The sequence below is a fragment of the Ostrea edulis genome, chromosome 1 (genome assembly GCF_947568905.1).
Source record: "Ostrea edulis chromosome 1, xbOstEdul1.1, whole genome shotgun sequence".
Taxonomy (NCBI): Eukaryota; Metazoa; Mollusca; class Bivalvia; order Ostreida; family Ostreidae; genus Ostrea; species Ostrea edulis.
In genome coordinates, this window is record NC_079164.1 from 96,503,634 (window position 1) to 96,612,624 (window position 108,991).

The 108,991-nt window shown below is 35.9% G+C and overlaps 2 protein-coding genes and 1 pseudogene across 3 annotated transcripts; 2 read left to right on the forward strand and 1 right to left on the reverse strand.

Moving 5' to 3' along the window:
- Positions 1-23,822: 23,822 nt before the first annotated feature.
- On the forward strand, positions 23,823-25,966 carry LOC125672309 (uncharacterized). 2 transcript variants are annotated; one of them, XM_056139336.1, is made up of 5 exons: positions 23,823-23,945; positions 24,162-24,381; positions 24,546-24,739; positions 25,063-25,131; positions 25,328-25,966. In XM_056139336.1, the coding sequence occupies exons 1-5, from the start codon at positions 23,934-23,936 to the stop codon at positions 25,484-25,486; spliced, it is 654 nt and encodes a 217-aa protein (XP_055995311.1). In that variant the 5' UTR covers positions 23,823-23,933; the 3' UTR covers positions 25,487-25,966. The 2 variants fall into 2 exon arrangements, with proteins under 2 accessions (XP_055995311.1, XP_055995314.1); XM_056139339.1 differs by having other exon boundaries at positions 24,546-24,655.
- A 4,525-nt stretch (positions 25,967-30,491) lies between these two features.
- Positions 30,492-34,091, reverse strand: LOC125672383 (uncharacterized). Its single transcript, XM_048908631.2, has 2 exons — positions 32,110-34,091; positions 30,492-31,771 (listed from the first exon to the last, which is right to left on the reverse strand). Exons 1-2 carry the CDS (start codon positions 32,555-32,557, stop codon positions 30,795-30,797), a joined length of 1,425 nt encoding a protein of 474 aa, XP_048764588.2. The 5' UTR covers positions 32,558-34,091; the 3' UTR covers positions 30,492-30,794.
- A 1,966-nt stretch (positions 34,092-36,057) lies between these two features.
- On the forward strand, positions 36,058-107,306 carry LOC125672294 (VWFA and cache domain-containing protein 1-like; annotated as a pseudogene).
- The last annotated feature ends 1,685 nt before the right edge of the window (positions 107,307-108,991 follow it).

Sequence of the window (108,991 nt, forward strand, 5' to 3'; positions counted from 1 at the left end):
CCAAAATGAATTCAAACCACGTGCTAATGAGGCTCAATCACACACAAATAGTGATCGGCGTTCTCAAATCATATGTCACTATTGCAAGACAGTTGGTCATATTGCACGTAAATGTCCTCTAAAGCAAACACAAAGTATCGTGCAAACTTCACCTGAAACTTCCAAGTCCGGAAAACTCACAGGGGCTGTCTCAGGGGCCGGGGAGGCAGTCCTAGACCGTTCGACCATTGCTGAACACAGTCGGCCGTGCGGATTTGAAATAAATAACACTATCGGTGACGACATTACAGCTAATTTTAACAAAGATCACTGTTCGCGTGCCATTTGTCAAATAGGTGTAAAACATGTTTCAATGCTTATTGATACAGGTTCCTCAAAGACGTTATTAGCCAAGGAAGATTTAGACTCTTTGGGAATTGTCAATGTTAAATATGAACCCTCAGTTACAACACTTGTGGCAGCCAATTGCAGAAAGCTTAATGTTTATGGTAAAGTGACTTTACCAATTTCAGTAGGGCAGAAAAAGATAACGCAAGATGTTGTAGTTGCAGATATTGTGGCATTTCAGGGGATACTTGGTATGGATTTCTTGCCCAAAATCAGGGGAAAGTAGATGTAGAAAACCCTTGAACTAGGCAATGTTAAAGTGTGGTTAAAATCAAACTTAGACACCGGTATTTGCCGAGTTAAGTTGTCCGAGAGTGTTAACATACCCCCTTATTCAGAGTTACTGGTGCAGTGTTGTCTGGATAGATCATGTTTTCTTGAGATGGGCATAATAGAACCCGCAACATTTTTAAAGGGGAGAAAACTTCTGCTGGCTAAACCTTTTAAATCCGTGAAACAAGATAAATTTATCCTTAGTAAACTTGGGTGATAAACCTGTTAAGTTGGATCCAGAGACCGTGATAGGGACGATATATCCCATAGACAGCGTTTGTTCCTTGACCCCTAAATGTGAGTCCGAGAAAGACACCGATGAAAGTCCGGAACATCTTCAGCCTTTGTTAGAAAACGCTTCAGAGAATTTAAATAAGCATCAAAGATCTGAATTAAGGAAATTGTTAGGGCAATTTAAAGACATTTTTAAGGAACTAGGGGGATTTCTATGTGAGACAGATATTGTGCTACATGATATTGATACGGGGGATGAAAAACCTGTAAAACTTCCGATACGTAGGCTTCCCTTAACAGAAAAAGAGGTTATTGATAAAGAAGTAGACAAAATGTTGCAAAAAAGTATTATAGAGCCTAGTGATAGTCCCTGGAGTTCAAACATTTGTTTGGTTACCAAGAAAGATGGGTCATTACGTTTCTGTGTCGATTTTCGGAAATTGAATCAAGTCACTCGTAAGGATGCTTACCCCTCACCGCGTATTGACGACACATTAGATACCCTTACAAATATTCAGTGGTTTAGTACTCTTGACCTAGCCAGTGGATATTGGCAAATTAAAATGCATTCTAAAGATAAACCCAAAACTGCCTTTGCCACCCATAAGGGGTTGTTTCAATTTAACGTGTTGTCTTTCGGTTTGTCAAATGGCCCTGCGTTTTTTCAGCGACTAATGGGAAGAGTGTTAGGACATCGTAATTGGCATAATTTATCTATGCTGTTTGGATGACGTCATTGTTTTGGCTGGAATTTTGAAACAGCTTTATCAAACCTTGAAAGCGTTTTTAGTTGTTTAACAGAAGCAAACTTAAACCATCCAAATGCAAGAACAAGTCCAATTTCTGGGCCATGTAGTTTCCAAAGAGGGTGTTAAATGCGACCCTTCTAAAATAGAAGCAGTTAAAAATTGGCCCCGACCTGAAAATAAATCTGAAGTGAAGAGTTTTTTAAGATTGATAGGGTACTACAGGCGTTTTGTTCCTTACTTTTCACTAAAGGCTTATCCCCTTAATTGTCTGACTCGTGCTAAGTCAAAGTTTAAGTGGAATGAAAGATGCGAGGACTCTTTTACCATTTTGAAAGATTGCTTAATTAATGCACCCATTTTAGCTTTCCCAAACGAAAGTGATACTTTTGTGTTAGACACAGATGCAAGTGGGGAAAGTATAGGGGCTGTAATAAGTCAGATTCAGAGTGGGGAAGAAAGAGTAATTGCTTACGCAATCAAGACACATAACAAATCCCAACAGAATTATTGTACCACAAAAAGGGAACTTTTAGCTGTGGTTTCATTTGTTCGGTTGTTTCGTCATTATCTAACAGGCAGAAAGTTTCTGTTAAGAACAGACCATGCCCCTTTATTACTCTGGCTGAAATTTTTAAAGATCCCGAGGGAATGTATGCTAGGTGGATCACTATCCTGGAGATCCCGAGGGAATGTATGCTAGGTGGATCACTATCCTGGAGATCCCAAGGGAATGTATGCTAGGTGGATCACTATCCTGCAGAATTTTAACTTTGATTCCCAATACAGGGCAGGTTCTAAACATAGAAATGCAGATGGGTTAAGCAGAATCCCAGATAGAAAATATAAAACCCCTGATTGCATTGAGTGTATGCAAGGTGAAGATAACGAACAGTGATCAATCTCATAACTCCTATAAGCAATACAAAATAGATAGTTGGGCAAACACGGACCCCTGGACACACCAGAGGTGGGATCAGGTGCCTAGGAGGAGTAAGCATCCCCTGTTGACCGGTCACACCTGCCGTGAGCCCTATTTCCTGATTAGGTAAACGGAGTTATCCGCAGTCAAAATTAGTGTGCCAAGAACGGCTTAACAATCGGTATGAAACACGCCAGACAGCATTTGATCCATTGATAGGTTGCATTGACGAACTAGATCGTTATAACGACCATAGAATTTGCGAAATGCTGACTTCAATCGAGACTCTTGAAATCCCTGTACCATCAACTTGTTTGTCAATAGCTTACCTCGATTTAAAAACTGACTATACGCAGAACAAGCTCTTGCATATCGAATCAGTTGAGATATATAAACACCATATGCAGGTGATAATGGAATATTGCTACATAAATATGGGAAATTGACGATGGAGAAGCTGAAATCATTCCGTTTATCATACAGTTGAGTTGTCAGTTTGCCGTTAATGTCTATTTTCAATAAAATATGTAAGTATGAAGCAGAAGTGGCCAACTCTGTGGTGTCCTGTATACGAAATCAGTTCTCTGACGAAATCAATACTGAAAAGGATATGAACACACAGAATCTAAATAGTGAAAATCCTCAGGTGTTTGATGGCCATGTAAATACTGTATCCACAGTGCTAGACACTTCAGGAAAACAGGAGAGGGAAATACCAAATTGGCTAGATGTTTGGAAAAATGAGGAAATGTTGGATCTGCAGTTAAGAGACCCAGGGATTAAGCAAATTTTGTTGTGGAAGTTAGATGGGAGAACAGTACCCTCAGGGAATGAAATTAATTCACTCTGTGAGGATGCTAAGTCCTTATGTATAGTGTGGAAAATGCTTCATGTTTCAAATAAATTGCTCTATTTGAAGGGAGATACCTCTCTAGGTGCTACACCCATTGAAATTAGAAATGTCATCTTTAAAAAATTTACACTGTAGTAGACCTGGAGGTCATTTAGGCAGAGATAGAATCATTGAAGCTATTAGACGGCGTTTTTACTGGCTTAAACAGAAGGAAGATATTAAGCTATGGTGTGACCTGTGTGCTCGGGGAAAACCTGGCCCTGGTTTGGGAAAATCTCCTCTTAAGCCATTTCGAGCTAGAGGCCCTATGCAAGTTGTAGCAGTAGACATTGTTGATCCATTGCCAATAACTGATAAAACAATGAGTACATTATTGCTTTTGGAGACTACTATACCAAATGGAAAGAAGGTTTTGCTGTTCCTAATCATTCCGCAATGACTGTAGCAGGGTTGGAAATTATAGCCCGCCCGAGACGGTCTGTTTCTCAGGCGGACTGGAACAAAACTTTTGATGACAGTCCGGTGGTCATTCTAATTTAAATAGCCAGATTCTATTTTTAAACCGATAATTTCTATTTTTAAGGTTTTTTTTTTTGGTTTTTTTTTTTTACCTCATTCACAGAAATGTACAGACGCTATTCGTTGTTAGATTAGGTATCGTTGTGAATAAGGTACATGTAAGACGTAGGAATTGTAATCTATTCGTTCATTGGCCTGTCTGAATGTTATAACCAATCAGCGTTCGCAGTACAAATAACGTTCGGCATTATTACAAACGTGCGAGCGCGAGATGATGCGAAAGTTTTTGGGGTTGTCAACCCCAGAAAAGCGTCCCTTGGTTGACTCCAAGGAAAAAAAACAAAGCATACGACCAAAACAAAAGACGACGTACGATTGTTCCGGGATGGAAAGTTGAGTTTAGATGGCTGATCAGTGACGAAACACATGAGAAGCTGTATTGTAAACTATGTCGGGGGGTGTATGGACCATTAGCAGTTAAGAAGAGCGCATCCGACAGAATATTTAAAGCGATATGCAAGTGGACCATTTGTGGTAGGTTCAACAAACCTCAGACATGACGCACTTAAAATGCATGAAAAGTCAGAAGGTCACAAATACGCTGCTGAATTTACAGATTCTAGAAACAAGCCACTAGGCGAAAGCTCTACAGAAAAAAATACTCCATTCATTAAACAATGCTACTATTTTAAAACTTGAGAAACTCTTTCGAAATGCACATGCCATAGCCAAAAAGTCTAGACCTATCACAGATTATGTGTGGTTATGTGAACTTGATGAACAGAAAGGTGTTGATATCGGTAGTACTTATAAGAACCACAAAAGTTGTAAGGTGTTCATGGTTTCCATAGCTGAAGTTGAAAGGGACAAGATGGAAGAAATATTAGCTCAAGTTAACTTCTGCACAATTATGTCCGATGGGTCCACAGATATTTCAGTGTCTGAAAATGAGATAGTGTACATTCATTTTGCTCACAGAGGTGTTCCATATTGCTTTTTCTTGGGAAGGAATTTACAATGCAATTAAACAGGCATTGCATCTTAAAAACGTTTCTGTAGAAGATACTCTTAAGAAAACTATTGCATTTGCTGGGGATGGTGCATCGGTGAATACAGGACATCTCAATGGTGTAATAACAAAAATGTTTGTCAGTCCATCATCATGGTCCAGTGCATGTCTCACAGAGTGGAGCTGGACACATATTTCTTACTATGAAATGTTGATGTTTATTAAAAATTTGTATCACATGTTATCAGATTTTTTTTTAATTCCCCTTCAAGTTTTAATATTGGATACCATTGTTGCCACTTTCCAATCTTCAAAATTTTTGTGAACGTTCAAAATGATTACATGATTATGACATTGTTAGCAGGCTTATAAAAGAGGATTTATACAGATGAATAGTTTAATTTTTAAGCATGCAAAACTTAAAAATTTCATCCTTTGGGTAATGGCATTATGCTTAGATATTGTTTCAAATACTTTGTAAAAGGTGAAAATTCCCAGGGGCCTGTGTTAGAAATATTGATATTAAGCTTTATTCATAGTACATTCATAATAATGAATATTTTTTATCAGGACTGGCAGATTTTGAGCAGAGCTGGTAACTTTTAAAAGTAGCCAACCCTGTGACTGACTGCTTTTTTCAGTGTATTTCCAACCCTGACTAGCAGAAAAATTAGCCAGTGAAGTATTTAGCAAATTGGATTGCCCAGCACAAATTCATTCTGACCAAGGGAGGGAATTTGAGTCTGAACTGTTTAGTTGTACATGTCAACAGGGGACACTTACTCCTCCTCGGCACCTGATCCCACCTCTGGTGTGTCCAGGGGTCCGTGTTTGCCCAACTATCTATTTTGTATTGCTTGTAGGAGTTATGAGATTGATCACTGTTCGTTATCTTCACCTTACATGCAAGGCCTCTGCTGGTGGACTGATAGTCCCCGAGGGTCTCTACAGCCCAGTAGCTAAGTACTTATTACTAGCTTGAAAATACGGATGTATATTTAATTGCTGTTATAAAATTTAGAAATTCATTTCAAAATTAAAGATTATCTCCCTCACGCATAGCTCTTATACTTAGACGAATTTGACTCCACTTTTTTGGCACGCTGTTTTTGGCTATAATAGCTCTAAAACTTCATTGTTATTTCGGATTTCAAACATTTCGGTTGAGCATCACTGAAGAGACATTATTTGTCGAAATGCGCATCTGGTGCATCAAAATTGGTACCTTATAAGTTTTACATGCAACCTTTTAGATATTCAGAAAACTCGTACATCATATAGGCCTTAGTCAGGTGGGTTAGTAGAACGGTTCAACCGTACCCTTATTCAGATGCTTGCAATTAATGCAGAAGAGAATTTATATAATGTAACTTACCTTTTAATGGCTTATAGATCTGCACAGCACTAAGTGTACGCCCAATCTGTTTATGCCCGGTAGGGAAATAAATTGCCCTCTTGATTTAATGGTAGGGTTATCCCCAGACCAAAGACAGATTAGATGTTCTGCTCAGTATGTACAGTGGATGCAGTCAGTTTTCAGTAAATCTTTTGATTTAGCCCATGGTCATTTGGGGAAAGCAGTTAAAACGACAGAAAAAGGAATATGATAAAAATCTTAAACCCAGATATTTTGAAATTGGTAGTTGGGTATGGAGGTGGTATCATCCAAAAACTGGTATGAAATTGGGGTTAGTCGGTGTTATTTCAGAAATGACCTGTTCTATTAAAAACTCCCCACAGTCCCCAGTAATCAGTGTACATACAGACCATTTAAAACCATACAAGGGTACAGATGCTCTCTTATCCTGGCTAGATACTCAACTTCCAAATATTCCTGAAATTATGGAAGAATCCGAGTTAGTTTAGAAGAACACGAAGTTGTTGGGGGTGACTTTCAGCAAACACGAACAGGCAGGGTAGTGAAACCCAGACATATTTAATCCCCTTAAAAGTAGAACCTTAATAGTGGGACATATATCAGTACTGTACTGTTTTTAGAAAAGGGTAGTTTCTTTTTGTTTAGTTGGATTACATATTTGTGTGAATGTAGAGAGTATGTGGTTTTGGTTATGGGTTTATGTATGCATTAAATATAGATAAACTTAGGTTAGGTTGACCCCAATGTTAAGGCGTGTATGTAAATAGGTTATAAAAAACGCGTAAATTGATACGATGAAGTAAAATTTCTATCCACTGTCATCTGTATGACAATTTTGGGATGTGAAATTATTATAAACCGTGTAAAATTAGTATCTTGAATAAAATGTTGTTTGATTGATTGAAAGTTGCGTGAGAGTCTTTATAAACTTGTATGTTTTGTTGTTTCTTAGATACCAGTTATAATGACAATTTATTTATAATTTTATATATGTATATGAATTTATTGTAGAAAATCACTAAGCCTAAAAAGGGGTGTGTGGGTGTAAAATAGAGTAATATAGTGCATATGGTTTGTCAGTATCAAATTAAAATGACACTATCTGTTATACAAATTGTAATCTTTGTAGATAATTTATCATGGATGACATTCTCCAGCTTGATGAGGATTATGACAGAAATTTGTACAAGTTAAATCGAGACAGGATGGTTTTTCCGTTGGAGGGCATGAGGTGCCAGGTGTGGAAATGTTGCATAACTACCGTGTTCCTTTCCTTCACCAGCTACATGAGGCATTGGAGAAATTACTAAAATCCGTTTCTTCAACAGTGTGTGTTCTTTGTGTGAAAGGAAGTATTCGACTCGGCTCCATGTCGTCTCATGCATTAAACGTCATCCGAACAGTGGTGCGAGAACTACTGCATTCTTAAAAACTGTTAGGATTCAAAATGTTAACTATTGTGACCCTGTTGATGTTGCGCCTCCCAGAAAGGGGAATGTGTAAGAACGGAGACAATTGCAACGCGATCATGCAGCGAGAGAAAGGAGGAAAATATCCAGTAAATGTAATCCCCATATCTATGAGGAGTTCGTGTCACGGGATGACTCTGTGTTCATATATTTCTTGGAGGATGGCACAACAACTGCATTTATTTACGGCCATGGACGCCCAGCAGAAAATACGAGCCTCAACCTTCAGGGATGGACCATTACTTGGCATCATTATAGACTTGTTAAATCATTTTACTATTAATATATATTGTACAATGTATACCATTCTTTTTCATGGGGGAGGAGGGGTGTATTTTTCATTTCTTTATAATAACTTTTAGTCAAATGTAATAGCATTTGTCTTTAAAGGAGGCGGAATGTGGTAGTTTGGGTTTTTATTTCTGAATTTCGATCCCGATGTAAATTATTCACCCGTTGTATTTGGTCACGCCCACTTTATCTTTTAGTCAATAACTTTAATGAATTTGCTATATAAAGCCATGCAGCGAACAATTCGTTGAAGCGAGACAGCTGGCCTTGCTAGCTACACTTCTCCCTCCAATCTTCCTATACTGGAATCACGTCTTGTTCGTCCGTTTTGTCCTTATACTTTGCCCTTGTAACTTACTAAATTATTGTTACCTTTGGGTTGGGAGGATTTCTTAATAGTTTATAGGCTAAGTTTTAGGATTTAGGAGTTTGTATTTGTCTATTCATACTGGTAATAAATTCTTAAAGTGTTAATCTTATTTTCATTTCTATTGAGTTTATTTTCAAAGTTTCTAATCTTAGTACGGGGGCCTCCGTGCCCGAGTGGTTAGAGCATCGCGCTCAAATTCACACGGCCTCTCACCACTGTCGGCGCGGGTTCGAATCCCGCTCGCGCCGGTAAGTGAGAAAGTTTCCCAGTTTACTTTCGGAAGGTCGGTGGTCTCTTCCCACCAGGTACATTGTATATGGGTTCTCTCTTCCATCAGTAAAAACTGGGCGCCACCAGATAACTAAAAAATTGTTGAGTGTGGCGGAAAACATCAATCAGTCAATTCTAATCATAGTGTAGTTGGGTCGTTTCGAAGTCGCCACTATAAAATACAATAAAACAAACACAATGCGAAGTACAGACTATACGAACGCCAGACCTGCTACATTTCCTTATGGACTAGTCAAATTCCCCACACCATATACATTATCATTGCATCCATATGCAAATACAATATTTAGGGTCCTTATCCAGCGATCTTATCGTTGTCTACGAGAAAGGGTACTTTTAAAATGTTAAATTGTTTGTCTGATGGTTATTTGTTTCCTAAATCCTTACCTTCATGGACACGATGGAGTGGTCCGGTAAATTGAAATGTTTGTGAAGAAGTTGGCTACCACCATTATTTATTTGAAATATGTGCCTCGATATTCTTTCATTAAGTGAACCTTTAATTTCTCATGACATTCAAATTCCATATATGAGCTGAAAGCTTTTTCCGTCAATATAATATTGGCAACAGTATGTTATTATTTAAGTTTGTCCTGAAGAAGGGACAGCTCCTTTACTTTAGTATTTTGTATTAAAAAATCATTTGACCTTGTATCCACGTAGTTGATCCGACACTTATAGGTATCGGGTGGTTATAACGATTTAGTTTGCCAATACAACTTATCAGTGGGTTAAATGCTGTCTGACGTATTTGATACGTTCTTGGCACACTGATTTTGCCTACGGATAACTCCGTTTAACTGATCAATATATAGCGCTCATGGCGAGTGTAAACGGTCGACAGGGGATGTTTACACCTCCTAGGCACCTGATCCCACCTCTGGTGTGTCCAGGGGTCCACGTTTGCCCACCTCCCTATATTGTATTGCTTATAAGAGTTATGAGATTGATCACTGTTCGTTATTTTCGCCCTTCATAAGAACCTAGTTCCGCCGCTAACTCTCCGAACAATTTGTATGTAAAAAACGAATCGCTGATGCAGATAACAATTAACAGTGAACAGGATCAAGAAGCGAGTGACGTAATGCATGGGATTAATGCAATGTGTTTCAATGAACGTGATATAAATAATTATGTGGCAGAGTGGTTAGAGCGTCGCGCTCAAAATCACACGGCCTCTCACTAATGTCGGCGCGGGTTCGAATCCCGCTCGCACCGGTTAGTGAGAAAGTGTTCCAGTTTGCTTTCGGAAGGTCGGTGGTCTCTTCCCAGGTACATTGTATCTGGGTTCTCTCTTCCACCAATAAAAACTGGGCACCACCAGATAACTGAAAAAAATGTTGAGTGTGGCGGAAAACATCAATCAAACATATCAGCTCTGCATACTGGAAATAAAGAAAGTGTTTTTTCTGTGGAATGTAAAATGTAACAAAATTTACGTCCAATATTCAGTTGTTTTCTCTTATTTGCAAGCTTTAAACCAACAGTTGAATAGTTATATATACAACAGTAAACCGTTTACTATTCAACGGAGTTAACTTTTCAACTGCTAAGTATTGAATAGTCAAACTATTCAATGACTAAACACTACACATAATGGATGACGTCACTGAAATTTGTGAAAGATATAAACATTAACCTTTGCTATAAATATCTTCTGAACCACGGGAATAGGGATTTGATATTTCATATTTTGATGCCTCATGACCAGGCCTTGGATATGGTATCAGAACTTTGACTTATTTTTTTCAAAACCTTTAACCTTTTGAACTAAAGATATACTTTGTAGGTTAAGTAGAGTCATGCTTCCCGGCGAGCTTTGTCGTCGTCTGACAACTCTTGTTAAACTTCTGATACAGAAGGTACTTTTAAAATACATACGAGTATTTCACACAAAGCAAAACCTAGTACCTATTTAAACCCAGCTTCAAAATTCAGGGTTTGGTTATAAGAAACAAAGAAGTTTTAACTATTAACTTTTAACGCTTTATATTTTGTAATTACGTGCCGCCAAGAGGCGGGTCGTTATTCGATATATATTCAAAGATTTACAGTGTGTTTCTGCGGGATGGAACTGTTTTCTGCGGGATTTGTTAATAGCCTATTTTTGATGTAAAAGCAACTTCTGTTTCATCTGACTAACGTTCAAATTAAATACCAGTAGCAATAATGGAACATAGATATTTGAGGTGTATTAAAATGTTGCGATAATTTTGTGTGCAGAATCTACATGATCACGTGACACAAAGGAGTGAGAACGATTCAAAGCTATCCATATCTAAAGTGTGGTGTGCTTTATCGTGATTAACTTTTTAATGATTACTGAGTTAATTTACCTAGCGAATCAAATGATGATAAGTAACAAATTTATGTTATTTGCACCTATTTTTTTACGAGATTTTAGAATTTGTAAACAAGTATTCGGAAGTGATCGGAGTTTGTTATCTTTATAACAGCGTGTATCGGGATCAGACTTTTGTGGCCTATTGATAACTGCTTGTAAAGGTCGTGTTGTTAATCGCTTGGAAGATGTAATGTATTGTGTTAAATCAGACTGGTCATACAAGAATAACACAAAAATAAAATACCTGGGGCCAATTTCACAAAACTATCTTACGACTAAGATATGTCTTAAGACCAAAATTTGTCATAAGATCCATCATAGCTGTTTCACAAAACTGTCATATCTTAAGATTGTTAGAAATATTAAGACATCTGGATACTAGTCTTAAGTCTATACTGAACTATGTTGTGCTTAGCGATAGGTACATGTAGCTTATCCGGGGGGAACGTGGTTTCAGGGACAGAAACAATCTATTAGGCTATATGGAGGATGTGGACATCATTGATAAGCTCCCTATACCGCGACATGTGTTCTTTATTCGTTTAGAATATCCTACAGCCAACTTTTCCCTACTTTCGATGTTTAGGCATGTCCACTTTTTCTTCACTTCTTCACCCGACCGGACATAATCTGTTGGATTTACAGCATCTTAAAAACAAATGTCTTTTCCCCCCTCTCCACTTTGTCAAACAATACTGATATTTCAGCAACTGAAAGGTTTGGACATCGTTTCATGGACATCTTAAATCTTTTGACACCGATTTGGCTGAGTGCATGCACACGGACTTCGTAGCCGCTGTGTGGTCACAATTAAACCTATTCGAATACCATTCATTTCTTGTTTGTAGGCACAAGCAGTGTTGGGTGAATCTATTTCTTCACGTTTTTATGTTTGGTTAGTTTTCGTGCTATTTCATTTCATTCAGTTATAGGCTTTATCACATAGGGAAGCCTTTGCGCCCAGTATACATGTATAGTCGAACACGTGTATAATTACACGCGTTTTGTTTGATAAATGCGTCGTTCGTTATAAATTTGGATAATTATTACTTGTATCTTTGGTTTTCCCTACCCACACCCACACCCTCATTTACTGAATACCTTTTTTGTATTCAGTATATTATTTTGTTGAATAAAACAAGTGCAGCATTGATAACTTGTAACAAACGCAACAATCCTAGATTGTCTTTTTTCTTTAAATTTCAAATTAGTTAAGCAAATATTTTATTTTCGGAGTAGAGGAATTGGGGAGGGGAGAGAAAATAAAAAATATATCAGACTTTGATATAGTGTTTCTACTAAAATATCATTCAATGTTTATTTTTTGTATCACAATTTCTGAAATCAAATAATACACAAATCGAAGGTAACTTTTGAAATACGAAATAATGTGTAGGTCACATGATTTAAAAAAGAAGTACAATGTATCAAATTTTATAAATATATTAGATAATTACAAATGCCTAAAATCGCAATATTTCAACGTCCTATTTCTATATTTGTATACTTTAATCTTTCATTTACATGTAACACTTAAATTCATCCATGCAGTTAAAATATAAAGGAAACACGGTATTTTACAATGTAACGAGTATACGGGTACATGTAACAGCGTCCTAAGATCTATCTTAAGATTTCTTGAAGTTAAGATAGTTTTGTAAACGGTTCGATAGGCCATATACGTTGCCAAGAATCCATGTAACGAATATGTCATACTGCAGAGCAATCAATATAAAATCGGATAATTATGGCCGGGGGGGGGGGGGTGCGTTCAGGAAAAAAAACTTTAAAGAAATTATTAGAAATCATTTATTTATACATTTGTTAACTATTTTAACAAACAACTTGTAAACAGGAACAATTATGTGTTGTTGGCTATTTTTTTTAATTTAACAGTCCAAATTGTATATGTGGTTATATTGAAGATGTCCATCATTTCTTCTTTGCATGCAAAAGATACACTCAAGCGACAAATTGTTTTTTCAATGAACAGCCTCAACTAAATGATACTGCTATTGTCGATACCCACCTTTTATTATGGGGAAATGAATATTGTTCAAATGATATAATTTTTTACATTTTCAGAGCAGTTCAGAAGTTTATTAAGAACTCTTAACATATTTTAATCGGACCTATATATTTTATTTTTAAAGTATGTTTTGCATTTTATGCCTGATTATGTACTTACATGAACCTAAACATATATTGTATATTATCATCATTGTATATCATAACGAATATTATATTTTCTGTGGTACGAAAATCTTTATTTGGACATGTATGTAAAACTTATACGGTACCAATTTTGATGCACCAGATGCGCATTTCGACAAATAATATCTCTTCAGTGATGCTCAACCGAAATGCTTGAAATCCGAAATAACTATGAAGTTTTAGAGCCTAAATATAGCCAAAAACAGCGTGCCAAAAAGTGGAGCCAAATTCGTCCAAGGATAAGAGCTATGCATGAGGGAGATAATCCTTAATTTTGAAATGAATTTCTAAATTTTATAACAGCAATTAAATATACATCCGTATTTTCAAGCTAGTAACGAAGTACTTAGCTACTGGGCTGTAGAGACCCTCGGGGACTAACAGTCCACCAGCAGAGGACTCGACCCAGGGGTCATAATGTAAAACTTATACGGTACCAATTTTGATGCACCAGATGCGCATTTCGACAAATAATATCTCTTCAGTGGTGCTCAACCGAAATGTTTGAAATCCGAAATAACTATGAAGTTGTAGAGCCAAATATAGCCAAAAACAGCGTGCCAAAAAGTGAAGCCAAATTCGTCCAAGGATAAGAGCTATGCATGAGGGAGATAATCCTTAATTTTGAAATGAATTTCTAAATTTTATAACAGCAATTAAATATACATCCGTATTTTCAAGCTAGTAACGAAGTACTTAGCTACTGGGCTGTAGAGACCCTCGGGGACTAACAGTCCACCAGCAGAGGCCTCGACCCAGGGGTCATAATGTAAAACTTATACGGTACCAATTTTGATGCACCAGATGCGCATTTCGACAAATAATATCTCTTCAGTGGTGCTCAACCGAAATGTTTGAAATCCGAAATAACTATGAAGTTGTAGAGCCAAATATAGCCAAAAACAGCGTGCCAAAAAGTGAAGCCAAATTCATCCAAGGATAAGAGCTATGCATGAGGGAGATAATCCTTAATTTTGAAATGAATTTCTAAATTTTATAACAGCAATTAAATATACATCCGTATTTTCAAGCTAGTAACGAAGTACTTAGCTACTGGGCTGTAGAGACCCTAGGGGACTAACAGTCCACCAGCAGAGGCCTCGACCCAGGGGTCATAATGTAAAACTTATTCGGTACCAATTTTGATGCACCAGATGCGCATTTCGACAAATAATGTCTCTTCAGTGATGCTCAACCAAAATGTTTGAAATCCGAAATATATCATAATATATTTTGTATACGGGAGAGGTTTTCTAAGTTGCTAGAACTTGTAACTAATCCCTTTGTATATTTATACAAATAAAATATGTTCTTTTCCTGAACACACTATGACGCTTCGATAAGTTTTAACAATCTCACCTCTGGTCGGCGCGAGTTCGAATCCCGCTCGTGCCGGTAAGTGAGAAAGTTTCCCAGTTTACCTTCGGAAGGTCGGTGGTCTCTTCCCAGGTACATTGTATCTGGGTTCTCTCTTCCACCAATAAAAACTGGGCGCCACCAGATAACTGAAAAATTGTTATGTGTGGCGAAAAACAACAAAACAATCAATCAATCATTAACATCGAGTTCATCTTTCGTACGCATAGTAATAAACTATCAGCCGATACGCACACGTGCTCTGAAGTTGAAATAAAAGATATGTTAGAGTTCCTTATTGGCAATATTTTCGTATAGTCTTTTGGTGATTAGGTTTTCCAACATTCTGTTGGAATATTCCCACAAATTGTGTTCCTTTGTTAACTGATCTTTTGATGTGCCCATGAAGCAGGGTTTATTCAAAAACTTCTATATAAGAAAATATTTCTTGCTGTGGTCTTCAATTCGACATTTAGATATATCGACGACGTTTTCTCTATTCCACTTCTGATTCATCCCCTGGGGATCCGGGTTAGAATAGGTCCTCAGTACCCCCTTACTTGTCGAAAAAGGCGACTAAATGGGACGGTCCTTCGGATGAGACCGCAAAATCCGAGGTCCCGTGTCACAGCAGGTGTGGCACGATAAAGATCCCTTCCTGCTCAAAGGCCATAAGCGCCGACCATAGGCCGAAATTTTGCAGCCCTTCACTGGCAGTAGTGACGTCTCCATATGAGTGAAATATTCTCGAGAGGGACGTTAAACAATATTCAATCAACAAATCACTTCTGATTCATATTTTGACATTTTATTGAAAGTACACATGAACGGCAAACTAACAACTTTATCACAAAGAGGATGATTTCAGCTTCTCCATCGTCAACTTCCCATATTTATGTAGCAATATTCCATTATCACCTGTATATGGTCTTTACATCTCTCAACTGATTCGATACGCTAGAGCTTGTTCTGCGTACAGTCAGTTTTTAAATCAAGGCAAGCTACTGACAAACAAGTTGATGGTACAGGGGCTTCAACAGTCTCGATTGAAATCAGCATTTCACAAATTCTATGGTTCGTCGATACAACCTATCATTGGGTCAAATGCTCTCTGACGTGTTTCATACCGATTGTTTGGCCGTTCTTGACACACTGATTTTGACTACGGATAACTCCGTTTACCTGATCAGGATATATGGCTCACGTCGGGTGTGACAGGTCGACAGAGGGTGCTTACTCTCCTAGGCACCTGATTCCACATCTGGTGTGTCCAGGGGTTCGTGTTTGCTTAAATATCTATTTTGTATTACTTATAGGAGTTATGAGATTTATCACTGTTCTTAAAAGACTCGCTGCTCAGTGTGAACATACTATAATAATAAGTTGATATCTTAATCACAATGATATCCTATTTTATTTCCTTAGGGTCTTTTCCAACAGAGTTTGAAGATTCCCAATACCCAGGAGGAGGATTAGTTCTGTTACCTGCGGTTTCAGGTTCAATCAAAATGGATGACTTGGAAATGGGCACTGATCTAGGAGCCCAACATCATTCGCCATACATATAGCTATATGCATAAGAAGTCTTACATTCTCAATCTCTATTTGTTTTCCTGCTAGACTTAAGATCTTCTTTGTCTATTCCCCAGTCAAGCTTTTAAACTCTTTCCGGTTCCTCAATAGAGTAGTTCGACAATGCATGGTTCTTCCTCAACCTAACTAACTCCCTCTCCTCAACCGAATCTGCATCGGTAGCTTTTAAACACAAGGCTAAATGTAGAATGGTCTTACCTAAAAGCGAATGCCTTTGCTTCCAAGTGATAGACATCTGAAAGTATCAATGCAAAATGTACTGATGATATAGTAATAATTCTACAAACCGAAATACAAGAAAAACCAGTGTAAACAAACGTGGTGTAAACCGAAATAAAAGACAAACTTGTACAACACCGTTGAATTTAACCAGAAAGTGCTAACCGAATACAAAACAAACTTGCATAACACCTGAATCGATAAACGTAGTATAAACAAAATACAAAACGTATTCACATACATCACAATAGCACGGTGAAAAGTAAGAACTTAAAACAGAAAGCTCAATCCAAAGTTTTCTCTACCGCGTAAGTGTACAAAACGCGAAAAATCTCGTGCTAAAGAGACGTAAAAAATAACAACAACAAATATTCAAGCACACGAAAGTTACCAAAAAAAATCAAATAAAAGAGGTATACTTATTATGAGGAATGAAGCCCCGAGACAGAAAGACTGTCACAAAGTGAATCGAAGTCGATCGAGACACCAGCGAGAGCATGAACAGCACCTCTGCTCACGGCCGCTTTCCGGTTCAAAGTGAATGAGTTGTGGTCAGTTCTCACGAGATTTCACTTGAAATATTTACAGAACGTGTGTTCATTGAGTTAACACTGGCTGTATGCATGTACCAGCTAGATAACAAAACCATTTACGGTAGTTATGTATACTTCCGGAATAAATGTGCAATTTAAAAAAAAGGTTTCGGATTGTTAAAGTTCATAACTAGAAATTATATACAAAAATGTGATACTAGCTACTAATCCTCGTCTATCTGAATCCTCAATAATACGGAAGCGGACCTGCCCAAGGAGAGTCGCCACTCCATCGGCATATCACTATTCAACGTTGAGAATTTTGTTCACCTGCATGTATTTAAGCAGGGGACGGCCTGTTCCATGTTCCCCATCGTCCCAGTAGATTTCGTGTATTTTTCCTTACGTGTCCTTTAACCTGTAGATTAAAATACGGTGGTTAGCGACTGCCGATACAGGGTCAATGCTGACTTTCTTATAGATTTTCTTAAAGGACACAACGCATGTTTCTAAACTTTTTCATTTTTTCAGCAAAATTAACTCTTTTTATGCCTAAAATTACTTTAAATTTGTTTTAAATGAAATATTTTGCGTAGTTTTCAAGTTTGAAAGCGATGAAATTCAAATCTTGCGATATACATATTTTCTTTCGCTAGTTTACGCGCCATTATGTGTGACGTCATATGCGCCCTCGAGTTTGAAAACATCTATTAGCCATTTCATAAACAGATTAGATTTAATCGACAAAAAACCAATTATCACGTTAACGGCTTGTAAATAATAATGCATTAAGATGTTTTGTGCCGTGCTCGGGTGTACTAGTGGACTTTTGCGAGATGGGCTGACTTTTACAGTCAACGGCTGACTTTGATACGAGCATACTATACGGAAACCTTTTCGTGACATATATGTATACATGAACAAGTGATGAACCGATGCAATGTACAGAAATGTTAGTTGTCCAAACATTATAGAGTTGTTTCAGTTCATTTCCATACTCGTACTGTTTCTCGAACAGTAAAGTCTATGTGACTTAATATCCCCCATATTCCTCCTGCCCCCCGGGGGGGGGGGGGGGCATTAAGGATGGAGCAAAAATTGACCAATGTTAAAACATCTTCCCTACAACCTCACATCTGTAGGAAAAACTACATGCATAGATGAAGTCATGTAGAGCATGAAGGCCTCTACCGAAATTGTAAATTCCATGATCTCCGGGGTAGACGTACGACTCCAGGTCGGAGCCAAACTTGGTATATATAATGTTTATGTGTAAACCATTTTTAAATGATGTTTTAATGTTATTGATAGCATATATCTTTAATACTATGCCCCTGGGCCTATTGTTAGTTACATACTTTAGATGAAATAATTTCAGTTCCATCCCCGCCAAGTTCTGTTTTTATATGTCAGTATTGAAAAGATTAATCGGGGACGGGAACCAGATTGATGGTTTTCATAACGTACTAGGATTACTTTTCAATATTTACGCCCAATATTCGTGTTTATTATAAATGAAGACCGAACGCGTACTTCATATTGGATAGAATGAATAGTTATTAAAAAAAATCAACAGGTTTCGAATTGACTGCTACATAACATGGCTATCTTTACAAATGAAATCATTTGAAGTTGCAAATTTTCGGTTTAATAAACGTTTGGACAGAAATATACTGGGGAAAATATATTAGGAATATTTTGATATTATGATGCAAGAATACAGCGTAAATCGAAGGTTCTTATAAGGGTGGATCTGTAGCTCTCTGATGTGCCCAAATATTTTCCCAGAGAGCTAGAGAGATCTGCATTAATGCAGATGCGCAAGTAATTTCAAATTGTCGGTACGCTTAGCATGCTCTGTGTTGTACCCGTGAGTGTTTGATTGAATAAAGCTGTATAACAACAATACATGATAAAATGAAACACACAGATCCTGCATAATAAACTTACCGAATGACAATAAACTTACATGTACATTCGATTTATCATGTTGCGATAGCTTTTTGTAAAGTTTAAACATGAATCAAAATATATGTGCGAGTTAAATGCATGCAAAGGTGAAATGAATTAATAGCCTTGTGTTTTTATCTTTTTGATAATTGTCAGATAAATGAAAGTTCAGGTGATTTGAAACATAACAAGCCTACTATAATAATATTGTAACGTGCAGTAATCTGAACACGCTCACCGTTGCTTAGAGAAATACATGTACTACCATATCACTAGAAACGCTAGCTCTCTAGCGAAGCAGTAGAAATTCCCTAAACACTGTCTGCTACACTTCCTACGCTCAGTGAAGCTTCGTCCCGAAGCTTAGCATAGGTCTTCTCTGATTGTTTGGCACCTCTTCAGCAAAGGCATTCGCCGTTCACGAAGTCCCAGAGCTTCAAAGATACTCTATCTGAAGCAGGCCTCCCACCAAACATCAGTCACTACGCTGCCATTATTTTATAACGTGCAGCGGTTTGAAGACGCTCCTCGCCTTTGCTTAACTTGCGTGATTAAAGAGAAATCACCTAAAAGCTAGCTCAAGAGTGAGGCAGTAGAAGTTCCCTGTATACTGTCCGTTATACTATATTTGCCAACAGTTCGATATTACATATATTTAACGATATCGTGCTTCCATATCATACGCAGGTTTAAATGTCCAAGTCAGCCGTGGACTGTGAAAGTCAGCCCTTCTCGCAAAAGTCCAGTTGTCGGTAGAAAGGATTTAGACTGAGTATTTTTCTATTTTTCGAAGGTAGGTACATGTACGGGAAAAAAAGACGTGGATATTTTTTTTGTTGGAGCAAGAACTTTACCTTAAAAAAAACACATCCACCTTTTCAAAAACTGCTTGGACAGAGACCCTGATAAACTGCGAGAAAATGGATATATCGAAGCTATAAGCACTGGTAGGCCTATAGCATACATTCTGTTTTGCCCTTCAAGTTCAATACACACTCGGATCAACTGACCTTCACCTTGTAACAACATATATCGACGATACAATGTAACTTCTACCAACTGGTAGATTTACAAAAAAAAAATTGAACTTTTAATTATACAAATAATAGAATATTATTATATTTCTTAACTTTAAATTGAATTATAAAATTATTTCCTTATTGAACTCGTAACATTTTGAGTGCGTCAGTAGGCTATAACGCCTTGCTCCCACTTCGTACTTCCTGAAGACGTGCAGATCACAATTCAAAAATAGTAATACGATTGCTTTATCAAAATAAAATAATGTGATTACCCCTTTAAATTTGAATATTTTCATTGATTTGTGTGTGTGTTGTTTTTTCTTTCTTTCCGAAATGCACTCGTGACAATAGCTTGGCATAGGGCCTAGTTGTCAACAATTTAACGTATCATAATTTGTCTAATCCAAAATTAAATAATGATTGCACTGCTTATTTTAGAAAAACAGCGTTAATTACAGATGTATAAAGGAATAACATCACCAAACAGTTTGTAGACAGCGACCCATATAACATTATTTACTCACAATATTGCCGATTTCATACACGCTTTACTCGCTATATTTGGGTATTTACATCGTTATATGTGTGCACTGGTGGCGAACACATATAAAACTCGGACAATTTGTTAACATTGATTTAAATGTTGCCCATGGTAAATAAATTAGGCCCCTAAAAGTTGAGTTTTTAATAATATCTCGCAGTACTTTCACAATCCGAAGGGCGCATGTGACGTCACTGTACCACGTGACTACCTACCTAATTAACTAGACTTTTTGAAATCGGGCCTTAGATTTAAGTCTGTATTGTGGTTAATTATACCCCGAGGTTTTCTTTCAGGATTTGTGGAACATATTTGTCCAGTTTTTCACCAGGTTTGTAGGCTAAATTATGTATGAGTATGTCATCTTTCATTGACCTTGATCTCAAGTCTATGATTTCGGATTCCATATGTTGCATCCTTCGATCCATTTTATAATCATGGAACGCAGTAATCATGGAACGCATTAGAGTTAATTATCTATGTAGCTGAGCATTCTCGAATCGCATATCAGGACTATTACTGTCCTTTTTGGTACAGGGTCCGGGTCCCGTTAAATTGGGGAAATTATCGACGTTTTGAGTCAAATTGGGAAATTTTACTTTCACACAATGATTTTAAAGAACTATTAAAACAAAACAAAATTTCACAGCTGCTTGTCTATGCGATTTCTAACTCTTCGGACATCATTGATGATGTTGCACCTAAGTCATTACGTGACAGTGTATCATGATTTTCTACTGCCATGTGCAAAGGCGCTGATGAATATTTGTCGTTACTATCGACATCCCGAGTTTCCTCAATAACTGGCTCGGTAATGGAAAACATTCACTCCCAGACGCTTGATTTTTATCGGTGGTTAGCTGAACGCTTGAATCAAATGTAAACAATATGGCGAACCGCTATCACTGACGGTGGTGCAGTTGAAGAAGGAGCTTGCTTGTAGAAACGACACGACGCAAGGAAGGAAGATAGATTTAGTTAGACGGTACATTTAACTTCTTTATTCTGCTGTTTTACCGAAAAGTTTCATTTAAAAATACCCTGTAAAGTTAGGCTGTGTTAGCATAGTCACGATAACTAGATCTGGTATTACATACTAGTACGTATTTCATTTCGAAAAAGATATTCGCACGAGATATTGCTTGACTTCTCAGACTGTGGTCTACATACTTCTTTGGTTGCTATATTTGGGATATCAGAATCTTTGTTTTATTTATCAATATCGGAATGTTAATCAACAGCTACAAAGAAAGGGATGGAGGGGGGGGGGGTATTCAAAGGCTCATGACTATGCTTGAGTCTCACTCTGTATATAAAGCCTTTATTGTATATTCTGTCAGCATTCATAAATCTTCAGGGGATCAAACCTGAACATTAATTACTGTCTTAAAGGATAAACTTGTCATAAATTTCCCTTCATTAGTACCATATATACAATGTACTCTATCAACTTGATGTATTTGCCCGTTTCAGATTAGAAGCATATGACAGAAATGCCAATTTCCAGCAGCCACCTGTTTTGTTACCAGATCCTTTGGACGTAAACTGGCCTACAACAGGATTCCAACAACTCAATTCAGAGCACAGGAAATTCCTACCTTCCATTACAAGGGAACAGATAGAAGCCTATTTTCTCCATAGACTTGCTGGTATTTATGCATTGAAAGCAATGATAATTTTCCTTTTTCTCCATAGTATATCTCATTCAATTCATTCCTTGCAAATGATAACATAACTAGTGAAATTAACATACACAGATCTGGAAAATTTTTCCAGCTGATACAGTTGCTAAATTATGGTTGGGGGGGGGGGGGGGGGGGTTAGTGTTAAACTCCATGGTTATCTGCTTACAAGGTGAAGATAACGAACAGTGATCAATCTCATAACTCCTACAAGCAATACAAAATAGATAGTTGGGCAAACACGGACCCCTGGACACACCAGAGGTGGGATCAGGTGCCTAGGAGGAGTAAGCATCCCCTGTTGACCGGTCACACCCGCCGTGAGCCCCATATCCTGATCAGGTAAACGGAGTTATCCGCAGTCAAAATCAGTGTGCCAAGAACGGCTTAACAATCGGTATGAAACACGTGAGACAGCATTTGACCCAATGCGAGGTTGTATTGACGAACTAGATCGTTATAACGACCATAGAATTTGCGAAATGCTGATTTCAATCGAGACTGTTGAAATCCCTGTACCATCAACTTGTTTGTCAGTAGCTTTAAAACTGATCACTAGATATGAATATTTCCGTTTTTGTTGAAGAAGCAACTGTCTATGATGTCAAAAAGTCTAGTCTTTAATTTATCGTGAGGAATGGTCGTGTATAGTGTTGAAAAGTCATAGGTTTTAATGCTATTGATTTGGGGAAAATTCTGTGATTTCAAGTTTACTAAAAGTTCTATAGAATATTTTAGAATCCACATTTGATTAACACCACTTCTGGCATATGTAGTCGCACAGTAAGTTTGAAGTTTCTCCTTCACAGCTGTTAACATTTTCGTGAGGAGCAAAGATAGGGGCTTGGTAGAGCACTTACTGGATCCAGCAATGTATCTTTGTTTGTAAGGGTTTTTATGTAGTTTAGGAATCCAGTATAGGTACGGTAACTCATATTCATTCGACCCATTGACTGCAATATTAAATGTGTCTAAAACTGAAGTATGGTTTTGAAGAATTTCGTCTTTTGAAAGGGCAGTTGGAGTATAAGTATGATTACCAAAAGTGGAATTAATGCCAAGTTCGTTTAAAATACAGTTGTAATAATGAGCCTTACAAACAAAGACAATGTTGTTACTAGCTTTGTCAGCTGGAACCAAAACATATTCCTCATGTAACCTATCTAATTCTTTTATCACTTCTGGTTTACTAAACACAGAAGGATAGATGGTACGTACTTTTGTTTTCATGTGTCTAATGCGGGATTTTAATATCCCTCTTATGTTTTTAATCCATTCTGACAATGTATCAAGTTCTTCTTTTTCATATTTAGCCCATCGTCTGCAAAAATTATGAAAAATAAATACTTTTTTTTTCAATTCAGGAGAGAGGTCCTTCCTTACCCATAAAGTTCTGCCCAAGAAATTGTTATGCTTAAATAAACATCATTTTATATACCCGGTACATCACAGGCACTTGTTTCTGTAAATACATATAACGTACGACCTCTGTATACTAATAATAACACGTAAGTTATTTACAGAAACAAGTGCCTGTGCAGTACATGTATGTATTATGATTCACTTTCTTGTCATGAATAAATATATGCTATATCATATTTCAGGAGATAATGAAGCGGCATGTTATATCAAGGCAGTTAAGAATGGGGAACTATTGTACCAATCCAAGAGAGTTTTGGCATGCTCAGTTATCATTGAAAATGATGTATTTTTTTTACTGGAATAGTCAGTGCAGCCATGAAAAATAAGGTACTTATCAAGTTTTTGCTTTAATCAAGAATATTTTAGTAGACATTTCCAAATAAATATACCGGGGTATATCAATAAATAGTCATCAGTATGATACTGAAAAACATGTACATGTATGTGTAGTTTGGTCGTTTAAAAAATATATACATGTATATTTCAAACCAAATCACTGAATATTTCAAAGGAATCACTGTCTAATTTGAAAGGATATTACAGGTCACATACAGCTATAAACTAAGGCTTGAGGAAGAATCTGGAGATGTGCTAAACTCACACTGTGAATGCCCTGGAGGGAAAGGCCCAAATGGTACATGCAAGCACCTAGCTGCTGGCATGATAATGCTTGAACATTTTATTGCGAATGGTGAAGTGGCGGTGCAGAAATCATGTACAGAAAATTTGATGATGTTCAACAAGCCAAAGGCATCCCATAAAGGTTGGAATATAAAAATATGCATGGACAACAGCATATAATTACATAAAAGTAGAAAATTCAAATTTGAGTCAACTCTTCCATCTGTATTGATATATACAATGTGTCATATTATATAAAATTGGGATGTACAATTAACAAATTCATGTTCTTTTTCATGCATTCAGGATCTCCAGTTAAAGTTGAAAAAATTACAATTGGGAAGAGAAAATCAGCAGTTCATTTGGATGACCCACGACCAGAAAAGTTTAGGCATGTAGAGCGCATGCAAGACCGGGTCAGAAACTTATTAATCAACTATACATCAAATACTTCTGAAGACATTGCATTTCGTTATCTTTATGAGAGAGCAGATTTGAAGGTGACTTACAAATTTTGAAAAGTCAATACTTATTTAATTTAGATTCACCATGGAGTGTGACCTTGAATGTAATTAATAATACATCAGGGCAATTAGCTATTTGGTCAGTTTGTCTGTCTTTTAAATGCCAAGTGATGGGGCTTCATATATAAAATTACATTCCTTATAAAATAAAATCTTTGTGACCTTGACTTTTTTATTTCACTTTGCCATTACTTAATATATCACATTGGGTTTTGCATGTTTTGTTGACCTTCGCATATATGTGTATATATAATGTGTACAGTTTTCATACAATATAATACAATTTTACTTATTTTCAGTCTGCAATTCATGACCACCACTACTTATCATTGCCTTTCACAGAATACTGGGTGGATAAAGCATTACAGGTACTTTCAAAATCATAAAATAATTTGGAGATGGGACTTTATGGCTAAATGAATATTTGCTTGCCGCAGAACTGTATAAAACTATATAAGTACATGGCATCAATTATATAAAATATCAAATAAGATCAGTCATATATATAATGACGATTTATGATTAAAGTCTTTTCAAGATCCCCCCCCCCCTTTCATTTCACAGGTAACTGAATCAGAGGTGGCAAGTATTGAAAAAGAAACAAGGGGACAATCTACAAGTAAGAGATGGTTTGCAGAGAGAATGTGGAGAATCACAGCATCACATTTTGGTCAGATTTCAAGAATGACAGACAGACGTAACAAACAGAAGCTTTGCAAATAATTGATATCTATCTAGAGCCTCACCACCCCTGCAGTCACTCACGGAAAAGCATATGAAAAAAAAGCTATCAAAAGATTTGAAGATAACCACAACATAAGAGTTCACGAGAATGGTTTATTCATTTGTTCAAAAATGCCATTTCTAGGTGCAACACCAGATGGGGTTATGGATGATAAATATATAATAGAGGTGAAATGTCCTTATAAAGGGCGGAAACAAGAAATCAACACAAACACAATGGAATATTTCACTTATTTAGAGGTAGTGGATGGGAAAATCAAGCTGAAAATATCTTCGAATTACTATGATCAAATTCAGGGACAACTGTATATAAGTGGCACACAATTTTGTTATTTTATTGTGTATACACTAAAGGCACTGTTTGTAGAATTTATTGAAATCAACAGAGAATACTGTGAAATGTGCCTTATACCAAAACTGGAATCGTTTTATACAAAACATTACAGACCTTTCATTGCCTCAAATTTATAAATGACTGCAAATTAGACCAATTAAAATTAATTGATAGATTATCATCCCTGCCCGCCCCTCTAAAAAGGGCCCATCCCGATTTTTTTTTTATCGCAAAAATTATGATTTCAAACAAACCTGCTTCCCAGTGACATGAGTGAATGATTAAGGTCACAGAATGTTGGTTTTATATATATATATATATATATATATATATATATATATATATATATATTCTACCAAGGAATCTTTGAATTCCTTACTTGATTAACACTTTGTGTGATATCTGTTTTCATTAAAATAAATTCTCGGGAAATAAAAATTAAAAAATAAAATCCTCCCACCCGCCCCATTTTTTTGTGATACCAGATGATAATATACTAATTAGGTTGAATTGGCCTTACTTTGAAACCACCTCCTTCTGTACTACTTAAATGTATGCTACAAATGAAACAATATATTTCCATAAAATTGACTAATATGTTATGAAGTATTGCAGGGAACACTTCAGATTGCCTGAATAAAATTGCCCCCAATATGTAATCTGAAATTTTGGACTTTTCATGATGTCAATATGGTGTGATATTTTCTAAATTTAAAAATATTAACCGAGGCAACAGCTTGGATCATTATTTTCAAATTGAGTAAATATCATAATAGAGAGCAATTTTATTATGGTGAATATCTTACAATGCTAACAAGCATATCTTATATGAATTATATTTAGATAAATAAATGCTAGTGTCACTACCTTCATATATATATATTATTCATATATGTATAAATTCAATAAAACCAATTGTTGAGGAGTGATCATTATAAAATGTGATTAATTCACAGGAAAAGATATGAATTTAGAAAATCTGTTTAAAACTGCACATGATCATTTAGTCTCTTTTGCTTTAATATCATCTCAACCTATGCAAATTTATCTACAATTGACCTTCTAAAATTTCTTAGCACAAAGCAGATATAAATGATTCGGGATCCAAGCTGAATTTTGCTGTGACTAAGTTCATTCTTTAGAATTTTAAAACGTTTTGCCAGACCAATGACCCTTTCTACATGTATACGTTTTGAAGCTACACGTCGATCATGTACTACTTCATGGGCTTCAAGTTGGGATTTACCTTTCAAAAATGTTGGAGTATTTACTTGAACATCCTTGTTAGCAAAGAGATCTTACACCATGATGCCTCGATCAGCCATGATGCTGTCGCCTTTCTCAAACATACCATATTTCAATAAATCAGATCTTTCAATAATCATTATATCACTTGCAGACCCACCATAAGCATCAGAAACATATGACACAACCCTTCTGGGAGTCACTCCAATCATTGCCTTTATAGTATTTCTATGCTTAGAATTTGACCAAGTGATAGACGGCTTCTCAACTGGTATTTCGGTGGCATCCAGTATAACCCTAGTGTTTGCAAACTTCTCTGCAAAATTTGAAGGCATAAAATCTTGCGATGGCCATATGTTCATTTCCTTTAACTGGAAATACAAAACATTTATCCAGGTTGTGTGACAATTCAAAATCCTCTTTAGCCTGTCTCAATTTCATCAAAGTTAAAAAAAAGTTGATCCCTTGGTTCTAAAGTTACACATTTGTAATCTAATTCATTTACACATGGACAGGACAGTGATAAAATATTATAAACTGATCGTAATTAGTGAAACCAGTGTAATACGAAAAGGCATCTGCATTATCTTTAAAATTTGCAATGGAACATTTCATAGCAAAGGGATTTTGCACAATTTTTTTCCTAGATCCTGGATTTCTGTTGGTGTTTGATCAGCCTGCCCAGTCTTTACTGTATGATCTATAACCACTTCTTGCTGTACACCTGTAATATACATGTACAAGTAAAAATAGGTGGAGATTTCATGTGTCTTAGCAATACAGTAACTCGCTTAAATCTTTAACTGAAAGTACAGAATGTTTTTAGATGTGGTGCATGTTCTTTTTTCCCTTTTGGACTTAACCTAACATAACTTAAATGCCCTATCAGCAAATTTCTGACATTGCATATATTTGTGGACTTTTACATTGTGACATAATAGTTAAATGGCCTATCAAAGCATTGTTTTACATGCAGTGGATATGGCTAAATGCAGACTTAAAGATTCCTTTATGTTTGTGCATGTGACACAACAAGCACTAAAGCATCCTCATTATACCCATGACCATAATGAGAGGTTGCTCCAATGGTTGGTTTCTCCTCTTAAATCTTAACTGTCTTGGGCTTGGGGCAGGAACTTCCTCCCCAGGGATCAGAATGGAAGGAACAGCATCTTCTTTAAGGCAAAGGCGGTCAGCTGAAAGCAAAATTTTATTATCCTTATAGCAAGATGATGGTTTGCTCTTTCAAATTTCTTAATTTTTGAAAGACCTTTTCATTTTTTGTTATGAGCTTGATAAAAAAAAAAATACATGAATTAAAACACATATTTTAAATCAGTTAATTCTTGTTTTTGATTGGATAAAGTTTAAAAAGATTTATTTCTTTTTGTCTGCAAAGGCAAAAGGGGGTAGGTTTTATTTATATATATTTCAACTTTTGAATATGCTAATTGTAAAACCTGGCATACAAATGATATTATGAATGAAAACATTAAGGTACAGTGTCCTAAGAAAATTCACCTTCCATGTATGTCATACATTTTGTGACTAAAAAGTGAATTGTTAATGCTTTAATCTTTAAAAAGTCAAAAGATAACTGATTATTGTTGGTAATTAAATTATTCCAACACTAATATTGCTGAATATTTATTGTTAGGACTATTCGTTGCTTTACATACACTTTATGTATGGTTATTTGGTTATCTAAAGCCACATTATTATATTATTACTTGCCTGTCATTATCGTTCCCTTCGTCATTCTGAAATATAAAAGAAAACAGAAAGCAACACGAACACATGCAAATCAAATAAATACAATGTAATTCAAAGTTCTTGCACTTGTATAGAACTACATGTACATACAAGCAATATGAAATCATTAATGCAATACAGGCTAGGAAGTGCATCATTTGAACTGTCTTTATTGTTAAGAAGACTGACTTGTTCTAAGAAATAGAGGAAGGAAGTTCTAGTATATAGCCAGAATTTATAAGTGATTGTATGCACGTATGAGCCCTTTTATCAAAATTTCCAACATGCAACAAGAAGCAATTACTTGGCCTATATTTATTACATCAAATTGAATATGAATAAAAACGGAAGACAAATATCATCATAAAGTTTATCTTAATATTAACTTTTTATCAAAACATTCTAAGTCCCATAACTGGGTAAAGCGGTAAATCTGAAAATCGAAAGGGACCTTCCTCCGCCTCAACCGTGTATAAAATTTATGAAAATTTCCCCAAAACGAAACTTAAAATACAGTATGCCGTAGAATGTGTTACATCTGTAGAACGATGGACGAGCGGTGTCTTCCCACTTAACTCAAATTCTGATGACTGGTTTTAGCTAGACGGGGATGGCAACACTGCCAGCACAAAGCTTGATCAAGTCTATTTGCTACCCAGAAAGTTATAAATTTTCATCAAAGGCAACAGAATGGGGGTGTCAGCATGAAAAATATGCAAAAGATATTTTTCTGGATCAAATAAGTCAAACACATGAAAATGTAAGGCTATTAGAGTCAGGATTTTTTTTTTATAAATACAGATTTTCCATTTATTGGTGCATCTCCTGATGGTTTGTTACTTTGCGACTGTTGTGGACAAAGTGTCGTGGAAATTAAGTGTCCTTTTTGTAAAAAAGAATCAAAATTGGAGGACATCGATGACCAACACTTTTACTTGCGAAAAGGAGAGGATGGTAAATTAAAACTGGATAAAAAGCACATGTACTTTTATCAAGTACAAACGCAGTTGGGGATATGTCAAATGCAATCTGCATATTTTGTTGTGTGGACAGAGCAAGACTTGCATGTTGAACAGATTTTGTTTGATGAAAGTATGTGGAAGGATATGTGTGGAAAATCAAAACACTTATTCACAACAGCTATTTTGCCAGAGTTAATTGGCCGATTTTATACACGTCTGCCATTTAGTACGCAACTTGCTACATCTCAGAACATTTCAACAAATGCTGGAACGAGTGGTGATGAGGAAATTTGGTGTTTTTGTGCTCAAGTAGAGTCTGGCAAAATGATACTGTGCGACAATGAGGAATGCCCAGTTCATTGGTTCCATTATTTGTGTCTTGGTATAAGTAGTGCCCCTAGGGGTAAATGGTACTGTCCAGACTGTAGAAAACTTGACAAATATCAGAGAAAAAAGAGGGGGAAATTTATTAAGAAATAAATGATCATTAATTCTCTTATTTTTTCATGTTGTTTTTAATTGGCATATATCACTCATAAGGGACAAGAATTTAACTGTTGCTTACATGTGCATGGATTGAAACTATCTGCACACAGACACTCAAAAGTAATAAGCATAGCTGTTCTGATACATGTACGTTCTTTTTGTTTTTATTTTACTTCGAGATGCAAAATAAAACTGAATTTTAGATAAGAATCATATTTATTATTCAAAATCAACAACAGAACTGCTTAAATTCACACAGGCACAACATACAAATCCAATCTTATCAGTTAAAGTGTGAGATTCATTTTCTTTGCGTATCAGAAAGTCTATGGGTATTGGTCCGTTCAAAATTGTGTACTTTTGACGAACAGTCCCAATGACTCGTTCTACATGTATGCGCACATGAGCTATCTTTCTTGTTGTTTCTAATCTACAGGTGAAAGTTGTGACTTGCCACGAGTAAATGCTGGAATTTTTACCTGGGTCATCATTGAGCCCACACTTTCATCTATATCAAAACCCCGGTCTGCAAGTACCAAGTCTCCAGGGAAAATGTTGTTAAAAAACCGGAGTTTTCTGCAACATGTTTGTCACTCACTCTTCCACCCCAGGCATTTGAAATAAATGACACTGTGTCTTGAGGTGTTATGCCTATGAGAAATTTCACAGTATTATGGTGTTTATAACTTGACCAGGTTTCAGCCCTAGCTTTGAGATTTGTAGGCCTGTCAATAAATATTTCAAAACAATCTATAATTACAGCACATTTTGTTCCGAAACATTTTCTAAACTGCATTGGCATAGTTTTTCGTAGATCGTGTAGTGATGGCCAAAATACTAATGGTTTCATTCTCACATACATTACATCTATCACAACAGAAAATATCCTCGATACTGTTGCAGATGATACATTAAACTCATAAGCAAGAAAGGAAGCTGATACATTAAGTCTTAATCGCATTAATGTAAGAATCAACATCTTAAATTTGTTCACTGTCTTCTTGACTGGTAATGCTGGCTCAAGAAATGTATATAATGCCAACAAAATGTGAAATGTTTGAAGTCCAGTAAAGTACAGCACTCTGTCATTTTTACCATCAAAATATTGCTTATCAAATTTATTTGCAGCTAAATCCATTTCAGCTTTCAGTTTGATGTTCTCCGTTCGAAGTTTTTGTAATTCACTTGTCATTGATTCAATCAGGTCTTCGGATATCTCTGTTTGTAATGCATTTCCTGACTCTTCATCTGAGCTCAGTTGTTCTCTGTTCTCTGATTCCTGCAACAGTAGCAAAGAATCAACAGCATCTTTGACTTTCCTTTTCTCAGTTCTCGTCTCTCTTCTTTTGAATCGCTCAAAGTTAGGTGATTGCAGATTGTCAGTGTTTGGCAACTTGCTATCTACTGGTGGAGTTGGGGGTTTTTTCATGTCAAGAGATGGCACCCAGTCTGGATTGTCTTTTTCATAAAGATTTGCTCTTTTTCCTAAAACAAAAATATACATTTTTTTGTAAATATAAATTTGAATAATTAAATATATATATATAAAACAAAAAAACCCTGATAATATAAAGTTCAAATATTATTGTTAAGGTTTGACATTGAAATACATATCTTTCATTTCTGTGGACAAAACTTGTAAAATTAATTATGCAGAGAAACAGTGTAAGTGTAACAATTTTCATTCACATCGTTTGCTGATCTATGCATGTTAACCTACCTTACGTGTTTGACTGTTACTGCCCCCCCCCCCCCCCCCGAAGAAAAAAAAAACTCTCTCCAAATATTGTTTGATTGAAATTCTCTTCTAAAATAAAACTTACCAGAGATGAAATGTGCAGAGCAGATTCTAATATTCTCAAGGTTTTTTCCAGCGAAGTTTTGTTGTAGACTAGCTATCCATAACCTCCTTCTCTCCTCTGACAACGCTTTACATTCGTTACCTTGATTGTTAATCACCTTTGGAAGCCTGTAATACTGCAGGTGTGAATCAATATCGCCAATATGGCCGACTTCCGGTTTATTGACGTCACATGAAAACAAACTATTAATAACTGCGCTGAACAGATTGGCGAGACATCCCACAATTAGATTACCAGAAAGAAGAATATGTTCGTTTGAGATGTTATCGGCGCCCGGTACTTTCCTGCGTTTAAGTGATGATATGGCAGTAATGATGTCTTCACGTGAAATAACAATCGGATCTCCAGTGTTGTTGTCTTCTTTGATACGAATGTATTCCATATCGGTTAGACTGTGAATCTCAAACATCTATAAACTGGAGTTTTAGATTTAAAAATAGAAGCAAAATCTTATTAGTTTACATGATTCTGTCACTTGATGTACGTAGTCCCTTTCAAGTTGTTTGAAAGTCTGCGTTTCATATGATGATATCAACGGAAGCCCATTAGTACAAATCAAAGCTAAATTTAAAAAACGAAATTATTAGATAAAAAACGAAATTAATATATAGAAAAACAAAACTAGATAAAAACGAAATTATCAAACAAAACAATGAAATTGATAAATAAAAACGAAAAAGTTAAATAAAAAACGAAATCAAAGTATAAAAAAAAAAAGAAAGAAAATTAAATATAAAACGATATTAAATGAAACACGAAATTAAGAACAGTTTTTGAGAATATGTGTGTCAGTAGAGCGTTGCTCCTAATTCTTCGATTTACGGCGATTTAATTATCGCCAATGGAGTTTTACAGAAATCTAATGACATTGCATCTTTTTAAAGGAGTTTGAAATTTCTCAAAAATGAGTGAACGGGTTTCAACACCGTGTTTGAAAGAATCAGCATATTGTCTAGCATTTGATAAATAATTATCTGGGATGAAAAAATCATATAAATGACCTTTTCGTCAATTAAAATCACCAAGAACACATACATATTTAATTTCATTTGACAATGTGATTAATTCTTGCTCTATTTCTAGAAAACAATCGTTGGAAGATTATTTACTTCCCTCAGGGGGATTGTACACCACACCAAATAAAGCACCCTCATTAGTATTGAGGACTACTTTAAATTTGTTTACTTTGAACCAAAAACAATATTTACAATCAGTATTAATAATATTAACATATTTTACAATTTCATCTTTAAATGCAATCATAATACCTCCCGATCTAGTGTTGGATAATTTCCTTCGATTTTTAAAGAAGGTGACAAATCCGGGTATTTGAAAAGTGTCCGAGTCACCGGTTTTTGTTTCAGTAAGTCCAATTATATCGTAACTGTTAATAAGCTCGTTGAATTCAGCATATTTCAGTTTATTTTTCAAACTGCACACATTCAGAGAAAGGAGTTTCAGTTTTGAGGTCTGATCTCCGGCGTCGGTCAAGGGTCGAGCTTTGACGCGCACGCTTCGCTGACTGTCTCATCTCCGATGGACGGTTGTTCCAGGGGGATCCAGGGTTCGATGCTTCGTGTATCGAATTACGCGCAGGATTATCAGAATTCCCATGGCGACGCTCCGGCTCCGTCTCTGATACGTACATCTCGCCGTCTACGTACAGGACATCCCTCACCAGTTTGACGCGTCGACACTCGGCCCTGGCCTGCCTCGTGACTGGATAGAGTTTCTTCCGCCGTTCTTCCACCTCCGCAATATACTGCTCGTTCACCCAATAACGGGATCCTTTCAGTCGGCACGGAGCCAAGAGTCGGACATGTTCCCTGTCCTTATAGAATGAGAATTTCGCCACTATGTTTCGAGGTCTCTCAGCGTATTCTCTATACTTTCCCATTCTCTGTACTCTTTTGAATGATATGTCATAATCAACGAGGAGTTTTCTTTGCAGAAAGTCTCTGAGGACCTCCTCACAATCGTCGTTTCTGTCCTATGCTATGCCACTGAAGATTAAGTTATCTCGCATGGATCTGCTTTCTGATGAAAACAAGGGGTATACCCTGTTGGTTTTTTGTGGTTTGTTGTTGATTGTTTTGCTTTTAATTACAGCTAATAACAGGTAGCTCGATCATAGTTAACAAGTACCACTTATGATTTGATTGATTTCATTATCACTATGCCCCACCCCTCTCTTTAGAAGGTTTGTTTTTGAAATCTTTAAGAATTTCTTCAGTTCATTTCAATCAATTTATGCACTCAAACCATTCATGCAATGGTAAACGAGGTACATGAATATACAAGTTAGTATTTAAACACCATCGCCAGGGGTACAAATATATAACTAATACATATACATGTGTATGTCCATAAGGTGGAGAACACAATGCATATAATTTAATATATAAACATGTTAGGAAGGACATCAGACTAATTCATGGATGTACGTAACATGTACATTATATTCTTTAATTGTTTAAAGTTTGATGTTGTCATTAACTCTTTAGCTCTCATTCAACCTTTTCCAAATATACAGCAGCAAGGATTTCAAAAAGAGTTAGTGTGTTTTAGTGCCTCATTTAATCTCCAAGAAACTCTGTATCATAATCTAGAAATGGACAGTAACGTATACATAGGCTTTTTAGACACAAGTAAAGCATTCGACACCGTGTGGAGAAGAGGGCTAATGGTTAAGCTACACAATTTAGGTATTAGAGGCAAGATTTGGAAGGTCACAGACGACTGTCACTATGATACTGAAAGTGCTGTAATTGTCACTCAGACTAAATCACACTGGTTCCCCGTCCAACAAGGCTTTCGGCAAGGTAAATTTTATCAACCTTTTTGTATCTCAATCTCCCAAAACTCACCAGATCAATCATTGTCGAATGGACTCCAACTACCTTCCTAAAAACGTTTTACATCACGATTGTTCTCTTTTCTGTATCAGCTTTCCGAGAACCAAATGGGCTTCATTCCAGATGCCTTGTCTCTCCTGCAGACTTACCAACTGTCGGATTATCTCCATACATGGATTTCAACCGGATCATTCCCTCCGAAATCATCCTATAAGTCCATAGTTCGCTCTTCCGTGTACAAAAACCAAACTTCTCAACGTAACAACCGAACCAATATTGATACATATTTCTTCCGCTTCAACACCATCTTCTGCATATCTAAGCCAACCTGCATGTGGCATTCAGCAAACTCCCTTAGTGAAATTCAGAACCTTAAATTTACGTGCAAGATTATTGTGTCTAAACTCTTAGAAACACCAGTCCTTTGTGTGCTGTGTGGTCACGCTATTACTGACGCTTTCTCACACGCAGCAGTCTCCTGTCCATTACTCTCAAACCAGCATACCGTATGGTGGAATTCTATATCAGACTTATTCGGCGTACACCTGGAAGCTGAACTTTGCGCCCTACCAGAATACGATATATCCCTCACTCTTCTCTGACTCCCCACGCTCACAGTCCTATGGCATTCGGAAATCATCAATGTTAGGAAACTAAACGCTAAGCACATAGTCACTTCTTGTGCACTCTACAATAGGCTATGTAAACATCAAAGCCTGTGAAAGGAATGTCTAGTATGGCTTTTTTTCTACTGTAAGTGTTCAGCAAAATTTGATCTCATTATTACCATTGTATACTAGTATATACTTTTCTCACTTCTTTTTCCCTTCTTGTTTTTCAATGTACAAATGTAAAATTTATTTACTTCAATTTTTTAAGGTATTTTTGTCGCCGATAATGTAATAGTATAGTTTATCCTTTGTATATATGTAAATGATAAAATAGAAAAATAAGGTGGCACCTTAAAATTTTGCCATAAAATTTCATTGAAAAAATAGTTTTTATTCATGGTCTATAGCACTGATCCTGTGTATTTCCAAAACAGGAAGTAAAGCAAAGGCCTATTGAGAGACACTCGCACATAGCTACATTTTTGTGGGTGAGTTTAGTTTAATTAATTTTCTGCGATAAACATTTCTCTTTTACAATGTTTGAAATCGAAATTTTGATTCAATCTTTAAAATGTTTCTGAATTCCAAACGTGATTGCGAGTCCTTTATTATTTACTGTTACTGCATACATGTACGCTGTTTTGCTATTAGAATATGCATGCCCCTTTATACGTTGTAAATATTTATTTCGTTCAGTTATTACTTAATCAAATCGTACAGTAATTTAGACCATGCAAAATGAATATATATATATATATATATATATATATATATATATATATATATATGTGTGTGTGTGTGTGTGTGTGTGTGTGTGTGTGTGTGTGTGTGTGTGTGTTTTACAATAACTACCCTATGTAGAATTTTTAACCGACATCGTAATTTGTTGAAAAGAACCAGAATGCGGAAAATGTGCATCAACCGTGGCGATATCGTATGGTTATCATACCTTACCTATTTAAATTCATCCTGTGTGGATTCAAGTCTCAATCAAACGCAATCGAGTGTGGCAGGTAAATATATCCGAGTTGTGCATGGTACACACACACACCCTTTTAGTCAGAGATGTTGAAAATATTTAATTTCAAACTGAAAATTCCTTTTCATTTAGAAATATGAGAGAAGTTCACACTATGTAAACGCCAGCTGATATACATGTATTCATATAATTTGATTTATCCTTAAGTTTGGTAATTATCAGTTCTTTAAAACAACATCCTTTGTAACCCGATCCTTATTGTACATACTGGAGAGTAGAATCTATTTAACGTTGCCTGCTTCGTTATGAAAATGAAAGGTTCACGCAACTGCTTTTTATACGCAGAAATCGCAATTTCAAAGACACCGACTTTTTCCTATTCGCACGCTTTCAGTCGGCGGGGCACCGTGTTTTAGTCCTGTACTGTATGTTATGATCGGTGATATTCTGTCTGTGTGTAGGAATTTTTGGATAGTGTGAAATATCGCTGTTGACATTAGATTGTATTTCTAGTGATATTTTGGTCGTTCTTCAATTTATATAATCCATTGACCGACGCTAGAAAGGTAAATTTTACAGAAATTATGCATTGAAACGCGTAATATGTAAAGAGTTTACGAACTATCTGCAGCTAGCACTGAACCTTACATCTGTTCGTAAAGATGTGCTAAGGTACACACCCCTTTGAGCCGAGTGACTGCATAGAGGAGTTGATCAACTCCCAAAAATATACACGCATCACTAACCTGATGAAAAGATCAACCATCAAAACACTGTAAACGATTTTTAAATTATATTAAAGCAAGCAAAGACATACGCATTGAACTATTCCAATTCAAAATTTATATCCTATGACATATAGAAAAATACGATCCTTAATGCCGCATTGTTAGCCTTTACAAATTTATCAAATGATGTTTTACCCTTATCGTTAAAATTTTCGTGCGAAGTGTGGCATCACCAATATTAACGAGGATTCCCTTGCTACGATTAGATATTCTGGATTTTCGAAATGTCCCTGGTCAAACCTATAGATGCCCACATCTTCAGTGTAAAATAGAATGATCAATACGCATTCAAATTTTTCACCCCATATCGCATAGAAAATATAATCCGCATCGAACAAATAGACACATCTATAAACTAAACAAACTTAATGTACAACATGCTATATCCTTCAAAATTCCATGTGAAAAGTAATGTCACCTGTTTTAATGATCATTCCCTTACAGCTACGAGTACACAGATATCTGTACAATGTATTATACTCATACGTCACTTTTTACATCAATAGGACACCCTAAATTTCTGCAGTGCTGAAACTTGAAACAGGAAATTTCCATACTAAAGAACGCCTCATGTGTATAGTGTACCTATGTTTCTGTAGAGTTTTAAGCCTAGCAGAAACTATTTTTTATGCAGTGCAGTTAACTTGGACGGGTTGTCATTTCAACTTCTTTAACAAGGTGGCAGGGGACAGTTTCTTTGGTTCTGAAACATGTGGATAGGGGGTATACATCTTAGTCAGATTATGATAGACTAATGAAAAATCATATTTCCCTTTTATGTCAATACTTGTATTTCATATTAGTGTAGTTAATAAATTATGACCCTAAATTACATGTAGTCTATAAATACTGGTGCTGGTGCAGAAAACATGCTCTGAGCAAGTTCTCCTTTTTGCTGTGATTTTCTCTCATTTGGGCTAATCCGCACCCCCCCCCCCCCCCCCCCACACGCAAACCATCACAGTACCAAACATGGGGATTTAGACACTGTGCACAATCAAGAACCTTATCTGCCCTTCTAAAAAATCTACCTCTCATATGGGGCCATCCACCTTCCCTCACAGCTACAGACCTTTTGCTGGACCCTGCATGTTTTCACTGGAATTTCTTCAGCAACTGACCACGTGTCTTAGTTTCGTATTTGCACCCATCTTTATGCTAGGAATCATGGTGACACCTACATGTTGTATATCAACATTTTTATTAAGCACTCAGCTACATTTGACATGCATCCTAAAATTATTGTATACATTTTTACACATGTAATATCACTTCAAATATGGGGTATTTCCATTTTTTGAAACAGTTGACCGGGCCTATAGTGCGAAACTGTCCGCTGCTACCCAAGCTCCATGATGAAACATTTTAAACTTTATTTAGCGCCATTGAGAGATCACTGTCCGACTCTCAGATCATGATGGTGACTTCTGATAGAATTCATAAGGAATGGTTCAGGAGAAGCTGCTTTGATTGAAATAATATTCACATCTGAGAAGAATGTGTATATTACTAGTTCGGACCGTTTTGGCTAGTATCGTCTTCTGACATTAGTTTAGGTAGCATCGTCTTGTGACTTTAGTGTTGGTCAGTATCGGCTTCTGACATTAGTTTTGCTTAGCATCGTCTTGTGACTTTAGTTTTGGTCAGTATCGGCTTCTGACATTAGTTTTGGCCAGCATCGTCTTGTGACATTAGTTGTGGGTAGTATCGTCTTGTGACATTAGTTTTGATTCGTATTGTCTTGTGACATTAGTTTTGGATAGTATCGTCTTGTGACATTCGTTTAGGCTGGTATTCTCTTGTGAGATTCGTGTTGGGTAATATCGTCTTGTGACATTCGTTTTGGCTAGTATCTTCTTGTGACATTAGTTTTGGTTGGTATCGTCTTGTGACATTAGTTTTGGCCAGTATTGTCTTGTGACATTAGTTTTGGTTGGTATCGTCTTGTGGTATTCGTTTTGGGTAGTATCGTCTTGTGACATTCGTTTTGACTAGTATCGTCTTGTGACATTAGTTTAGGGTACTATCGTCTTTTGACATTAGGTTAGGTTACTATCGTCTTGCGACATTAGTTTAGGGTAGTATCGTCTTGTGACATTAGTTTAGGTTAGTATTTTCTTGTGACATTAGATTAGGCTGGTATCGTCTTCTGACATTAGTTTAGGGTAGTATCATCTTGTGACATTTGTTTTAGGTAGTATCATCTTGTGACATTAGTTTAGGGTAGTATTGTCTTGTGACATTAGTTTAGGTTAGTATTTTCTTGTGACATTAGATTAGGCTGGTATCGTCTTCTGACATTAGTTTAGGGTAGTATCATCTTGTGACATTTGTTTTAGGTAGTATCATCTTGTGACATTAGTTTAGGGTAGTATTGTCTTGTGACATTAGTGTTGGCCAGTATCGTCTTGTGACATTAGTTTTAGGTAGTATCATCTTGTGACATTAGTTTAGGGTAGTATTGTCTTGTGACATTAGTTTTGGTTGGTATCGTCTTGTGGTATTCGTTTTGGGTAGTATCGTCTTGTGACATTCGTTTTGACTAGTATCGTCTTGTGACATTAGTTTAGGGTACTATCGTCTTTTGACATTAGGTTAGGTTACTATCGTCTTGTGACATTAGTTTGGCTAGTATTGTCTTGTGACATTAGTTTTGGCCAGTATTGTCTTGTGACATTAGGTTTGGTTGGTATCGTCTTGTGACATTAGTTTTGGCCAGTATTGTCTTGTGACATTAGTTTTGGTTGGTATCGTCTTGTGGTATTCGTTTTGGGTAGTATCGTCTTGTGACATTCGTTTTGACTAGTATCGTCTTGTGACATTAGTTTAGGGTACTATCGTCTTTTGACATTAGGTTAGGTTACTATCGTCTTGCGACATTAGTTTAGGGTAGTATCGTCTTGTGACATTAGTTTAGGTTAGTATTTTCTTGTGACATTAGATTTGGTTAGGATCGTCTTGTGACATTAGTAAAGTATCAAGACGATACTACCGAAAACTAATCTCACAAGAAGATACTACCCTAAACTAATGTCACAAGACAATACTGGCCAAAACTAATGTCACAAGACGATACTGGCCAAAACTAATGTCACAAGACGATACTAGCCAAAACTAATGTCAGAAGACGATACTAGCCAAAACTAATGTCACAAGACGATACTAGCCAAAACTAATGTCACAAGACGATACTAGCCTAAACTAATGTCACAAGACGATACTAGCCTAAACTAATGTCACAAGACGATACTACCGGAAACTAATGTCACAAGACGATACTACCGGAAACTAATGTCACAAGACGATACTACACTAAACTAATGTCACAAGACGATACTAGCCAAAACTAATGTCAGAAGACGATACTAGCCAAAACTAATGTCACAAGACGATACTAGCCTAAACTAATGTCACAAGACGATACTAGCCAAAACTAATGTCACAAGACGATAATACCCTAAACTAATGTCAAGACGATAGAACTAAATTTTCATATTGAGTTTCAGTAAATTAACATTTTATCAAAAAGGAATTTGAGAAATTTGGTATTTACAAACGTAATTTACTACTGTTTAACCCTTTTCTGTAGTTAGCGGAATTTGCTACTATTTGAACCATTTTGTAATACATTTATTACCAGTTACTTTCAGTCTGGACTGATATAGTCGTTTTATTGACTATTGAATTGTTTTGACAGTTATACGTTATATTCATTTTCAGTATTGCCAGGTTTATTATATCAATTTATATTTTTTTCTCGGTGAAAGAGTATGTGTGTGCGTATGTGAAAGTGAGATTTCTTTGTTTTTCAAACATCTTTATATTTCTTATCTTATTGTTAAATAAATGTTCTTTTTATTTATTCTACGATTCATCATTTCTCTATTGCCTACATACAATTCAAAAGAACTTCATTACAACATCTAAAGGAGACCGCCTATCATAATCAAAAAGTTTAATTGGTTACTGCTAAAACAAAAGAAGATACGAGCAATATTCTTTTAAAGATTGAATGATTGTATATGGTTTGTCGTCCCTCTTGACAATTTTTCATTCATATGGAGACGTGAAAGGTCGGGTATAATAAATGTGAATTGTATAATGAGGGTATTAGATAGTTCCTGCTTCATTTATATCAACTGGTCTTAACTACTGAATCCTCAGTAAAAAACCTAAACAATCATTTCAGGAGTATGAATTTATATCTGGTCTTGTTGTCTCTGTTGCCATGGGTTGTCCTTTCCCAGGATACACAGCTTTTGACCGGATTAAAATTTTCTAATGACCTTACAAGGATGGATAGAAACGGAATCGGTGCACCCAATCTGCAGGTAGTTAATTCTGTAACATTTCAATGTAAATAAGAGGTACTGTGATTTATTCAATGATATTCAATATTTATTTTTGTTCTGTGTAGGCGTATTACGATAGCCTTGTATACGACAAACCAACAGACACTTGGGCAGAAATTGTAGAAAAGGTGAGTGTAGTTTGTTAGTGATACCAAAACTAAAACTTAGTTATTTTGGTTAACTGTCGTTGAAAATATATGTAACAAAATAAAAGAAACATCCATGATGAACATATCTTATTAACGTCTCCCAACATGAAATTCACATGCTGAACATATCTCATTAACGTCTCCCAACATGAAGTTCACATACTGAACATATCTCATTAACGTCTCCCAACATGAAGTTCACATACTGAACATATCTCATTAACGTCTCCCAACATGAAGTTCACATACTGAACATATCTCATTAACGTCTCCCAACATGAAGTTCACATACTGAACATATCTCATTAACGTCTCTCAACATGAAGTTCACATACTGAACATATCTCATTAACGTCTCCCAACATGAAGTTCACATACTGAACATATCTCATTAACGTCTCCCAACATGAAGTTCACATACTGAACATATCTCATTAACGTCTCCCAACATGAAGTTCACATACTGTTTGCATGTCTATATTTGGTCAAAGGTGCTTCACGCGAAATTTCACATACGTAAAAGACGCCCAAAGTCATATCTAAAATGTGATCCCTATTGATGGAGAGGTTAAAGAATGTGGTCATTATCTAAAATGATTGCGAGGATATTTGTGCCATTAAGATACATTTAAAGGAACTGGTTCACGTGTTTTTTTTTTGTTTTTTTTTTTTGTTTGTTATTTTTTTGTTTTTGTTTTTTGGTTGTTTTTTAAGAAAATATTATTTCATTTTCAATGATAGATATCAAAAATATAACTCATTTAATGTTCACAGCCAAACTTTTGACCTTCTGAATGCAAGGTTAAGAGGGATATTTTAGCCTTAACTCTGTGTTGTGTAAAAAAAAAAGACTCAAGTCTTTTTATGTATACAAACAAACTAGTGAAATGTTAATCTTGTAATTTAAAGCAACTTAATTTAACTTACAGATAGTATGACCATTTCGTTATATTGTATAGAATTGTCTCCCTTTTAATCATTGGCTGATTGTGTAAAATGTATATTGTTTATTCCTTAATTAATATTTCAGTGATTTCGCCTCACAAGAATTATTATTCTATTAACAATAATAATTTTCATTTCATTTGTCGATTCGATATATCCCAGTGAACTCGAAATAAAGACACCACAGAGTCTTCCATTTCTGCTTCATACTTAGATATTTTTTTTGAAAGTAGATACATGTATTCACGATACATTAGTAACTAAATTTTAGGACAAACAGGAGAAAATCAGCTTTTCCATCGTGAATTTTTCATATTAATATAGCAATATTCCATTATCACCTTCAAATGGTATTTATATCAATCAACTGATTCAGAGGGAGGCTACTGACAAAAGCGTTAATGGTTCAGGGGTTCCGTTTAAAGTCAGCATTTCGCAATTCTATGGTAGTTATAATGATCTAGTTTGCCAATATAACCTACCACTGGGTCAAATGCTGTCTGATGTCTTTCAAAGGGATTGTTAGGCCGTTCTTGGCACACTGATTTTGACTACAGATAACTCCGTTTACCTGATCAAGATGTAGAGTTCACGGCGGGTGTGACCGGTCGATAGAGGATGCTTACTCCTCCTAGGCACCTGATCCCACCTCTGGTATATCCAGAGGTCCGAGTTTGCCCAACTCTCTATTTTGTATTGCTTATGACATTGATCACTGTTCGTTATCTTCCACTTCTACCACCATGGGAATTACTAAAACTCAAAATAGACACATCAGGTCCTGAATATAAAAAATCTGAAACAAATGCCGTTATTTTCAAGCAAAATTATCAAAAATAAAACAATCCAAACAGTCTACAATTGATATCTATACAGATGGTAGAAAAGACCAAAATAAAGTCGCTGCTGCAGTTATCACAGACGACGTTTTCTCTGCACGGCGTCCGAATGAAGCAACAATTTATACTGCCGAAGCAAAGGCTATTCAGTTTGCTTTTGAGTACATTAAAATTTCTAATGACGAACATTTTCTATATTTTCAGACTCCCTATTATGTCTACAGTCAATAAACAACATGAATATGGACCATCCATATAGTTTAGATATTCTAAAACTGTACTATCTTTTAACTAAACAAGGTAAAATTGTTGAGTTTTGCTGGATCTCAAGTCACATTGGTATCCATGGCAACACCAAAGCAGATAAAGCGGCTAAAAATGCACTTCAAGAGGATATCGTACGCTTCAAAATTCCCTACGCTGATTTGAAATATTACATAAAACTGTATGTAAATTCTCTTTGGTAAATCTATTGGGATTTCTGTGATACAAGTAAACTTTACCCTATACAAAACAAAGTAAACAAACCGTGTAACATCGTAATGAAACGCCAAGACGAAGTGATTACTTCAAGAATACGCATCGAACATTCCAAATTGACCCATTCTCACCTGCAAAACAGAGAACTTCATCCAGAATGTATATCTTGTGACTGTTCATTAACTATACATCGCATTATTTTAGAATGTAGTGATTTTACGCCCATACGAAATACACTTTAGGCTCACTGGGGGCCGTCAGGGAAACTCAAACACCCACAACCAAACATATTTGAATTAGTTAACCGCCGTAAAATGGCCGAAATATTGCAAAAACGGCGTTAAACCATAATCAATCTTTCATCAGAGAATCTGTATCATCACTTCTCACCAATCATTAACAAGGAACTCTGAAGAAACCATGACCAATTTCCTGACTATATGTTCAGGTACTCATTAAGGCCCATGGGACTCGTCAAATTTTATGCAATATTAATTCTAGAAGCACACATCCTTTGCAATTTCGACAGCAGAAGGAAGTGTTTACGCCAATTATTGTGAAACAAATGTAACGTAACAATCGTCGATTTAAGTAAAATCTGCAATCCTCCGATGGTTCCGCTACATTTCATACAAACCTCGGATGTGATTGGTGTTGTGATATGCACTCGTTTATTACATTTCTTCGCCGGAACTACCAGTTTTCTCATCCCGCGTTCAATTTCAAAAGATGACTACAGTTGACTTTTCCATTACATTGATTGAATATTGTTTAACGTCCCTCTCGAGAATCTTTCAGTCATATGTGGAGACGTCATTGCCGGTGAAGGGCTGCAAAATTTAGGACTACATTATGTATACTCGGCGCTTACGGAATTTGAGCAGAGTGTTACTAAAACGCGAAATGGAAAATATGTTACGCAATAAAGTTGATGAGGTCAGCATTTTGTAAAATCAAAAGGCTTATTATGAACAAGGGAAGCAGAAATTACAGAGAGAACAGGAAGTCATCCTCAGAATCCATCATTTCATATTAATACCTTATACTAATGCAATATTATGCATTTTAAAACGGTGAATTATGTGGATGAATGTACCAATAGACGCTTGCTTAATAATTTTAATAAAAATATCAAGCAAGTTCCTGTTGGTACCATGCTTTCTTCCGGCTTTGTCACCCCCCAACCCCCAGATTGTGACAGTATGTTGTTTCACAAATGAAGAAGAAAAATAAGATAAGCTTGCTGAAAAAGACTTGAATTATGATTGAACCCCTTTCAAATTTTATAACTTTATCCTGGGTGCTACTTTAAGAAAAGATTTCATGAACCTATCCAATGAATAAAAGGTAACACACCCCCACCCGAAAACAACATTATAAAAGATATAATAATTTTTTGAACAATTTCCCCCAAAACATAGCCTTTTTAAATCAAATTTGCTTTTAATCTAACTAGATATGTCTAAGATAACTGAATTTGAATTTAGTTCTACATCTCGTACAATATATATTTATGTATCACATCAAATTTCAAAGCGAACGAGTCCGATGTGGAAAAAAGATATGCTTCATTTGGGATGAATCTATGTGAAAGTTCGTAAATTTACCGATATCCTGCGGATTGTTGTTAAAATTGAAGAGATGCAGCGGGAAATAAAGATTGAAACAGAACCAATGTAAACTAGGGTGAAGTTTACGACCCAAAGGAAGAGGAATTAACAGATTTATTTCATAATATATGAAATAGCTAAAAGCCTAACACAGAATTTATGCTTGAATGGAATTAAAAGTCATCTGATTATTAATATAAATGTTAAGGTATACAAGTATTTAGTTTAGAAATGAATAGCCAGAATTCCTCCCGTGCTGCGGTCACGAATTCTCTGTTAGTTAAAATGATTTACATATACTACAAAAATGGTCAAATAAGTGGCTACTCAAATTCAATCCATCCAAGACTAAAGCTGTTTATTTTTCGAAAAAAGATAATTCTATTTTACCGAAATTATTTTTTCAAGGTGATAGATTGGAGTGTGTTCCAGTCCATCGTCATCTAGACTTATTATTGTCACATAACCTCAGTTGGTCTTTATACAATGATTCCATAGTTGATAAATCTTTTTAAAAATTAGGGTTTTTAAAAAAGCTTAAGTTCAAAATTGGTAGAAATCATCTGTCAAAATTGTACATAGCTTTTATTAGATCTACTCTTGAATATGCTTCAATTGTTTGGGATGGCTGTTCTGTTCACGATACTGATAAGCTTTAAAAAGTACAATGATGTGCAGCTAGAATTGTTACTGGTCTTCTTATTTTTCATCTAGAGAATCCCTTTATTTAGAAACACGCTGGCAAACTCTACAAAGTAGACATTATATTGCAAACATGACTATCATGTTTAAAATTTGCAATGGTAGCGCCCCTGATTATTTAAATGAAATTATTTCACATAAACATGAAAATGCAAGGTGAAAATAACGAACAGTGATCAATCTCATAACTCCTATAAGCAATACAAAATAGATAGTTGGGCAAACACGGACCCCTGGACACACCAGAGGTGGGATCAGGTGCCCAGGAGGAGTAAGCATGCCCTGTTGACCGGTCACACCCGCCGTGAGCCCTATATTCTGATCAGGTAAACGGAGTTATCCGCAGTCGAAATCAGTGTGGCAAGAACGGCTTAACAATCGGTATGAAACACGTCAGACATCATTTGACCCAATGCGAGGTTGTACTGACGAAGTAAATCGTTATAACGACCATAGAATTTTCGAAATGGTGACTTCAATCGAGACTGTTGAAACCCCTGTACCATCAACTTGTTTGTCAGTAACTTACCTCGATTTAAAAACTGACTATACCCAGAACAAGTTCTTGCATATCGAATCAGTTGAGATATATAAACACCATATGCAGGTGATAATGGAATATTCTACATAAATATGGGAAGTTGACGATGGAGAAGCTGAAATCATCCCGTTTGTCATACAGTTGAGTTGTCCGTTTGCCGTTAATGTCTACTTTCAATAAAATATCTAAGTATGAAGCAGAAGTGGACGACCCTGTGGTGTCTTTTATTTCAAGCTCACAGGGATATATCAAATCGACATATGAATGAAAGCTATCATTGTTAATAGACAAAACGTCATCGATATATCTAAAAGTCGAATTGAAGGCCACAGCGAGAGATTTTTTCTTCAGATGTAGAAGTTTTTGAATAACTTCTGCTTCATATGAATATAAAATCAGGTCAGTTAACAAAGGAGCACAATTCGTGCCCATGGGAATTCCAACAGACTGTTGGAAGCCTGATCACCAAAGACCACGAAGATATTGTCAATGAGGAACTCTAGCATATTTTTTTTATTTCAACTTCAGAGTACTTGTGCGTGGAATCAGAGTGGTGTTTAACAAAGTAATTTTTGAATGACTGATCACTAGATATGAATATTTCCTTTTCCCGTTGTTATTGAAGAAGCAACTGTCTATGGTGTCAAAAAGTCTAGTCTTTAATTTATCGTGAGGAAGGGTCGTGTATAGTGTTGAAAAGTCATAGGTTTTAATGCTATTGATTTGGGAAAAATTCTGTGATTTCAAGTTTACTAAAAGTTCTTTAGAATTTTTTAGAATCCACATTTGATTAACACCACTTCTGGCATATGTAGTCGCACAGTAAGTTTGAAGTTTCTCCTTCACAGCTGTTAACATTTTTGTGAGGAGCAAAGATAGGGGCTTGGAGCACTTACTGGATCCAGCAATGTATCTTTGTTTGTAAGGGTTTTTATGTAGTTTAGGAATCCAGTATAGGTACGGTAACTCATATTCATTCGACCCATTGACTGGAATATTAAATCTGTTTAAAACTGAAGCATGGTTTTGAAGAATTTCATCTTTTGAAAGGGCAGTTGGAGTATAAGTATGATTACCAAAAGTGGAATTAAGGCCAAGTTCGTTTAAAATACAGTTGTAATAATGAGCCTTACAAACAAAGACAATGTTGTTACTAGCTTTGTCAGCTGGAACCAAAACATATTCCTCATGTAACCTATCTAATTCTTTTATCACTTCTGGTTTACTAAACACAGAAGGATAGATGGTACGTACATCCCTTTATAATACTAGAAACAAAGATCAGTTTTACATTCCAAAATGCAGATTAGAGTTATTCAAAAAATCATTTGTACCTGACTCTGTAAAACAGTGGAATTTATTAAATGTAGAAGCCAGAGAAGCCATCTCAATCAATTCATTCCGCAAAATATAACAGACATTACAAGACCACCATCATATTACTATTTTGGAAAACGATATATCAACATTATTCATACAAAGCTAAGATACCACTGTATACTTAATTATGATCTTTATAAACGAAATATTACAAATTCCCCGTTTTGTAAATGTGGACATATTAATGAAGATGTATATCATCTCTTTTTTGCTTGTAAAAATTACTTCAGGGCTAGAAATAATCTTTTTAATCGCCTTTTCATGCTTGACTTGGTTAATATTGATACAAAATTGGTAGTATGCGGTAATGTCATTTTACCTCTGCAAACTAATATAACTATTTTTTCAGTTGTTCATAAATTTATAGAAGAAACTTGTAGATTCGTTTAATCATTGTACATTTTACCTGTTAATTATTACCTTGCATAAAATATTGTAATATTTTAGGAGAGGAACTTGTAAGTTGTCAGAACTTGTTCCCAATTCTTTTGATTTCATCAATAAAATATGTTCAAAACAAAACAAAAAACAAGTTAAAAAATAATAAATCAGACACAAGATGTTTAAGTTGACTTAATAAGATCATGAATTATCGTTGTAATATACATGTTATTATCACACTCCCTGTACAAACGCATACACGTTATCATGTGTGCGTTAATGACGTTTTGCCACCGGGGGGATGTAGTCCACGTGTTTTCTTTTCATTCTCTACCTAGGTATCGCTGCTCGCTAACACATCTGTCAATGCCGAAATTTCAAAATTCTTATAAAACGCTTTGTAAATTCTTATACAAACGTCTCACTTCATTCGCTTAATCAATTTATGATGCTACCTTTTAAGATAAAGTTGTTTTATCGCTTGTAAACACTTTACAAATTGTTGATTTTAATCACAATGAATCATTTCCCCCCTCTTTTTTTTGGCGTTATCTAATCTACATTAATCATTCTAAATCTTGAATCCCGTTCCGTTTCGCGTTTTAGCAACACCCTTTTGAGCAGGGTGGGCTCTTCATCGTGTCACACCTCCTGTGACACCGAGCTTCTGTTTTTGCGGTCTCGTCCTAAGGACCGTCCCATTTAGTTCCCCCTAACGACAAACAAGGGGTACTTTAATAGAAACTATTCTATCCCGGATCCCCACTAGGCTTTCCATTACAATGCAGATTGCAAATGATTACATTAGCATACACTTTAATTTAAAACGTTCAACTGCCTCCATATATTCCAATTTGAGAACTATTTTGTTTTGATGACGTGAATATAAAAACTCATGATGGCAATCCGATCACTTCCGAGGTCAGTGTGTGAGGAATTCCGAGTGAGTTATCTAAGCAGATGTGGCGTCACAATTGAGGTAAAATAGTCCCCGAGCATTAATTTAGAGTGAGGACGTTCATGGCACAGTATACTGGATAAAATATTTAATAAATAGATAAATATCTTTTTTGTATTCATAGATGACCAACAACCTCGAAAAGATGTTTCAAACACTGATGAATCAGCTAAAGAACGTTAAAAAGGCCATAACACAGGAATATGACTCCTTCTCTGCTTTTGAGCAGAGTACTTTTCCACAATGCTGCAAAATAAACGGCACGTACAACCCACAGTTCAGAACAGAGGTACGTTTTTTGTTTTATCATGACATTCATGTAATAATGAACAATAATTTCCAAACCCTTTTCATTATTTTGAGGTTATTTTGAGGTTTCATTTCAACAGTATGCGTTACATATAAAGAAACTCTTGGAGTTAAATTAGAATTTGAAGTTATAAATTGGAATACAAGGTTTCCTTTTATTTGTATTGTTGTTTATGTCACATTTTGTAAGTTTTTACTCACAAGCTTTTTGGTTGCAAGACCAACAATATTTTAAAATTTCGATGCTAAGTATGGCCGACAACGCTTTTATGTGATGGTATTTCAAAAGTAAACATTTTACTCTTGAAGAATTTTTTTTTATCTAAAGTAACGCATTTCAAAGAAAGCAATGGAAAATGGAACTTTTTAAAACCATTTTCTCCTAGAGACCCATCGATTTTCTACAGTGGATACAAATATCTTTACGACCATATATGTCTGGTAGATATCTTGGTGTGTCACTTGGGAATGGGTTTACATCGAGAAAAACTTATTTACAACTGCTGGATAACAAAATTGTGTACAGAAACAAGAAAATTGTATGAAATTCCGCTATAGGGGCTAAACACGTACATCGAGTGGTTTTCTTCTACCTACATATGTAGCGTTGAGAAGACCGGATGGCTTGGAATTCGAATCAGAAACTTTGAGGGATTGTTTGGGACGTTTTTCTTAAACTCTGCTTGAGGCTGGCTACAGCATAATGTCATTGAATCCCCGTTTTTTCTCCCGCAAGGGAAGTATTAGTGCTTCTGCATTAAAGCAGGAGGAAGAGGCAACAGGGGAAAAGGAGATCCCATTACATCAGACAACTATAGAAACTTAATAAAAACAAATCAGTTGGAGTTAGATTAGCTACATTTTCGCCAAGACTTACTTCAAATCTGCCAGAAAAACTAACTTGACATTTATGTTTAACCACCTTCTGTTTTAGGTCCGAGCTCGGTTATATGATATGTAGTTTTAATATTGAAAACGATCATTTAAAAATATCATCACGACTTTCCTAGACTATGATGTGTAAATAATATTTTGTACAGGTATTCATTAAGATAACGTTGAAAGGTTTAGTAATTGTTTTAATTATTTATGGATTGAAATATATGAGATAAACAATATCACATTGTTTTGACCTCGACCCTGGTGTCCGTTCGACTGTCAAAATCTGCAGAATTTGTCGAGAATCATTTTTCAATAAATCTACAAATCTAAGAAAATATTGAAAATTATTTGAGAAAGGTTTTCCCATTGTACATAGGACGAAATGGCTGAATAGAAAATTACTATGCGGTAAACTTTCTATCAGGGCTGCGGTAAACTTTCTATCAGGGCTGCGGTAAACTTTCTATCAGAGCTGCGGTAAAACAATGTCCTTAAAGGACACATCTCGTGTTTTCAAAGTATACAGAATTATATGCATTTTGTCTTCCTTATGCTCATAGAAATTAATTGTAATAGTTCGTTCGCTGAAGTATTGCGATAATTAGCCACAATACAGACTTAAATGTAAGCCCCGATTTCAAAAAGCCTAGTTAATTAGATAGTTAGTCACGTGGTGCAGTGACGTCATATGCGACCTTCGTCGATCAACTTCTTGTAAAAGTAGTTTTAGATATTTTTAATACTCGGGTTTTAGGGACCTAATTTATTTACCATGGATAACATTTATTTCGATGTTGACGAATTTCCCCGAGTCATATCTTTTAGCCACCAGTGCATACAAATAGCGACCCAAATGTAGCGAGGAAAGCGAGTATGAAATTTGCATTTGCGAGTAAGTAATGTTTACATGGGATCTCTGTCTAAACACTATTTGGTAATACCATTTCTATAAACAACTGTAATTAGCATTGTTGCCTTTCTAAAATAAACAGTGCAATTATTATTAAATTTATTTTTGAATAAGTTAGATAGGCCTAAATTATGATACGATTACGCATCATTGACAACTAGGCCTATTGTCACAGGTGCATTTCGAAAAAAAAAAAAAGATCAAATTTATAGTGAAAATCAGAATACTTTTAAATTATTTGATTCAAGCAATTTTATTAATCGTTATTTTTTTTTAAAACTCTACACGTTGTTACTTAGGAAGAGGGAGCGCGGCGTGCAGTTGTTGTTACGTACGCGTTCCTTAAAAAATATGAAAACATTATAATTCAATTCAAAGTTTGGAAATATCATATTCTATTATTTATAATTTAAAGTTCAATTATTTTTCATCTTTAAAATTCTTTCTTAAAACTACCAGTTGGTGGAAAACTGCGAGCACAAGTTCTGCCTATATGTTTTTACAAGGTGAAGGTCAGTTGGTGCGAGTGGGTATTGAATTTGAGAGCAGAACGGAAAGCATATGCCGTAGGCCTATATGCTTAGGCCTATATGTAACAGTGCGTAGCTTCTATAGAACCATTTTCTCGCAGTTTATCTACGTCTTTGTCCAAGTTCTTGTTTGAAAAGGTACAAGGACAAATTCTACTGATTTTTTTTATGGCAAAGTCATTGTGCCGACAAAAAATATTCACGTCTTATCCCTCATACCTTCCTTCGAAAATTGAAAAAAAAAACACCAAACAGTCCAAATCCTCTCTTAAACGGCACAAAACACCCTAATGCAGTGTTATTTACAAGCCGTTAATGTGATAATTGGTTGGGTTTTTTTGTCAATTAAATCTAATCTATTTATGAAATGACTAACAACTGTTTTCAAATCTTCTCGCTCGAGATCGCATATGACGTCACAGCTAATGGCGTGTAAAATATCGAAGAAAATATGCATATCGCAAGATTTGAATTTCATTGCTTTCAAACTCGAAAACTACACAGACTGTTTCATTTAAAACACATGTAAAGTAGTTTTAGGCATGAAATGAATTAATTTTGCTGAAATAATTAAAAAGTTTAGAAACATGTGATGTGTCCTTTAAATCTACTTTATCTGACACCTTGAACCAGCTCTACCAAAGAGTTTTGTACAATGTCATGAAGGCATCCAGAAAGTGGAATGGAGATTGCACACAGTTAACTCTTTGCCAGGACCGGGAAAATCCCGTAAACGTATGGAAGGTGCAGCATTTCAAAATGGGGTTCCGGGTCATGGATGGTGGAATGGCTTCAAAAATTTACAAAGAGTCATCAAGAACCCAGAAAAAAAACCTAGGCATTTCTCGAGTCCGCATGCTAAACTCCACTGTAGTTAACAAATACATGAAGGATCTAGGTAAACAGATCAGCAACCTCAGTCTGCAAGATAAGCTACATTGTATCTGGAACTGTGGCGAAATTGGTGAGCAGTTCCAGCGCACACCTTCCAAAGCAATCGCCGAGAAGGGGACTCGAAACTTGTTATCAAGGTATAAGATCAACGTAGGATCAACATTACCATGATGACGTGTGTCACTGGAGCTGGGCAAAAGATGGGGTCAGTGATTAATGTGAAGGGGAAAACATCAGCTCTTTTTATGGTTTGAGTGTTAGAGATGCACCAATCGGAACCGTTTTCGCTTACCAAGAATACCGTGGGTTGAATGAGGAGTTCGGTGAGCGATGGATTTCCCGAGATAGCAGTTGCCTCTTGAGGTAGCTCACTACACTATAGCTTATACTCTCTATGACTCTACGTCACACGATGGCGATTTAAATGTTTTGTGAAAGTATTTGTATTGATCAATTTGTATGTCTAACATAGTAGCTCAGTGGTTAAAGCACTGGGCTGGTGAAGCGCAGATATCGAGTTCAAATCCGCCAGAGTCTTGTGTTCATATGTGTTGAAATAATCTTTTTGAAATCATGTTTTCATCCAAATATGCATATTTTCTGCCTTTTTATGCGCATATACTTATCATATATCATCATATATTTTATGATTAAATTGATTCGTACTGATTTGAGAAACTATTTCTGGGTGTAGTGAGCCACCTTAAAGGAAATTAGACCACGTGTAGAGGCACCCTATAAAGACTTGACCAGGCTAAATTTTTATCAATCTGGTAAATAATCAGACATTCATTGCGTGGTGTTTCTTGATTAAAATGCTTATTTTTCTAAAGCATGATCAAGGTATGTACGATAAAAAGTGAAAATAATGAAAAGTGATCAATCTCATAACTCCTATAAGCAATAGTAAATAGAGAGTTGGTGAAACACGGACCCCTGGATATACGAGAGGTGGGATCAGGTGCCTAGGAGGAGTAAGCATCCCATGTCGATGGGTCACGCCCTATGTATTGATCAGGTCAAAGGAATCTGTAGTCAAAATCAGTGTGATATCTTGTAAAATGTTATAACTTTACATAACACCATAAAGGACAACGACATATGTATCATTGAAAACAAAACAAGTCACAATTAAACATCAATACCTTGGTTATCATTTCAGATATCTTTATTCTATTTTCATTTTTTCAACATTTATCCTGTGAATTATGAAATATAAAATAAAAAAATCAGATAAAATTACCATGAGGTCTATTTCTATCCGACAAGACTCATATAGGAAATATATACTGGATATCCATTAGTCTTTCCTCAGTAATGTAGTACTTATAAAGTAGTGTAACTGCATTATTACTACAATGTGAACAATGTTCAAGGGATAGAGGCTATATGTCGAAATGATGTGGTCAACATTTCAATGAAAGGTGAAGATAACGAACAATGATCAATCTCGTAACTCCCATAAGCAATAGTAAATAGAGAGTTGGGCAAATACGGACCCCTGGATATAAAAGAGGTGGGATCAGGTGCCTAGGAGGAGTAAGCATCCTCTATCGATCGTGTAGGTGATGTAGATAGGTAGAAGATACATTCATAGTATTGTCATGCTGAGATCAAAGTCGGCGCAATAGTGATATGCTATTGTTCTAAGCCCCTTTCAATAGCTTGATTTAATGGTGTATTCCTCTTGCATTCTTTGATACAGAAGATACGTTATTATATCTCAGTATGAGAATTCTATGCAACGCGTAATCTGATTGGTCTAGACGGTCACATGCCAGGGATAACAAAACTTCATATCTCCCTCTCAAACATCATATTTCCCTATCATATTTACCCCTTGGGCAGCCTCGTGCATTTTCCATAAATTTAACGTCAAGGTAGACGAAGTGTATTGTGACGTCACAATAAGTCCGAGTCATTCTACTTTCATAGTTTGTAAGGCACAAAATATGCGGGTCTCTGATACACAGTTGAATGCATGGTTTTAGTTGATACAGAAAACCCAAGGAAGTTAATCTACATTCAAGGAAAATGGAAATACAAAAACTGGTTATCATTTCACTGTATTTCGTTGTTTGTATCTTCTACCGTAATACGTTGACGGCGCGGTTTTACCATTAGGGCGATCTCAGCCATATAGATGAGCGGACTCCAATTTCAAATACATTTTGTAGTCTTGCTTTGTTTCGGTATAATAAACAATTTATTGCATGAATGATCGGGAGATATGAAGATTTATTCACCCAAGAAAAATCATATTCCCCTCGGGCGTTGCCCTCGGGGAATATGATTTTTCTTGGGTGAATAAATCTTCATATCTCCCTCACTATCATGCAATAAATGTATAATATGGGATGATATTGGCGTTTTTATCTGTAAATATTGATATATATTATACCTGTGACAAGGCACTTATAGTTGATTTATCTATATTACAGACATTTTATTGTTAAGGAGTTCTTTTAAATTTACTTAAATCGAAGAGACTCAATGATTAGGCTAACTGTTTAAACTGTCACGCCGATTTTTCGCCCAAAACAGTGAAGTAAGTGCTTTTCGATGTTATGTCCATCATGGACTGTAAAGTCATCCGGTCACGATAGCCTCGTTATGAGATACGAAATCAGGATTCTGGATCCCGGCACCACGTCAAATCTAAAACATTTAACAAAAGTAGTGACTATTCCTTCGCCAAGCGTTCGGATCAGTAGGGGAAGTCACGGGTCTCTCGGCGATGACCTGAAAAACGGGGGTCTCGCTGACGGTAGACGTTAACATGATTAAGAACCCTAAATTTTACGGCCATAAGCTATATGTATAGGTCGAAATTTGTGAAAATTCACCTAGCAATATTTACTTTTCTACATCAGTGAAACATTCTCTAATGTGAAGTAAACACTATCTATACAAATGTGTTGAATAGTCTGAATTTGAGACTAAATATTATAGAAACTTTCTCCGAAGAATGTGTGCACACAGAACAGATATGGGTCCACACAGAACAGATTTGGGCCCATACTAACATATATGGGTCCACACAGAACAGAATGAATAATAAAATGGGTTCACTCATAAGAATCTACTCAACAAACTTGATTGTATTCTTTTACAGATTTCAGAGAACAGTGCATGCATATCGGTATCAACTTCATCAAAACACTTTCCCAACAAAAACATTGAAATGACCATGAAAAACAACTATCAACTGAATCCCAACATGTTGTGGCAATACTTCGGTGGAAGTGATGGAACGTTTCTTATATACCCAGCTCAACGTTTCAGCTCAAACTGTTATTCCTATGATCCCAGATTTAGGTGTGTATACATGTTATTATAATATGAAGATAATGTGCTGCATTGCACATTCATAAATATGTATGTACTAGTAGATATTTTGTTGGAACCCTGAACTTGTTCTGATATTATACATATAAAATGATAGATTGTTTATTATTTAATACGGATGCTGGTTTATTTACCCTATAGTATCATGTGTATTTGTCAACAAATTGAGGGCAATGGATGATAAATATACCTGTTTGTGAAATACATGGTACATTTGTTTTGTATCCTGCAACATGTAACCATCTTATCTATCATGAAAGATAAAGATGACGAACAGTGATCAATCTGATAACTCCTATCAACAATACAAAGTCATGTAATTTCTTGTATTCCGACTTGCTGCTGCTGAATCTACATATCTACGTTCAATTTCAATGCAATGTCAGGATGAAATTGAAAACTCCGACAATTTTCCAATTTCTTACTCCTGTATGATATACTTCATAGAAAAATCCTATTGCGAATTTGATCTCTTTATCTTTTCTGTTTGGTTGTATACAAGGTTGGGGGTACAAAAGATTAACAAAACAAATATTTTCTAAGGAAATATACATGTAACCAGGGGTCCGTGTTTGCCCAACTATCTATTTTGTATTGCTTATAGGAGTTATGAGATTGATCACTGTTCGTTATCTTCACCTTACATAGAAGCAGTTTGTTTCCATTTAAAAGTATTTGTTTTAATTAACCTCAGCTCTATGTAAGGTAAATGAGACTATGCATGATATGTAAACTTTTATGAACATTTTGTATGTAGCTGAACAGGTGAAGATAACGAACAGTGGTGATTGTTTATATTCCTGGATGAACATATATCGAGCGATAAGTATCCTCGGGGACAGAGTGTCCACCAGCAAAGATACATGTTGCCTGTGTTTCTAAAAATAGAACTTATGCTTGTTTTGACCATCTTTCTCAGGCAGTATTATGTATCCTCTGCGACAAAGAAACCCAAAGACGTGGTTGTGGCGGTTGACATCTCGGGGGTCACGGCAAGTCGTAGTAACTACGAGTCCAAAACACTTTTAATGGTGGCACGTGAGGCCGTGCAATACGTCATTGACACCCTGAATCCAAACGATCGTGTAAGTTCCTTTATGAACTCGTACCTTTCATCAACCATGACCCGGTTAGTAGTTTTCAATGTAACTTGTATGGGTTACTTTTCCTTACGTTTGCAAGTAGTAGGGATACTGTGAAAACTACATCACATCCAAATGATAAAAGTAACTGAATCACCAGAATCAAATCAAATGATGCTCTATTTATTTTAGTTCTATCAGGTTTATCATTGTATCAAACCTCCATAATTTACATGTAAATCAAATTAAGATGTTTCAAACGTATTCGACTTAAAATGATGAAAAACAAACTGCAAACCAGAGATTAGAAAACATTTCCATAGCAGTGGTGGAGGAATTAAGAAAACATAAAACTCATTTACTTTAGAAAAATATATATATATATATATATATATATATATATATATATAGTACCTAGATTTTATGTGTGGATCATTTATATGAATTCAGCTGTTGACAGTAAAAAAAAATACATAAATTGATAAAACCTCCTAAATTCAGAATGATGACATGAAAAATACATACGATATGTTGACAACAATTGGTTATCTATAAGTGTAAAAACATCGAGCTCAGGTTTTCACAACTACAATATTATATCATATGGTAACATACAACCGAACCTTAAATTCGTCATTTGGTCAAATGCTCTCTGACATACCGATTGTTAGTCCGTTCCTGGCACACTGATTTTGACTAGGGATAACTCCGTTTACCTGATTAAGATATAGGGCTCACGGCGTTTGTGACCGGTCGACAGGTGATGCTTACCTGATCCGACCTCTGATATATCCAGGGGTCCATGTTTACCCAACTCTCAATTTTGTATTGCTTATAGGATTATGAGATTGATTATTGTTCGTTATTTTCACCTTTCATGTATCATGCCATAAATTCTAAATTTTTTGTTAAATACAAATGTTTGCCAAGTTTTTCTTTAACCCCACTCCACCCCGAGTATATCTCGAAGAATATTGCATTATAATGTCTGGAAAGACAATATATCTAAGTTATAAAAGTGAAGCTTGTAAAAACCTGGGATCAATGTTTTTTAAAACTGATAAATAGCCAATTCATGTCAAAATATCGTATGTATTCTTGATGTCATAATTCTGAATTTAGGTTTTATCAAATTGAAAATAACGCTTGGGTTGCATTGAGGTTATCGAATCTTTAAACACTTCTGTCATTCTGAGGGACAAATAGAACATTTCCTTCCCATGAAAATCAAATAAATTCAATAAGAAAGTATATGTTTATGCTTACAGGGTTTTAATTTAAATTTACTGCGTTTGGAAGGTTGTTTTACTTAAAACATTTTTGTTATTCGCTTTTATAAAGGAGAACGTCCACTTGTAGTGAAAACGTTACCTGTAGGTGTCCAATAAGTTGACAATTGCTGTCCATTATTTTAAAGAATGGACAGATACCGTCCGTTCTTAAAAATAATGGACAGTAATTGTCAACTTATTGGACAGTGCCAGGTAAACCCAATAACTTATTAGGCATCTACAGGTAGCCTGAAAATAAGAGAAAGACAATACCTTTGTCAAAGAGATACAAATTTAATTCTAAATTTTATACAAGAATCAACACAGATATCGGAAAAATCACTGAAACACTTAAAACGACATTTGCTCTTAGTAGAAATATCTGGTTCAACTTTAAGATTAACATTTTTTAAAAATCCATTGGCCATTATTATATCGCATCAAAACTTAAATGATACTGTATTTGAATTTCGTTGTATTCAGAGGCACATTCCGAAACTTCTTCACAACACTTTATGTTTTCTTTATTAACATATCCTAATTCTGAATTATTATTTTCGCTTTCATGAATCATTTCATTTCACGAAATGGGCGTATTGAGTTCTTTTTGTTGGCGATAATTATTTCCTCATCCAAATATTCGAAAACACAATGCTTTTCAAATTAAAATTTGGCTCTAAAACTTTCTCATCTTCCATATCCAGAATATAACACTCGTTAAGATAATATTTGCAGTACTTTCATTAAAATCCTTAAATTTTGATTGTGCGATGAAAATGCTCTCCCCATCAGAGGAAGACATGTTGATATGGCTCAGTGCTATAGAGTGAGTGAATATAAAACATGCAATACAAAACTATTTACCTGACACTGTCCAATAAGTGAACAAACGAAACAGACTTCTACACAAGACTGGTTTTATTGTCAGGCTATTCAAAAATAGCTTTATTCATATTTATCATTGTCAATGGGTTTACCAGAGACTGTCCATTCTTAGAACAAAAGATGTAATGTTTCAAGTAGGATATAAGCCTCAAACGTTCCATTCTGTGAGAGAAAGAACTGATATCGGCCCTACAACAGTGTTTGGCTTATATCCTTTACATTATGCTTCATTTACTGTGTCGACAAGGAAATATAAATTGACCACAAGAACTATACTTATGTAAGTTATTTACACGTGATCAAGATAACATTTAGAGTCTATGGCTTAATGCAGTACCTGAATTAATCGTTGTGTATAGTCCAATACATCTTTTGAAATAAACGCTATTTGTTACGAATTCCACAATACCAATGTTTTGTTTAGATTGGATTAGTAGCGTTTAATGAACAAGCCATGAAACCCACCTCCTGTCATGGTAGCCAGCTAGCAAAGGCAACTACCACCAACAAAGACGCTCTAAAAGACTTCACCAAGGAATGGACGTCCATAAAGCAGTCCAACTATGGAGAAGGAATTCAAGCAGCTTTTTCATATTTCGATCAACAAGAAATAGAAACATACGGGGATGCCAGAGGTAAAAAGGATTCAAAGTAAATTGATTGGTTTAGTTTTATACTGTTTAGCATCCCCATCGAGAATTTGTCATTCTTATGGAGACATCACCATTCCCGATCAAAGGCTGCACATTTTTGGGCTATGCTCGGCACTTACGGCCTTTGAGCAGGGAGGGATCTTTATCGTGTCACACCTGCTGTGACATGGGGCCTTGTTTTGTGCTTTCATCCAAAGTACCGCCCCAATTAGTCGCCTTTTACGACAAGCAAGGGGTACTACTATTCTAACCCGGATCCCCACGGGATCAAACTAAATTGAAAGACTCCCGTAAAATGTAGCTAACTATCACATCAAAGCTGTCACTTATTCATCATCAAGGTCACAATGTAGTGATGTTTAAAGCAATACAAGGTGCAACTGACAATAATTCCAATGCTATCTATTACAATTGTTTTGATTGGACAAAAATAAATCTAAACGAGAATTTACACATCAATAAATCCAAAAACGCTATGTATACATACGCGTATGAAAAACAAATAACATAGTGCGGGGAAACTATTTAAATTGAATCAAACATTCTTTTTGAAGACTTTGTCGATGTGTAAACTCTGGACATTTTACTCACAAACTTAAGATAAAAGTGATTTGTACTTTTATTCAGTTTGTAAGTAAAATATCCAGAGTTTACACATCGATAATTTTTTTCAAAAAGAATGTTTAATCCTATGGTATTTTTCAACTATCCACAAATTAACTCCTATCGGTATAACTAATATAATCTCCAAGATTTGAAGAAAATTTCAGGAAAAAGAACAAGGGAATATTGTTTTTAAAAGAGCATACCTACAATGAGAGTTTCGTGTAAACCGCTATTGCGTCGTGTACACAGACATGGGAACGATGATTGCCGAGGAAAATCGGGTTGCTGAAACCGATATGATCAGGTTTTCCAACAGTCTGTTGGATTCCCCATGGGCACAAATTGTGTTACTTTGTTAGCTGACTTGTTTTTATATTCCCATGAAGCAGAATTTATTCAAAAACTTCTACATGAGAAGAAAAAAGCTCTTGCAGTGGCCTTCAATTTGACATTTAGATCTATCGACGACGTATTATCTATTAAGAATAATAATTTTCATTTATATCTCGATTCAATATATCTCAGTGAACTCGAATAAACGACACCACAGAGTCGTCCACTTCTACTTCATACTTAGATATTTTATTTGAAGTAGATATTAACGGCAAACGAACAACTCAACGTTATGACAAACATGATGATTTCAGCTTCTCTATTGTCAACTTCCCATATTTATGTAGCAATATTCCATTATAACCTGCATATGGTTGATGGTGCATGGTGTTCCAACAGTCTCGTTTAAAGTCAGCATTTCGCAAATTCTATGGTCGGTATAACGATCTAGTTTGCCAACACAACCTATCATGTGGTCAAATACTGTAGAAGTTATGAGATAGATCACTGTTCGTTATCTTCACCTTTCACAAAGGCGGAAACTGACGTGAGTAACTGCACGTTTCGTTTGTTTTAAAATATTACAGCGTTTCATGAAAGGTGAAGATAACGAACAGTGAATAACAAGAAGTACAATAAGTGTTAGAAAGGAATAATTACGCAAATGTGCCACTCAAATGAAGTTTTGATAGTAAATTTTCTATAAAATTGGCATGTTAAATTGTTTCCAAATCTGACACGTGCGGTGTGCCCCTCTTTTGCTTTTTTCCGAACTGGTGTCTTACGAGGTCAATGCAGGAATACCAGACGGGATGACAATGATTCCTGAATCGACATTTCCTGCTGATTTATTGCTTCAGATTTACTGATTATATTAAATTGAATATATTCATTCACAAATATGTTTAATATTTGTTCTTTTATATCTCAATTTATTTACCGTCAGTTACAGCTTGTATTGTTTTAAATATAATATTGACTGGTATATTATAAATGTGTTATTGAGAATGTGTATCACTGTATTTTCAGAATCTCTCATTTTGTTTTTGGCCGCCGGAGATAACGCTGGCGGTGATCCAGTAGATATAATCAAGACTGAAAACGAGGCTCGTAATAATTCAGTGACCATTCTGACATATTCTTTCGGTCAAGGTAAAGATACCTCATAATAATATCGCGGTTTTGTTTAGTTTTTTTTTTACCCTTATTACTGTTGATGTGCATTTTGGTTTATATTTCAAGCCTAAAATATGAAACGTTTGATAAAGAGTTATGAAATCATTTTAGGGATGAGTAGCCATTGGAGAGAGGTTCTACGAAATATGAGTAAACAAGTAAAGAACGAAGCTTCATTTGGAACAGTTAAGGTAAACTTCATTGACATAGTTTCGGTGTTGATCGAATGTAAATTCATGTCTTTTGTCTTCTGGTCACCCTTTCACAAAAATCTCATTGTGTAGACGGATGTGTGTAACGCTATATTCCAGTAAGGGAATAATGTACCTCGAAGACATAGGAGAAAGAGGGACATGTTCCCCCTCTCAAGGTGGGGGAGGGGTACAACCATATTTCTGTCTCCACTTTCCGAATAATATCAGTTGTATAATTATCATTAAAATTGAACTAAGCATAACTAACGGGGGTTTTGTTATCAGTATAGTTGGTTTTCTTGAAGTTTATTTTTTCTTCATCTTGCATCTTATTTCGTTTCCGAACTGACCTTTCAATGAACTTAGTGTACAGGTGCCTGTAGACATGAACATGATCGCAAATAAAATATACAATTCCTGAACTTTACTCCTTCTTTTGTACCACCTAGGGGTTGCTTGTAACCGTTCTCCAGGGTGCTTTACAGGTTTACTAGTTTTTATTATACCCGCACTTTCTAAAGAAAGTTCGGGTATATTATTTCTATCCCGGTCCGTCCGTCCGTCCGTCCGTCTGTCCCGGTTGTTGTCACTAAAACTGTGTCCACATTTACAGCGCAATCCAAATGATATTCTAGGAGCTGAATAGCAAAGTCCTGTAGATGTGCAATAAGGTTTCAGAATGTTCATATTGGCCCCAGGGGGCAAATAGGGCCTGAAAAATGACATTTTCTAACATAAAGCTTGTCACTTAAACTCCATCTACATCTGTAGAAGCAGTCACATGATATTCTAGGAGCTGAATAGTAATGTCCTGTAGATGTGCAATAAGGTTTCGGAATTTTCATATTGGCCCCCAGGGGGCAAATAAGGGCCGAAAAATGACGTTTTCTATCACAAGCTTGTCACTTAAACTCCATCTACATCTTTAGGAATAGTCACATGATATTTAGGGAGCTGAATAGTAATGTCCTGTAGATGTGCAATAAGGTTTTGGAATTTTCATATTGGCCCCAGGGGGCAAATAGGGGCCGAAAAATGACGTTTTCTATCATAAAGCTCCATCTACATCTTTAGGAGTAGTCACATGATATTCTAGGATTGTTGACCTTGAATGACCTTGAAAGTGGGTCAAGGTCAAAGGTCAAGATCACTCTCCTCCACACATTCTTAGGTGGTTGACCTTTTAAAATGGGGTCAAGGTCAAAAGTCAAGGTCACTCTTCAAGATGTGGGTCTCCACAAGCGACGCAAGATTGAGTATGCACGTCATTCCAAAGGAAGTCTATATCCCCTTCCTTCACGGGATTCAGCATGATAGCTGTCTGCACCAAGTACTTGCGAGACACAGATAGATGACTGACACTCTACGCATAACTTGGAAAACAGTCTCCATGGGAAAGCCCTGTCAATGTCAGGGAGGACTGCATAAACCAACCAAGTGCCAATTTACATATCTACCCAATGTTCAAAAGTAGGACACTGGTACTGATCTTTAAGTAATACACAAAACTGACACTCTACACAAACTGATAACAGCCCCCCCCCCCCCCAAAGAAAATTAAAAATTAAAACAAATACACATACATGATACACAGAAATAGTTAAACATGTACATTTCACCTTCTGTAATATTGTAAACCAATAAATGAATAAAAAATAATTCAAAAAAAAGAAAGAAAAAGAAATGATAAATAAAATAAATGAACAAACCAGACTTGCCTGATCAGGAATGATGCAATATCCTCGTTTCAGACTCTATACTCAGGAAACAATTTCTTTGTGCCTTTGCTCAGCCTCTCAAATCCAAGTGAACTCACTGAAATGACATCCACGTCCACACATGTACACAAATCATCCAACGAGGAAATGCGCAGCTTCCCCTCCTGTCGTCCGTTTACTGCATCCTCAAAAGTGAAAGTAGAAATCCCCGCCAACCAACTTTCTCACATGTCACTGTTTCGGATCCTATAAAAAGCCACTTTATCAATGTACAATGATCACCATCATGCATTCAAACACAAATAAACATCATTGATATCATTCATATTATTATACCCGCACTTTCTAAAGAAAGTTCGGGTATATTGTTTTTATCCCGGTCCGTCCGTCCGTCCGTCTGTCTGTCCCGGTTGTTGTCACTAAAACTGTGTCCACATTTACAGCGCAATCCAAATGATATTCTAGGAGCTGAATAGCAAAGTCCTGTAGATGTGCAATAAGGTTTCAGAATGTTCATATTGGCCCCAGGGGGCAAATAGGGCCTGAAAAATGACATTTTCTAACATAAAGCTTGTCACTTAAACTCCATCTACATCTGTATGAGCAGTCACATGATATTCTAGGAGCTGAATAGTAATGTCCTGTAGATGTGCAATAAGGTTTCGGAATTTTCATATTGGCCCCAGGGGGCAAATAGGGGCCGAAAAATGACGTTTTCTATCACAAAGCTTGTCACTTTAACTCCATCTACATCTTTAGGAATAGTCACATGATATTCAAGGAGCTGAATAGTAATGTCCTGTAGATGTGCAATAAGGTTTCAGAATTTTCATATTGGCCCCAGGGGGCAAATAGGGGCCGAAAAATGACGTTTTCTATCATAAAGCTCCATCTACATCTTTAGGAGTAGTCACATGATATTCTAGGATTGTTGACCTTGAAAGTGGGTCAAGGTCAAAGGTCAAGATCACTTGCTCCTCCACAAATTCTTAGGTGGTTGACCTTTAAAAATGGGGTCAAGGTCAAAAGTCAAGGTCACTCTTCAAGATGTGGGTCTCCACAAGCGACGCAAGATTGAGTATGTACGTCATTCCAAAGGAAGTCTATATCCCCTTCCTTCACGGGATTTAGCATGATAGCTGTCTGCACCAAGTACTTGCGAGACACAGATAGATGACTGACACTCTACGCATAACTTGGAAAACAGTCTCCATGGGAAAGCCCTGTCAATGTCAGGGAGGACTGCATAAACCAACCAAGTGCCAATTTACATATCTGCCCAATGTTCAACACTAGGACACTGGTACTGATCTTTAAGCAATACACAAAACTGACACTCTACACAAACTGATAACAGCCCCCCCCCCCCCAAGAAAATTAAAAATTAAAACAAATACACATACATGATACACAGAAATAGTTAAACATGTACATTTCACCTTCTGTAATATTGTAAACCAATAAATGAATAAAAATTAATTTAAAAAAAGAGAAAAGAAATGATAAATAAAACTAGTTCTAATTGTAACGGGGACCGTTACATATGTTCCCCAAACCTCCCCCAATTAAAAAGTGATGTCCTTGTGAATCTATAGGAAAAAATCATTTTATTTTAGCCTTTAATTACATGTAGTACGTTCAATATGGTCATTTCAGTACCAAGAAATGAAAGAAAGCGTTGCACGTGCATACACGCGCACGTGTGTATGATTCCGAATTTTTGTTGATGTCGTTCAACAGGCATTTGTATCATATACCCACAGTATGAATTTCATAACGTTTCCACCAAATATAAGGAAGTTATAGCGATTTTAAAATCGTCCAATCAGAAATCAGCACACGTGCATAGCAGTAATTTTAACCACAGCAATTTGTAAGGAGTACCAAGATACATCTAAACCCCTAATATGAATAGAATTTGATGAAAAACAAAAACGTTATCGTCCTTTAAAAATTGAACATTTAAAAAACGTTGCACGCGCATGCGCGTGTGTGTTGGCATTTTTTGTTACACCAACATATAGATACACATATTGTCTACATATGCTGTGAATATCATCTCATTCGCTTCATAAATAAGATAGTTACAAACGTTTTAGCATTATCCAATCAAAATGAAGCGCACGTGCATGCGCGTGCAAATTGGTAATTTTGACCATGTAAATCAGTTAAGGGTCTCAATATCTACCTATGATATGAATTTCAAGCCATTTCAATGAACAACAAAAAAGTTAGACTGATTCCAAAGTTAGCGTACAAATTTTGTAATGCGCGTGCACGCGCATGCGTGCGCGTGCTGGCAAAATAACTATTATTTTTCATATGTACAAATGATATACTATCATCCTATTTAGGTTTTATATCGCTTCCTTCAATATTCTGATTTTCCATTTTTTGTACCAAAATTGCAATGCACGTGCGCGCGCGTGCATGCACGTGCAAACAAAATGACTATCACTATGCACATCTACAAACGCTATACTATCATCCTGGAAAGTTTCATATCGATCCCTTTTGTAGTTTCTGAGAACACTACCGGACAAAAAAGTACCGGAGAAAAAGAATAATAATAATAATAATAACTAGTTCTAATTGTAACGGGGACCGTTACATATGTTCCCCAAACCTCCCCCAATTAAAAAGTGATGTCCTTGTGAATCTATAGGAAAAAATCATTTTATTGTAGCCTTTAATTACATGTAGTACGTTCAATGTGGTCATTTCAGTACCAAGAAATGAAAGAAAGCGTTGCACGTGCATACACGCGCACGCGTGTATGATTCCGAATTTTTGTTGATGTCGTTCAACAGGCATTTGTATCATATACCCACAGTATGAATTTCATAACGTTTTCACCAAATATAAGGAAGTTATAGCGATTTTAAAATCGTCCAATCAGAAATCAGCACACGTGCATGCACGTGCTGAGCAGTAATTCTAACCACAGCAATTTGTAAGGAGTACCAAGATACATCTAAACCCCTAATATGAATAGAATTTGATGAAAAACAAAAACGTTATCGTCCTTTAAAAATTGAACATTTAAAAAACGTTGCACGCGCATGCGCGTGTACGTTGGCATTTTTTGTTACACCAACATATAGATACACATATTGTCTACATATGCTGTGAATATCATCTCATTCGCTTCATAAATAAGATAGTTACAAACGTTTTAGCATTATCCAATCAAAATGAAGCGCACGTGCATGCGCGTGCAAATTGGTAATTTTGACCATGCAAATCAGTTAAGGGTCTCAATATCTACCTATGATATGAATTTCAAGCCATTTCAATGAACAACAAAAAAGTTAGACTGATTCGAAAGTTAGTGTACAAATTTTGTAATGCGCGTGCACGCGCATGCGTGCGCGTGCTGGCAAAATAACTATTATTTTTCATATGTACAAATGATATACTATCATCCTATTTAGGTTTTATATCGCTTCCTTTAATATTCTGATTTTCCATTTTTTGTACCAAAATTGCAATGCACGTGCGCGTGCGTGCATGCACGTGCAAACAAAATGACTATCACTATGCACATCTACAAACGCTATACTATCATCCTGGAAAGTTTCATATCGATCCCTTTTGTAGTTTCTGAGAACACTACCGGACAAAAAAGTACCGGAGAAAAAGAATAATAATAATAATAATAATAATAATAATAAGAAACAGAGTAAAAACAATATGTTCCCAAACTTTGTTTGGGGAACATAACTAGTTCTAATTGTAACGGGGACCGTTACAGATGTTCCCCAAACCTCCCCCAATTAAAAAATGATGTCCTTGTGAATCTATAGCAAAAAATCATTTTATTTTAGCCTTTAATTACATGTAGTACGTTCAATATGGTCATTCCAGTACCAAGAAATGAAAGAAAGCGTTGCACGTGGATACACGCGCACGCGTGTATGATTCCGAATTTTTGTTGATGTCGTTCAACAGGCATTTGTATCATATACCCACAGTATGAATTTCATAACGTTTCCACCAAATATAAGGAAGTTATAGCGATTTTAAAATCGTCCAATCAGAAATCAGCACACGTGCATGCACGTGCTGAGCAGTAATTCTAACCACAGCAATTTGTAAGGAGTACCAAGATACATCTAAACCCCTAATATGAATAGAATTTGATGAAAAACAAAAACGTTATCGTCCTTTAAACAAGTTAGACTGATTCCAAAGTTAGCGTACAAATTTTGTAATGCGCGTGGACGCGCATGCGTGCGCGTGCTGGCAAAATAACTATTATTTTTCATATGTACAAATGATATACTATCATCCTATTTAGGTTTTATATCGCTTCCTTCAATATTCTGATTTTCCATTTTGCTGGCAAAATAACTATTATTTTTCATATGTACAAATGATATACTATCATCCTATTTAGGTTTTATATCGCTTCCTTCAATATTCTGATTTTCCATTTTTTGTACCAAAATTGCAATGCACGTGCGTGCGCGTGCAAACAAAATAACTATCACTATGCACATCTACAAACGCTATACTATCATCCTGGAAAGTTTCATATCGATCCCTTTTGTAGTTTCTGAGAACACTACCGGACAAAAAAGTACCGGAGAAAAAGAATAATAATAATAATAATAATAATAAGAAACAGAGTAAAAACAATATGTTCCCAAACTTTGTTTGGGGAACATAATAAGAAACAGAGTAAAAACAATATGTTCCCAAACTTTGTTTGGGGAACATAATAAATGAACAAGCCAGACTTGCCTGATCAGGAATGATGCAATATCCTCGGTTCAGACTCTATACTCAGGAAACAATTTCTTTGTGCCTTTGCTCAGCCTCTCAAATCCAAGTGAACTCACTGAAATGACATCCACGTCCACACATGTACACAAATCATCCAACGAGGAAATGCGCAGCTTCCCCTCCTGTCGTCCGTTTACTGCATCCTCAAAAGTGAAAGTAGAAATCCCCGCCAACCAACTTTCTCACATGTCACTGTTTCGGATCCTATAAAAAGCCACTTTATCAATGCACAATGATCACCATCATGCATTCAAACACAAATAAACAACATTGATATCATTCAAACTCCATTATTTCTTCTATTTATATCATCTAGTATTCAACCCTGGTCACATTACCTTCGTAAATATTTTGCTCACAAAAAACGTTAGCTGGGTCAAATGATCATAGTTATATTTAGAGAGGGGAAAAGTGGAATATGACGATGTCTGATCATCAACTAAAAATTAAACTTGTCGTAAAAATTACACACTGAAGTAACTACGACGAGTTACAGAAAACCTGGATTTTCAAGTTACTGCCGAATTCTACCTCTTGTGAAGTATATCTTGTACAGAAGCGGATGTAGGAATTTTTGAAGTGGAGGGGGGGGGGGGTGTCCAGCACTTGATCGTTTAGATACTTTTCACAACGTCTATCCGCTATCTATTTCTGATATTGCAAAGAAATGAAGAGAGAGAGAGAGAGAGAGAGAGAGAGAGAGAGAGAGAGAGAGAGAGAGAGAGAGAGAGGTTACTCCCAGTAGGCTGGGGGCGGCCTAGGCCCCCAGAAGCTGTAGGGTAAATGGTGCAACTCCTGCATTCTGTCCTGCATTCTGAACATTTCCTGGCACTTCCTTTTCACTTTCAAATTGTCTACTTCTTAAACAAAATTTTTTATGTTACATATACAAATGTATTTTTTAAGAATTCTTTTTAAAAATGATACTTGTATCTGACGAAAATATCGTAAATATATTATCAGTGTGTTGCCTTATTTATCCTAGAGTTGAATGATAATTATAATAGTGTTGATAAATTTGAATGAAGCAGTTAGTAGTACATATACATGTAAATATCTACCGTTCATATCATTTGGACTCAAAGTCTCGTTAAAATTGAATATTTCTTAAACTTTTTGGTTCTCCAAAGGTGAGGGGGGGGGGGGGTCCAGACGCCCTGGACCCCCCCCCCCCCCCTTCTGGATCCGCCCATGTCGTATGTGTTGTTTCTGCTAGGAACTTTCATTTGCGATTACAGACACTTGCCCTTTAAAACCATCCCAATGCGAAGTAATATGACCCCCGTCGGTTTTATTGACAACGCAATTTCTTTCTTTTGAAATGGGAAAGAAGTTCGAGTTATTCTCTCTCTCTCTCTCTCTCTCTCTCTCTCTCTCTCTCTCTGGTAGGCAGTCGAAACGGTATGTAGTGAAAATGTAAGTTTAAACGATGAATTCAGTCATGTTTTGAAGATTTGGTATATCGAGGTTTGGCTTTAAGTACGTACTTTGTTTTAATAGCGTTAGGCCTAGTTGTCAAATTACTGAGTCAACTTCTTCATCCCCTTTTGGAACTGAGAATGCAATGACGTAGCCAAATCACACTGTGGCTTCTTTGCTAGTTAAACATTATAGGATTCAGCGATATAAAAAAGGGGGTCCAGGAATCTAAAAAAAGAAGGAAAAAAATGAATCGATAAAAATAAATTTACGTGTATCACCCAGTGCTAGTTCATATTTTATTCAACTTGTACATTAAAAATAATTGCCTACAAATATTAGCAGTATCATATTTAAAAAAAACACCAACAACACTACAAAGTTGTCTCACAGAAAGGGGGGGGGTGCCAATCCCCGGATTCCCCTCTGGATCCGCCATTTGGACAGAGAGTACATTTAAAGGCAAACACTTACGTGCGGGTATTACTGTCTCATGACAGCATCTAGTTTTTATTTATTTCTTCCGCTTGATCTGCGCATACAGGTTAAGGAACAGAATAAATTAGTTCCACTGAGGCTTGGACTTTTCGATTATGTGTAGAGGTTACCAGCGTCTTAGACATTTACCCTTTGTGCAATGACCGCTTGGTCCCGAGAAACAAGTTAATGTTACAAGGTTTTTTTTTTGGCACACGGTCTCGTTTAAAGTCCGCATTCGCAAATTCTATGGTCGTTATTATCATCTAGTTCGTCAATACAACCTATCATTAGGTCAAATACTGTCTGACGTGTTTCATACCGATTGTTAGGCCGTTCTTGGCATACTGTTGTTTGGTGTGTTTTTTTCTTGTGGTTTTTTTTTTTATTACAAGGATTGCTCCATATTTCTGATAAGGGATGGGGCTCACGGCGGGTGTGACCGGACGACAGGGATACTTACTCCTCCTAGGCACATGATCCCACCTTTGGTATGTTTTGCCCAATCCTTTATTTTGTATTCCTTATAGGAGCTATGAGATTTATTACAGTTCGTTATCTTCATCTTTCACCCTCTTAACGGTTCCACCTACCTTTCTTGTGGCCGTTCTCAAAATAATTCCATGAAGCAGAGGATCCGTACCTTTCTTCATAATTAGATCGAATATATAACGGTTATATTGGCTAGTTGGACTATGATTCCAGGGTGCTTGATATTTTGTAAAACTGGTAGCTCGACTCAAAGGAATTAATTTGTCAAGAATGGATGTTGCTGTTGATGACGCATCAACCAGAGTATTTGAAATCGTAAACAATGTGATTCGTTTTCCGAGGACACTACTGTTGGATGAAAATGTGAAGATAACTTACAGTTATTGATCCCATAACTCCTATAAGGAATACAAAATTTGGCAAAGAGTTGAAAAAACATGGACCCCTGAATATACCAGAGGTGAGATCAGGTGCCAAAGAGGAGAAAGCACTCCCTATCGATTGGTCACACCCGCCGTGAGTCGTATATCTTGATCAGCCACACGGAGTACGCCATAGTCAACATCAGTGTATAAAGAGCGGCCTAACAGTAGGTATGAAACCTGTCATATAGCATTTGATCTAATGGCAGGTTGTATTGACAATCTACATCGTTATAACGATTTGCGAAATGCTGACTTTAAACGAGACTGTTGAAACCCCTGTGACATCACAGTGGGTCAAATCACAAACTTTTTTTTAACGTCTTTGGTTTGATGCGGCCATGACACGATTGTGAATCGAACTCACGCGCTCCAGATTATTTGAGACGTCATCAGCTGTGTGTGAAAAGCGCCACAAATATTGACCTCGGTACAGTAATCGAGGCTCATAAAGTGAAAGTTTTTATCGTGACAATATGCTGTATACAGGGAAATATTCGTCCCGTTTCATTTTCGTCCCTTTCGCCCTCGTTGTCACTGGGCGAATTTAAGAGTGGGCGAAATTGTTTTCTCTCATAACTCTCTTTTAACACAAGTATGCCTGGAACGAATTTAAAACGGGAAGCAACTGTCTGCAATGTAGAAAGGTGAAAATAACCCTGTATACCATAGTACGCTTTCAAAGTATTGTTCGCAAGACTCATGACTCTCATTTCTAATGCCAGGCGCTTGGCATATTACTATGTTATAAAAGGTCGTGGCAAACTGTCTCTGGATGACATTTTTAGGAGAATCTTTGTAAATATCCCACTTATCAAAAGTTCAAGATATATGTATCTATCTTTAAGTGGGAGACGAAAACAGACATTCATTAGACCTTATTCAATATTGTCAAAGATCTTTCTCTACATATTACAGGAAGGAACTTACCTTCACGTTCAAAATGACTCATCGCTTCGCTCTGTGATGGCTTCCTATTACCTAGACCTTTCCAGCACCAACCTAGGAGACGATCCTGTCTTCTCTGTTCCATACGTAGATAGGCGATCCACGAAAACTGGTACAGAAATTTAAAAATCCTCTGTAGATGAAATTCCTAATACATTTCGTTAATGTAATTACGAAATTTAACTTAAATTCTTTGTTTGATACATGTATCATGTATCAAACGAAAACTTGGACGGAAAACCTCGTCAATGCGCGTAGCACATAGATAAAAAAAATTCCCGTCCAAATACATGCATAAAAAAGAATTATAAGTTTTATTTCTTATCATTTAATTATGTTTTGAAATAAACATATAATTTTTCCCATCAAAAAGCTTGAATTAACGTTTTTGAAAGGGCGCGTGGGAATACATATATGTAGCAATGAAATCAACAACACAATGGTTGTGGGTGCAAGTCAGGTACAGTTACTATGCAGAATTAATTGGATTAATTTGTGACAGTTTCAATATAAACAACGACAGAACACATTGATCAAAACACCCTTAAAGTTGATAACAATTGAATAAGCAAAATTGTGTTTTGGCGTGTTTGTCATGGCCACGCATTTAATAGAAATAAAATACATCAGGAAAATACAAATAATGAACAAATGTATGCGCCGATGAGAAATATTTGGCAGCATAAACATTCAGCAATAGAAGTACCATCTTGATCCAGGGGGCCTGGAAAAAACAGTACCCCCAGGAGACAGCAATCTATGCAAAATTATGCCAAATGGGTCACGGGACGTCGTCCCAAGACCCATCCGCCACAACCTAGGTGGGAGGCAATTTTGCAGCCCCGAAACAAATACATAACTACTTTGGATACAGATGGTATCAATAATATATATAAATACGGAAACACAGCTGGTGCTTCCATACTAAATTTGAAAAGCAGATAATTTTGGTACAGATGGTACCACTCCATATGTAGATTTTGGTACAGATGGTACCCCTTTATGCATACAGATATATTTTGGTACATATGGTACCCCTTTATACATATAGATATATTTTGGTACAGATGGTACCCCTTTATACATATAGATATATTTTGGTACAGATGGTACCCCTCTATACATATAGATATATTTTGGTACAGATGGTACCCCTTTATACATACAGATATATTTTGGTACAGTACCCCTCTATACATATAGATATATTTTGGTACAGATGGTACCCCTCTATACATATAGATATATTTTGGTACAGATGGTACCCCTTTATAGATATAGATATATTTTGGTACAGATGGTACCCCTTTATACATATAGATATATTTTGGTACAGACGGTACCCCTTTATACATATAGATATATTTTGGTACAGATGGTACCCCTCTATATATAAGGATATATTTTGGTACATATGGTACCTCACTCTCTCTCTCTCTCTCTCTCTCTCTCTCTCTCTCTCTCTCTCTCTCTCTATATATATATATATATATATATATATATAAAAGGATACATATGAAAGCGCAGATAACGCTTCAGAACACTGAAGTACAGATGGTAGCACACTGAGTAATTTGTCTGACTGCACAATGATGAAAAACATTAAATTTCTATTTTGCCAATGCAATTTGAATGATAAACTGCACTTGCAAAATGACACACGACAAGCATTGACGATGAAAAAGATGAATTCATTGTGCGTCTGCACCTTTCAAACTACGAAATGGAAAGGAATAATCTAGAAGACATGCGCAGATTAAAGGAAGTGAAAGCTAGTATACCTACTGAACCCGATTTAAATTAATTAAAACAGTAAGAATTTAAATGGAGCTTTGAATATGACCTGCACAAAATAACCAAGTTTATCCACATTGGATAAACCCCATTATATGCCGAATTAAAGGTACAATGATTAAAAGCAAGGTGAAGATAACGAACAGTGATCAATCTCATAACTCCTACAAGCAATACAAAATAGATAGTTGGGCAAACACGGACCCCTGGACACACCAGAGGTGGGATCAGGTACCTAGGAGGAGTAAGCATCCCCTGTTGACCGGTCACACCCGCCGTGAGCCCCATATCCTGATCAGGTAAACGGAGTTATTCGCAGTCAAAGTCAGTGTGCCAAGAACGGATTAACAATCGGTATGAAACACGTCAGACAGCATTTGACCCAATGCGAGGTTGTATTGACGAACTAGATCGTTATAACGACCATAGAATTTGCGAAATGCTGACTTCAATCGAGACTGTTGAAATCCCTGTACCATCAACTTGTTTGTCAGTAGCTTACCTCGATTTAAAAACTGACTATACCCAGAACAAGCTCTTGCATATCGAATCAGTTGAGATATATAAACACCATATGCAGGTGATAATGAAAGAGAACAAGTGGTGACTGGATGTATACTGCATTGTGTTGGAGGGGACGTAGAACACTTGGCTCCATTTCAAAATCAAGTAAAAACCTCAACACCTCTTCATCTAAATCACGTCCTGTGGGGATCCAGGTTGGAATAGGTTCTCAGTACCCCCTTGCTTGTAAGCCATAAGCGCCGAGCATAGGCCTAAATTCTGCAGCCCTTCACCGGCAGTTGTAACGTCTTCATATCAGTGAAATATTCTCGAGAGGGACGTTAAACAATATTTAATCAATCAATCATCTAAATCGCACTCGTTGACTGAGCCCCATATAACGCAATTCAGTTTCATTCATATCTCACAGAGCAAAAGTCCCCTCTTCCTCTACCATGTTATTGAACTCGTAAAGCAGACGATACATACCGGGAACTCGTGTAAATATCTACTTCTACCAGTCAGTGGTCTACGTCATCAAGTTGACTATTCTGCCACGTAATCACTAAGTCTATGCATATTGTTTCTTTGAATTTGTATTTTATTCATATCTTGGTTGTGTTTATTTGTCATAACAATGAAAACGAATGCATGATTGTGTGGAAATTCCCTTTCTATAAATAGCGCTAAATTAGGACAGGGAAGACCCATTCCAGAGAAAAATAGTCCCGCGTGCAGATGAACTCCGAACAAAATATTTTTGACCAAGAAATCAAACGAATTTTTCATCCAATCAGCATCAATGTTATGTCATCACTTTAAAAGTTATTAAATGATTTCTCTGCTTTGAGTCATGTGAATGCAAGCTGTTACTAGTGCTTCTGAGCTTAGATCCACTACTTTAAAATGGCATTAGCTGTCATTTTGTCACCAAAATTGAATTCAATGAAAATTGCTCTATATTATTTATTTCAGTAATAACACCAGTATTTAATTATTTCAAAAACAATTTTAACCTGAAATTAGGCATGGGTAATTTTGGTGATTAAATTATTATTGAATTGTAATACAATAATTCTTCCTGATATGTTTCTTTACACTATAAGCGGTTATATGACGTAATTGTATTAGGTTTCATTTGTTTTTGTACAAAATAAATGTTTTAATATATATTCCTGTGCCATTGAGAGATCATTTTAAAAAATGGTTGCCATCATTTTCAAAACTACTGTTCCTTTAATGCATATAGTAGACTAAGAATGCACCTGAAAGTCATGGTAAACTAAAATCATTATTATATAGCAGGAGCCTGGAAAGATAATTCAACAATGCATTGTAACTTTTAAGGCCTGGTAACCTCCCTTTGTCTTCCTGTGGACAAATCTGGAACCTTGGTAGGAGTCACCTGTACAGACATACTTCTAGACGAATTATTATCTGACATTACGAACTTTAAGCAAGGAGAACTTTCATACGCATTTATGATAGATGGACAAGGCCGGGTTATGGTGCACTATTTACAACCCACTCCAAATGCCATCACAAGCGACCCAGACCCTATAGATATCCATGTATTGGAACCAAGTCCCGATGCTAAACCTATGATTGATTCCATGAAAAGGTAATATATAAAACTGTTTGGATTCAGAAATAGAATTGTGAAGTTAATATTATGTTCAAAATATGCAATGATAATCTAGCACGGAATGTTTCAATGATATTTTTAATTACATAAGAATTCTACTACGAATAATCAAACAAAAACATTACAAGGAAGTGAATGACAGCTGATCTGTGATGCTTGATATAAGAAGTCATGACAAACGTATTGTTTTCTTTAGGGGTGAAAGTGGAAACACCACGTTTAAGTATTTAAAAACGATATCTAGAGGGATTTTGGAATACGAGGGAATAGAGGCTAAGCAAGTAGATGCAGACTACAGCTGGAAAAAGGTATGACACTGAAAGCGTACAAAATGCATGTACGACTTTTAAATTTGGTCACAATTTTTCGCTCATGAAGTGTAAGGGTGAGTTTGCATTTCAGCTGGATTGGTGCACCATGATCTACTTTAGGGCTAGAAGTAGGTCAAACAATTTTCCGGACATTTTTTGGTTACAGCTATTTATAGTCATGTAAAGCAAAGCACTTTTTCTAGAGCCTTCAATACGGACAGAAACTTAAGATTGATTGAATATTGTTTAACGTCCCTCTCGAGAATCTTTCATTCATATGGAAATGTAACCATCGCCGGTGAAGGGCTGCAAAATTTAGGCCTATGCTCGGCGCTTACGGCCTTTGAGCAGGGAGAGATCTTTATCATGCCACAACTGCTGTGACACGGGACATCCGTTTTTGCGGTCTCATCCGAATGACCACCTCATTTAGTCACCTCTTATGAAAAGCAAGGATTACTGAGGACCAATTCTAAACCAGATCCCCATGGGAATAAAGTTACAGAATATAGGCAAAAGTTATAAAGAAGTTACAGAATACAGTGTATTGGCAAAAGTTCTAAAGAAAGTTACAGAATATAGGCAAAAGTTATAAAGAAAGTTACAGAATATAGGCAAAAGTTATAAAGAAAGTTACAGAATATAGGCAAAAGTTATAAAGAAAGTTACAGAATATAGGGAAAAGTTATAAAGAAAGTCACAGAATATAGACAAAAGTTATATATATGTTTACTGAAGAACACGTACTTACGATATACATACCTAAAAACGCATGTTTGGATAAATCCAGGAAAATAAATGACAGAATGTGAGAATATGAAGGGGGGGGGGGGGGTCTAAACAAGCAGTTGATGTCCAAGGTATTTTCTGGTTTTATATTTCGGCAGATGATTTGCATCAAAATAGAAGCCTCTTTGTGCAGCATGAAATAAAATTCTTCTGGTGGCCTGCACAGTCAAAGCTACATTGTACGCACACATTGAAATATTTTGTATCGAAATATTTCCAATGTTTTAATGACATGCTATGTGATACATGTATTCTATCTTCATCCTTTTGAATTATGTATTGATTTTTATATTGTCAATATTTATCATACATATTGTATATATACTCATGCTCATCATTATACAGACATGTAATCACCTTGTACCTTATTGGAGAAGGCTTATATAGGCTGCAAGCCTCCTGCCTAATCTATTTATGTTTCATACATAATAAAATATTTTTTAAAAAATATTTTGTTATGTTCTGAAGGCTGTGGCCAATGTGCCTCTAGTTCTACTTTCTGTAAAGGTACCGGGAACAAACTTTTCATTATGTGTTGTACTTGGAAAGAATGACCAGCAGTCCCGCTTGCGTCCAAATCAGCAAAGTCTATCAAAGGACGGAGTCTTCTATTATCACAGATTGGACTACAACAGACTGTTTAACGGTGAAACTATACCGAAGTGTAGGGAATATCAAAGATACTCTACAAAAGGTATTCCATGCAGATACATTGTATTTTCCAACAAACTAGAAACTGTTTTCAATAGAACCTTCATTTGAAATAAAAATAAAATGGATTTCTTTTAAAATATTCGTTTTTTGGTATGCACATAATGTGTGACAGTATACTGTATAGTCATGAAATGCATAGGATGACATGCATTTATTCTCATTTTTTTGTGTACTATGTTTTTAGAAAGGTCAATGGTAATGTTGACACCCCATGCGTTTGTGATCCCTTATGAATACCTCTATCGACCAGAAACTCAGACGGAAGTGAGGTATTACTCCGATTACCTTAATGATTGGTACAGCACACAAGCAGACAAATCTCTGAAACTCAAAGTAAGTTAAACATGTACCTAGTATTATCCAATCAAATTCATTTCAAGTAAGAATTAGGAAGAATTGTTTTAGCACACTAAAAATTATGTCTCTCCTTGAATTTTCCATAGTTTGTTTAAAAACATTTTAGGGATCGTATTGAAAGTGAAAAATTAAGAGTTACGGTACATAACAGTCCTTTATATGTATTTGTGCTTCAACTAAATAACAGTGCTGTGTACATGATAGTAGATTAAACTTACCAACATACCAAATATCAAAGGCCTATGTCAAAAGATGAAAACGTTATGGTCCGGACAATAAAAAATACCCCCAAAATTCTTTTATTTTACCTTTACATGCAAAGTCAAAGGTCATCAAAAAGGCATGCGACATACTGTCTTTTCATTGTATACCCACATACCAAATATAAAAGGCCTATATCAAAAGTCAAACAAGTTATGGCCTTGACAAACTTTGTATGATAAGCTGAAGAAGAACAGCATGTCCCTCTTCTGGAAAGGAGAGACATGATAAAAAGTACCGTTAAACATTGTGATCAATAAATATACTAGTAGTTAATATGATGAAAATCATGGGTCTTTCGGATAGAATATTTTGATAAACAAGAGACCCACAGACCTTATCGGTTACTTCCATACTAGTTAAAGTATAACTAGTCCCAAGAGCTAAAAATCTAGAAACAATTCCTGTTCTGAATATCTAAGATAAATTCTAATATTCAGCAACAGTATCAGATAAGATGCATTCTTAAAATTCCATTGCCCTCAAAAGGCTTTAATATATGTATTATCATTAAACATTATCACTTATTTAGACCCTCCCTAAAGTCGAAACCTTGAGGTTGCAAAATTCATCATTTTAGGTCACATCGGGTGACCTATTGCAATTGGTCTGCATCCGTCGTTGTCCGTCGTGCATTAACAATTTATTTTTTAAACTTCTTGATAACTACCATTCAAATTCTTTTGAAATTTGGTATGAAGCATCTTTGGAAGAAGAGGGACATAAATTGTAATTTACTGGACTCCTGCACCACTAGGGCCTTAGGGAGTGGGAAAAAACTGCCGAAAATTGACCAATTTTCAAAAATCACACATGTTTAAGAAAAACTAAAATTATCGTGAGGCCAAGAAGGCCTCTACCAAAATTGTAAATTCCGTCATCCCTGAGATAGCGATTCTGACCCCAGGGCGGGGACAAACTTGATATATGTAAAACTTATACGGTACCAATTTTGATGCACCAGATGCGCATTTCGACAAATAATGTCTCTTCAGTGATGCTCAACCGAAATGTTTGAAATCCGAAATAACCATGAAGTTTAAGATCTAAATATAGCCAAAAACTGCGTGCCAAACAAGTGGAGCCAAATTCGTCCAAGGATAAGAGCTATGCATGAGGGAGATAATCCTTAATTTTGAAATGAATTTCTAAATATTATAACAGCAATTAAATATACATCCGTATTTTCAAGCTAGTAACGAAGTACTTAGCTACTGTAGAGACCCTCGGGGACTAACAGTCCACCAGCAGAGGCCTCGACCCAGGGGTCATAATGTAAAACTTATACGGTACCAAGTGCTTATTTTTAAAACACTTAAATAACATCTTCTTTAGTGCTATTCACAGTAAATTGAAACTAAATGTATATTTAGAAAGAACAGGAAGTCCTTTACCGAAATTGTACATTTGATAATCCCAGTGGTAGGGGTTTGGCATCAAGAGATAAAAAAAAAAAACCCACCACAACGGCAAATAACAACTCAATTGCATGACAAATGCGATGATTTCAACTTCTCCATTATCAACTTCCTATATTCATGTGGCAATATTCCATTATGTGACTCTAGAGAAAAATACTTTTAAACATTTGTCAATTTTGGGCAGTTGTTGTCCCACCATTAAGACCCCAGGGGTGCAGGAGTCCTGCAAATTACAATTGATGCCCCTCTTGTCCCAACGAAGCATCATACCAAATTTGAAAAAGAACTGGAATGGTAGTTATCAAGACGAAGTTAAAAATGTTCAATTGTTAACTCACGACAGACGCAGACAATTGCAATAGGTCATCTAACTGTATTCAGGTGACCTACAAATACTCATTTCAATTAGGATACCGTGAAGAGCAGCATTCAGGCTACTTTCAAAGCGGAGGTATTTTGGAAAGAAAACCAAGACCAGTCCCAGTTTGTGATATGGCGCTACATGGGAACAAGAGATGGTCACGTGAGAGTATACCCGGCGGTAGAGATTACAAAGGACTACGATCATTTCATGAGGCCTTGGTAAACTTTAAGATATGTAGAGATGTGAACGACCGTGTTCATTTTCAATGAAAAGATTTTTCATACTGTAAAACGGATTTTAGGTGGAGAAGAACAGTGGCCCAGAAAGGCAAGAATGTGGTAATTACTCCGTACGTCGATAACTGGGGAGCCGGGGTGGTAGTGACCCAGTGTAAAGCCATCTACGAGGGCAGGTAAGCATGGGTTATTACAAGACATTGTGATGATCGGAAAACGCAAAGAAAATCATTAAAAATGAACCACTAGATATCATATTCGTAGATTCATAAACCAAATCAGACTTTGTTTGAAGAATATTTTATTGGATATTTTAAGAGGAACCACTAGATCTTACATTTGAAGATTCGTTATAAACCAAATTCTATTTCGTTTGAAGAATGGTTTATTGTACAGTGTAGAGTCAAGAAAATCATGGATTTTTATTCTTAATTATAGAAAATTCTTTTATAATAAATGGTGGATTTTCAGCCTGAATTATGGAGTAAAAATGTAGTTTCTTTCTTAATCGTTTTTATTTTAAGAAGCAATGGTCAGCACTCTTCCAACGATATCGTGGACGTAGTCCAGTGTATAGATTATCATACCCCTATTTCAGCAGAATGTTTCTGAGTAGCTACCCAGAATGCGCTAGTGACGAATACAGGTATGTACAATGTATTATGCTAATAAACTACTACAAAGGTAAAATAAACAGATGTGTGATTGTTTTTAAATCATGAAATCAACCCGTGGTGACATTGCCTTTCTATGAATGATTAGGCGATATGTTTTTCGTCCGCCAGTGTCTATACTAATGTGTGTGTGTGTGTGTGTGTGCGTTTTCGCGTCAGCCCTTATCTATGTTTGCGTTTTCGCGTCCGCCAACTGAGGGAAAGTTAATGGACCCAGAAGTTTCCTATCAGTGGAAGAAATAACGCACCCGAGCGATTTATTTTTATTTAGTTTGTCGCCCTCGTAATCTTTTACAATTTCCATAGTTTATTAGTTTAAAAACCAATTATGCACTTTCCTTGCATAAATATACAATTATTCAATGTCAGTTCTTGCAGAATTTCACGTCTAAGGTACATCTAGAATTGAGTAAAGAAGCCTAGCATTTGGTAAAATAGTGATACTTTTTCGATTTTTTAACCTATCTATCGTAAAAATGTAAAACGTTGTATATCTATATTCAACTCTTTACAATAGCCATCAAAACCTTATACAAACACAAGTCTCGTGAGGATCCGGGATAGAATAGGTCCTCAGTACCCCTTGCTTGTCGTAAGAAGCGACTAAATGGGGCGATCATTCGGATAAAACCGAAGTTCCGTGTCATAGCAGGTGTGGTACGATAAAGACCTCTTCCTGCTCAATGGCCGTAATGTTGCAGTCATTCACCGGCAATGGTGACGTCTCCATATGAATGAAAAATACTCAAGCGGGACGGTAAACAAAAATATACAAACAATAATTCTGCGTGAATCGTAGCTTGCGTAATGCGCCCACTCGTGGAAAAATACTAGGAAACGGGGAAATCAAAATTCGGACTTCACCATTAGGAGGTCCGAGTGATTGATGTGTTTATATCGTTCGATGTTAAAAACAAACACACACTAAAAACAAATTAGAATGAAATTAAAACCAAAAAGGATTGTTTGTTGTGAAGAGTAGTTTTAATTAGAGTTAGTATAGTGTAGATCTTGTACTATTTTTTGTTTGTTTCAAATTTGCCGCACCCAACCAATCCTTCTCCAAGACATGAGAGAGAGAGAGAGAGAGAGAGAGAGAGAGAGTCTAATTCTACCACAGAATTATAAAGTTTTAAAGTAATAATGAGTTGTAAAGGTATAAAATACTAGTATATTCCACATTTAAACCTAACCTTGTATTTTGTGAATTTCAGTTGTATGGAAGTAGACATTGTACCTTGTGAATTTCAGTTGTAAGGAAGTAGACGTTGTACCTTGTGAATTTCAGTTGTTATGTAGTAGACATTATACCTTGTGAATTTCAGTTGTATGGTAGTAGACATTGTACCTTGTGAATTTCAGTTGTATGGTAGTAGACATTGTACCTTGTGAATTTCAGTTGTATGGTAGTAGACATTGTACCTTGTGAATTTCAGTTGTATGGAAGTAGACATTATACCTTGTGAATTTCAGTTGTATGGAAGTAGACATTGTACTTTGTGAATTTCAGTTGTATGGTAGTAGACATTATACCTTGTGAATTTCAGTTGTATGGAAGTAGACATTATACCTTGTGAATTTCAGTTGTAAGGAAGTAGACATTATACCTTGTGAATTTCAGTTATATGGTAGTAGACATTATACCTTGTGAATTTCAGTTGTAAGGTAGCAGACATTATACCTTGTGAATTTCAGTTGTATGGAAGTAGACGTTGTACTTTGTGAATTTCAGTTGTATGGAAGTAGACATTATACCTTGTGAATTTCAGTTGTAAGGAAGTAGATATTATACCTTGTGAATTTCAGTTGTAAGGTAGTAGACATTATACCTTGTGAATTTCAGTTGTATGGAAGTAGACATTGTACCTTGTGAATTTCAGTTGTATGGTAGTAGACATTGTACCTTGTGAATTTCAGTTGTATGGTAGTAGACATTGTACCTTTGTGAATTTCAGTTGTATGGTGTAGACATTATACCTTGTGAATTTCAGTTGTATGGAAGTAGACATTATACCTTGTGAATTTCAGTTGTATGGAAGTAGACATTATACCTTGTGAATTTCAGTTGTATGGAAGTAGACATTATACCTTGTGAATTTCAGTTGTATGGTTATAGACATCAGCGGATTCCTCGTTATTTACCCGAGCTTCTCGTACGTTGGGGGCAATCCTGACATCGAATTAAAGCACTTAGGAATAAAGGTATTCCCCAAAGAAATATTCAAACTAACCTTCGAAAATATTTTGTAACTTAAGAATGCAGAGCAGACACGTAAATTTGATGTATGACTAGCATTCATTGTACTATAATAATATCAGTACCCTGCATTGCAATACAATACCCCTGTTTCGTAATGCGTCCAAGTTATATTAATTTCTTAACGTTTTACATTTCGTCATTTTCCGTAAATACATTTCGCGGGTTTTTGAGCTCATGCACGAGCGCTTTTGCGCTTAGTATATACTACTACTGGTCAGTGTTCGGGCAGTGCGAGGTTCGTTACAAGCAACAAAGGTCGCTTTTGTATTTCTGTGCCTTCGCCTTCCCTCCCACCCAGCCCATTTTCAGTTTTGAAATTCATCTGTTTTCATTGGTGATTTTTTCAGCTTTGTCGATTTGATGTTTGCTTATTAAAAGCGATGTTGTAACGAACGCAACCAACCTATTCACTTTTTCTGTTTTGTTTTATTATCAAATAGTCAAGAAAATATTTATTTTCGGACGAGGGCACTGAGGGAGAAAATAATTTCCCTTAAAGAACTCTCGTAAATATCAAGATGCGAAACATAGATGTAGTTTACTAGTGGGGTATGGTGCAAATGCCCATCACTGCATCAGTGAAGGTACAAACTAAGTTTGTGGTATGAATTTTATTATCCCGTGGGGATCCGGGTTAGAATAGGTCCTCAGTACCCCCTTGCTTGTCGTAAGAAGCGACTAAATGGGGCGGTCCTTCGGATGAGACCGCAAAAACCGAGGCCCCGTGTCGCAGCAGGTGTAGCACGATAAAGATCCCTCCCTGCTCGATGGCCTTAAGCGCCGAGCATTAGGCCTAAATTTTGCAGCCCTTCACCGGCAGTGGTGACGTCTCCAAATGAGTGAAATATTCCCGAGAGGGACGTAAAACCAGTTGCGGATTTAGAGGGGGCGCATCCGGCGCCCCCCCCCCCCCCCTCTAAAATTTTCAAATTTAAGGTAAATCGTGGTATCTTGTTTAGGAAAATGTACTAAACGATAAAAGAAGCAATAATTTCTTCCACTCCCGGAGAAATAAATGACAAAATCTTTTGATTTCTTAAATTAATTTATTGGAAGAACTTAATTTTTTCCAAAAACCACTTAAAATTTGGGTCAATTTATTAATTTCACCTTATTAAAATGATAGAAAATAGTACAAATGACTAAATAGGAGAAATATTTCAAGCCCCATAAAATCTGTAAAACCCAGGAGCTTCGCCCCCTGGACCCCCTCGAGGGCTTCGCCCTGGACCCATTTCCTCATAAAGTGGAGCCCCCCCGTAACTGCAATTCCTGGATCCGCCCCTGAAAACAATATTCAATTAATCAATCAATTGATACATCAACTAGTACATGTAAGGAGTAGTGATCGGGCACACAAATACATGAAATACTTTATCATTATCTTGCATGATTATGTTGCTCATACATGTACATACAACATTTAGGACAATGCTTGCTAATATGACGTTTTTATGTTTTCATTTTAGTAAAATTAGATATCATTTCATATTTCTTACATTTACATTTTGAAACGGAACACTAACAACTAAACATATTTCAATAAGTGAACCGCCGTAAAATGACTGAAATATTGCCAAAACGGCGTAAAACCGTAATCAAGCAAGTATTCCTCACTTACTGTAGGTGCACTCTGTCCCAGTTAGTCATTCAATGCACCTCATACACAGTTCTGTTTTCGAAACTTGCGAATTGCTTAAATCCTGATTAATAATCAAATGTATATGTACTTAGCAGGGTTTGACATTTACTTCCTTGAGCACTAGACCAGTCGGGCTACTTCAAATGATATTTACTAGACCTGACCTTACATCCACTAGCCCTGACAAACTTTCCAGAGAAAAGAAACCCTGATGGTTTCTCCATATGTAAGTACTCAATTCAAATGACAAACGTTAAGTTTAAACTAAAACGTACTTAATTGTCTCAAAAACATCTTTAGTCTTGTCATTCAATTTGATGCTTTTATTTTCAAACGCATTTACTGTTTCTTTAAATTCTACTCGGCACGGGAATTCTTTAGTCTTTTGTTAGAATAAAATGACATTAACCGCTTTTTTAAAATTTCTTTTTCATAAGCCCTACTTTGTTTCTTCCCAACCTACTCCTTTTTTTCTCAGAACATCCTTCCTTGAGGACGAGAAGTCGAGACATTCCCGCACATGTGTCAACAACGAAAAATGGCTATAAGTTAAAAATAAGATATCTTATGGTATTTTATTTTTAACTTATAGCCATTTTTCGTTGTTGACATAAGATATCTTATGGTTTTCAAATCTTACAAACAAACATAACTGGTTGTGTGAATATAAAATACTAAGAAATGTTTTTAATAAAATAAGTCATAAGACAGAATACCATATAGAAAAAGAAAACGTGTTTTTATTTAAAAATGGAAAAATTGAATCTATAATTGGCAAATCTTGTAAATTCTTTTACGACATTTTTGTTGATGACAAGTTTCAAAGATCATATATGGAAAGTATGTGGGAAAAGACTTATGTTGGAAAAGTCAGACTGGACTAATATTTATAGAAATAATGTATGTAAAGTTGTTGATAAAAATGTTGCTGAATTTAACTACAAACTTTTGCACAATCTTTTATGCAACAATTATCTACTTAGCAAATGGAAAAAAGATGTTCATAGAAACTGTACATTTTGTGCTGATGTCATTGAAAACAATGCACATTTAATTTTTGAATGTCAAAATGTAAGACAGATATGGAATACTGTTGAAATGGTGCTTGAAATTGACATTCGATGGAAACATATTGTTCTCGGCTTTTTTCATGAAGATAATCCTAAAGTGCATACATTTAACTTTGTGATTTCATATATTGCTTTCAGAATTTACAAAAGTAAAATGATGTTAAGACTTGAAAACAAAACTGAAAGTGTGAATAATCTCTTGATACAGGTTAAATTAGACTGTTATAGAACATACTTAACATTAAGAAAATCAAAGTACGATTTCCTAGATCACAAATTATTTGAGAGACTTTCTTTGTTACTTTAATGCTTTATATTATAACACATGTATTGCAATAATCTGTATGTACTGTGTATCTGATATTCAGTTTCCAACAATAGCATTCTAACAGTACTTGAGGGTGACCTGTTCCTCAGTACTTGTTGTTAGGGGAGTGGTGAACTGTTTGTGATTGTGTCTCCCCTGCAACAATATGGATCAATCATTGCTTTATATGTATTAAGTAGATTAGATTTTGCATACTGATATAATTTTGACATCTAAATATACTTTGCTTTTTTTTAGTTTAAAAATATTGCTATCTAGCATGTAAATCTTTTAATTGTAAAAGAAAAACAATATTATCAACTATACTGTTTGATATCATGTAGATATGTTTCTTAAATATGCATACATGTATAGTTAACACATATATATACATATATCCAATCCATGGAGCCCCTGGCACCCTAGGTGAGGATTATTCGGGGGTCTCTGCGGAGACATTACCCCCAAATATCAAATGTATGTTAGCTAGAAATAAAAGATATTGAAAGGGAAAAAAAAAAAAAAGAAGAAAAAAAAAAAAAGAAGATATCTTATGGTTTAAAATAAAGTTTCTTGTTTATTTTTTCAACACGACCAGTCGGACTAGTAAATCGACATTTTACCCGACCGGACCTATCATTTAGTAGACTCGGTCGGTCGGACGTGCCTTAGTGTCAAACCCTGGACTTAGTTTTCAGTTTTAAAATGTTTCATGAAGATCATTATTACATGTATTAACATTCTTTGACCCTAACAGCATTAGAAAATATAAAAGTATAGATTTAAACCTGGGTTTTCATTGTTATTGTCTATAATAAATAAACCTCATATTTTTATTTAAGGAAACAAAAATATTTGAAGATCTCCTGAAGGATAAAATTATCGAGAAAGAAAGTTGTTTGGACATTGAAAGTAAAAAGCAGTTGTTTTCATATCGGGTAAGTACAATAACATATCTAAAAAAAAATGTATATGAAAGGCGAAGAAAACGAACAGTGATATATTTCTTGGAAATCCTCACACACGTATTTATGATTTTCATGTAAATCTGCTAGAATATTATAAGTAACATGTTTTGCAACATGACTTTACTACAGGTACATCTGAAGGATACGTCTGACCCGATCAACAAGTTGTCATCAGTAGGCTACAAAATTGCACCTGTTCTTCACAGCAATGTTTATATCATCATTAAAAAGAAGGACCTTTTAGCTGGGACCTGTTGTCAGGTTGGTAGGTTGTGTATTGTTTAACAACCTACTCAATACTTGTTTTTACTCATATGGAGACCTCAGTCACGACATCGTTGCTGGAAAATCCAGGCTGACGTTCCGTGCTTACAGCCTTTGAGCAGAGAGGGGTCTTTATCGTGCCACACCTGCTGCGACACGGGACCTCGATTTTTACGGTCTCATCCGAAGAACCGCCCCATTTAGTTGCCTAGAACGGCAAACAAGGGGTACTGAGGACCTATTGTAATCCGGATTCCCAGGTCTATATACCGTATAGCGGATTTTTTCCACAGGGTGATATATTTGACTTATTTTAGAGGTTAGATAGTTTACCAAACTTCACTCGCCAAATATGCACCTAATATGGAAGTTCCGAGTTCCCCAAGAGTTATTTCCCTTTGTCGAACTCTTCCGTAAATTATGATGATAGTTTACCAAATTTCACTCGCCAAATATGCACCTAATTGCGACTTCAATATTTGCAAGAGAGATAAATCTCTATTGTCCGCCAAAATTTATTCCGCTAAAATTATTAGCATACGTTTGAGCCAGCAAAACACTAATTTTAGACCCGCGAAAAAAACCGCTATACGGTAAACAATTCTAAAGACCTAAACAGCATACTCTGATTTAATTATTTTCGGTATCAAATTTCGTTTCCCACTCCTTGCAAGTCACATTCACTACAACAAACTAACAAAACTATACCTGTGGTAACAGAACTACATGTAATACGGATATGCCCGCGGGGCATATCCATATTGGAGCATATTTGAAATATCGTATAACTGAAGATCCAAAGACACAAGTCGACATTATTCATGTTTCCTTCGATCTTGATTTTAAAAGGAGAAAATAAATATCTTAGAGAGTAATAGCTCTTTGGTCACAGCCTTGATTCTACACTTACATATATGTAAAGGTCAAGTACTGTACGGTGATTTTCCTAAAACTTGAGTTTTATACAGAAAAATGTCTGTCGTACACTTATGGATTAATTTCCATGGCAATTTTGATAAACATCACTTGGCGTGAATTACACGGCGCTATCAAACTTTTACCTGAGCGATCGATAAATGTGTTGTGACGTGAGTTATCGCTCGTAGCTTATGACGTCATCTGAGACAACTTTCGACTGCGTTGATAGGGTTTTATAGTGTTTACATAGAAAAGTCCTGTATGTATGGTACAATGCGCTGCTTTGAACTGCAATATGAAATCGGAACAGGGATTAAGTATATTTCTTTTCCCAAAATATACTAAATTTCGAAGAATATAGATACTGAAATTGAAAAGAGAGACAGAGATTTGTGACAAGCCACGAGGATCAGTGAGTGACACTTTAATTAACGAGGATCAGGTTTCCATCATCCTGTTTGACTCCAAACAAAGTGCAAAGTGATGATTAACTGGACATCCTACAAAACAAGTGGAGGGATGTATTTTAATTATATAAAAAGTTCAACCCAAAAGGGGGGGGGGTGCACGCAATCCACCCCTCTCTACATCCACCACTGAATGCTTTAATTCGACATTGTATTCAATGGGTTTGCGATTGCACATAAAAATTAATGTCACCCATTACCTAGTTCGAATTGATTTTATTTCTTTTATTAAATGAAATATCTTTCGAATATTGTCGTACTCATACTATATTTATAAGGGACTCATCGTCATCATTTCATTTCTTCACTATATATATATTGAAAAAATAAAATATAGTAAAAATGGAAATGAATTTAATTTTAAAAACCCATTTTGATAAAACCTTATTTATTGCGAGGTCAGTCCAATTTCCAAAGCCTTTTTTTTTCAAGTTCATTATGAAAACAAGTACAAGTTTTTCCTTTTCCTAATATGCTACATTCCTAATGTGCTACATATATATCATGAATCATTAAGGCAAAAGTTCACACCTCAAAATGCTACAATTCGTTAACTTTGTGCCGTAATATATCAATTTCACATTTGACGTGTGTTGTGAAGAAATTACATGTACTAATAGGCCTAATTTACATTTTATGATATTGTATCTACATGTAGATGTTTTTTAAATTATCCAATTCTCCACATCCCGGTATTGTCCTGGCCAGAAGAAACGATCTCTAATCAAACTCAAGGTTTTCTCTCTTCCTGGGTGTCCCATGTTATTATGGACTGATTTCAATACAAATCCAACTAAGCTTGATGGTACTACTAGTTGATTCACTTTTCTTCCATCAACAGTTACTTCTCTGTATAATATGTTATTGATCAACCTCAGTCTGTCAAAATTTCTATGCAGGACTACATCAGCAAATGATCCAGATAAGTCAGTCTTCTTAGGCTTATACTTGTCATATACAGACTGTATCCATGGACAAAGTTCTGAATCCTCTTGTTGAACTTTCCTCATATCAATCTCTGATATTGTGGAAATGTCCTCCAATGCTGATAATGGTTGCTCTGACATAGAAATGGTCTCTATGTACGGTGATATCTGTGATTTACTTATGGCCTTGACAGAATCAGATGATATGGTGGCTAAATCCGAGACTGTTGGTAATCGTGACAGTGCATCTGCCTCAGCGTTGTTTCGGCCTGGTCTATATTTGATGTCGAAATCATATGATGACAATGCTGCCACCCATCTATGTCCTGTTGCATCTAACTTGGCATTATTAAGGATGTACATTCTTAACTGACCATTCTTCTTTCTTACCAGTACGACATTGCTAGCCCATGGTGACTTTGACCGTCTAATAATACCACTGGTAAAAAGTTGCTGTAGGTGATTCCTCACTTCTTCAATCATGTTTAGGGGAATCTTTCGGTGTCGCTGCTTGAATGGTACATAGTTTGTGAGTTCAATCTGATGTTTCACTCTCGTAGTATGTCCAATATCATCTTCACTATGTGAAAAGACATCACTATATGCCTTAATAGGCTGTAATCCCTTTCGTAACTCTGATGGATTTAAATTGTCCTCTATCTTCATTTGATTTAAAACATTCACACTGGATGTCTTATCTCTCAGCTGAGTGGCATCCTCAACAGTTACAGGTTGTAGCTCACATAACAAGGCCTTTTGTGGAACTGTAACAGTTCTTGTTGTTACATTGGTAATGTGAATAGGAACAATTCCAGTCCTGTTGTAGTCATATGAAACTAGGAATGGGGAAATGTCTAAGTCATCTGGAATGAAAGAAGAAATAGTGGCTTGTACCATCGCACACACTGGCTCATACGGAATTTTTTTGTCTAAATATCCTTGAATAACCACTTCACTGTTTGCAGGTATTGTAATTTTCCTGTTTTCTGCTGATTTAATGACTGCAAGTCTGTTTCCATTTCGTACGATCTCGTTCCCGCAGAGATAAACATCGCATGGATAAATACCATGGTGTGTACATATTAGCCTTCTGCAAAAACTGGTCACCATACACATCCTTTGTCATCTGCATTATCACAGAAAGCAAGTTCGTTCCTATAAGAGCTGGAACTTTTGAGTTGTACGAACTCTCGGGTACCACCAGAAATAGACATTCCTTCATCAAAGGAAGAGCTGGAACTCCTGTTATCTGTAAATCTAAAGCAATGTACCCAAGGTATGGTAACTCAAGTCCATCTGCACATTCTACACTCAATGCAAAATCAAGGGACTGCAATGGAATGTCTGGAAAATATTCTTTGTAGAATGATTCATTAATAGTGGAAACAGTCGAACCAGTATCTAACGGTGCTCTAGTTTCATTATCAAAGATCCTTATAGATACTTCATTACATTCTCCAACTAATGATGATTTGGTACTGTAAGTTTTTGAAGAAGTTGTATGTTGTTGGTATATGTGCCCTCTCTCTTTACACTGTGTAGTGTGAAATGGCTTCTTGCTGTGGTCCATGAGAACTCTGCAGCCTACTGCTATATGACCATGTTGACCACATCGATAACATACAGGCCCAGTATGATTTAATGACGCTGATGGCAAAGTAGTTGTAGGATGTTGATGCATGATTATATCAGCCTCATGAGGTTTTTTTTTTGGTCATAGGATCAGAACATGTAGATTCAGCTGACATTTGACAAACAAAAACTTCATTATTTGTTTGTCTCGTTTGCTCAGATTTCTTCCTACCACGTGGTTTTCGTTTTCCTTTCACGTCATTCCTATTTGCTGAATCAACCAATTTATCTGCCTTATGTTCTTGTTCTACCCTACGAAGAGCTATTCGGAGATCATCAAAACCATGGATACTGTCGTACAAATATCCTGTGATTCTCTTAAGGGTAGGCTGTAATCCAACCCACAACATATTATGCAGCATAGAATTCTTTTCGCCTATCTGTAATTCCTTTATTTGTTCCACCTTGCTCATAATTGCCTCCAGTCTACAACTCCAAGCAGTAACATCCTCGTCTGAATACTGCCTTGCTGAATAAAATTCGGCAAGTATATCTTCGACCATGTCGACAAATCCGTAAACACTATCTAATTTTCTCAAAATGTCGGCAATTGTCGCTCCTACTCCGAGGTTCATCACAATTCTACTAGCTTCTCCTTTGAGAGATTGTCTTATGGCTTGTAGAATACATGATGTAGGATGTTTTTCTTGAAGTAAGCATTGAACTTCATATTGCCATGACTGAAATGAAGTTGCACCATTTGCACTGCCTGAAAACAATGATAATTTAGGCACATGCTGAAGCAAAACAGATTTATGATAATCTGACATCCAGGAAATAGAACTCTCTGATGATTCTATATTTGGTTTTACATTCAGTTCTTTGAAAGCATCAACAATATTGCTGATCTCACTCTTGGACAACTCCATTATCCTTGCTGTATCACAGTCAAAGTGACAAAGACAATCTGATGTGACATTAAAAATATAGAATATAGTAATGAAAATGAACTGGAACAACATATGTACACAAATCAATGGACAATGACAAGCGACTCATAATACTATATACAATGTACACTAGAATGTGAAAAACAAGCACAATCTAAAAAAAAATTCAATCATAGCAGTGGAATGAGCAATGTAAACAAATAATTCCTTGTAGGCAATGTGTTTTCCTGTAAACAAACGGTCACTTCCGGGGTTTTTTTTAATCGAAGTAAATTGTAGGTATAGTACTGAGCAATGCAATCCAAAAACTGTAAATATCTAAAATCAAATCAAAGTTGAAATATAATAGCAATGAGACTTTATTATATTATCTTCACATATTTATTTAGTAATATTCAGCCCTTTTCTGACGAATGAAATAAACAACACAAACACGAAGTTGACAGATGTACAAAATGTCGAAGTTTCTGTGGCTTATTATTTATTCATACACAAACAGACAGGTCGACGTGCTTCCGGTAACGCTACTATAACTTTTTAAGTTATGATGTATACCTGTATTACTTACATAGTTGAAAAAACTGGATCAAAACCGTCAAAATTTCTTCTGAGAAACTTCAAAACAAATCAACTTCCGTTTTATTTTTGATCAAACGAATTCCGATCCCGATTGTAAAATTCGTAGACGCGATCCCAACGTATTTATAGGTTATGTACAACAAGCTACAAAATGGGTGTACTCAAAATACCAAGAAATGAGCTTTAAATTGAATCTGAGAAAAACAATTGTCCAACAATGACCACTGAAAACTTATTGTGCAAACCTCCAACAATAAACCGATGACCCAATGTCTGAATAATGAACTATAAACCTGAAGTCAGCTATTAGGTCTGTCAATGTCACTAATGTTAATTAAATTGATTGAAACCTGGAATAAAATGCAGGGGAAAGATAATACTGTGCTCTGATGACTTACATTCTCACAACCTATCACAAATGTTATCAAGGAATTTAAAAAAAACCCACCGAATTTGTTTAGTTAATTTTTAAGAATTAATAGGAGGGGGGGTGTAAATAGTTCTATAAGATTACTTACTTACCAACAAAAAATCAAAGCTGATTGCAGTACACAATATAAGTCTACAAAATTATTTCACATGTAAGAAAATTTAAAAAAAATCTGTTACATAATTTGAAATAAAAAAATTACAGCATTTACAAAACAGTATCCAAAGCTATATATTTAAAATCGCGACAGGCCTGTAATAATCACTATCTGAGAATGTCCAAGTGTTAAGGTACTGAGTATACCATGCAGTCACTCACCAATCCTGAGCTCATCTGATCTCGTGCACGTGAAGTACTCACTCGTGAAATCCAGCGGTTTTTTTTTCTTCTATGAGCACAAAGTCACAATACACATGAGTCATTCATGAATTTTCACTGTGGCGGTCTTCATAATTGTCCATTGTCCTTGCATCATCTGGACGACATCCAGTCCCTACGTGGGCGCCAATGAAACAGGGTTGGTTAGTACTGTCACAAGCAAAACACCAAACTCCTGGCTTAGGTTCATCCATTTATTTAAAAATGTATATTTTCGACCCTATAACAAATAAAACATACATAAATATCATTTCATAATAATATATATCACGCATGAATTATCAGTAACAATGAAATGATTTGACATTAAGAGTTTTATCTCTTAATCTAGATAATCTAAATATGTACATTATGCTTACATCTCACAATATTTCATTATGAGTACTATGAAACTAATAAATGTCATAATATATAATAGGCAATATATTCCATTACCTCTCTATGGGACAGAGCCCAGTGCATATACTGATTTAATATCAACTGGACGTTCCAGAAATAAATCTGTCAATAAAAATACATAATCTTAGGACCATTATTTATATTTAATCAGTATAAAACCACTTATTCCAAATCCTTTGACTTTAATATGAATTACAAGGTTTTACTTTTATTTGATAATTTAAACTTGCACCCTTCTTTCAAAGTGAAACTAATTATACAGACATGTTAATAAAGAAGTTAATACTTGCTGTCCAGTCCGTATAAAGTCTAAAATATCATAAATGTCTTAAATATATCTTGTCAGCAAACTAGAACTTTCTGTCAACTTGCTATGAATGCTATCTCAAAGTCTCTAGTAAAAGTACCTGAATAAAACTCAGTCACAAGAACCAATGAAAGTTCAATACAAGCCCTTTAAACTTGACCACATGACCACTCAGTTTTATGGGGTCGATCTACATGTATGAGTTAAAACGTGAACATTCTGCATGATAGTTTTTTTTTGTTTTTTTTTTTTTATAATTAAGATAAAAAACACACTACTACAATAAGAAAGGGTGACAATCCCTTCATTCGTTTCTATAAACAACGATTTTGGAATAGGTATTTTGCGCATTTACCTGGATTTAAAAAAAAAATTAAACACATCAATAAACTGATAAACATTATTTTCAAATCTATTTCTATTACACTTGACCTTTAATTATGTGAAACCAATTAATTGTCCCAATGACAGTTAGATGGACGAAAACAGATACGATGAAAACACTACATTCCCAAAAGTTGTTTGTGAGGAAGGATACTAAAATGACATGTACAAAAATATGAATAACCACCAAAGGATGGTGTTGATTTTCAAAATTAAACGGGGGTGTGTTAAAGAACTGTAGAGTATTCTAGGGATGAGTCAGAATCTGATAAAATTAAACGGGGGTGTGTTAAAGAACTGTAGAGTATTCTAGGGATGAGTCAGAATCTGATAAAATTAAACAGGGGTGTGTTAAAGAACTGTAGAGTATTCTAGGGATGAGTCAGAATCTGATAAAAATTAAATGAGTTTCCGCCTTAAATTATGCATACCGTATGTTAATTATGCATACTACGTGTAGTTAAATAACATGAATATGTATTGACTATAGTAAGTAAGTCCAAAGCGTCACCATTGTCAAGACCGGCATTGCTCTATTGGGTTGATAATGGCAATCGGAACTCCTGGAATTGTCTCGCGCACTCGACTATGTTGAGTGCGCGAGACATTCGAGGAGTTCCGATTGTTGATAATGGGGTAATAAAATGAAACAAGAGGCTCATGGACCACATCGCTCACCTGAGTCACCTTGGCCCATATCTGAAGACTTTCCATATATATTTGCATGTAAAACCTTAGTCCCTATTATGGCCCCAATCTACCCCTGGAGGCCATGATTTTTGCAAACTTGAATCTACACTATGTCAGAAAGCTTTCATGTAAATGTCAACTACTTTGACCCAATGGTTCTTGAAAAGAAGATTTTATAAAGATTTCCCCAATATTTATATGTAAAACTTTGATCCCCCTTGTGGCCCCATCCTACCCCCGGGGGCCATGATTTGAACAAACTTGAATCTGCACTATGTCAGAAAGCTTTCATGTAAAAATCAGCTTTTCTGGTTCAGTGGTTCTTGAAAAGAAGATTTTAAAATAAAAATTCCCTATATATTTGTATGCAAAACGTGGATTACCCCTTGTGGCCCCATCCTACCCCCGGGAGCCATGGTTTGAATAAATTGGAATCTGCATAACGTCAGAAAGCTTTCTTGTAAATATCAGCTTTTCTGGCTCAGTGGTTCTTGAGAAGAAGATTATTAAAGATTTCCCCAAATAATTGTATACAAAACTTTGATCCCCCTTGTGGCCCCATCCTACACCAGGGGGCCATGATTCGAACAAACTTGAATCTGCACTATATCAGAAAGCTTTCATGTAAATATCAGCTTTTCTGGCTCAGTGGTTCTTGAGAAGAAGATTTTTAAAGATTTGTCCTATATATTTAAGAAATGAACATCACTTGTGAGCTGTTCATGGTCAGTATGAACGGATTTGGATTTGAGGCAAATTCTGTGAATCGCGCTAGCGATTCACACAGAATTTGCCTCAAATCGAATTCCGTTCATATTGACCATGAACAGCTCAAAAGTGATGTTCATTTCTTATATTTATATTCCTTAACTAAAACACCGTTTGTTTACATTGCTTCTATTTTGTTGCATAAAACGAACTCCTAACCTCTGTCACAGTCGTATTGTGACGTAGATCAACACATAGACATGACGTCACATTTCGTCTCACCCTGCCTTTTATCAACATTGCAAGGTGCACCGTATTTTGGAGGTAGGAGACCGCAAGATTGGGATGATAATCCACGTAAGTTTACAATCTTAATCCAAAGGTGTGACTTGCGAGATCTTTGTAACAGATGTTCTATTTTTTTCAAACCATTACGCTCTCTCAGTCGCGTGCTTTAAGCTAGTTCATAATCCGTTCATAGTCAATGTGAACGGATTGTGTCGCGCTGAAATTGGTTGGTTCATAGAGGAAAATGTGATTGCAATATAAATATTTATATGTAAAACTTTGATCCCCTATTGTGGCCCCTCCCAACACCCGGGGATCATGATTTGAGCAAACTTGAATCTGCACTTTGTCAGGACGCTTTCATGTAAATTTCAGCTTTTCTGGCCCAGTGGTTCTTGAGAAGATTTTTAAATAAGCCCATCCCGTTTTTGCGTTTTTGTGATTATCTCCCCTTTTAAAGGGGCATGGCCCTTCATTTGAACAAACTTGAAAGCTCTTTACCCAAAGATGCTTTGTGGCAAATTTGGTTGAAATTGGCCCAGCGGTTCTTGAGAAGAAGTCGAAAATGTGAAACGTTTACGACGCAGGTGTGCTAAAAAGTAATAAGTATGAAACATTATCTCAATTACTTCGGCTTTGTGCTAAAAACTGATATCTGTTTTATTCTAAAAATGACAGGGTTCAAATATATCCCCGCTTGAGTATTCCTGTACCAGCAGCGGATCAGATTGTTGCCTCTGTCATAAGGTCGTGCCTTATGATACTTGCCAGGAGAAAACAACATCTGGGTAATTTATTTCTTTTATTGTTATTTGTTTCTTTTATCATTATTTGTTTGTTTCTTTATTGTTATTTGTTTGATTGTATACGTCCCTTTCGAGAATTTTCAACACATTCAGTGACGTCACCAGGTAATGGATTACGCTTGAAGTAGTTACAGTGAGGGGTCTTTATCTCCCCACGTGACCTCTCCGTGTACTGTAATACGGGACCTCCCTTTATAAGCTTACTTCGTATCTTATTAAATGAATTACAAATAAGTGTTATTATCTTAATAAATGATGTCAGGGCCAATAGTGTCAATTTTACATCAGTCTAAATGTTACAAATGTAATCTGCAAATAAACACTAATGTGTCTTAGAAAAGATAAATAATGCTGACTGCAATTTAAGTTAAGATGTAAGTTAATTGTCAACATCGTCTAAAGGTCTTACATATAGATCTAGACGTCAAAAGATGAAAACATAAAAAATTTTAAACCCCACATCATGTACAGCGACAGGGAAGAGGTCTGCATCAATTATTTTCTTTAAATGAATACGAATGGACATTTTCTTATTTGATTCTAAAGTGACATTGCATTTATCTGAATTAAACCATTTGACTCTCTCTCTCTCTCTCTGTCATTCTCTCTGTGTGTGTGTGTCTCTGTCTCTCCCACTGATTTATATAGCAAGTCTCTGAATATTTATTTGAAAATCTAAGACATATTCTATTAGACGCAACGAAAATGATATTGACCACTACGTGTACATTGAAATTGAATGATCGCTTAATAATGTTGCAAACAATTCTAAATCTCAGCTGTATAATTTACCGCGCTTTTGTAACTGTGACGCCATGCCGTCAACAGGATTCAACCAGGGTCATATATGTATCTGAAAGCCTGTGGCAGCGATGATGTTCAATTTCATTCTTCTTTTGAATAGTCTCATAAGTACATGCATGCTGCTTGGCACATTTGAGACGGTCACAAATTTTCTCGTCTATTTACATTTCATGACGGGGTTCAACTAATTACAGTAAACTTAGTTAAATAATGTTTCCATATTGAAAATGATTCAATCTCGAACATACACTTATTAAATATTTTTTATCACCTCAGATATTAAATATATAAAGATATTTTGTTTTGATTGGTATGCTATTACAATGTACAAGCAAGCATATCCCTCTTGTAATATGTAAAGTATGTTGAAAATTGGTAGTCTGATATTTAACAAAAGTTTGTTTTTATATATTAGCACAGGTCAGGACTAGGGAAAAATTTTCACTATTTAATCTTCACGATGATATTCTAAAATTGATGTCATATAAACTTGATGTCATAATACACTTGGTCCATGACTGTGCTTTATATTACATTATAGCAATACTCTTTTTACAAAAATTTCACAGCGCCGATTTTGACCCTTCGTGGGCCTACTCCTTTGTTCATACCCTGAAACCTAGCATCAAGGCCACAAGGAGGTTTAAATGTTAGCATACTAGGTACATGTATATATAGAGGAACAATTTTTATCTTCTTGCGAACTATCAAGATTCAATAAGTCAGATTAATATGTAAGCTCCCCCGTGTAGTATGAATTTAGGTTTATTTACACAATGACCCAAGTTTTTATTAAGGTCATTAATGTATAGGAATATTCTTTGGTGACAGAGGTTAGCTAGGGTGAGGTCACTGCAGAAGTTTAAACTGGAACATTTTAAAAATTCTTAAAAAGTCTCGTTCGAAAACAGAAGAATACACTATGTCAAATTGCTGACAGAGGATGCTCACTCCTCTTAGGCACCTAATCTCACCTCTAGTATATCCAGGGATCCGTGTTTGCCCAATTTCTAACTTTGTACTCCTGGGAGTTATGAGATATCCGGGTTTGCCCGCGTCTCTATTGTGTATTGCTTACAGGAGTTGTGAGAGTGATCACTGTTCGTTATTTTCACCTTTCATTGATCACTGTTCGCCATCTTCATCTTTTTATCATTATGTAATGTTTATTGAAGTTTGTAGACACTAAGGTTGCCGTACCGGTGTTACAAAAGGGGTGTTTAATTTTAATGTTGGAAAACTCTTGAAAATCTTTATTAGAAGGACGTTTGTTTGTTTCACGACCCTTCGAAATATTGTCACTCATTTTGAGACTTTATCAGCTTTACGTGAAGTACCACCAATTTATCATTCAATCAACACAATCACTATCTGAAAATATACTAAGGCTTCAGAATTTTCATGACAATATTAGAGTTTTATTAGGATTATTTTTAGCTTAGATAAGGAAAATAAGGGCCTCTGACCAAAAAAAAAGAGAGAGAGAGAGAAAAAACAAAACAACAAAAAACTTTAAACAATATAAGGGTCCTTGAATTGATTGATTGATTGTATCTTGCTTAATGTTTCGCTCAAGAATTTTTCACTCATATGAAGACGTCACCAAGGCCGGTGAAGGGCTTCAAATTTAGGCCTATGCTCGGCGCTTACGGTCATTGAGCAGTGCTGGTTCTTTAGCGTGCCACACCTACTGTGAAACGGGACATCCGTTTTAAGGTCATCTCCGAGGACCCATCACATTCACACCTTATGCCGAACGTTTGGCGATGGAACTGTCACTATCTGTTTTAAAGACGTAGGTCTGTCGCGGCCGGGATTCGAACCCATGCGGGGTGAACGCTCTAACCTCTTGGCCACCGCGGTTAAGCCCCTTGAAAGCCTGTATTCTATTTTAATGCTTTAACAATAAAAACAATTGCATAAGTTCGTGGTGGTTTTCATAGCTGAATATTAAAGGCCAAAATCATTGAAAGGGGGAGGGGGTACTCCAAAATCCTTTGTTTTCGAAATACCTCTAACAGAGATGTATGTACTACCTTAAACTGGACCATGTTGCGAGTAGTGTTTCATTTCATGGATACTTTTTAACCTTAGTCTAGTTACTTCAATCATAAAACAATATTACAATTTCAATCATTAAACAATTATAAATCTACAAACTTACAATTACAATCTTTTTTCGGAACAGGGAGTTATACCACATATGTAGTGCTCGGTTGCCAGATTCAAACACTAAACTTCAACTAGAGTTAGAAAAAATCAAAAACCTGAAACCATGCTTTGATGTGGGCTGCAATACCCGAGTTAATGAATCGTAAGTTGTTAAATGTAAGTTGCTAAATGTAAGTTGTTAAATGTAAGTTGCTAAATGTAAGTTGTTAAATGTAAGTTGATGCATCGTAAGTTGTTAAATGTAAGTTGATAAATCGTAAGTTAATGGGTCGCAAGTTGATGAATCGCAAGTTCATGGATCGTAAGTTGACTTATATTTTAAGATCCTGTCTTCCAGGTTATTTATTATCATCCTGAATAAATATTTTATCATTATGATTATAATCGCTTCATATGATTAAATAGATACAAATTTCAGTATTAAAACAACATAATGTAACGAATTTCGTTAAGTTCTTTGATTTTGTTAGACCCCTACCGACTTCCACGAAGGGGGCTACTATAATACTTGGCCATCAGTTTTTTTCCCAAAGAAAATTTCCACTATACATTTCATACAAAACCAAATTTTTTCAAAATATCCCCTTGGAGCCAATGTTTCCTTTATTTGGATGAAATAAACACCATTTTGTGTAGAAATATCAGGTACAGTGTAACCATAATTAAGAGGAAAAAACTATAATTGTGATGTAATATGGCAAAGATAAATTTTATTCCTTATGTTGATGTTTATATTCCAAAATTACACATACATATATAATGAGTAAGTACTCTCAAATTAAACTCGTATTAGAATTGTCATATCTTTACAATGTAAACCTTCTACGGTACCAATTTTGATGCACCAGATGCGCATTTCGACAAATAATGTCTCTTCAGTGATGCTCAACCGAAATGTTTGAAATCCGAAATAACAATGAAGTTTAAGATTTTTAGGGAAAAAACAGTGTGCCAAACAAGTGAAGTCCAACTCGTCTAAGGATAAGAGCTATGCGTGAGGGAGATAATCCTTAATTTTGAAATGAATTTCTAAATTTTATAACAGCAATTAAATATACATCCGTAATTTCAAGCTAGTAACGAAGTACTTAGCTACTGGGCTGTATGATATAATTATTTTGAAATTATTAGATGATACTGTAAATAATTCTGAGATCAGTGCTTTTTATTTCATTAAAATTGATCAATAAATGAGTTAAATATTAGGCTTTGTATGAAATATATCGAGGAAATTTTCTTTGGAAAAATACTAGTCTTGTGGTCAAGTGCTATAGTTACCTGTACGTCTGTCACAACTTACATGTAGTTGTCTGGACTTTAATTCTTCACTACATGTATCTTGTGATTGTACATTAACTATACATCACCTTCTTTTAGAATGTAGTGATTTTACGCCCATACGAAATAGACTTTTTAATAATGTTCAGTCAATGAAAGAACTTTTTACAAATATCATTATATTATACAATATTTACAAGAATGCGACTTTTACTGAAAATTTTTATGATATAACTGTATATCTATACACGAATTATTTTTTAAAACCTTTTTATGTATTTGAACTTTTATGTCCGTCGGATCACAACCCTTGGTACGCAAAAGATCGTTTCCCTGATGTTCGAAAAAGAGTAGGCTCACTGGGAGCCTTGTTTACATAACAAAGAATTGCGAGTACTGAATCTCAATTAACAACTGATATTCAAATTTTGGTTATTATGTTTGCGTCAAGTTGATTTCTTGTATTTATTTGATAGAAATTGCTACCAGGTGGCAGGGTGCAGCTGGTGTATTCAGGACCAGAACGGAAGAGAGTACCGTTCATCGGAGAGATGCTGCAATATTTTTGAGACATGTCCATTTGGAAAAGTTCAAAAGGGAAAACGTAAGCACAGAATTTGTGTAATTTGATATGTAGCTAATTAAGTAACTACTAATATTTCATTTGTAATGATAATAAACAATAGTTTCCTCATTAGATTAAAAATCAATATGGCAATAGTATAGATAATGTTTGATATTTGTCTCATGCAATTCTCTAAATGATGTTCGAACCTAAATTTTGTACTATTGTTAATTCTTTTGGAAGTATTTTTTTTTCAATTTCTATATTAAAGATGAATTATGAAAAGAAAAAAAAAGGCCACAGTGCTGTTATTGAGCTACAGTATTTTAAAATTTAACAGTTTTAGGTTACCTGAGTCACTCAGGTGACATATTTCTATTGGTCGTTCAATAACAATTGACCATTGTCTTTACTTCCTTATAACTACATTTCCGATTCTTTTCAAAATTTGGTATAAAGCATCTTTGAAACAAGGGGGATATAAATTGTGAATTTAAGGAACCTTGCACCCGTTCTATGGAGTGGGGCAAAAACTGGCAAAAATTGAATTTTTAAAATTCTGCTTTTCTAGAACTGCACATCTGTCAGAAAACTAAATGCAAAGTCATGTACAACAGGAAGGCCATTACCAAAATTGTGAATTTCATGATTCCCCAAATACGGGTTTTCTGACTTTAACACAGGGTCAAATTTGGTGTTGTGTTTATGTGTTAAATAATTAATCCATATCTTTAATGCTATTGATAGTAAATTGAAACTAAATAGATCCATGTATGTAGAAGGTGTAGGACGCCCTTAACCAAAATTATAAATTTCCTCATCCCAGGGGTAGGGGATCTGGTATCATAGTGGGTCAAGATTTTTGTGATTATTGTCTTTATCATATGAAATTTTTCTTTGATTTTGCAGTCTGCGGGGATCCAGGTTAGAATAGGTCCCCAGTATCCCTTGCTTGTCGTAAGAGGCCACTAAATGGGACCCAAAAAGAGGTTAGTGGGCCACATAGCTCGCCTAAGTCAGCTTGACCTATATTTTAACAAAATTCCTTATATTTTCGCACGTAAAACTTTGATCCCTTATTGTGGTCCCAACTAACCCCAGGGGCCATGATTTTTACAAACTTGAATCTGCATTATGTCAGGAAGCTTTCATGTAAATGTAAACGTCATTGGCCGAATGGTTCTTGAGATTTTTCCCTAAATATATTTGTTTGTAAAACTTTTATCCCCTGTTATGGTCCCACTCTTCCCTTGTAGTGCATTGTCAGTATATAAAATTAACATCCACCCGTGTTAAGGAAAGGGGTGTTACTCGGACATTAAACCATACGTAATAACTTTATTAAATTTTCAGACACACAATGTTCCAAACACGAACCTCTGGACAATTCGGAATCCGCCTCGGAAGGATTAGCAGGAATAGTAGGCGGTTCTGCAGGAGGAGTGGTTGTGTTGATAATCATCGCCGTTATTATCATTGTCCTCTTCTGTCGAAAGAGAAATCTAAAGGCCGAAAAGAAAGTCACCTTCCTCACCGTGATCAGCGATAAACCTGCATTCAAAGCTGAAGGAGACCGAATATCTGATAGTGACCATTACATTGAGTATCTTTGAGAAGAGGAAAGGTCGCACCAATCTAACCAGTATATTGGTGTCCATGGATCAGACCAGATGATGGACACTACCCAGGAAAACGAGTGTAATTCGTGCATGCGTGGGAAATTATAAAGTTTCTTAACGCGTTGATGTCATTATTATTAGAATACAAGTTATCTTTAGAAATTGGCATGGAAATGCTTTTCATAGTTGAAATTGAATTAATTACAATGAAAGTGATAGGATAATGTTTTACTACAAACAAATATAATATGCTGTATTTTATTCCACCAAACCAATAATATATGTGGATACTCCTGTATTTAATAGTGAGTAAGAGCTATTTTGTCTGTGAAGGTTGCTATCTATTTTTATTCAAATATGTGTTTACTCAACCTTGAACCAAGAATTTCTGCTTGCGTATATTAATAGTATTTCAGTATCTCCATCGACGGATCCCCACATTTAACCTCGTCTTCTACTCATCAGTAGACGAGTAGACGATCAGCCGTGGGAATATGGCGATGAGAATCCCTAAAGGGCAGCAAAATGTCCTAGAGTCCCGAGTTAAGTTCATACGCGACGTTTTTTCCATTTTATCTTAAACTACCTTTTCACCTCGATATGATAAATCCTAGTATGATTTCCGAACTAGGTTTAAAATTTATATCGCAGTACTTTTACTTTACTTCGTACATCGGCCAGGTAACGATATTGTTAGATCTCCTAACTAGTAGTAACGCAAGAATCCCAGTTTCGATCTCTGATTGATCCAAAGATTTCCCTTCTTTGCTACAATAACTTAGCAATGTCCATATATACAACTTCTGTAATACTTGAGAGTTGATTTTAGACAGTTGCTTGCCCAAACCAGGAAATATAAAATCATGGGGTCGAAGGGTTTACATAATATTGTATACTATTAGGAAAATCTCTTACAAGTCTTCCTCTCAAGAGCCACAAGTGTACAAAATGTCATCAATATGCAAGCATACATCTTCATTTATATTGTACGTTAGTTTCTGTTCACACCTTTACCCATCTACAATTGTTAAATGATCTGTAAGTGTTCTCACATGGAGAAGGTTCAGGTTTCTTGAAACCAAGATCCAAGGGTGAGGGCTGGACTATAGTTGAGGTTTTAAATTTTACCAAGAAATTATATTATATAACAAAAGTTAAAAATCTTAAACAATCTTCCCAAGAATCACGTGTCTTCAATTTTCCCCGTGTAGTGTAAATTTTAGTTTATTTGAACTGTGCTCACCTAGGGTAGGGTGGAGCGACAATAGAGTATAACTTTTACATTATCACAAAAATCTAGATATTTTGCTACCTCGCCAGTCTACAGTTCGTCAGATTAAGTTACACTTGGTATCACCGTGTAGAAGAGTAAACTTGTAAATTTTACATTTTCTCAAAAACCATAATGGTACAGCCTGTAAATAAATATGCAAGCATTCTCATGAAATGTAGTTTCAAGTTTGTGCACACAGTGATCCTGTAACCAGGGTGGTGCTACAATACAAGTCTATAGAGAAAATATGGTATGAGAAAGTGACTTTGGTAAGCGTTGTGGATCATGGGTATCTTATAAATTGTTCATCAAAGAAAGATCTTGTAATTTGGAACAAGTAAATATTTATATGTACATGTAGTAATGAAGCCATTTGAGATTTTAATGTGAATGCTATTATGCTCAATTTTTATGTGATATTTTGATAAAAATTTCAATACTACATATAGTATTCTATAATAAAAGAAAGAAATCATTTATTAATTATGCTTAGGAAAATTACCATTGTTGAGAGATGAATGAAGATCGACCCATATTCATGACGAAACCAAATTGTGATCATGTGATTATTTTATTAGCATACCATGTGTTAAGTATCATTTTCCCACCAAATCGGGGATGAAAGGTGAAGATAACGAACAGTGATCAATCCCATAACTCCTATAAGCAATACAAAATAGATAGTTAGTTGGGCAAACACGGACCTTTTGATATACCAGAGGTGGGATCAGGTGTCTAGGAGGAGTAAGCATCCTCTGTCGACCGGTCACACTCGCCATGAGCCCTATATCTTGATCAGGTAAACGAAGTAATCCGTAGTCAAAATCAGTGTCATAAGAACAGCTTAACAATTGGTATGAAACACGTCAGACAGCATTTGACCCAATGATAGGTTGTATTAGCAAACTAAATCGTTGTAACGACCATATACTTTGCGAAATGTTGACTCTAAACAAGACTCTTAAAACCCCTGTACCATTAACTTGTTTGTCAGTAGCCTCCCTCGATTTAACAAGAGTACCGTAAACGATACAATATACACCCGTCGGACACCGAAATTCAACCTGGAAGCATATTGTGCACTCTGAATTGATTAAATGTTATTTAACGTCCCTCTCGAGAATCTTTCACTCATATGGAGACGTCACCACTGTCGGTGAAGGGCTGCAAAATTTAGGCCTATGCTCAGCGCTTATGGCCCTTGAGCAGGGAAGGATCTTTATCGTGCCACATCTGCTGTGACACGATACCTAGGGTTTTACGGTCTCATCCAAAGGACCGCCCCATTTAGTCGCCTCTAACGACAAGCAAGGGGTACTGAGGACCTATTCTAACCCGGATCCCCACGGGATGAATTGATATAACACACATTCTGAATAGAAAAGCCTTAAAGTGGGCCGTGGTGCACCAATCTATTTGGCATGTGAACTGATTATGTATTTCTCCGGGAGTGAGGTTGAAACAAAATGTTGGTGCAATATCTATCTATGATGATAAAAAGTCCAGGAAAACATTTGATTTAATTTTAGCCCTTAAGTAGGTCATGGTGCACCAATTAAGTTGAAATGTTAACTGTTTATGTATTTATCTGAAATGGAGGTTGTGACTACATTTCAGGTGCAATACTTGTGACCATACCAAAAACAAATCTGGAAAACTGTTTGAACTACTTCTACCCCTAAAGTAATGTAGGTCATTGTGTGCCAATCCAGCTGAAATGTTAACGGCACTTGTCTTCCTTCGAGAGGAAACCTTTGACTAAATATCAGGGCAATATCTGTATCCGTAATGAAAAAAAAAGCCTGGAAAACTGTCTGACCTATTTTTAGTCCAAAAGTAGGTCAAGGATAGACCAATCCAGCTGAAATGTTAACTGAACTTGTAATCCTCTAAGAGGAAGCCTTTGGCTAAATATCAGGGCAATATCTGTATCTATAATGAAAAAAGCCCGGGAAACTGTCTGACCCATTTTTAGTCCAAAAGTAGGTCAAGGATGGACCAATCCAGCTGAAATGCAAACTGAACTTGTATTACTCTGAGAGGAAGCCTTTGACTAAATATCAGGACGATATCTGTATCCATAATGAAAAAAATCCCGGAAAACTGTTTGACTTATTTTTAGTCCAAAAGTTAGTACACGTGGTACCGTGACGTCACATGCGCCCTTCTTCGATCAACAGATTGTGAACGTAATGTGAGATTTTATTAAAAACTCAGCTTTTAAGGGCCTAATTTATTCGCCATGGACAACATTTAAACCGATGTTGACAAATTTCCCGAGTTTTATAAATTATGTTTTCGCCACCAGTGCATACAAATAGAGATGTAGGCCTAAATACCCAAAATATAGCGAGGAAAGCGAGTATGAAATCGGCAATATTGCGAGTAAATAATGTTTATATGGGTCGCTGTCTACACACTATTTGGTAATGCTATTCCTTTATACATCTGTAATTGATGCTGTTTTTCTAAAATAAACACTGAAATTATTATTTATTTTCGGATTAGACAAATTATGATACGTTGCATTGTTGACAACTAGTCCTACATGTAGCTACTGTCACGGGTGCATTTCAGAAAGCAAAGAAAATGGAAAACACACACACAAATCAATGAAAATAATCAAATTTGAAGTGGAAATCACAACGTTTTATTTTAATATTTTATTCTAATAAAGCTATCTTATTATTTTTTGAATTGTGATCTGCACGTCGTTAGGAAGTGGGAGCACGGCGTTGTATTGACGCACTCAAAATGTTACGAGTTCAATGAGGCATACTTTTATAATTCAATTTAAAGTTAGGAAATACAATATTCTATTATTTATCATTAAAAGTTCAAT

Bases quoted from the DNA above. Each gene is read 5' to 3' on its own strand.
- LOC125672383 (XM_048908631.2), bottom strand. From the start codon at position 32,557: ATGTTTGAGATTCACAGTCTAACCGATATGGAATACATTCGTATCAAA. The intron at 31,772-32,109 runs GTAAGTTTTATT...TTTTTGTTTTAG, and splicing joins CTCTGCACATTTCATCTCTG to GAAAAAGAGCAAATCTTTAT.
- LOC125672309 (XM_056139336.1), top strand. The intron at 24,382-24,545 runs GTTGGAATATAA...TCATGCATTCAG, and splicing joins GCCAAAGGCATCCCATAAAG to GATCTCCAGTTAAAGTTGAA. The intron at 24,740-25,062 runs GTGACTTACAAA...ACTTATTTTCAG, and splicing joins ATGAGAGAGCAGATTTGAAG to TCTGCAATTCATGACCACCA.